The sequence below is a fragment of the Cnephaeus nilssonii genome (genome assembly GCF_951640355.1).
Source record: "Cnephaeus nilssonii genome assembly, chromosome: 7".
In the NCBI taxonomy this organism is placed as follows: Eukaryota; Metazoa; Chordata; class Mammalia; order Chiroptera; family Vespertilionidae; genus Cnephaeus; species Cnephaeus nilssonii.
Window position 1 is genome coordinate 86,820,443 of NC_137078.1, and position 142,795 is coordinate 86,963,237.

General features: G+C 50.0%; 2 protein-coding genes across 2 annotated transcripts in view; both read left to right on the top strand.

Moving 5' to 3' along the window:
- Positions 1–33,129: 33,129 nt before the first annotated feature.
- On the top strand, positions 33,130–87,364 carry SLC9A1 (solute carrier family 9 member A1). Its single transcript, XM_079777990.1, has 12 exons — positions 33,130–34,306; positions 74,330–74,790; positions 77,950–78,200; positions 78,948–79,165; positions 80,034–80,236; positions 81,733–81,822; positions 82,225–82,295; positions 82,415–82,588; positions 82,868–82,982; positions 83,104–83,205; positions 84,968–85,040; positions 85,619–87,364. Exons 1-12 carry the CDS (start codon positions 33,955–33,957, stop codon positions 85,948–85,950), a joined length of 2,442 nt encoding a protein of 813 aa, XP_079634116.1. The 5' UTR covers positions 33,130–33,954; the 3' UTR covers positions 85,951–87,364.
- Positions 87,365–136,160: 48,796 nt separating this feature from the next.
- TENT5B (terminal nucleotidyltransferase 5B) overlaps positions 136,161–142,795 on the top strand; it is a 7,974-nt gene continuing 1,339 nt past the window's right edge. Inside the window, 3 exon segments of the mRNA XM_079776155.1 lie at positions 136,161–136,421; positions 136,424–136,578; positions 142,282–142,795. The exon segment at positions 142,282–142,795 is cut by the window's right edge and continues 1,339 nt beyond it. Coding sequence (XP_079632281.1) covers positions 136,319–136,421; positions 136,424–136,578; positions 142,282–142,795 — 772 coding nt within the window. The 5' untranslated portion in view covers positions 136,161–136,318.

The window sequence follows — 142,795 nt, forward strand, 5'->3', positions numbered from 1 at the left end:
AAGCAACTTGCTTATGATCACATAGTTGATAAGGAACCAAGCAGAGATTCAAACCCAGATCTGCCTGACTCCAGAGCCCAAGTTTTTGAGCACTACCTGTCCCTCCGGTGAGAACCAAGCAGCTCCCACCCTCAGGAAGGACTGAACATACAGCCATGCGATATTTAATGATAGGAATATGTATAGAGAAATGTGTCGATAACTGATTTTGCCATTGTTCAAACATCACAAACCTAGTTGGTATAGCCTACACACCTAGGCTGACTGGTATAGCCTATTGCTCCTAGGCTAAAAGCCTGTATAGCATGTTACTATACAAAACAACACAAGATTAAATCGAGCATAAGAGAAAATAATTCAATCAAGAGACATGGTACCTAATAAGCATGTCCGGCTAGCATGGCTCAGTGGTTGAGCAGTGACCTATGAACCAGGAGGTCACAGTTCGATCCCAGGTCAGAGCACATGCCCATGTTTCAGGCTTGATCCCCTGTGTGGGTCATGCAGGAGGCAGCCGATCCATGATTCTCTCTCATCATTGATGTTTCTCTCTCTCCCTCTCCCTTCTTCTCTGAAATCAATAAAGAGAGAGAGAGAGAGAGAGAGAGAGAGAGAGAGAGAGAGAGAGAGAGAATATGAGCATAACCAATGGATACAGACAGTAGTGGGGTGAGGGCATGTGCTGGAGGGTGGGAGCAGCTGGGGAGAGGTCAATGGGGGGAAAAGGAGACTTATGTAATATTTTAAACAATAAAGAATTTAAATTTTAAACAAGAAAAAAAGACATGGTAAACATGAGATGTATGAGACTGTTACTACCAGAGCAACATGACAGACTGTTTTACAGCATACATTTTTTTTATAAATAGAAAGAGTACACTCTTAAATAATAAAAGGTATAGTAAATGCATAAACCTCTGACAGTTGTTTATTATTATCATTCTCCAGTATTATGTACTATACATACATAACTATACGTGCTATACTTTTATATTACAGGCAGTGCAGTAGGTTTGTTTAGCCAGCATCACCACAGACTCATGAGTAATGCATTGTGCTACAAATTTACTGCCGGCTACGATCTCATTAGGCATTAGGAATTTTTCAGCTCCATTATAATCTTAGGGGACCACCGTCATGTATGGGGTCCATTGTTGACCAAAATGTTGGTATGTGGCCCATGACTGTCCACATTTAGTATTAGTAGTGTTTGTCCCATGTTTATCATTGCTTGTTGTTGCTGTTTTTCTTCTACTTACATTCAGTATGAATCAGTCTCCGTTCAGCTGAGTGCTCACTCCCAGTTCATTTCAAATGGCGCAGCCGGGAGCCTGGCCTTCGGGACAAGGTGGAGTTCCTGCAAGTCCTGAAGCTCAGGCTGCAGCAGGTCTGTGGCCACGGCAGCCTCCGAGGCTATCTATGAATTCTCTTTGTGACCGACAACCAATGGGTCCGCTGCCTGTCACTACTTGAGCCAATTAAGCAGAGTCAGGGTTGAACCATACCAGGTATATTATGAGCATTTATTCCAATACTGCCGGCAGTATGGGAGAGCAGCAGGTCATCCACAAAAATCTGCTCTGCAGCCCCCCATAAGCCGGCTGCTTCTGTTGGGTAGGACAAAGGTTGCATGGGGAAGTAGGGATTACAGGCATAGGCAAGGTGGGCTGGGGGAGCTGGGGCGGGACTCCATCGTTTGGGCAACAAGGTTGTTAATCTTTTTGTAATAGGCATAAAAAGATGATGAATAGGGATGGACCACATTCCAAGGTTGATTCCTAGGGACAAGGTTGACTCACGGGTCCTGGGGGTATACCACTCTCAGCCAGGTTAGAATGTCCTTTCTTTAATCAGAACAAAACTATCATGGTTAACAGAGCGTGATTAATATTTCTTATTTTATTTCTTATAACTAATAGTTATCCTCCAATATTCTACTTCTGTCCCTAACATCTTCAGGGCAAATGATGTGAAGGTTGGGTCCAGCCGGTTTGGCTCAGTGGTTGAGGGTCGACCCATGAACCAAGAGGTCACTGGGTCATGGCACATGCCCAGGTTGAGGGCTCGATCCCCAGTGATTCTCTCTTATCATTGATGTTTCTATCTCTCTCTTACTCTCTCTTCCTCTCTGAAACCAAAAAAAATAAATACATAAAAATAAGATTCAAAAGTGGGTCCCCCTTCAACACCTTACAAGTAAAGACAATGAAAAACAAACATGTAAAACATGAGGCTTTTCGTGTAATTGCACTTTTACTGCTTACTGTTAACTTGATTAAAATTAATTGATTAAAAGAAAGATTATGGCTGGCTGGGTAGTTCAGTTAGTTAGAGCGTTGTCCCCATATGCCAAGGTTTCAGGTTCACTCCCCAGTCAGGGCACATACAAGAATCAATCAATGAATGCATAAATAAGTGGAACAACAGATCTCTCTCTCTCTCTCTCTGTCTGTCTCGCTCTCTGTCTATCTCTCTCTCTCAAATAAAAAATTATTTTTTTAATTTTTAAAGCAAGATTATAAGCCCAACTGGTGTGGTTGAGCATCCACCCAGAAACCAAGAAGTGATTCCCAGTCAGGGCACATGCTCAGGTTGCTGGTTCAATCCCCAGTAGGGGGCGTGCAAAAGGCAGCTAATTGATGTTTCCTCCCTCCTCCTCTCTCTCTAAAGTCAATAAAAACATATTTCTACAAAAGTAAATAAAAAACATCATGGCCCTAACTGATTTTGCTCAGTGGATAGAGTATTGGCCTGTGGACTCAATGGTCCCAGGTTCGATTCTGGTCAAGGGCATGTACCTTGGTTGCGGGCACATACCCAGTAGGGAGTGTGCAGGAGGCAGCTGATCGATGATTCTCTCTCATCGATGTTTCGAACTCTCTATCCCTCTCCCTTCCTCTCTATAAAAAATCAATAAAATATAAATTTTTAAAAAGATTATGAATTAGTCTATACCTCCCAAAGGGTGATTTCTCCCTGTTTGGAGCAGTTAGAACCTACCCTTGCGAAATTAGCTTTGTGAAATGCCTTTCTCCTGAAAATGTTGGAAGTCATTCCTCCTACTCTCTCCCCGACATATGTCCCACTGAATATAACAAATTATAAACTTTAGGATGAGAAGGAAGTTTTGAGATCATCTATCCATAGGTCTCCATGTTCAGGCTGAAATCCTGGTTATGGTCACTTGGTCAATTAAACTGAGTACTAGCTAACATTTATTGAATACTAGAGGCCCAGTGCACGAAATTCATGCATGGGGGAGGGGGGTGTCCCTCAGCCCAGCCTCCACCCTCTCCAATCTGGGACCCCTCGAGGGATGTCCCACTGCCCATGTAGGGCAGTGGGACATCCCTCTCACAATCCAGGACTGCTTGCTCCCAACTGCTCACCTGCCTGCCTTCCTGATTGCCCCTAACCACTTTTGCCTGCCAGCCTGATCACCCCCTAACCACTGCCCTGCCAGCCTGATTGATGTCTAACTGCTCCCCTGCCAGCCTGTTTGCCCCCAACTTCCCTCCTCTGCCGACCTGGTCACCCCTAACTGCCCTCCCCTGCAGGGTTGATTGCCCCCAACTGCCCTCCCTTGCAGGCCTGGTCCCTCCCAAAAGCCCTCCCCTGCTGGCCATCTTGTGGTGGCCATCTTGTGTCCACATGGGGGCAGGATCTTTGACCACATGGGGGCAGCTATCTTGATCTTGTGTGTTGGAGTGATGGTCAATCTGCATATTACTCTTTTATTAGATAGGACTAGAGGCCAGGTGCACGGATTCATGCACATTGAAAGGAAATTAATTAGAAGGTGCCTGGCGGGACGGGCTGGACACACCCTGGAGCCAACCTCCCATGGTCCCTTCCTGGCTGCCCAGGTTTGAAGGGCGTCTGTAGAGTGAGCAGGGTCCCTCCAGCAGGAGGGGTCCCTCGGCCTGGCCTGTGGTGATCGGCTGAAACCGGCAGTCCGACATCCCCTGAGGGGTCCCAGAGTACGAGAGGGCACTCTGCAAAGTTGCTGTCACTTGGCAGTTCCTGCATTGAGCATCTGCCCCCTGGTGGTCATTGCACATCATAGCTACTGGTTGGACAGTTGAATAGTCAGACAGTTGCTTAGGCTTTTATATATAGGTTATCGCTAGAGATAAGTGCTTAGCACTGAATTAAGTAATACTCTCACAAATCACATAGGTAGGAAGTGGTATAGTTGGGATAAAAACACGATCCCCATTTTTTTCTTTTTTGTTAATCCTCACTTGATAATTTTTTTTTCACATTGATTTTTAGAAAGAGTGGAAGAGACACAGAGAGAAACATAAATGTGAGAGAGAGACGTTGATTAGCTGCCTCCTGCACGTGCTGGATGGGGATTGAACCTGCAACCCAGGTATGTGCCCCTGACAGGGAATTGAACCCAAGACCCTTCAGTCTGATGCTCTAACCACTGAGCACACCGACCAGGGCCACAATCCCCATTTTAAACCCTTGTTCTATGCTGGCATTGTCACAGAGGATTTTAGAAATACCAACAGAGAAGTGTGGGTGAAATTTTTGTGACTCCCAGCAGTCTTTGGCATAGAGCAGACACTCAGAAAGTATTTGTTGTCAGAATGAACTTTAGTTGTAAGGGAGTGGATGACAACAAGAAGAAGAATATTAATAATAGCTGTAGCTACTATTTATGAATATTTTCTCTTTAAGCATATTTTTTATTGTTGATAGTATTACAGATATCTCTCATTCCCCCCCCCCCCCTTTACCTCCCTCCTTCCAGCCCCTACCCACCCTATTTATGACTTTTTCTACCAGGAACTTACTTATTTTCTCATGAACTCTCTTTCTCTTTTCTATATATATGAATACATTATGCATATATGACATATGTGTGTATATATGTGTACATACATGTATCTCTGCACATATATATACCTTCACACACACTAACTAATTTGATCCTCACAACCACCTTATGAATTAAGTTTTATTCTCACAGAGACTCACAGGAGGATTATGTTCAGAATTAGACACCCCTCCCAGTCAAAGGTATTTTCAGATCAATTTAAGAAGAACTTTCTAACCAATAGAGCTGGGTTACTTTGGTATGTTGTAAGCTCTCTGTCTTTGGTAATATTCATGTATAGGCCATGAGGTCATCTGTCCAGGACACTCTAGAAGCAATTATTGTATTTGTAGATATTTAATTAAGTGACCAATTTCAATATTCTCTGATTTGACTTTTGGAAACAAAGATTATTCAAATAAGGAGTGTGTGTGTGTGTGGGGGGGGGGGGGTCGGGGGATGGTGGGAGGGGAGGGGCGGCAATGAACACAGCTCCTTTTTTTCTCCTAAGAGCATCAGATGATACCCCAACCGATCAGCTCTGCAGGAGTAGTCACTAATATCACCCTTTTAATCTCCTGATTGGACTATGGGCAAAAGGGGGCATATTCAACCTAAAATTGAAGATGCTCATATTTTACAACCCAGAAATTCTATTCTACTTCTAACATCTTAGAGGAATTGTTGCACATGTGCAGAAGGAGCCATGGGTAAGGATACTACTTCAAACCATGTTCAAATAGGAAAATAAGGTCAAAACAACCTAACTGTCCCATAGGAAAATGGACGGATGAATTGTGGTTTGTTCAGTGAAATACTGCACAACCAATTAAATGATTTACATACTATAAAGATAAATACATTTTAAAAATTGATGTCAGAGAGGAAGGGAGAAGGAGAGAGAGACAGAAACATCAATGAGAAGAGAGAATCATTTATCGGCTGCCTCCTGCACACCCCACACTGGGGATTGAGCCCGAAATCTGGGCATGTGCCCTGACCGGGAATCAAACTGTGACCTCCAGATTCATGGGTCAATGCTCAACCACTAAGCCATGCCAGCAGGCAGGATACATTTTAAAACATAATAATGAGTGAAAAAAGGAAGGCGAAAGATGATACATTCGGTATGATATTTATGTAAAACTTAACACAAAAATACCATATATTATCAATACTTACTTACATAGCAAAAATACAAAATCTTAAATAGGAGAGACATGCGGAATTTTAGGGAGAATTGCTGTCTAATTTTGGTTACATCTGAGAAAAAGGAAGAAAGAAGAAGTGAGGAATGGGGTTTTAGGCATATTTGTAACACTTTATTTCATTTAAAAAATTATTTAATTTATTTTTTTAATTAAATCTTTATTGTTGAAAGTGTTAGATATGTCTCCCTTCTTCCCCCATTGACCCCTTCTTGCGCGCCCCTTCCCTCTCCCCCCCCACCCCCCCCCCCGCAGGCCTTAACCACCCTATTGTCTCTGCCCATGGGTTATGTATATATGCATACAAGCTCGTTGGTTTATCTCTTACCCCCCACCCCCACCCCACCCCTGCTTTCCTTCTGAGATTCCAGTCTGTTCTATGCTTCTATGTCTGGATCTATTTTGTTCATCAGTTTATTTTGTTCATTAGATTCCACATATGAGTGAGATCATGTGATACTTGTCTTTCTCTGACTGGCTTATTTCGCTTAGCATAATACTCTCCAGGTCCCTCCATGCTATCTCAAAGGGTAAGAGATCCTTCTTTTTTATTATTGCATAGTATTCCCTGGTATAAATGTACCACAGCTTTTATATCCACTCATCTACTGAAGGGCTAAAATTTTATTTGAGAGAGAGAGAAAAAAAAAGAAAATCAATCATTTGCCCAACTGGGGATTGAACCCACAACCTAGGTATGTGCCCTGACTGGGAATCTCAAACCCCTGACCTTCTGGTTTACCAGATGATGCTCCAACCAACTGAGCCACACTGGCCAGGGCTAACATTTTATTTCTTAAAAAAGAGGTTAGATGGGGGAAGGGGTGGCAGGGGAGAGGTCAATGGGGGGAAAAAAGGAGACTCATGTAATACTTTAAACAATAAAGAATTTTAAAAAAAGAGGTTAGAGGTAACTATAGCAAAATATTAAACATCACTATTATTATCTGTACTTTCCTGAGTGTTTGAAATATTTTGCAATTAAATGGTTTTAAAACTTTTAAGGTTAAATGAAGGGACAAAAGTTGTTCTTGACACAGGCCTGTCTGAAAGTTAAAGGCCCAACCTTGGCCGGGTAGCTCAGTTGGTTAGAGCATCATTCTGATATGAAACCTTTTGTGTTCAATCCCAGGGCAGGGCACATACAAGAATCAACCAGTGAATGCATAAATAAGTGGAACAACAAATTGATGTTTCGCTCTCTCTCCCATCCCCTCTGTCTCTAAAATAAATGAATTAAAAATTTTTTTAAAAATAAATTGTTAAATAAATAAATAAAGCCCTGGCTGGTGTTTCTCAGTGGTTAGAGTGTTGGCCCGTGCACTGAAGGGTCACAGGTTCAATTCCCAGTCAAGGGCACGTACCTGGGTTGCAGGTTAGATCCGCCCTGGTCAAGGCACCTGCAGGAGGCAACCAATGTGTCTCCTTCATATCAATGTCTCTCTCTCTCTCTCTCTCTCTCTCTCTCTCTCTCTCTCTCTCTCTCTCTCCCACCCCTCCCTTCCTTTCACTCTCTCTAAAAATCAATGGGGAAAAAATATCCTCAAGTGAGGATTAACAACAACAACAACAACAAAATCCTATCTAATAAAAGAGTAATATGCAAATTAACCATCACTCCGCTACACCAATAAGCCATGTCCACCAGCCATGCCCACCAGCCAATCAGGAGAAAATATGCAAATAAACCCAACCAAGATGGCTACGGCCACAGAGAGCAGGAGGGAGGCTTGGGTTTCCCAGGCAATGGAGGAAGCCAAGCTTTCCACACACCCTGGCCTGCCCAGGCCTCTGCTTAAGGCTACAAAGTTTCAATTATAGAAGATACATAAATCCCAACAGAAATGGCTGCCGCCATGGAGCAAGCAGAAGGCTTGGCTCCACTCCAGGCTACAAAGTTTCAATTGTAGAAGATAAATAAACCCCAGATACCAGGGCCTCCGCTTGGTCGCTGGGGGGCGTGGCCGGCCTGCAAACCACCACAGGCCCCTTGCCCAGGCCGCTCCACGCCCCAAGAGAACCCCTACCCTGATCCGGGACACCCTTCAGGGCAAACCAGCTGGCCCCCACCCATGCACCAGGCCTCTATCCTATCTAATAAAAGAGTAATATGCAGATTGATCATCACTCCAACACACAAGATGGCTGCCTCCATGTGAACACAAGATGGCCACCACAAGATGGCCAGCAGGGGAGGGCAGTTGGGAGGGACCAGGCCTGCAAGGGAGGCCAGTTGGGGGCAATCAAGCTTGCAGGGGAGGGCATTTAGGAGTGACCAAGCCGGCAGAGGAGGGAAGTTAGGGAGGACCCAGACCTGCAGGAAAGGGCAGTTGGGAGGGACCCAGGCCTGCAGGGAAGAGCAGTTGGGGGGGACCAGGCCTGCAGGGGAGGGCAGTTAGGGGTGACCAGGCCTGCAGGGGAGGGCAGTTAGGGGCAAACAGGCTGGCAGGGGAGCAGTTAGGCATCAATCAGTCTGGCAGGGGAGTGGTTAGGGGGTGTGATCAGGTTGGCAGGCAGAAGTGATTAGGGGCAATCAGGAAGGCAGGCAGGTGAGCAGTTGGGAGCCAGCAGTCCCAGATTGGAGAGGGTGCAGGCTGGGCTGAGGGACACCCCCCCATGCGTGAATTTTGTGCACCGGGCCTCTAGTAATCTTACATAATAAAAAGGTAATATTTAAATTACCATCACTCCGCTACGCCCATGATTGGGCCAGCGGGTGACACAGGGGGCGGGACTCGGGGTGGCTGGGGTGGTGATTGGGCTGGCAGGACGCTGAGCTCGCGTTGCCAGCGGCGACGCGAGCTCAGCGTCTGCGCCATGGCTGTGCTGCGGCACAGACAGGCCTCTGGGGCAGCGAGCCGAGCCGGCGTTTTGGAGGTTTGGAGGCGGCGGGCGGTGGGCGGGCGGCGCGGCTCCCCGGGGAAGAGTCTGGTGGCAGTTGGGCCGCAGGAGCATGTGGCAGCGGCCCCAGCCTTCCTGGGCGGGAGGCAAAGGCAAGACCCCGGCCTGGGCTCCTGCCGCAGGAGGACCACGCCCCCACCCCGCCTCTCCCTAGGGGCCCAGGGACTTCGGAGCTGCTGACCAGCGGACAGACAGCTTACACGTGCATGATTAAATCATGCACTCGGCTTCTTTTAACCATTCATAAAGGTTAATGGTTCATACCTGTACTGTGGTAATTATTATCATACAAGAATCTCATTGTTAAAACAAACAAAACAAAACAAAAACAGGTGCTAATTCCTTTTATTTCTTTTAGAACTTATGGTTGCAAAGCCTTTGGAAGTATGGTCCAGGTCACTGTGAGAAAAGGTTGAGACCCATGGAATTCAATTAGTCCCTTCATTTTACCAAGGAGAAAACCATGGCCTAGAATAGTTTGGTGACTTGTCTAAAGTCACAAATCACCAGAGGCCCACACTGTCCAGTTCAACTGGTCCATCAAGAGTACCCAAATCATCTTAAACACACAGCATCTGTGTTCAAGCTGTTCCCTCCACTTGGAATCACTCTCTTGCTTTCCTTTATCTTACTGATCTTTTGTTCCTTCTCTAATCCCTGACTTTGCTAGACTAAGAGAGAATTAGCCAATTTCATTTCCCAAACTTGAGTCTGAAATTTAGAATCAAGTGGGTCCTAATCTATTCCCTGCTCAGGATCCTCAGTTCTCTGCTCAGCCCTTCCCAGGAAAACAAGTTCTCTGTCTCACAGGGCAACATGTTTTCATGTTTGTACTATGTTTTCACCTTTCACGTCCCGCGTGGTTCAGGGTCCCGGTTCAGGGTTCGGGTTCTGGAGAAGGCCGCACACAAATGAAAGAGACTAGAAGAGTATTAATATGGGAATATTGGGGGTCAGGCGGGAGCCCACCTCTAGGGGGAGGACTACACCCCACTCTGGCTTTGCTATCCCTTTTATTAAGGTTATGAGATACACCCATATCCTTTAGGCAGGAAATTCTAATAATAGCCAATCAGTAAGAATTTGCATAAGAGCCGAAACCGGTTTGGCTCAGTGGATGGAGCATCGGCCTGCGGACTCAGGGGTCCCGGGTTCGATTCCGGTCGAGGGCATGTACCTTGGTTGCGGGCACATCCCCAGTAGGGGGTGTGCAAGAGGCAGCTGATAGATGTTTCTTTCTCATCGATGTTTCTAACTCTCTCTTCCTCTCTGTAAAAAATCAATAAAATATATTTTTTAAAAAAAAAGAATTTGCAAAGAGTAACAGGTGGAGGCTGCTTCAACTACCAATGTCTCAACTAAACAGTGAGTGATTAGCTCCGACCTTTCAGAGCAATTAAGGTTGACCAGCCTTCAGGCACATATCTTTATTAGTGACAATGATCAGTTTTCCGGCAGTACTACTCTGATCATTAGCCAGGTCTTAATAATAAAGATCTTACACTTATTTTGTCTCAACTCTGTTTTCTGTGGCAAGGTAGATTTGTGTATTAAATGAGGCGACACTGCCGAAACCGGTTTGGCTCAGTGGATAGAGCGTCCGCCTGCGGACTCAAAGGTCCCGGGTTCGATTCTGGTCAAGGGCATGTACCTTGGTTGCCGGCACATCCCCAGTAGGGGGTGTGCAAGAGGCAGCTGATCGATGTCGATGTTTCTAACTCTCTATCCCTCTCTCTTCCTCTCTGTAAAAAAATCAATAAAATATGTTTTTTTAAAAAAGAAAATAAAATAAATGAGGCGATACTTGTGTAAACTGTAAAGGTCTGAGCCAATCTGGTGAGAGGTAATTTATAAGAATAAAAGCGCAATATGCTAATTAGACCGGACGTCCAGCCGCAGCAGTGGGGGCCAAGGCAGAGGCAGCCGCAGTGGTGGCAGGGTCAGAGGCAGCCGCCATGGCAGTGGGGGTCGAGCCTATTGCACAAATTTCTTGCATCAGGTTTCTAGTCCTATATAATAAAACCCTAATGTGCAAATCAAATGACTGAAAGAACTACCCGTCGCTATGATATGCACTGACCACCAGGGGCAGACACTCAATGCAGGAGCTGCCCCCTGGTGGTCAGTGTGTTCCCAGAAGCTGGGCTCACAGCTGGCGAGCACAGCGGAGCCTCTACTCCGCTGCTGGTGGGCGGTACCCCCCAGTCGGGCCTAAGCCAGCAGGTGAACATCCCCCAAGGGGTCCTGGACTGCGAGAGGGTGCAGGTTGGGCTGAGGGACCCCCCCAAGTGCACGAATTTCATGTACCAGGCCTCTAGTCATAACATAATGATCCCTTTTGCCTTTAAAAAACTTCAGATAATGAATACAGCTCTCATATCCCCACTGTGTCTTCTCTTTCCTAAATGAAAGGTCTCCATCTCTTTTTAATCATGCCAAACGAGGGGGTAAAGATTGCCACTAGTGGGAATATTCAAGAGACTATGTCAAGGAATTCTATGGATTTCCAAAAGAAGCATTCCAAAAATGTCTACAAAATGATGGCCCCACTACAATAGTTAGCAGATCGGCTTTAAGTTGCAAGTAATACATAACCTGACCAGTAGTGGCTGGTCAACATGAAGTTGAGGTTTTTCTGTGTTTTTTAAAAAAAATGTGTTTTTATTGATTTCAGAGAGAAATGGATAGAGTGAAAGAGATAGAAACATCAATGATGAGAATCATTGATCAGCTGCCTCCTGCACAACCCCTACTGGGAATGGAGCCCACAACCGCGCATGTGCCCTCGAAAGGAATCAAGCCCGGGACTCTTCAGTCCACAGGCCAACACTCTATCCACTAAGCCAAACCAGCTAGGGCGAGGTTGAGTTTTCTCACATAACAAGAAGTCCTGAGGTAGATGATTGCGGGAATTAGTTCAGCTATTCAACATAGTTCATTTTTATTTTTTTCTGCTCTAGCATCCTTTAGTTTTTCATGCAGTAACAAAATGACTGCTAGAGCACCAAGTATCATACCTATGTTCAAAGCATGAAGAATAGGGAGGAAGGAGCAGCACTAGCTGCCTTTTATTAAGAAAGTATAAGTTGCCCTAGCCGGTTTTGCTCAGTGGATAGAGCATCGACCTGTGGACTGAAAGGTTTCGGGTTCAATTCCGGTCAAGGGCACATGCAGGAGGCAGTCGATCCATGATTCTCATCATTGATGTTTCTATCTCTCTCTCCCTCTCCCTCCCTCTCTGAAATCAATAAAAATATATTAAAAAAAAGAAAAAGAAAGTATAAGTTGCCCGCCAGGTGTGGCTCAGTGGTTGAGTATTGACCCATGAACCAGGAGGTCACGGTTCCATTCCTGGTCAGAGTCAGGGCGCATTCCGGTGTTTCAGGCTTGATTCCCAGTAAGGGGCATGCAGGAGGCAGCCAATGATTCTCATTTTTATTATTGTTTTTGCTGCAAAAAGCTTTGTTTCCACTTGGTCCAATGCATGGGAGAGGACTCCAGGATGATTAAAAGGATGCCTAGTGGTTCCAGGGAGAAGCTCAGGCAAAAGCCAGACACCAGGGGGAGCAGAGGGGCCCCTCAAAGGCCTTTAGACTCCAAAGCTCCTAGTTGTGCTTAAAGGTGAGCCTTTTGAAGAGATACTGGCCCAGCCCAGTCTGGGGGCCGGCCAGCCTGCAGAGGTTAGTCAGGTGTCGCCCATCTTTGTGATGAGTTTCACCTCCTCACCCCGGAAGTGGTTCTCCGGGAAGTTGCTGAGATGAGGGTCTTTGGGGATAGAACATTGGGCATGCAGCTCCACAGGGCCTGGGTCAGTCCTAGCTGGTTTGGCTATCGCTCTCTTCCTCTCCCTTCCTCTCTGAAATCAATAAAAATATATTAAAAGCAAAACAAAACAGAAGGGCCTGGTCCAGGGTCCTCTCCAAGGCCAGGGCGGCTTCCAGGGCGTCCTGAGTTTTGCCCACTCATCTTGGGGAGGCTTCAGCACGTCACCAAGATAATGCAGTCACCGCATTGGTTTTCCATATTTAAGATGCTCAGCGCCCTCGAGCTTCTTCTCCACCAACTTGTGGAATAAGTGGCCCACGCGAGCTGGCCTGGGGATTGACGGCAGCCTCCACCTCGGTGGAATCGTTCTGACAAATCTTGGTAGTTAGAAATAATATGTAAAGTTCTTAGTGATGTTCGGCGATAAGAAGTTAAGGTAAAGACAAAAGTGTTGGCTGGTCTCGGAGGCTGAGGATGGCTGAGGAGGTTCTGAAGGTGGTGACTAGAAAAGACGTTGGAGGAGGATTGGAGGCTCGAAGAAGAGGCCTCCATGGGTCTGTTCCGTCCAAACACTGTTAAAGCAAGAGACAGATCCAGGACAGTTGAGGGCACTGTGTCTCTATCTCATCATTGATGTTTCTATCTCTCTTTTCTTCTCCCTTCCTCTCTCTGAAAATCAATAAAAACATTAGAGGAAAAAAAGAAAAAGGAAAGGAAAGGCAATGTAGCATGAATAACCCAAGGTTGGGGGAAGTATGAGGAATGATAGTGAGCCCACAAGAGCCTTGCTAACGTAGTTTTGAGGATCATGAAGAAAGGGCTACCCAGGAGTGAGATTTGAACTCAGGCCTCCCAGGAAGACCCATAATATAAACACTTTTTAAAGTTGACTCACACATACAAATTTTGTCTTTTCACAAAATTCTCCTAATCCTTGCTAATTGAATTGTGCTATGGGACCAGCAACATTAGTATCAACAAAGAGCTGGTTAGAAATGCCGTTTCAGAGGCTTCACCAGATCTCCTGAATCAGCGACCTTTTAAAACTAGATATGTATATACATTAACCTGTAAGACACAGTGTTCTAAGGTACCTTGATTGCAGAAGCTGTGGATTTCGGATTTAGTACTTTTGGCCCATTAGAATGTCAACTCTATAAAGGGAGGACTTTTCCCCCATTTTATTTTTTTCTGCTTGTATATGGTAAAAAACTCAGGCTGAACCCTTATGCATTTAATCCTACACCCTCCCATGCTCTCACAGAAAATTCATGGAATACTAAAGTTTTCAGAAGGACCAGCCAACACTATTTATTTGAACTACAAGAGATAATGGAAATGTTCTTTATCTCTATTGTCCAATATGATAGCACTATTCATAACTATCTGTTGAGCACTTGAAACGTGTCTGGTGTGACTGAGAACTGAATTTTAAATGTTCATTTTTAAATATATATATATTCTTATTGATTTCAGAGAGGAAGGGAGAGGCAGATAAGATAGAAACATCAATGATGAGAGAGAATCATTGATTGGCTGCCTCCTGCATGTCCTCTACTGGGGACCGAGCCTGTAACTTGAGCATGTGCCCATGACCTCCTGGTTCATAGGTCGATGCTCAACCACTGAGCCACACAGCCGGGCTTCATTAGTTTTAATTAAGTTTAAATAGCCACATGTGGCTAGTGGCTACCATAGTGACATCACAGACCTAATCCTCTAATCTATGGACGGAAAAAGTTAAGCTCAGGAAAATGTCAGTTGCTTGAGTAAGATCACACCATGAGAAGAAGAAATCTAGGTGTGATTTGATGAGTATTTTTAGGGAGCAGCTATAGGGTTAAGCCTTGGGCTGACCTGTTGACAAAGCCACAAACAAGTCCCAGCTTAGAGGGCACAGCCCTCTTAGCATAATTCAGCTTGACCTTATGACCTCCCTAGATCCTTCCTGGGTAGCTAATGGGCTGTGGGAGGTGCAGCAAGTGCTGCCAAAACAAGTGAAACTTACAAGAACATTGTAACTATGTTGACCACTACCTTGTTTACCTCTGGCTATAAAATAAAGGCTCAGCTGGCCATCTGGATCTCTCTCTGTGGCCTCAGCCAGGCGCAGGAGATCCACCTAGACCCAGCTTATTCTCTTTGTCTGTCTTTTCTTTAATCCTTCACTGCCCCCCCCCCCCCCCCCCCCCCCCGCCTCAGGCTCACCGAACCCTTGGCTGTGCTGGCACAGCGTAAACATTAAAGGTAAAGTGCAATGAAACTGGGCAACTTGGATAACTTCTCTGGGCCTCACATCTCTTCTGTAAAAGGAGGCATTTATTATTTGCTTGCTTTAAAATCCCTTCTAATTATTCATGTTGAATGATTCTCATTGGGTAATTTGTGTGCCTTCCTTGTATAGTGCCACCTAGTGGCAAACTGTGAACCCTACATCTCCTCCTCCTGGATCAAATTCTTGACCAAGGAGAATGGAAACTTGTGAGTTGACCACTCCCTTGCTGTGAGTGATTTGGTCATCAGATCCCACTCCCATCTACTCTGCTCACATAGATGTGGGCAGCAGTTCAGCGCTGATACTTCGAGACATCCCAGGGCTTTTCCTGATTACCTCTCACTCTCTGCATTCATAGGACTGTGCTCTTGATGGAGCCGTACTTAATTTACATGTCAGAAGTCTCCTGGCCCTAGCTGGTTTGGCTCAGTGGATAGAGAGTTGGCCTGCGGACTGATGGGTCCCAGGTTCGATTCCAGTCAAGGGTACATGCCCGGGTTGTGGGCTCGATCCCCAGTGTGGGTCCTGCGGGAGGCAGCTGATCAGATATTCTCTCTCAGTCGTTGATGTTTCTATCTCTCTCTCCCTTCCTCTCTGAAGTCAATAAAAAAATATATATTTTTAAAAAGTCTCCTGTACCTGCCTGTGTCTGGTCCATGACATGGCAGCCACCTCCTCTTCCAAGCACCCCGTTTGATTTTTTTTTCTTCTCTTTGTCATAGCTCCACTGATGACCCAGAGAAGAGCCAGCAGGTGGAAAGCCATACACTCCTTAACATTAATGGGGGACAGTACTAGATTCTCAAGGCCCTTGTCCCCAAGGTCATAATAGCTCAGTGACCTTGGACAAGTCATTTATTTTTTCTGAGCCTCAATTTTCATAGTAGAGGTAAAATAATACCTTGGATAGTTTTGGTAGTTAGAAATAATATGTAAAGTACTTAGTGAAAAGACAAAAAATAATTTAAAAAAAGAAAAAAGTAATAAATTACTTAGTGCATAATAGGTAATCAATAAATGGTTGGTTATAATCACAGGAATGACACATATATCCCCACCTTCTATTTGCTCGGCAGTGACTTCTGAACTCTAGGGGATGCAGAAGAGCTGTAGAAGTGATATGCGCTGGCTTCCTCGCTGACTGTAAACAGTAGGCTACCACAGAAGCAAGAGCAGATAATTGGAGGCAGGGTATAATTAAGTCCAAAATGGTGGGCTGTGGCCTATGAGTGCTGCTGGGGCACAGTGCCAGCAAAGATAATAACCATCCTCATGTCTACATAACACTTCAGTGTTTACACTGTCCTTTAACATCTATAGTTTTACTTATAACAACCCTGAGGTGAATATTAATGTTATCACCTCCATTTTATAGAGGGAACTGAGGCTCACAGAGGCAAAATGACATGCCCAAGGATGTACTAGGAAGTGGCAAAGGTGGGCCTTGAGCTAGAGGCATCCTGACTCAGAGGCAGTCTTTTTTTCACTCCCCAGAAGGTTTTCTGAATGAGTCTGGACTGGAGATGGGTCTTGAAGGTGAGGGGTATTGGAGAAGTAGTGGAGGCTTTTCAAGCAGTGATCCCTATCCGGGATGCAATGGAAAAGGATGGGAAGTTAGACCAGGTCACGCTGGATTCCTAACCCAGCCTGCCGGGATGGATGTGATGGGAGGGCTTCCTAAAGAAAGTGACATCTGGTCTAAGACCAGGATGATGGGGAAGAGTTAGCCGGAGCCCTCGGGCAGAAGAAATGCCAGGAGCACATGTGAAGACATGAGAACAGTTCAATGAGGTGAGGCAGGGGCAGAGTGTGGTGAAAGTGAGACTGTGCCCAGATGGGGAAGGGCCTTGTAAGCCACATTAAGATCTTGGACTTTATTTTTTATTTATTTTATTTTTTTGTTAATCCTCACCCGAGGATATTTTTCCATTGATTTTTAGGTAGAGTGGAAGAAAGAGGGAAAGACCAACAGAAACATCGATGTGAGAGAAACACATCAATTGGTTGCCTCCTGCATGAGCCTCGACCAGGGCCAGGGCTGGGGAGGAGCCTGCAACCAAGGTACATGCCCTTGACCGGAATCAAACCTGGGAACCCAAAGGTGGTCTTCAGGACAACGCTCTATCTACTGAGTCAAACCGCCTAGGGCCATGGTCAGCAAACTGCGGCTTGCGAGCCACATGCGGCTCTTTGGCCCCTTGAGTGTGGCTCTTCCACAAAATACCATGGCCTGGGTGAGTCTATTTTGAAGAAGTGGTGTTAGAAGAAGTTTAAGTTTAAAAAATTTGGCTCTCAAAAGAAATTTTAGCCCTCGCCAGTTTGGCTCAGTGGATAGAGTGTCGGCCTGTGGACTGAAGGGTCTCAGGTTCGATTCTGGTCAAGGGCACATGCCTGGGTTGTGGGCTTGATCCCCGGGGGGGGGGGGGGGGCGTGCAGGAGGCAGCCAATCAATGATTCTCTCTCATCATTGATGTTTCTATCTCTCTCTACCTCTTCCTTCCTCTCTGAAATCAATAAAGAAAAAAAAAAGTAAATGCATTGTATGGGTTCTGGGTCACTGTCTCTCCCTCAGAGGATAGCTGTCCCACCCGGCCCCAGCTTTAAAAAAAAAAAAAGAAATTTCAATCATTGTACTGTTGATATTTGGCTCTGTTGACTAATGAGTTTGCCGACCACTGGTCTAGGGCTTTTTTTTTTTTTAATTTAAATAAATCTTTATTGTTCTAGGGCTTTTTTTTTCTTTTCTTTTTCTTAAGATCTTGTACTTTATATCAGGCCATTGAAAACTCAATGGCGTGTTTACCCAGACAATGTGAGCTTTAAACCAATCACTCTGATTGCAACGTGGAGAGTGAATGGCAGGGGCTAAACTGGAGGCAGAGACTGGTTACAAGGCTGATGCTGTAACCCAGGCAAGAAAGGAGGGCTGGCCCTAACCGGTTTGGCTCAGTGGATAGAGCGTCGGCCTGCGGACTCAAGGGTCCCAGGTTCGATTCCGGTCAAGGACATGTACCTTGGTTGTGGGCACATCCCCAGTGGGGAATGTGCAGGAGGCAGCTGATCGATGTTGCTAACTCTCTATCCCTCTCCCTTCCTCTCTGTAAAAAAATTAATAAAATATATTTTTTAAAAAAGAAAGGAGGGCTGCCTGGTGGAGGGAGCACCATAGGGATCGGGAAACAGCAGATGTGGGAGAGAATTGAAGAGGCAGAAAGAAATGCACTGGAGCCGATTAATTTGAAAGGGGTTGGTGGGGCAGGCAGAAAGAAAGGAGTTGGGGAGGACTTCTGGTTTCTGGCTGGAGCTGCTGCATGGGTGGCTGTGTCAATCTGGCGCTCGGGACAATGACGAAGAAAGTCTGAAGGGAGAGCAAAGGAGTGAGGCTTCTAAGGGTGAGAGGGATTTAGCAGCTGATGGGGATTAGGAGGAGAGTGAATCTTAGTGGAAGGAAGTAGAATTGCCCCTTTTTATTCATTGAACATGTTAGGGACCTACCATATGTTAGACACGAGGATTACAGCAGTGAACCAAACAGACCAGGTCCTTGTCCTCCTGGAGTTTAAGGTCTAGTAGATGAAGACAAACAATAAACAGAAAAATAAGTACAGTTTAAATCTACGTATCAGTGGACTCACGGGGTTCAGACCCGTGTTGTTCAAGGGTCAACTGTATATGGATATGCCAAGATGTCGTAGGTGCTATGAGGACAAATGAGACATAGTAAGGGGATGTGGGTGATGGAAGCTGCTGTTTGGATATGGGGTGATCAGGGAAGGCTTCTCTGATTTTTAGGCAGAGACCCAAATGAGGTGAGGAAGTAATATGGGGGACACCCTTCTGGGCGAAACGAAGGGCAAGGCTTTGAGGTGAGAGGGACTCTGCAGGCGGTGGCCACTCTAACCATGGCAGAGAGTGAGGTCAGAAATGGGAGCTGGATACCCAGTACAAAAATGGAATTTTACCATAAACCCATGCCCTCTTCCCCTAAGAGGTGAAATCCCCCCAGATCATTTTTTGAGCCCATGCTTCTAAAGATGTGAACTGGCATTGTTCTCTCCCAGCTCTGCCACTTACCAGCTGCATAACCTTTGTCATGCCATTTACTTTCTCTGAGCCTTGACGTTCTCATCTATAAAATGGGTGTATTAATACAGAGTTGCTTTTGAAGAAATTGCTCAATAGTGTTAGCCTGTTCTTTCTCCCGTGGGAGGATGAAAGATACAGGATGGAGAAAACTGGTTTAATTGAGGTGTGAGAATCTGATACATTCTAGCATTGAACTCTCATTGCTACAACTGCTGGCAAGAAAATTGTACAGCATACATCCTTCGCCTCCTTTTTCTCTCCCCTCTTTTCCTTCCCCCAAATCCTGACCTGGACATATTTGTATTTCAAGCAGGCCTGCAGAAGAGAGCAATGGACAAATTTCCTGGATGCATGATATCCTAGGAAGGAATCAGCAGAGGGGGTGTGGTGGAAGAAATGACTCAACAGAGAGTATGTTGACTTTTGCATAAGCTCCAGCCTTTCACTTCCTGCCCTGAGGTATCTGTGTTGGGTGGGTGGCTCCAGTCTTACCTTGAGATTCTAGATGTTGAGCCTTTGAAGTCCTCTGAAGCAGGGTGGGATGTGGGTGGCAGGGTGGGCAGTGGGTGATCATCTCTGTGCTAGTGACTTAGATTCATGCCAGAGCTTGCCTCTGCAGGCAAAGAAGGACGAGCACGTGGAAGGCAGGTTCATTGGGGTAGGGAGCCTCTGGTGACTGAACGGTATGACCTTGACTGAATCACTGTGTAATCAGCCACACCCTTGCTCAATAGCCTTCAAAGGCTGCTGCACAGGATAAAGTCCCATAGGCCTCACCTGGTCCCAATCTACAATGTCGGTGGGGCCTGCTACTCTACCACACCCCTTGCCCAAGCTTCCTGCAATGCAGCCTCATCAATCTTGGAATAGTAAGACCTTTCTTTTTTTGATGCCTTTCTCCCCTGGGTTTCATATATGCTGTGGATGGAAAAAGGAATTCTATGGAAAGTAACCTCACAGGGTGATCTGATTATAAATTCCTACTTGGGTAGGTCATGGTGGCTAATAATGACCCAGGCATATAACTTTTTAAAATATATATATTTTATTGATTTTTTTTACAGAGAGGAAGAGAGAGGGATAGAGTTAGAAACATCAATGAGAGAGAAACATTGGTCAGCTGCCTCCTGAACACCTCCTACTGGAGTTGTGCCCGCAACCAAGGTACATGTCCTTGACCGGAATCGAACCTGGGACCTTTCAGTCTGCAGGCCGACGCTCTATCCACTGAGCCAAACCAGTTAGGGCGGCATATAACTTTTTTTTTATTTTTTATTTTTTATTTTTTTTTATATTTTATTGATTTTTTACAGAGAGGAAGGGAGAGAGATAGAGAGCCAGAAACATCGATGAGAGAGAAACATTGACCAGCTGCTTCCTGCACACCCCCTACCGGGGATGTGCCCATAACCAAGGTACATGCCCTTGACCGGAACCGAACCCGGGACCTTTCAGTCTGCAGGCCGACGCTCTATCCACTGAGCCAAACCGGTTTTGGCGGCATATAACTTTTTAACAATATAATACTTATTGATTTCAGAGAGGATGAAAGAGGGAGAGATAGAAACATCAATGATGAGAGAGAATCATTGATTCGCTGCCTACTGCACGCCCCCTACTGGGGATCAAGCCTGCAACCCCAGCATGTGCCCTGACCAGGAATTGAACCGTGACCTCCTGGTTCATAAGTCAATGCTCAAACACTAAGCCACGCTGGTTGGCCTGAAAAGCTATGTTTTAAAATCATGAAATATATCATACTAGAGGCCCGGTGCATGGAATTCTTGCATGGGGTGTGTGTGTGTGGGGGGGGGGTCCCTCAGCTGGGCCTGCACCCTCTCCAATCCAGGATGCTGGTTCCTAACCACTCACCTGCCTGCCTGCCTGACCACCCCTAACCACTCTGCCTGCCTGTCTGATCACCCCTAACCCCTCTGCATGCCTGCCTGACCACCCCTAACCACCTCTGCCTGCCTGCCTGATGCCCCTAACTGCTCCCCTGCCAGCCTGATCACCCCTAACTGCTTTCCCCTGCTGGCCTGATCGTCCCTAACTGCTCTCCCCTACCAGCCTGATCACCCCTAACCGCCTCTGCCTCAGCCCCCGCCACTGTGGCTTTGTCTGGAAGGATGTCCGGAAGATGTCTGGTCTATCCAGTCTAATTAGCATATTACCCTTTTATTAGTATAGATATACAGAAGAGTATATCAAACATATAAATACGGTCTAAAGAATAACTATAAAATGAACATAACCAAATCTGTTTTTAGCATTATGTTCATTCCTTTATATCTTCCTCCTGAAACTTTCCCCTGACCTGCAAGGCCAGCACTGAGTACCCCTAATCTAGGATCAGGGCATATACTAGGAGCAACCAATGAATGCATAAATAAGTGGAACAACAAATCAACGTTTCTCTCTCTTAAATAATTAATCAATACAATTTTAAAAAGAGAATGTAAAATTCTCATAACAGTTTTTATATTGATTACATGTCAAAGGGATAACACTTTGAATGTGTTGAATTGAATAAAATGTTAATTTCATCTGTTTCTTTTTACTATTTCTTTTTTGTAGTTACCAGAAAATTTTAAATTATACATGTGGTTCACATTATATTTCTATTGGACAGAGGTATTCTATAAAGAGTGAACTTCCCACAACCAGATGCATTTAAACATGGAGTGCATTTTGGTGGAGTAGTGATGGTAGCAGTGGAAGTTGGATTAACTGATCTGTAAGGTAGATTTTAGCTTTATGAGTTTTTTATTCTACTAGAGGCCCGATGCATGAAAATTCATGCAAGGGTAGGCCTTCCTTTCCCTGTCTGTTGGCACCGGCACCCGGGACCTGGGTGGCTTCCCTCCTCTGGCCGCCGGCAGGCACCTGGAACCCAGGCTTTGCTCCAGCCCCAGCTTCGTCCGGAATGACTTTTGGAAGGATGTCCGGTCTAATTAGCATATTACCCTTTTATTATTATAGATGTTTCCAGCCTTTTCTCCCTCTCTTTGCCTATACCTCCAGTCTGCTTCTGCCAAAGTGTTATTCCTCAAATACACACTTTGGTTTTTTGTCTCGGACCCTCTGTTTACCCAGTTCATTTATCTGGAATGACCTCTTTACTATCTCTTTTGTCAAAATCCTACAGAACCTGAAAAGCAACATCCTTGAAGCCTTTCCTGGCTCCCCACAGGTGGAAAGTAACTCTGAAGGCCTCCAGCACTACTCACCAACCAACCCCTCAATAGTTCTGTGGTTTGGCAATTTGCTAACTTCTTTCTCAAGCACCTTGAAGTCAGGGGTACTTGGCACAGATACTTCCAAGAACGGATGTCCAGACCTTCAAACTTTCCATGTGATCTTTCCTAAGATCCATCCTCTGGAGAATTTATGCTGAAGTCTAGGTCCATCTTCTTTTCCACCTCCCCTGCTCATACTTTACAAAATCTCCAACTCAGGTTTTTACCCACAGCATTACCCAGGGGTAAAGACCTCAGGGCACCAACCAAAGATGAAGGACTCTAATGACTGGACAACAAAGCATTTAGCAAGCTGGCAGTTGCTAGTTCTTTGCTTTCAATAAAGTTGAAGAAGGTTCTAATTTTGTTGTCATTAAAAATAACTTTTAATAATAGTGCACTAAAAAAAAATAATACTTCACTATGTGAATGTATGGCTTGTAACTCAAAAGGAATTCAAATAATTAACATTATTAAAACAAAACTTCCTCCATTCTCATTTACTGATTTATGTGAACATGGTTTCTCAGTGATCCTATTTCTAAAAATACAAAATAGATAAAATTGATGCTGAATCCAGTTGCATTCTAGCAATAAGCAATATTTATCCATAAATATATAAACTAATGACAAAATACCTATTTCAGTAAGAGATGCTTTCCCAATTTTATTTTACTCTTTAATCATTATTTATCAAAAGATATGTTATGTTGCTCTGATCAATTGTATACTAATATAACAATAATACTGGTTCTACTTCAATCCAGAAGAAATTTTAAAGACATAGAGCTTTAGGGTCAATCAAACTTTTTTTTTTTTTGTCAATCAAACTTTTAAAGTTTTTAAATTTCAAAAACTTTTACATTAAAAAGAAATTAAATTTCAATTAGATATATAAATTTCTGTTTAAGTATGAACTGGGTAGTCAATAACAGACTTTCAAGAGTAAAATAGTCCTGGCCCTGGTAGCTCAGTTGGTTAGAGTGTCGTCTTGATACGCCAAGGTTTCGGGTTCGATCCCCATTCAGGGCACATACAAGAATCAACCAATACATGCATAAAAGAGTGGAACTACAAATCTATATTTCTCTCTCACGTTCCTCTCTCTCCCTCTCTTTCTCTAAAATTGATAGATAAAAAATAAAAAGAATAAAATATATCATCTTAGGATAAGATTCTGTGAGAGGAAGCATTCAAGAAGAAAATAATGTAGCATTTCTGTCAGTTAAAGTAGAGCTTGTCCCAGTATCCTCTTGAAATGCAAGAGTATTAAATCACAATGATACTTACATTCTATTGATGAGGGAACAGTTTTATTTAAAATATTAATATTTACAGTATGCTAGGAAGCATATCCTTTGTAACGGCATACATTGTAGTTGTTGATTTAAAAATATGCCAGATATCCTGCACGTGGAACTGCAGATCCCATCTTCACCTTCCTTCGTCCTGACTCTCCCCTGGCTGGCTGACTTGGATGTGTCTATTTGCCTTGGTTTGGGTTTGGCCACTAGGGAGTCTTGGCAGGAGCCAGAGGGAGGGAAGAAAGTGACGTCAGGGTCTCTATTCCCCTGGTTCCCAACTCTGAAGGTCTAATCAGTCTGGCTCTGTCCCTGGACAGTAAGTTAGTACTCTTCTTAAGGCAGGGAAATTGTGTAGTAACAGCCTGGCTGGGCCCCATCCCAGCTTCTTGCATGATCCCTTGTAATTTTCCTATACCTTGACCACACCTTCTAAATTGGCCCCTTTGTATATAAAATCTTGTTGAATTGTCTGGAGTGTGCCATTTGTCTCCTGCTGAAGTCTTCAAAAATACAGAGAGGGGTGCAGGTTTTTTTTTTTTTAAAAAAATCTTAAAGGGGGCACAAGAGCATAAAGCCTGGAGAATGCTGATGCAGACAGCAGCCTCATTCATTTATCCAATAAACAGTGACAGCATCGTGTCCAGTGCTCAGTTACAGAGATGAGTTGCATGGTGTCCCTCTCCTCAAGCAATAACATCTAGTGGGAAAAGACACAAACAATTAAGCAAAGAGCAACATAATAGCATGTGCTATATGCTGTAATAAAGATAGGGTCAAGCCCAGCCTGTATGGCTCAATGGTTGAGGGTCGACCTATGTATGAATCAGGAGGTCACAGTTCAATTCTTGGTCAGGGCACATGACGGCGTTGTGGGCTCAATCCCCAGTGTGGGGCGTGCAGAAGGCAGTCAATCAATGATTCTCTCTCATCATTGATGTTTCTATCTCTCTCTCCCTCTACCTTCCTCTCTGAAATCAATTAAAAAAATAATTTAAAAAAAGATAGGGCTAATATGTGTGGGGGCACTGTGGAGAGAGCAACCACCTAATTCTACCCGGGGAATTAGGGAGGGCTTTGCAGAGGAGTTTCCATTTAATTTATGGCATTAAAGATAAGTAGGAGTTTGCTTAGAAGGGAAAGAGAGGGAAGGCATTCAGGCAAAAGGGTAATGTGGATAGTCACTAGAACCAATGGTTATTAGGGTATTGCTGAGTCATGGCTGGGTGCTCAAAGGTGGTTCAAAAAGCACAAAGAATAAAGAAAAAATATGTAAGTATGATTAAATTAAAATAAAAGACTTCTACATGGCAAAGGCACTAAAAACAAAATTAAAATACTAAATTCCTCCCTGGGAGAAGATAATTGTAATTTATACAAAAATAACACCTAGATATCAGTAAGTACTAAAGACAAGCAAACAAGTTGAAACATAGGCAAGGATATGAACAGGCAATTCTCGGAAAAGGTACTTTTAACAGCAGGGAAATGCAAATTAAAATGATTAGGTGCCACTTCCGAAGAATAAAGCAGTGAAAGAGGAAAAATAGTAACTTTAGAAAAATAGAAACCTGGAAACACCACATTAACAGGGTGTTCAAGGGTAATAACATCACCAGTAATAAGTCGTGTGGGTAGAATGTGCCCCTGATAGGGTGTGAAGAGAAGGGCATTTCACCTCTGAGTTGTTCTTCCCCTAAACCCATAACTCCTCTCTAGTCATGAGGAAGATATTAAATAAGTCCAAATCGAGGGGCATTCTGCAAAATATCTGACTAGTGCTCCTCAAGACTAACAAGGTCATAGGAACAAGAAAGACTGAGGAGACATGAGGACTAAATGCAACGTAGGATCCTGGATTGGGTCCTGGAAAAATGTTTAGTGAAAGCTGAATAAAGTCTGGAGGTTAATTAATAGTAATAAGCCAATATTGGCTTCTTAGTTTTGACAAATCTACCATGGTAATGTAAAATGTTAACAGCAGAAATTGATGAGGGGTGGGTATATGGGAACTCTCTTGATTACTGTAACTTTTCTATAGATCTAAAGAGATTCCAAAATAAAACATTTATTTTTAAAAATGATGAGATACTATTTTCTACCCATCAAATTAACAAAGAATTAAAAGTCTAAAAGATGAAGAAGGATATATATGATATAATGGCATTGATATAAATTTAAAAGACACTAAAAATACTATATATTGTTTATGGATACATGTATCCTAATTCATTCATCTAACAGATCATGCTTGAATGACTTTAGTGCCAAGTGCTATTCTCAGTTCTGAGGATATAGCAGCTATATATGTTCAGGATACAGAACAATAAAAACTAACAATTGTATAGGATTTACTATGAGCCAAGCATCTATAATAATAAAAGCATAATATGCTAATTAGACCGGACATCCTTCCAGACAACCTTCCAGACGAAGCTGGGGCTTCGAGGGAAGCCCGGGCCCCGGGTGCCAGAGGGAAGCTGGTGCCGGCAGCCATGGGAAGGAAGGCTTACTCTTGCACGGATTTCGTGCATTGGGCCTCTAGTCCTGTGATAATAATAATAGAAAGCACATGCAGCATTTACTAGTACTCTACAGCAGGTGTAAGTCTAAGTACTTTATATGCCTTAACTTATTTAATCCTCAGAGTAATCCTGTAACATAGGTTCTATTATTGCCTCCATCTTATATATGAAGACACTGAGGTGCAGCCAAGTTAAGTACCTTGCCAAGGGTCACAGGGCAAGGCCGTGGTAGAGACAGCATTCAAATCCAGGCAGCCTGGCTCTAAGTCTGTCCTACCAGCCATTGTGCTCTCTGCCTTGAGTCTGCTGTTGTGGAGCTGACATTCTAGTGAGGGCAAGACAGGCCATAAAAATATGTAGTCTGTCAGGCAGCAAAAGAGATATAGAGAAAAAGAAAGGAGGGAAAGAAACAGGAAAGGTGGGGTGGGGGCATTACACTTAAAAGATGGGTTTGGGGGTCAGGGAGGGCCTCACCGAGAGATAACAGCTGGACAAAACCCTAAGGAAGTGAAGCAGGGCACCATGCAGATGTCTTAGGGGTAACTGCAACAAGGTCAAAGCTCTGAGGTAGCAGTAAACTCTGAGTGTCTGAAAAATAAATAGCAAGGAAGCCAGGTGGCTAAAACAGAGAGAATAATGGGGAAAGAGTCAGCGATGAGGTCAGAGCAATGTGGGGGCTAGATTGGGTGGGGCCTTATGTCATCATAAGAACCTTGGAGGGGTCTGAGCAGGGGGTGACAGCACTTGACTTAGGTTTTAAAGAGATCCCTCTGGCTGCTTTGTTGAGAGGAGGCGGCTAAAGGATATTATAATAATCCGGGCAAGAGTGGTAGCATTGGAGGTGGTAAGAAGGGGTTGGATTCTAGATATATTTCAAAGATCGAATTGACATTATTTGCCGAGGACTGACATGGAAAAAAGAAAGAAGTCATCCAAAGTCAAGGGAAACAACAGCACATTCAAACAAGTGGGACCACATCAAACGAAAAAGCTTCTGCACAATGAAGGAAATCATTATCAAAATGAAAAGGTAACCTACTGAATGGGAGAAGATGTCTGCTGATCATACATCTGATAAGGGGTTAATATATGAAATATATAAATAATTCATACAACTCAACAATAAAAAAACAAGCAACCCGATTTTAAAATGGGCGGAGAATTTGAACAAACATTTTTCCAAAGAAGACATACAGATGGCCAACAGGCATATGAAAAGATGTTCAACATCACTAATTATTAGGGAAATGCAACAAGTGTTGGAGAGAATGTGGAGAAAAAGGAACCTTTGTACACTGCTGGTAGGCCTGTAAATTAGTGCAGCCGCTGTGGAAAACAGTATGGAGATTCTTCAACAGATTAAGACAAGAACTGCCATATCATTTCACTCATATGTGGAAACTAAAACAAATAATAAGCAAGCAAACAAAATAAAACAAAAACAAATGCATAGAGAGAACAGATGGGGGTTACCAGAGGAGAAGGGGGTTAGGGATGGGTGAAATGGGGGGAGGGGGTTATTATATGGTGATATATGTGATGGATGGTATTGGGAGTGATCACTTTGTAATATGTACAGATGTCAAATTATAATGTTGTGAACCTTAAACATAAAAAAAACAAAGGAAGGAAGGAAGGAAGGAAGGAAGGAAGGAAGGAAGGAAGGAAGGAAGGAAGGAAGGAAGGAAGGGAATCAAAGATGACTCAGATTTTTGACCTGAGTAAGTGGGAGGAGTGACTGTTTCCTAGACTCGAAAGACAGTGGGGAAGCCTGGGGTTCTGTTTGGAGATGTTGAGTCTAAGATTTCTCTTGGACAACCAGGTGGATATGTCGAGTGATCAGCTGGATGTGGTAGTCTGAAGTTTAGAACAGAGAAGATGAAAATCTATGCATTGTCTACATATAAATGTTATTTGAAATCACAAGAAAGGATGAGATCATCAGAGAAATTAATATATTAAGTAGATATAGAACATGAAAAGATGAGAACTGAACCTGGGGCCCTAACATTTAGAAGGTGTTGCCGCACCCGGTTGGCGTGGCTCAGTGGTTGAGCATTGACCTAATGAACCAGGAGGTCATGGTTCGATTCCTGGTCAGGGCATATGCCCAGGTTGCAGGCTCGATACCAGTATGGGGCATGCAGGAGGCAGCTGATCAATGATACTCTCTCATCATTGTTGTTTCTATCTCTTTCCCTCTCCCTTCCTCTCTGAAATCAATATAGATTTACATACACACACACACACACACACACACACACACACACACACACACACACACACTAGAGGCCCGGTGCACGAAATTCGTGCATGGGGGGGGGCGGGGTGTCCCTCAGCCCAGCCTTCACCCTCTCCAATCTGGGATCCCTCTCACAATCCAAGACTGCTGGCTCCCAACTGCTCGCCTGCCTCTGCCTGATTGCCCCTAACCACTTCTGCCTGCCAGCCTGATCACTCCCTAACAACTCCCCTGCCAGCCTGATCGACACCTAACTGCTCCCTGGCCGGCCCGATTGCCCCTAACTGCCCTCCCCTGCTGGCCTGGTCACCCCTAACTGCCCTCCCCTGCCAGTCTGGTCACCCCTAACTGTCCTCCCCTGCAGGCCTGGTCGCCCCCAACTGCCCTCCCCTACAGGCCTGGTCTCCCCCAACTGCCCTCCTCTGCTGGCCTGGTCATCCCTAACTGCCCTCCCTGCTGGCCTGATTGCCCACAACTGCCCTCCCCTGCAGACCTGGTCCCCCCCAACTGCCCTCCCTTGCTGGCCTGGTCTCCCCCAACTGCCCTCCTCTGCTGGCCTGGTCACCCCTAACTGCCCACAACTGCCCTCCCCTGCAGGCCATCTTGTGGAGGCCATCTTGTGTCCACATGGGGGCAGCCATCTTGTGTCTTGGAGTGATGGTCAATTTGTATATCACTCTTTTATTAGATAGGATTATTAGATAGGATACACACACACACATATATATATATATATATATATATATATATATATATATATATATATGCAGAGAGAGAGAGTTGCTGAGGAGGAGGAAGAGGAGAAGGGGAAGGATTCCGCAACAGGAGACTGAGCAGGAACAGCCAGTAAAGTGGGAGGAAAACCAAGAGAAAAACCAGGAGAGAGAGGGATCTGATGAGCTAATTGAGGAAAGTGTTTCAGGAAGGAGAAAGTGGGTAGTGTGGGCCAGCAGTCTAAGAAAGAGAGAATAATTAAATGTGTTGAGGTTGCTGATAGGTAAAGAAAAATAAGGACTGAGACAGACATCACCATTTGATTGAGCAATGTGTGCCACTCAAAATATATCACTTTGGCATACAGATTATTTTTAGCTGAAAGCAGTTGAGAAGAAGCAGATCTGGGAAAAGCTCTCTGCCTCCCTCTATTTGTATAAAAGTAGGACAAAAATTGACAGAAGTGTCCCTCTCTACCAGAAAAAATAAGTTATTCACCAGAGACAACTTTAGACCCTTATCAGCCTGGAGACAGCACCAGAGGAATCTATAGAACAAACTTTACTAACTAGCCTTTATCTACCAATAGTTTCCCATATTTTTGCCTTCCACAATTTGCTACCACTAAATACAGGTCCTTTTCCTTTGTCTTGTCACTTCTCTAAAACCGTATTGTTCCTTTTCTAAGATGCTATATGAGCACAAGTTCTAACTAAACCTTTGAGTCACTCATCTCTGGATACACAATGAACATATTTCTGAACTTCTGTTTTTCTCTCGTCGATGTGTACTTGGCCAGAAGTTTTCCTCCCTTACAGAGGTCCTTAGTGACATTGACAAGAGCAAATTAGGTACAGTATTTAGGTATGAAAACCTAATTGGACCAGATTAAAGAGACTGGGAGGAGAAAAATGATGCAAACATTATAGACAATTCTCTCTCAAGTTTTTGGCAGTAACTGGAAGGGAGGTAGAGGTGAAGATATTGGTGTTAAAATGTCAAAATAATAATTATATGCATGATAGAGGTTGCCCATCATTGGCAGAGGTGACATACATTTCATTCATGATAGCTAATCAGGTAGTTGTTGGGTGCTGTTCTAAGTGCATTGATTAATATCCTCATAACAGCCCCATGAAATTATCATCCCCCCCCCCCCCCAGATTATGGAGGGAGAAACTGTGGAACAGGGGGGTTGATTGATTTACCGAAGGTCATACAATTAGTGAGTGATGGTGCTGGGATTTGAACCTAGGTAATATGGCTATCTACATTAGGCCACGCCTATACTTAACTTTTATACTATACTGCCTGGTCTGGGCTGGATCTTGGCATGGGCTGCCTAGATAATTTCTCCCAAGTGCTCTTTCCTGTTTTCTGTCATGATGTTATAACCTTCTCCAGGCTATGGAGGCTCTCAGGGCTGAACCTCATGGGATCTGCCACCTCCCAAGGAGTCACTGAGAATGAAGTGAGGGAGAGACAGAGAGTGGGGAGGATGGGAGCACAACAGTGAGCATTGCCCTCAAGACTGGAAAGGTCAAGACCGGAAAGGATTAGAGGTCTCAGGGTTCTGACCTCATGTCACTTGTGGAAAGTCTCTCTACTAGTCCCACCCTTTCCCTCTCTTTTTTTTGACCTGTGGTGTTTTGAAATCGTTCTGGATTCAGACACTAGAAAGCTGACTTGAGTTCAGGATCTGCTACCTAATAGCTGTGTGACCTTGGCCAAATGGCTTCATGTCTGAGTCTGTTTTTTTTAAAAATCTATAAAATGAAAATTAATAATAGCTACTATCTATTGAGCCCTCACTATGTACCAGGACTTGGGTCATTGATACACCTGGGGCATTTGGTTGTGAACTATAAGGGACTGAACCATTGTGAGGCATTATCATCATTCTTCTGATCTTTGCCCTAAATGTTATTTCTTTGCTTATTTCCAGTATAACTGATGTTTTCTTTTCACCTGCTCCCAGGTGACACCAGGTCCTTGGCTTTCTCTGAAGACTCCTTTAGGCTCTTCTATCATCTCTCAAGTGGCGGGACCTGTGCCGGGAGAAGGCGAGGTACAGAGAATTCAGTTCAATGTCAGCACCTCAGTCACTATCACATCACTCTATTATTTTAACATACCTGTTTGTGAAAGGATACCATATCTTAAGAAAAGCACACAAATCATGAGTGTTCGATGAATTATCACAAAACAACGACATCTGTGTAACCTTTGTAACCACCACCCAGTAAAGAAATAGAACATTATCAGCACCCTAGAAGCCCTCATTGTGCCCACTTTGTGCCCCCTCCCAATCACTTCCACTTCCCTCCTCCCATGTCTTATCTCTGTGTTGCCAGAGCCCAGCACAAAGCCCTGCCAAGAGGCCCAGTAAATATTTGCTAAATTGAACCGAATGCCTTTGGAGCTAGTTACCCTGACTTCCTTGGCCTTGATTTACTCTTCTGAAAAATAGGGCCGGAATTGCAGTAATTTCTTAATTTTTTTCTTTTAATATATATATTTTTTATTGATTTCAGAGAGGAAGGGAGAGGGAGAGAGAGATAGAAACATCAATGATGAGAGAGAATCCTTGATCGGTTGCTTCCTCCATGCCCCCTACTGGGGATCAAGCCCGCAACCAGTTCATGTGTCCTGACCAGAAATCTAACTGTGACCTCCTGGTTCAGAGGTCGATGCTCAACCACTGAGGCATGCTGGCTGGGCCAGTCAATGGTTGTTTTTAAAAACTTTACAATGATTCCAGTGTACAACGATGACCTCTTGACTCTTACCAATTCCAGCCAACACTATACATTGAAATCTCAATTCCACTACTGCTGTGGGTTGAATTGTATCTTCCCAAAAGATGTTGAAGTTCAAACCACCAGTACCTATGAATGTGGTCTTATTTGGAAATAGTGTTATTGAAGATAATCAAGTTAAGATGAGTTCATTAGGGTGGGCCCCTAATCCAGTCTTACTGGTAACCTTATAAAAAGGGGAGATTTGGACTCAGCGACCTGACATAGGGAGGCTGCCATGTGAAGACAGGAGTTATGCTGCTACAGTCAGGGAACACCAAAGATTGTCAGCGAAGCACCAGAAGCTGGAACCATGGACTAGATGTTCCCTCACAGCCTTCAGAAGGAACCAACTCTGCCCTGGCCGGTGTGGCTCAGTGGATAGGGCGTCGGCCTGCAAACTCAAGGGTCCCGGGTTCGGTTCCAGTCAAGGGCATGTACCTTGGTTGCGGGCACATCCCCAGTAGGGGGTGTGCAGGAAGCAGCTGGTTGATGTTTCTCTCTCATCGATGTTTCTAACTCTCTATCCCTCTTCCTTCCTCTCTGTAAAAAATCAATAAAATATAATTTAAAAATAAATAAATAAATAAAAAAGAAGGAGCCAACACCTTGATTTCAGACCTCTAGCCTCCAGAATATGAGACAATACATTTCTGGTGTTTTTGGTTTTTTTTTTAAGCCACCAAGTTTGTGGAATTTTGTTACAGCAGCTCTAGCAAACTAATACAACTATTGACATACGAGCTAAGGAACTCTTTTTCACCCATTTTCTCATGTGCAAAACTGAAACCATAACAATAGTTCTATGTGCTGGGCTCTATTCTAAACCCCTTACACAGATTATCTCATTTGGTCATCTCAGTAAGCCTCTGATAGGTACTGCGGCCATTACCACTTACTTTACAGATGAAAAAGGGTGGGACAGGGAGGTTAAGTAACTTGCTCAAGGTCACATGGTAACCACATACATAAGATAATAATATATCCTTCACAAGACTAATGGGAAGCCTTATGAGACTGCGGGTGTGGATGTGAAAGCTCTTTGCAAATAGTAAAGCATTTTACCTCTGTTGGATAGAATCTCTACAGACCCAGGACTTTTTTGTGTGTGCCGTCACCGCTTCTCCTTTCTCTTCCTACAGAACGTAATGCTTCCTTCCGCCGGCGGCAAGGGGTCGCTGCGCCGCACGGACGCTGACAGGTCCCTCTAGCCCGCTCACGCTGGATGCTCGTTGGTGCCTATAAATGGCAGTGACCGGCTCAGCTAGGCATCAGCCCATCGCCGCCGGGGCTGCACCCGGCGCAGGAACCAGAGCTGGATCTCGACGTCGAGAAGCTGAAGCTGGGCCGGGGCGGAGCGCAGCGCCGCGCCGGGGCCGCAAGGAGGGGCGCGTTGCCGGGGGCCCACCGCGAGCCGCCCCCAGCCCGCGCCGCGCTCTCCCGCCGGGCCGCCTGCCTCCGCCTTCCTCCCCCCTCCATTTCCCTGGAATCTCAGCCCGGCGCGCCTGCACCCCGACGCTTCTCTGGGTGGGGAAGCTCCCGGCGGCTTTCTGGCTTCACTCCTTCCTCGCAGCCTGGGCTCCCGGCCCCCTCGCTTCTTTCCCTGGACTGGGTCCCACCCGCTTCTGTCTTCTTCCTTTAGCTCAGGTTCCCTGCTTCTTCCCGTAGTCCCCGCTCCTCAGTCACTTTCTCAGCCCAGGTCCCAGCCTTCCCTCTTCCTTTTCCTTGCCTGGGGTGCAACCTATTCTGTCCCTTCCTCTGTCCTAGGCGCGATCTAGTCCCCACTCTCCTTTGCCCTGGCCTGGAGGTCCAGACCTTACCGTCTCCTCCTGTGGTCCTTCCTGGGTCCTTGTCCCTTTTCCCCAGTTTGGAGTTCTAGATCGAGAACCCAGCCTCCCTCCACCCCCAGAGGACTGCTTCCATAAAAAAAACAAAGACCTCTCTAAAACATGAACTTTTCCTAGAGACTACCCCAGTCTCTCCTCCCACCTGCCGACCCCCTTATCACCTATGTCCCACGTCTTACTCTCACTTTGCTAAGGGTCAAGGCCTACTGGGCTGAGGGAGGTAGGATGCTTCTGTGGTCTGGCGTCTGGGGTCCCTCTCTGCCTCGAGCCTTCCCTTCGTTGCTCGTGGTGGTAGCCTTGGTGGGGCTACTACCTGTTCTCAGGAGCCATGGCCTTCAGCCCAGTCCTACTGCCAGCACCATCCGAGGCTCAGAGCCTCCTCGCGAACGCTCCATTGGGGAAGTCACCACCGCCCCACCGGAGTTCACCACTGAGAGCCCCCTTGTTAACCATTCCATCACTGAAAGTAGCCCCAAGGACCGAAAGCCCTTTCCAGTCCTGGGTATCGACTACCCACACGTGCGCACACCCTTCGAGATCGCCCTCTGGATCCTGCTGGCCTGCCTCATGAAGATAGGTAAGTCTAGTTTGCTCTGATGCGTCCGCTGCCACCAAACTGGTGAGCTTCCTGCCCCATCCTTATCCCCTGAGGCAGGAATGAAGGTCTGGACTCCTGTAATATAGGCAGCCTCCATCCTGCCATCTTGGTCCTTCTCAGGCTTGAGCTCTGTGGCCTCTGTGGCCGAGGCCTCCCAAGATTAGAGCCAGCATTGTGCATGGGAAAGAACAGGATTAGAGCATGAGATGCTTCTGATATGAGGAATTTCAGCAAGACTACCAGGCCTGGCAAGTCTCCTCTGGCTGGACCAGACCCTGAGGGGAGCCAGGCACCCCGCTGTGTGTAAGGCAAAGGGAAGTGTCTTCCAGCAAGTGGCACAGCCTGCTCTGTCAACAGCAGCCAGTGCAATTAAATGCTTCATGGGAGGGTGGAGTATATTTCTGCTTTGCCTAAGGAGTTTGATTATAGTGGGAGGAGGAGGGAGGGTCAGTCTCGTGCTGGAGACCTAGAAGTGTGGTAGAACATGAGGGATCCCGATATTTTCACCTTCCTTTATCCCCGAAATATTACCTATCAGCTTTGCTTGCCCTGGCTGCGGAGGAGCCCCTGAATCAGTTTCCGGCCCAGGAATGCTATTCTTTAAGCAGTTCATGGGACAGGGGACCCTGGGATTTCTGTAGTTTGTTTTGGGGGTGGAGGGGAGTGGAGGCAGTTGAAGCTTGGTCTGGCCCCAGCTCACTTCCAGGTTGGCACCTGGCTACGTCTCAGGGTGGTGTCTGAGCTGGCCAGTCACATGGGCCTGCTGCTCAACCAAGTGGAAGGACAGGTGGAGGGGTTCAGGATGTTCTGGTCTGAGGAGACTTTGGAAATGTTCTTTTTGGGAGAAGGAAACAGAAAGTTGTTCCCTTCCAGAGGGTTGGTCTCCTTGCTAGGCCTGAGCACTCTGTTCTGCTGGGTGATGGATGGAGCTCACCGGAGCCTGCATAGCCCAGAAGTCCCTGGAAGGAGGGGCGAGGGGGGGGGGGTGGACTTTAAAAGCTGACTTTGCTTTTTGAGCCCCAGCTAGCTGTAGAAGGCATGAGGGCCTGGTACTCGGCTGGCTTGGGTTTGGGGAGTTTGTGACTCTTGGCAGGAAGCCTTGCAGCTTTCCCAAGGACATGCAGGAGCTGAGTGGCAATGCCAGGCTGGTGCGAGGCAGGCCCTGGGACATGCTGCGGGGAGGCGCTCTGTTTTGACACATCCCAAACGGAGCTTGCTTCCTGGTGCAGGATGTTCCGGTCCGAGGAGTGCTGTGACAGTAGCAGGGCCTGGCCTGTTCATGGACCTGGGCCATGGGCACCTCTACCCTGATGGCAGCCAGTTTCCTGGGAAAAATCAAGGGCTGGGCAAGGGGAGCCATGTGTACTGATTCTGACAAATAACATGACCTTGAACTCGCTGGGTCCTTGGTCTGCAGGTCTCGCCCACCTGCGAAACTGGCAAGAATCTCAGTTTGACCATATCACTCCAGTCATGAAACCTATGTTTTAATTTGCTGTAAGAAACTGAAGTGACCATGATGTGTCATTTACTTGTGTGAGACCCGGAAGAGACCTCACAAGCACTGTCTATAAATTGCCCTCCTCTCTCCAATCACCTCTCCTTTCAACCACACTTGCCATTGTGTTAGGGCCCTGGGGACTGGCACACACATTGCAGGTCTCAGTGACTTCTGGTGGGATGACAGCATGACCACAAAGATCCTACTGTGGGCAGTCAGGTGTCTGTCCATATAGGCCTGATATCTCTGGTTCTAATTGGGTCAGACTTGGCCTGCTTTGTCCCCACCAGAACCTGTGCCAGGGACCCTGGGTAGCAGGAGAACAGAGATAGTGCCATGGCAGGGGTATTAATCTAGAAGTTGGGAAACTTGGCTTCTCACCCACCTCTCTCTGCGACCTTGGACCAGTCACCCATCTCCACTTGTTAATTGACCCATGTGGCCCCTTCTGACCATTTCTGCCATTTCACTGACTTCGGTAACCCTGGCAAGTCATTCAACCTTGGGACCTCAGCTGTCCTATTGTAAAATGAGGAGGTTGGATATGATCTCTGAAGGCCTTCACAGTTCTAAAAGCCTGTGTTTCTGGCTTTGGAGGGCATTTTTTCTGTGTCTGAAAACAGAGGCGTCCTAGCATCTGGCCATCCTGAGAAGGAAATCCATAGAGAGAAATGTGACCGAAAGATCTCTAGGGTCCCTGTTCAAGTGACAAAAGTGGCAGCCATGTTTTCCTTCTCCCTTTGCAGTGTGGAGTTGAGGGTAGATAAGGGCTCCACCACTTTTCCACTTACCTCTCTGTGCCTCAATTTCCTCTTGTATAAAATGGGGAAATAATAATACCTAGCCATAGCGCTACCGATGTGCTGATGACATAAATGAATACACATAAAGTTGTCTTTGTACCCACAGGAAGCACTCAGTGAGCGGCAACTGCCCGGGGTTGGTATTTCAATCACCTAAGGGCATCCCCACCTCAGCCTCCTACAACATCCTTTGAGGCTAGAGGATTACAAATCTCTCCACCCTGGGCTGCCACAGGTGTCAGGGTTTGGGGTGTGTCCTGCTGACTTTGTTTTCCTTTCACTTAAGCTGTCTCCTGGAGCCGGCCCTGGTGGGAGGGGAATGGCACCAGCTGACTTAGGAGGTAGGGTTGGGGGCTGAGACCATGCTCCCTCTGCACTACCCAAGAACCTTGGAGTTCATTTTGGGGTCCTGCCTATTCTCTCCGTGCCCCAGTGTGGGTAGCAGCTATGTTGGAGCCCTCATTCTGTCAGCTGTGGCAGCTTCTTCCCTTGCAAGGTGCCCCTCCTTTAAGAATACAAAGTGCTGTGTGCAGTTCTCATTCCTACCCTAATCATTGAGCAGAGCTTTAGGTAGACAGAGATGGGTGTGTGTGTGTGTGTGTGTGTGGGAGGGGCGGGGTTGGAGCTGAAGTTTTAGAGTAGATGCTCTGGCTTCTCTAACCGGTGAGGAGGCTAGTCACTTCCCTTCTCTGGCCTTTTTTCTCTCTGCAATAGTCAGGCATTCTTGCCTTTCCCTTGGCGGGGTGGGGCTAGTGGCGGGAGGGGGTCTAAACTACTGCGAGAACTAGGAGAGGGACCCAAGCCTTAGGTTAGGTCCATTCTCCACGCCCACCGCACATTGTGATTCGGACCCTGCATGAATTCCGCTTTGTCCCCAGTTCACCTGGCTCCCAGTCCAGTGCTCGTGCCAAGGCAGAGCCTCCCTGTAACCCAGCTCACCACTGGCACCCGCTGCATTTGTTTGTCCACATCCCTGACCCGGAACTCCTGGCAGAAGCCTGGGAGCCCAGAGAGCAGGTATTCATGTTGTCGCCTGACCAGAGGCAAAAAAAGCCTTCCTTTGTCCCTTCACATCTTATAGCTTGTTTTGGTCTTTGCAAGGTGTACCCTGACATTTACTCTTAGAACCAGTTTGTGCGTAGAGGAGAATGGGAGTCATTATTGCCCACTGCACATATGTGGATATCAGAGCCAGCAACTGGTTTCCTATAAAAATAAGATTAGACCTTGCCTCTCCCACTTCTCAAAAGAAGAGAGGAACAACTTAAAGGTCACCTTGAAACTGTTACAAGAAGCCCGGATGGGACCTTTCTAAAAAGAAAGAAGTGACCTTTTGCTCTTTGGGAACATAGCTGAGTGACTGCAGGACAGTGCAGGGGAGGTCAACTGAGGACTAGGAGGAAGCCTTCGGGTAGGACACGTGTCTCCAGAAGTGCCAGGGTTGGTGTTTGAGGGCCTGAGTTGGTCATTTTGCTTGGAGTTCATTTAGCTGAGCACCCACGAGGCAAGCCTTTCCTCTGGGCCCTGCCCCACCCACCCTCCAGCTCTGGTGGCAAGGAGAGACATGGTCAGCAAGCCTGGACCAGGCACCTTGTTCCTCTGAACCTGGCTTGCCTCATCAGTGCGGTGACATGCCATCTCTGCTTTCTAGGCACCCACTGCATTCAGAGCGGGACCCGTGTAGAGACTGAATGTGGGCATGCCCAGCACAGTGCCCAGCTCGCTGTGGCAGCTCTCGGGGCCTGCTCAGATTCCATCCCCTTTGGGCGGTCTTCCCAGCCCACTCCAGCCCACAGCAGTTGCTTTCACTTCTCCCCTGAACCCATCTCCCTTATTGTTTCTCCACAGCTTTGGCATTAGTCCTAGCCTGCCCTGTGACATCTCTTCTGTGTTGTGTGTGTGTGTGTGTGTGTGTGTGTTTTAATAAGAGTAACCATTTATTGAGTATCTACAGAGTAGAGTCAGGCACTTTATAGAAGTGATCTCATTTAATCCCCACTAAAATCACATGAGATAAAGGCTCTCTGTTTGGCAGACGAGGAAACAGCTCAAAGAGGTTATCTGCTGTGATGCTGAATTGCTATTTATTTTCTGTTTGAGTCTTGGCATAGCCTCCTCGAGGGGTGCAGTTACATCTCCTGCCCCTCACATTCCCCTTGGCAGATGCCCACGGCCCTGCACTGAGTAGGTGCCCAGGTCCCTGCACCTGCCCTGGGGAGCTGTAGGACTCCCTTTAGGGACGGGGCCCATGTCAATGGTGGGAGCCCTCTCCCAGCCCTGAGAAAACGGCAAGCGTTCTCTGTGCTGGCTTTGGGCCCGTTCTCCGTCCCTATGAGTCCGCATGGGTGCAGCTGAGGCTGGGCCTGTCCCTTGTCCTCTGGTAGTGACCTTGCCATCTCTTTGCTGGTGCCCTCTCGGTAGTCTGACTGCTTCTTCCCTGCTTGGGCAGGAGGGGTTTCAGTTAACGGGTGGTTTCCTTTATCCAGCAGCGGTGGCTAACCTGTTGTGATCTCCTGCCTGGGCAGAAAGGGTGCTGAGTTGCTTTTGGTCACCCTCAGGGCTCAGCAAGATCCCTGGGAGACAGCTCTGTGTTGGCATCAGGTGGCACCGCTTTCTTTATCCCTAAAAGGCAGGTGGAGTTTAGTAGTAATTCTTGTGGGTTCTGTAATTTGCGTATACGGTATTTAATTCTGATCATCTCAGTGAAGGTCCTGGGGGTTAGAGTAGCAGGTGATATTGGTGTACCCATCCTCTTCCCTGCCATTTGGTGCATTGAGAGGATCAAGGGGAACCAGAGATCCAGAAGGGCTCTGAGGAGAGTAAGTGACCAGACACATCCATGTTGGCAACCTGAATGGTTGTCGGGAGGCACACCAGTTCTCCTGCAGGAGGGAAGGGCTGGAGGAGCGGGGTGACCTAGGGTTCAGGTCAGCACAGGTCTGCGTTCTTATCACCCCCTTGAACACATCTGTAATTGCTTGAAGGAGGAGCATGAGGGCTGGACTCAGAACTCTCTCTGTGGAGCAACAAACCTTTGAAATGGAGGGCTTTTCTTTTCCCTTGAAGTGTTTTAGGTCCTCTAGGAGGAGAAAGGAGAGGCAGAGAAGTGAATTAAAACAGAAAATAGCCGAAAACGGTTTGGCTCTGTGGATAGAGCGTCGGTCTGCGGACTGGGGGGTCCCGGGTTCGATTCCGGTCAAGGGCATGTACCTTGGTTGTGGGCACATCCCCGGTGGGGGTTGTGCAGGAGGCAGCTGGTCGATGTTTCTCTCTCATCGATGTTTCTAGCTCTCTGTCCCTCTCCCTTCCTCTCTGTGGAAAATCAATAAAATATATTTAAAACAAAACAAAACAGAAAATATGCCTGGCTGGTGTGGCTCAGTGGTTGCTCGTTGACCCATGAACCAGGAGATCAGGGTTTGATTCCAAGTCAGGGCACATTGCCCAGGTTTTGGGCTCGATCCCCAGTAGGGGGCGTGCAGGAGGCAGCCGATCAGTGATTCTCTCAACTTTGATGTTTCTATCCCTCTTTCCCTCTCCCTTCTTCTCTCTGAAATCATTAAAAACAAATAAATAACAACAACAAAATCACACAGAAAACATGCTGGATGGGAGGGAGTGGGGAGGTGAAGAGATCTGAGGTCTGGTCTTAGCTCTTTGCTGCCTAGCTGTGTGACCTTAGGCAAGGCACAACCTCTCTGAGCCCGTTTCCTAATTTGTAATATTGTTATTACATTAGCTGGCACTTATTAACCTCCTGTTTCAGAGGCTGTGTCGGGTACTTGCACAGCTAGAAAACATTGGGGTTTAAGCCGGGATCCGTCTGTCTGACTTGGGAGCCCATGTTTTCTTTATCATCATGCCCTGACTCCCTTTCAGGGCAGAAGTTTTATCTTAGATGCTCTCTGTGGATCATTTCTTGGGTTTGGGGGGAAACTGTGACCCTCTCCAAGTCCCACTGTGAAGCAAATAGTCCTCAGAGGTGGCTGGCACTGAGAAACACAGGAGGAGCTGGGAATCGGAGCTGAGGGGCCCCAGGCTCCCTTTGGGAATGCCAGCCTATACACAGCTGGCAGGCCTTCCTTCTTCCCTCCGTTTTCCCATCACCCTCCACCCCCACCCCTTTCCTTCCATGGTGGGGAGAAGGCTCACTCAGCAAACCCAGGACCTGGGTTATTCCTGAGTCATCCATCGCCTGTGTGGGCCTCATTTTGCAGCACTCATTCCCCCGGCAAACGTCTGAGTCAGACATGTCTCCCCAAGGTTGTCTGCACACACCACACTGGGCCAAACCATCTCTTTAGATGCTGATAAACATCAACGGGCACTTTAAGGCAGCCCATGATTATATGTGGGTATTTTTAATCTTATGGGCTAATCTAATTTTAACTGAACCAAGTTTTGGATTGGGCCTGGATCAGCGGCTGCTCCCTTTCCCTGGGATCATGCTGACTTCATTTTCTTGCCCCTAAAGCTCATCCAACATGAGGGGCCAGTTCTCAGGGTCTGCTAGGCCAGACCTGACCCCTGAGTTCTGATACTGACTTGCTGAAAATCTGGAGTTCCCCAAATTACCCCAGCAAGCTTTTTCCTGCAAAGATGTTTCCTGAAGCAGCTCTAAGTGGGGCTCAGAATGAGAAGTCCTGTTCCTTCCTAGGCCCCCTTCCTGATCTCTTGGGGGACACTTACCCCTCAGGCCGGACTGGCCCTTCCACAGTGCGCAGGCGACATCACAACTGTGTGTCAGGACCCACAAACTCACCAAAATAATAGACAGCTAACACTTACATAGCACTTGCCTTGTGCCAGGCAAAGTTAAAGGCTGTGTCTTTGTGCTGGCCAGCCAAGACGGGGAGCAGCTAATTAATTCATCTGTTTAAGCTGGGGTGGAAGAGACGGGTCAGCTGAAATATCCATCAGGCATTTAACTTGTGGCCCATGGGGAACCAACAAGAGTGAAACCCCAGCCCTGCTCATTAAGAGCCCCCGGTCTGCTTAGGAGAAAGTGGTTGATCTGTGTGCAGGGCTGGGCGGATTCCTGGCTGAAGCAATGTTCTGAGGAACAATCAGTCCCCAAGGGCAGGGGTGGTTAGGGAAGGCTTCTCAGAGGAGGTGGAACCTGAGCCAGTCTTGAAGGGTAGAGAATTAGATAAGCAGGCGTGACAGAGAGAGCTATTCTTAGTGCAGATTCCTACAAGAATGTAAGCCCCTTGAGGACGCAGGTCTGGCTCCAAAATATTTGTGGAATGAATGAAGGCTTGATCGATTTAGGGTCCGCATGAAGCATTTGGCCACACAGAAACCGGTTTGACTGCTCAGAGAGGAGGGAGAGCCAAGTTTGGAGAGGCTAGTCACCAGACTGAAGGCCGGGCCAGGCAGCAGAATGCGCTCGGGAAGCGACAGATCGTGCTTTCTGTGTGTAGCTGCCTGTCTCCGTCCCTCCCAGCCTCCGGCAGCTGGCTCTAATTAACGGAGGGTCTTGCAAGGGCATCCTCTCCAGGCTGGGTGGGGTCTGTCTAGAAAAGTCTGGGTTTGTTTGGTCGGCTGTTGATTTGTGTAAGTAAAAGCAAGATACCAGAGCTTCCTCAGGGGGCTGCCAAGAGCCCTGATTGAATTAAGCTTTTCCCGGGAAGATTCCTCAAGCCATCAACCACACTGACTGTGAATTACTGAGACTAGTGGCCATAAACCACACAAGAAAGCATCCTCATTATAGTTGTACCTGGACAGGTTGACTTATGGCTTCTCTTTGTTTTTATGTGTGTGTTGGGAGTGGATTGGGGCCAGAATCTCCTTTCTGTGGCAGATTTGTTTTTATTTTTATAATATGAATAAATAAAACATGTTCATGGTAAAAAAAAAAAAAAAAACCCACAAAAACAAAAACCCAAACAAACAAAAATAAACCCCAGAAATACAGAAGGGTATTAAGGTACAAAGTAAAAGTTCCCCTCCTCACTTCTCTGACCACCCCCACTGTCATACTCCCCAGAGGTTAGCACTGTTAACTTTCTTGTGTATCTTTTCAGAAATTCTCTATGAATATATGAGTGTGGGAGTATGAGGGCAGGTTTAATTTTCATAAAGCCATTTGTAAAGGGACACAGCTCTAGGCTGGGGATTGGGGATCTGGGTCCTAGTCCTAGCCCTGCTTCTTTCTTACATATTGATCTGTGGTAAGTCATTTTGCCACCCTGGGCCTTAGTTTCCCTATCTGTCAATTTCCACTGTTGTCTCTGGGACTTTCCAACGGAAAGGCAGTCATCCCAGGGGGCCCTCTGCTCTGGGGAGGCCTGGGCAGACTTGTGAGGCCCTTGGAGAGGGATCTACACAACCCATTCTTTGGGGGATGTGTCACTGCTGCCATGATCCCTGGCTTCAGAGCACAGAATCCTCGAGACAAGATGATGGTCATTTCCATCTCCAGCTCTGGGTTATGGGATTAAATAAATGGGTTCTCAGAGAGCCCACTCTCCTGCTGGGGAAATAAGATAACACACGAGGGAGAAAGCACAGGTGGGAAATTGTGTCACTCAGGCTGGGATGCTGAGGTTATCAGGAGGAGAGATGAGGGAAAGCTTCCTGAAGGAGGTGATCTTTTTAAAAAAAAATATTTTTTTATTGATTTCAGAGAGAGAAAGGGAGAGGGAAAAAGAGATAGAAACATCGGTGATGAGAGAGAATCATTGATTGGCTGCCTCCTGCACGCCCCTTCTGGGGATCAAGCCCCACAACCCAAGCATGTGTTCTGAATTAAACCCTGACCTCCTGGTTCATAGGTTGACGCTCAGCCATTGATCCATACTGGCTGGTCGTGAAGGAGGTGATCTTGAGCAGTGGGCCAGGTGGAGAAGAGGAACATCATTCAGGAGGGCTTTTTTTTTTTTTTTAAACATATTTTTTTACAGAGAGGAAGGGAGAGGGATAGAGAGTTAGAAACATCAATCAGCTGCCTCCTTCACACCCCCTACTGGGGATGTACCCGCAACCAAGGTACATGCCCTCGACCGGAATCGAACCTGGGACCCTTCAGTCTGCCAACGCTCTATCCACTGAGCCAAACTGGTTAGGGCTAGGAGGGCTTTTAGAAGGGATTCTGGCTTAGGTGGGTGAATGGACTGGGGGATCTGCTGTTCTGGGATATAGGTTCCTAAGTCTTCCTCAGTGCATGATGGAGTTGAAGGATGCATGGACCCCCTAAAGTAGCCTGCAGACATTTATATATGTACTAGAGGCCCAGTACATGAAAATTCATGCACTGGAGGGGGAGTCCCTCATTCCAGCCTGTCCCCTCTCACAGTCTGGGAACCCTCAGGGGCAGGAGGCAACCCGGCGATCAGGGGAAGGCGACACCCCCATCACACCTCTGCTGCTGCCACTGCCGGCAGCACAAGCCTCGGCCGGCCCCAGGTTACCTGAGCCTCAGGTGGCCCTGGGCGGCTAGGCAGCCGCCATCCGAGGCTTGCCTGCGCCTTGGGCTGGCCCTGGGTAGCTTGGGGGCTGAGGGAACTGGGGGTCTCCCGAGGCAGCCTGCCACCCAGGCAGGGCTGAGGGGACTGGGCACCACCATCTTGTGGCTGTGGGCACTGCCATCTTTGCAGGTGGGCAGTCAATTAGCCTATTCCCTCTTTATTAGTTAGGATGCTTTTATCAGAGGGAGAAGACCCATAGTAGCTACAGATTTTCAGACGGATCTGTGGCTCCCCAAAGGTTAAAAGCTTCAGCCTTGTGTGCAGTGGGAATTTGAAGAAGGGTAAAGGACTTTACTTGGACAAAATGGTACTAACCCTGGGATGAGTGGAACTTGCCTGGGGAACTAACTGTTGAATTCCTGGGTTAGAGGAATGAACCTAGTCAGAATGAGTAAGCTGTGTGCTGGGAGAAGAGAAGGGAAAATGACTCTGTAAAGCAGAGAAGCACTTCCGGATTGGGGAGCAAAGCAGCTGCAGCAGGCTCCTCCCTCCCCTGTTCAGGCAGGGAAGATCCTGGGTTCCTCCCGCCCCCTGGTTTGCTGGGTTTCTGTGGTGAGCCCACTGCCCCTTTTCCTAAAGTGGCTAGGGCCCAAACACACCTCTGAGGTTTTGTTGGGGGCAACAGCTACCTCTGAGGCAGCAGAAGCAAGGGATTGCCAGTGAAGGGACAGGCTTTGAGGGTGTCGTGTTAGGCAGCCCCAACTGGCCTCTACTGTTTTCTGAGAAAACTAAGCCCCCATTTGCTGCTCTCATGCTGCTTTTGGAAGTGAAAGTAGAGAATATTATTCTGCCTCTAGAATGTTAGAGGTAGACAGAACCTTATTTTAGCCTGTGGCCCAAGGACGCAAAGGGGAAATGGAGATGTTTTGATCCAGTCTCCTCGTTTTCCAGTTGAGGCCCAGAGAGGATGTACCCAGAACCATACATAAGTCAATGGCAGAGGGAGGGCTTTTTCTGTTCTGTTAACTAACCCAGGGGTCTCTGGGCAGTAAGAACTGGACCAAGAGGAAGGACTATGGTCTTTGGCCTAGATGTTGGTATCTAAGCATTAGTTACTCTCTAGTGAGCCCTTTAAGGCTAAGGAAGGGCGGCTTCCTGCTGGAGTATCTATCAGAGAACTATTCATGGCAGGGAAACCATTTGGCCCAGCCACAGAGGTCCTTGCAGGAGAACCAAGTGAAAGGCCTGGGACTTCTGAGCCGGCCTGGAGGCTTCTTCCCTCACCCATCAAACTCCTCAGGCCTTTGTATTCCATCACGGAATAATGTTGAGCCTGGGTGCTGTGCTTTTTATAGCATCTTTGCCATCAAACCAGGGAATGAGATCTCCTGGGCCAGGGCCCACAGGACTCTGGATGCTGTACAGGTAGGCAGGGTGCCAATGTGAGGCGGAGCAGCTCACCTAGCTGAGCACAGCCCCAGCCTCAAGTTACAGCTTAATGGAGCGGGGAGCAAGCACCCGACCCTCCCGGGCCTGCCTGGCTGGGGGAGCTAGCAGGAGAACGGCTCTCTTAAGGAGTTCAGGAGCTGGTTTGAGAAGTGCAGTATAGACACAGAGTAGTGAGGCAGTAGAAAATGGCTGTGGTTCGAGGTACAGATGGAATTCTATGAGGGTTTGGAGGCGGCAGAAAGACCTCACCGGGGAGGAAGGGGGGTGGCTTTGTGAGGTGATGGGTGAACTCGGATTTAGATGAGACGCTTGAGTGAAACAGCATTTGGGCACAAACAGAAGCTTCTATTTGGGGACCTTTGGCTTGCACAGCTCAACAGACTTCGCTTCAAATCTCAGCTCTGTCACTTCGTAGCACCATGACTTTGGGGAAGTCACTTCCCCTCCTTGAGTCTCAGTTTGTTCATCTGTAACGGGGTAACCCCTGGCAGGGTGCCAGGAGGGTTTGGGGAGAAGAGTGCTCTTGTAAGATGCGTGGCAGGCACAGTGTTTGGCACATTCTGTGCCCACAGTAAATGGAGGCTCTCAGGAGCCCCCTTCGGGTCCAGGAGGAAGAGACATACTTTGTTTCCTCGGACTCCTGAGTTCCTCAGGGTCTGAGTAATCCCTCAGCAGCCATGCCCTGCTGGGTGTCCAGTGCTGTGCTGAGTAGGATTTCTCCTTTCACTGAGTACCCCCTAAGGTGGCAGAGCACTTGCCAGCACGCATCAGGAAACCTTTTGGGGAGATGCCGTTATTCACTTCTTCTTCTTCTTTTTTTTTTTTTTTAATATATTTTATTGATTTTTTACAGAGAGGAAGGTAGAGGGATAGAGAGCTAGAAACATCGATGAGAGAGAACCATCGACCAGCTGCCTCCTGCACAACCCCCACCGGGGATGTGCCCGCAACCAACGTACATGCCCTTGACCGGAATCGAACCTGGGACCTTTCAGTCCGCAGACCTACGCTCTATCCGCTGAGCCAAACCGGTTTCGACCGTTATTCACTTCTTTATCAATGAAGAAGCCAGCCCAGAGCGGTTAGGTGACTTGCCTAGGGTCATAGTGGCCAGCCCCAGGGCTTCCCATTCCAGGTCCCGGACTATTTCTCCCACTTAACAGACATTTCACCACCTGACTGGAATAGAAAGACTTGCCACTGGAAACGTTTAATGAACAAAGCACGATTTTGTGTGACATCTTGACATTAGCTATAAAAGCTACACTTTTACGGAACAGATGACGGTTTTTAAAATAGACCCAGCTATGATGTGCCAGTGTTAAGGGCAGAAGATTCTGCCACTTAGTCACTGCATCACTCTATCTGAACCTCAGTTTCCCCAGTCGGTGAAGTAATGTCTTTAAAGCCCAAGCACACCATAAGCACTCAGGAATGGGAGGTAGCACTCTCCTGGTCGCATCAAAGGAAGAGGAGACGAGAGTAGAGTCTAGAAGGGGAGGATGATTTTAGGGCCAGAGGGCACTGATTGGGGTAAGGCTGGATGTCACCGGGACTGGTGAGACCGTGAGCCTGTGAGCTGAGGCATCTGCGTTTGGGAGAGGGGGAGACCCACCCTCAGCAAACACTGACTCATGCCTGATAAATGCTGTGCTGAAGGTGGAAAGATGAATAAATATAATCTCAGCCTCACGGTGCAGGGCGGGGGGGGGGGGGGGCGGGGGCTGGGGGAAGGGGGAGGCCAACATGCAAACAGGCACTTGTGATGTGCTGTGAAGGGTGGGAGGCGAATCAGAGATGGCTTCCCAGAGCTTGAAGCTGAGGCTTGAAGGTTAAGCAGAAGTTTGCTCCGCTCACACGGAGGGAGGAGCTGGAGAAAGGCATGGAGAGAGATGAATAATGCAGAGCCACTGCCTTTTGCTTCTGAAACCCCCTCCACCTCATCCCCATGCATTGTTCACCCACTTGCTTGGCTGGGAGGAGAAGCTGAGCCTCTCTGTGGGGCTGTGAGCTGCAGGGTTTGGTGAAATGTAAACTAGAATGTGGTGCTCATAGGTCAGTGGTAAGTTACCGCTACCATTGACGGAGACCGAGTTGATTAAGACCTACTGAGTGCCTGGCTTTGTGCTGAAGGCTCCACATAGCACATCACTGTCCAGGTGTCATGGCAACCCTGAGGGATGTGAGTTGTGATGTCTGTCTTTATCCAGCTTGCAGCTACCTCCGGAAGGTGAAACGGGATAATTAAGTGCATGATGATTACTGTGTCATTGCCTCCAGGCCCAGAGGACTTCAGGGAGGGGAGAAAGGTGGCTGGAATGAGCAGGGAGCAGAGGCCTCTGTGCGGGTGTGGTCACAAGACTCTCATAAGAGGGGAGGTGGTGGATCAGGCGAGGGTCACAGTACCAGCTGAGGCTCTGAGCGGTGGGTGTGAGTGGCACCTGAGAGGAGGCCCAGCCAGCGGAGGCTTGGGTCTGGGCTGGGGGTCAGTGAGAAATAGGATTGGGTAGGTGGGAGCATCTAGAACTCCAGCCGATGGGTATAGACTTGGCAGGGCTTCTCAGGCTGGTGGAAAGCGCGGCTCTGCGGGTTGTGTGCTTGCCCCTTGGTTTCATTTCCTCTGCTCTCCCTGTCTAAGTCATGAGCATCTCTGACCTGGCGACTCCAGGTGTCTTCTGAATGGTCTTCTGGCTCCACTCCCCTCCGCTTGTTATCAGCTCTCTGCAGAGCAGCCAGAGGGATCATTCAGAAATGTAAACTGGAATGTGGTGCTCCCCTGCTAAAAACCTTTCCATTGCTTCTTGAACTTGCGGTAAACTCCAAGGGAGGTGTGGCCTGTACTTCTGTCAACTTTACTTCCTGCTGCTCTTTCCCCTGCTCCGCCCACACCAGCCTTCTTGGGTTCCTCAAACACACAGAGCCTTGCCAGGCCTGTTCCTCCAGGCGGCCACCACACTTGCTTTCCCCAGCCTAGAATACTACCCGTACACCACCGGCTCTCTCATTCAGGCCCTGGATCAAATACCATCTCCACAGAGAGGCCTGGCCACCCAGTCTAATGTGTAGCACGCCCCTCCCCCCCCCCCCTCCCGCACCCTCCCTCCATGTCAGACACTATTCTCAGTGCTAAGGACACAGGCAGGAGCAAGACAGGGAGACTCCTGATGTCAAGGGCTCACTTGCCAGAGTGGACACAACAATGCTGGGCAGCAATAGATGTCCTGAAGAAACTAAACACGGGAGAGGTGCGCTACTCTGGATGGAAACAAAGGCCTCTCTAGGGAGATGGCTTTCGAGCTGAGCAATGACAAGAAGGAGGTGCCTTTCAAAGACCAGAGGACTTAAGGAGCCCCTGGGAGGCGGCCAATCCATGGGCGAGTGGGTTCAAGGAACCTGGAGTAGAGTAGAGAGGGAGGTGTGTCAGAATGGAGAGGAAGGCAAGGGCCAGGGCACCTTGGGCCTGTGTGTGGGCCTGGGTTAGACATTGGATTGGATTCTAGGTGCTATGTGGTGTCATCAGAGGCTTTGAACAGGATGTTGTGGTCTGACGTGGGGAGGGAAGTGCAGAGCAGCCTGGGAGACAGCCGTGGAGAGTTGGCTCTGGCTTTGTGCTGGCCACAGTGAGCCAAGCAAAGCGGGTCGCTGGCCCACAGCTACTCGCCCGGGTCTGAAAGCATCAAGAGCGAAGCTTCCAACAGGCACCTCTGGCCAGGCCAGGGTGGGACAGAAGCTCCGGCCTGCGAGGGCCATTCCCAGGGAGGGGTGAACAGGGAGCAGGAGCAGAGCAGGAAGGGATGAAGGCATGTGGGGAAAGGAATGGCTGAGTGGGTGCCCGGCTCTGCTGGACTCCTGCCCCCTCCTTTGCCCAGCCCCAGCATCTGCAGGCAGGCGGTCACCAGACCTGTAATGTGGGAGGTGTGGTACCGCCCAGCCCAGCGCCAGGACCCTGATATGCGTGTTCCGGCTGAATTCTGTGGCCCCACGTGGCCTGGGGAGTTTTCATTCCGGGAAAGGGCTGGCCTAGAATCAGAATCGGATTTTATTGTTGGGAGGGATCCTAGAGACAGAGTGAGGAGTCCAGGAGGTGTAGTGGACAAGATAAGGGGGTGGAGTCAAAAGGCCCGGACTTGAATCCTGGCTCTGGCTCCTGCAGCTATGAGTGCCTGGTGTGCAGGATGGGGAGGTTCGGTGACTGCTGTGGTATCATAAGTGCTTGGAAGTGTTTGGTGAGCAATGACCAATGACGGAGCCTGGTCCAGCCCCCTCGCTTCACAGAGGAAGCGGAAGCCCCAAGGGGAAATGTGTCCACAGGTGCAGTGGGCGGTGGCAGAGCTGGGGTTAGTTCAGGTCTCCCAGCTCATAGTCTGTGATGGTGTAAATGTCATTCTTCCCTGCACATTTCCCTCTTGAACAGTCCCCTGTTCCTTCTGCAGGGGTGCGGTGGCTGTCCCTGGGCGTCCCACCTTCTCTTCAGCTGGCCTCTGAGCACCTACTATGTGTTAGCACTGCTGTGTGGGAGGAGCTTCCTCCCTTGTGGTGCTGCCAGTTTTGTGTGGGAGATAAGACCTGTAAACAGCTAGTATACAAAGCAGGCTGAAGTGACAGGGAGGCAGCACAATGCAGAGCGGGCCCTGGTGGCAGACGGCTCTCGGTTTGGCTCTGCCATTTAGATGTAGTAGCCACGAGGCCCAAACCTACTTTGGCACAGATCAGGACAGCCTCTGATTCAGTGCAGTTGAAAAGTGAACTGCAGGGATTTTGGGGACGTAACCATGATTGGCCCCTGTTCGGGACAAGGCTGTCCTGCAGGTGGAGAATGGACCAGATGAAGTTTTTCCTGGTGTTCCTGGCTCCGGGAATTTTCCACCTCCCCTACCCGTGGATAATTATCTTTCCTAAGAAACTGGCCGGATGGGAAACTGCAGGAAATGGTTTAGGACAAGGCTTGTGCAGGAGTTGGGGGGAGAATGGAGAGGATACAGCAGGAGAGGGGGACACATGCCAAGCAGCAGGAGTGATTCCCTTTGCAGGGGGAGGGAAGAGGGCGAGCACTGGCCGGGGATGTGAAGCAGAGAGTGGGTGGCTCTGGGGGAGCCAAGTTCCTCAAAGTTCCTCTACCCCTGGTTCCTGCTGGGCAAGAGGGTAAGGCTGACTGGCGGGGTCTAGCTTTTCTGAATCAACAGGGGCTGGGGTCCTAATGGGAAAAGTGTGAGGCAGTGTGGCCCAGTGGCCGGAGCACTGTCCAGGTCTGCTGCTCAGCTCTCCTTCAGCTGAAATTCCATCATTGTGGGCCACAGCCTACTATGGCAAGTGGGTGTGCACTGGGCACCCTTCCCTGGTACAGAGCTCTCCTTCCCACCTAGTTCCCTGCGGGCCCAAAGCTTTAGTTGTGGGCCTGGCCTCTGCTCTTGTTTGGCCTTAACGGTTAAACAGCAGCTGTCAATGTGCTGAGGCTCTCGGGGAACAGTGACTGAACCACAGTAACCACTGATTAGCAAGTGGGTCTTACATTTGAACCCTGGGCAAGACTGCCTGTGCAGTGCCGATGGTGGGAGTCAAGGACCTGGTGGCTTAAGGTCATCAGACATGTCTTTGAATCCCAGCTTCACTCTTAGGCCGAGTACCTGACTTGTGAGCATCATTTTTTCTGGAGATAAATCTCCCTGCCTGTTTGTGGGTTTTTTTTAACTTTTCTCCCTCTATTTGTTAAATTGAGAAATAACATGCCCAATTAAAGTGATCTTAACGTGTGTACCTCAGTGATTATTTACAAATGTTTACGTCCATGTTTTTTTTTTTTTTTTGTGTGTGTGTGTTTTCAAGAGAAACATCAAAAGTGCTTTATTCAAAGTAATGTCCATCGCTAGCTACACATTTCCCCATCTTTCAGGTAATTTGTGGGTACCGTCCCAATAGAACTTTTCTTGTCTTGAGGCAAACCATTCAGAGATGCCATTTTCCACTTCTTTGTACATTTTTTTTTTACTAATAAATCTTTATTGTTCAGATTATTATACTTGTTCCTCTTTTTTCCCCCCATAGCTCCCCTCCACCCGGTTCCCACCCCCCCACCCTTATCCCTCCCACTGTCCTCATCCATAGGTATACGATTTTTGTCCAGTCTTTTCTCACACCCCTTTCCCCCCCGAGAATTGTCAGTCCACTCCCTTTCTATGCCCCTGATCCCATTATATTCACCAGTTTATTCTGTTCATCAGACTTTTTATTCACTTGATTTTTAGATTCACTTGTTGATAGATATGTATTTGTTGTCACTTTGTTGTTCATAATGTTTGTCTTTACATTTTTCTTCTTCTTCCTCTTCTTAAAGAATACCTTTCAGCATTTCATATAATACTGGTTTGGCAGTGATAAATTCCTTTAGCTTTTTCTTATCTGTGAAGCTCTTTATCTGACCTTCAATTCTAAATGATAGCTTTGCTGGGTAGAGTATTCTTGGTTGTAGGTTCTTGCTATTCATCACTTTGAATATTTCTTGCCACTCCCTTCTGGCCTGCATAGTTTCTGTTGAGAAATCAGCTGACAGTCGTATGTGTGCTCCCTTGTAGGTAACTAACTGTTTTTCTCTTGCTGCTTTCAAGACTCTCTCTTTGTCTTTTGCCCTTGGCATTTTAATTATGATGTGTCTTGGTGTGGTTCTCTTTGGATCCCTTTTGTTTGGGGTTCTCTGCACTTCCTGGACTTGTAAGTCTATTTCTTTCACCAAGTAGGGGAAGTTTTCTGTCATTATTTCTTCAAATAGGTTTTCAATATCTTGCTCTCTTCTTCTGGCACCCCCATAATTCGGGTGTTGGTACGCTTGAAGTTGTCCCAGAGGCTCCTTACACTATCTTCATATTTTTGGATTCTGTTTTCTTTTTGCTTTTCCGGTTGGGTGTTTTTTACTTCTTTGTATTTCAAATCTTTCACTTGGTTCTTGCGATTCTCTAGTCTGCTGTTGGATCTCTGTATATTATTCTTTATTTCAGTCAGTGTATACTTAATTTCTGATTGGTCCTTTTTCATATCCTTGAGGGTCTCACTAAATTTATCGGCCTTTTCTAGGAAATTCTTGAAAAACCTTATAACCGTGGTTTTGAACTCTATATCCAGTAGTTTGCTTTCCTCCATTTCTTTCATTTGTGACCTGTTTCTTTGTCTCCGCATTTTGGCTGCTTCCCTGTGTTGATAGCATGGCTTTGTGGGCTAGGTGTCCTATAGGGCCCAGTGGCTCAGCCTCCCTAATTACCTGAGGTGGACACTCTTGGTGCACCCCTTTTTGGGCTGTGTGCACAGTCTTGTTGTAGTTAAGCCTTGATTGTTGTTGGTATCACTGGGAGGAATTGACCTCCAGGCCAATTGGCTGTGAGGATCAGTTGTGTCTATGATGGGAGAACTTCTGTGCTGGAGACACCCTTATGGGGGAAGACTTGCTTCAGTGGGGCTTTAGTGCTCACTGAGTCTGCCCCCTGAGTGTGTCTCTTATGGATCTGAAGAGTTGTAGTCTGGATGGTCTTTCTCTGACCACTGGGTACACTGGCTCTTGGATCTCCAAGGAGAGAGGCCACCCAGCAGGAGCTACAGAGAGATCTTCAGATTCCTTCTCGTTGTTTGGGGTTTGGAGGTGCCCAGATGAGGCCCAGCTGTGAAGCAATGCAAGCTGCTGTTGAGTCTTGGGTCTTCTTTTGGAGGGTCTGAGGCTCTTTGGCCCAGCTGCAGTACGTTAGGTTTCAGATTGCAAAGGGCCAGGCCATTCCTATGCAAAAGCCTCTGTGCACAGCTTGAGTGGGGTTGTAAATTGGGTGGGGCAGGGTCTCAGGGAATCACCAGGGTGGAGAAAACAGCAATGGCTGACCATCAGCCCTGCCTGGAAGAGGTCCTGTGTCTCTCTGTCCTGAGGCACCGTGCAGGAACAATGATCTGAGAAAAAGCTGCCCTCGAGTTCCACCCAATGACAGACAGTCCAGTTTCTCCCCATATGAGTCTGGGTCCCCAGAGTCCAGCCCAGAGCTGAAGTTCAGAGCAGTCGGGAGCTTGTGTCTCCCTCCCAATTGAAAAAGACAACAGCATACTCAGTTGCCAGCCCTCTCCACGCGCATGCTCGTGCCTCTGTACCTCTGCACTTCACTTCTGCACCTCTGCCCCTCCTCTGAGTCTCAGTGTGCTTTTCTCTTTTTTTCTAGCTGTAGAATTTCCACTCAGCCAGCCTTCCCGTGGTTCTGGATGATACCTGTTTTGTCTTTTAGTTGTAGTTTTGAAGTGGTTGTGCGAGGCAGCAAGTTCAGGTGTTTACCTATGCCGCCATCTTGGCTTTTTGTTTACATCCATGTTAACAACCACCCAGATCCAGATAAAGGACATTTGTGTACCCCCCTAATGTTCCCTCCTGCCCTCCCTTGTCCGTACTCCCCTAAGGTAACCACTATTCTGAATTCTGTCACCAATTGGTTATACCTGCTCTTGAACTTCACAAAGCTGGAATCACACAACAGGTGCTCTTTCGTGTCTGGCTTTTGATCAGCGTCTCCACGAGGTTCCTTTGTTGTCGCATGTACCAGAGGTGTGTTCTTTCTGTTGCTGGGCGGCATTGCCTTCTGTGAATACGCCACAGTTGGGCCATTCTTGTGTTGCCAGGCATTTGGGTTGGTTCCCGTTTTTGACAATTATGAACAAAGCTGCTCCGAACATTCTTATACTTCATGGGGTTTTTGTGAAAATTAAATTATAGTAAAGTGTTTAATGCTGAGTTTTGACTTACAATAGGTGCTCAAAAAATTTCCCCCAGATTTTTTTGTTTGTTTGTAAAAGGAAGAAAAGTCAAACACTACATAAGTATATAAAGAAAAGAACACAGGTCATATCCCTTTCATGTCCCTGCTCCTCAGGCTAACCACTCTTCACAGTTCATCGTGTCTGCCTGCACTTTTCCCTGTAGTTGTATGAAAATTTTTTCATAAAAATTTATTTTAATTATAATACCATTCATACTCTTGCAACTTTTTCATTAAATCAGATTTCTTGTTTTTATTTATTAATCCTTACCTAAAGACATTTTTTCCATTGATTTTTTTTTTTTAAGAGAGAGAATGGAAGGGAGGGAAGAGTGGGAGAGAGAGAGAGAGAGCAACCTCAATGTGAAAGAAGCCCTGACCAGGCCCCGACCCTTTGGTCCACCGGCTGGCACTCTAACCACTGAGCTACACTGGCTAGGGCTAAATCTAAGTTCCCTTATCTGCATCGAAGGAGCAGCTTCGAGAGGGACAGGCTGGAGTGAGCTCCTGAGCCTGTCCCTCGGGGCCTATCACTGTGGCCAGGCAGGGCCAATCTCGGGCTTTCCTCTCTGTGGAACCCAAAGCCCTGGGTACCAGTTCAGGCTCCTGGAGCCCTGGGTGCAAGTCCTGGCTCCGTTGTGCCTTGTCCGGGTGTGTTCTTGGGCTTAAATGCCCTGAGCTTTGGCTTTCTCATCTTTAACAAAAGAGAACCCATACCCACCTCAGAGGGATGCCCATGAGGTTTCAATGGGATGGAATATTTCAAAGCAGAATGGAAAGTGATGCGTGTGTGCTGGTTATTATGTAAAATCACGTGCTGCCAGAGCTAGAGGAAGTCTCTAACCAGCTCATTGTCTTACACACCAGGAAATCATGAGCCAGGGAAGGCCACAGAGCCAGCAAGTGTTGGAGCCAGAACCAAACCAAAGTGGGCATCAGTATTGCAGCTTCCCGTCTCCCTGAGCCAGAGCTTGGCTCTCACTGCCGGGACTCCCCACTGCGGCACTCTAGGAAATTCCCCAGCCCATCTCTTCCTGCGCGCGTCCTCCCCTCCCCTCCCCCCGCAGCCCCTTCCCTGGCAGAGGCCACAGGGATAACTAGAACTTCCAGGCAGTGATCAGTGCTCACCGTCCTCTGGTCCAAGAGGATGAGGAAGCAGAAAGATGGGCAGAGGATTGGGGGCTTGGATGGGGAGGGACATGCTTCCCCAGCCTAGGCCATAGCACCTTCCCTGTCCTAACTATACTCCCAAACCCGGGCCTCTGTCAATCACCCAGCCCTACAGAGCTCAATCCCTCTCCCTAAGAAGCCAGACTAGCACTCCTGCTCCCTGCCCTCGTGGGCAGATGATGGCATGGATTTGAGTCGTCTCTTAGACTTCTTTTAGCTCAAGGTTCAGATCTCCTTAGCCTTTGCCCTCACAGCTTCTGTAAGAGGACAGAGAGGCGTCCCTCAGCCTGGTGAGATTATGGCCTAGGCTGAGGTCAAGAATCCGGAAACCAAACCCTGACCGCCATGGGCTGAGGCCTGTGTCTCACTCAGGAAGAATTTGGCGTGATAAGGTTTGCACTGTACCAGCCCAGGTGGGCTCCATTGTCCCCGGTGTTTAGCCACCGCACACACACAGCGCCAGGTACACGGCGGTGGAAATGGATCCCCTGTTCTGGCTCCCACCTCTCTTGGAGCCGAAGCTCAGTTATGATAATGCCCCTGGCGGTGATATCAGGGAGCCGGGCAGGCCAGCCTGGGAGTGCCCTGTTGGTCCAGGGTAGGGTTTGGGGAGTGGCTCTGAGCCCTGGTATCCGATTTCAGGGCGAGGTTGTGGAGTGACCCGTGTTCCAGTGGCTGTGAATGGTGGTGCCACAGAAGTTATCGCACAAGAAAGTGGTGGGACTGAAAGACCTTGAATCATGAAGCCAGAGTGAAAGAGCCATTTGAGGTCACCTGGTCCTCTTTCCGCATATGGGTGAGCAAACCCAAGCCAGGCGTAGGGCAGGGTGGCGAGGCATTCAGGAACAGTGTTCCTTCCAGCCTGCTGACAACAGCAGCCTGCTCCTTTGAACATTCTGAGACCATTCTAGTTAGGTCCATCCTCTGGAGAATTGAGAAAATAGTTACCCAGAGCACTTGGGATATTGCTCCCTGGCATATGTCATCAGTTTGGCTCATATAAACTCTTATAAAAATTCAAAAAAAAAAATGATAGAGAAAATAGCTATCCAGCTCCTTTGCTCTGTGGCTCAGATGGTTGAGAAATGCCCTGGAGGATGAACACCTCTCAGCCTCAAGTCAGCTTCCTGGGCTCGAGTCCTGCTTGGCCTTGCCACTGTCTGCCAGGTGGCGTTGGGCAAGTGCCCTAGTCTCTCTGAGCCTCGGGTTCCTCATCTGAGATGTGGGTATGATAGTGCCTTTCACTGGGTCGTTGTGAGGCCTAAGGAGCCCTCAATGAGTGCTCCCATCATCAACATCCTCGTCTCCTGAGGAGGCTGAGGGGCGAGCTGATTGGAACCACGGCTCCAGCCTGAGGTCCAGGCCCTCTTTGCCCTGCCGTGCATGGCTGCCTCCCCAGTACCTCCTTCTGCTTCACGCTGCCTTGCCCCTGTGCCACGTGCAAGGCCCTGCCCAGGTGGAAGCGGGTACTGATGGAGGCTTTCTTTACTCCTTCCTGGTCATGGGGCAGGGACTAATATGGGGTGGGCCGCAAGCAAGCCATACTCGGTCACTTACGGGCTCCCAGCCTCCGGCCGGGCTCTCAATCACAGCACATCTGATCCTGAGGATGGGAGCAGCAGCAGGAGGCAGTTACGGGCCGATTCCGTCGAGCAGCCTGGTGTGAGGGCAGAGCTTGGCCTCCAGGGTCAGGCATTCCTGGGACCAAGTACCAGTTTGGGGGCTTACTGGTTGTGTGGCATCTGGGCAAGTTCTTTAAGCTCCGAGCCTCAATATCTCCTCTGGAAAATGGAAATAGTGCCAATCTCATGGCATTGCTGAGGCTAGTGAGAAAGCACAGGCTTGGTGATAATTCTCCCTTCCCATGCTGGTGTGTGTGGCTGGAGGGCTGTCCTGTGTCCCCCAAGGCAGTGACATGGGGTAAACGGGGGCCTTGCAGGTGTTCTCGAAGAGTTCCATTCCTTCTCACCAGGGTACCAGAGAGCCCTGATCCCTCTGCTGCAGCACACACACAGTCCCAGGGCAGACTGGGTCTGCCGGGAGCCTTGGGAAACCAGAGGGTTAGAGTGAGTGGGCGGCTCACCCCCAAGGCCACATTGCAAGCCAGTGACAGTCTTAAGTGAACCGTGTTCCTGTTCCCAGCACAGCAGACAGGGCTCAGAGCTGGAGGAAGCGTGGTTGGGCTGTGGCTCTGGAGTCAGAAGGACCAACTGAAGGGCCTTGGTTAAGTACCTTCACCTCCCTCTGCCTCAGTTTCCTCAGCTGCACCATGAGGATGGTGATACCTACATCAGAGAACTTCTAGAGAATCATGCAGTTACGGTATGTGAAGCATCACCATGAAGTACACAATAAAAGGCAGTTTAAACAAAGGTGGGAGTAGATGTGTGTGGCACTGTGTTCCAGGCGAGGACCAGCTTTGGAGTGAGTCCTGGCTGTGAATCCCAGCCACTGCCTTGCTGTGTGACCTTAGCCAAGTTCCTGCCCTCTCTGGGCTTCATTCTTTGCATATGTGAAATGAAAGGATTGGGTTGGAATGGTCTTTTTTTTTTTAATTTTTATAAGAGTTTATTTGAGCCAAACTGATGACATCTGCTGGGGAGCAAGATCTCAAATGTTCCCCAGAGTGGTCTTGGAAGGCCCTGCCTCCTTTAACTTCCAGTGGCTTCTTGGTACTCCTCTGCCCAGGAGAGGCCTGACTGCCCACACCGGGACCGAGGCCTGCAGCCGACCGTGTCCTCGTCTTTTCTCTGCAGTGTCCGCAGAAAGGCAGCATTCTCTGAGCATGCCTAGCTCTCCCATCTACTCAGTACACCTTCTGGCTCCTAGAGGCCTGAGGTGACAAATTGTCGCCAGCGGGCAGGGAGAGGAGGCCGGGAGAGGCTGTTCCCCTCCTTCATGATGCTCAGCCAGCTGGGCTGTTTTTAGGAGACGTGTGGGGGAGACTTTCAGGGCACCCCTGGAGACGGATGCCTTGTACACCTGCCTAGGGGGAACCTCTGGCCTCCCCACCCTGCCAGCGAGCCTCAGGGACCTGCTGCTCAGGCTTCAGGGAACCTGCGTTTGCCTGGCCCAGCTACTTCTACAGCTCTGTGGCCTGTATGCAGGTACTCTGGAAGGAACTTTCACAGGTTTTGCAGGGACAAGAAGGCAATTCAGAGGGCTTCTGCCTCCTCTCAGCCTCCCCTTAGGCCCCTCAGCACCTCTGGACACTCCTGTCCGCAAGGCTGAGTCTAGAACCAATGATGACAGGACAGAGCACCAGGCTCTGCTTCAGAGGGGCTGCCTGAGTGTGGCCTCAGTCTCCTGACTCTGACCGCTTCCCTGGCCACTTCACGGGTTCTGTCTGGGCCTGGGGGTCGGGGGTGCAGGGATGGAACTGTGGCCTTTGCTGTGTACTTTCTTTGGCAGCCCTTTGCTCCAAATGCATAATCTCATCAAATCTTCAGATGAGAGTTCTTTAAGATAGAAATGATTATGAACTCACTTTTCAGGTAAAGAAAGGAGACTCAGAGGGTGCGTACCTGCCACCAAGACATGGCTAGTAGATGGCAGAGCCAGGCTCTCTTAACCACAGGGCTCCCTGCCTCCCCTGACGAGTGGCTGAGTTTGAGTTGAAACTTTGGACAGATCCCTGAGCCAATACTCCTGCTGGTTTTTCCAGATTTTCCGCTCCCAGCCATCTCGATCAGGATCTCTCAGCCATCTCGCTCAGGATCTCCCAGCCATCTCGCTCAGGATCTCCCAGCCTGCAGGCGGGACCACCTCCCCTGGACCAGCCCTCACTGTAGCCCAGGCCCAGTCCCTCTGCCGCACCCCCCAGAGTACTGGCTGCCCCGCCTCCAAGAGAAGGTGCCTTTGGCACAGGCTGCCACCTGACTGGTGGGTCCTCCTCTCACTGCAGCCTGGCTGTGGGCTGGCTGGGCTGAGGCTCCAGAGTGAGCCAGGCAGTGAGGGTCCCCTGCTCCAGTGGAGGGCCCAGCCTCTATAGTCATGATTTTCCTGCTGTGCTCTTGTGGAACACAACTTAGGTGTCCCTGGTCCCCATTGTGTCTTCTGTCAAAGCAGAGCGGTCACAACGATCACTGCAGCTCTCTGGGTGTTTGTTTTGTTTTTGGAGTGGGGTGTGTGTGTGTGTTTACCTCCATTTCTTTATCTTTCTCACAGCCACCCTGGACCATGAGCATTGCTTATCCTCATGCTAGAGAGGAAGGAAGTGAGGCTCAGGGCAGTATCATGATTTGCTAGAGATCACGGAGAAGTTCAGGTTAAAAACTGGGGTAGAAGCCAGCTCCCATGGTAGCAGACCAGGGCTCTCTACACCGCCCCGTTCTGCCTTGTGGGAACTTGCTGTGCAGGAAGACTGTTCTGGGCCCAGACACTGTGCTTGTTGGCCTGGACGGAGATGGTGGGTGTCACAGAGCCTGGCTTTGTCCAATAGCAGAGGTCAGATTTCAGAGCTGGAGAGGCTCTCCACACACCTCGAGGATGGGGAAACTGAGGCCAGAGAAAGGCAAGGACTTGTTCAAAGCACCTCGTGAGTTAGTGGCAGCGTCTCGGCTGGAACTCAAGTTCCTCATCCCCAGCCTGGGCTGGGCTCAGGCCCTTCCTCTGTCCGAATGTAGCTTTCTGGTCTCTTGAGGCATATTTGGAGGTGGGGTGGGGGAGGGCTCACCCATCCTGCTAGAATATTCAAGAGGCAGCTGCCCCTGGAGCCTAGACTTAATAACAGTGCTGTGGCCAGCTCTGCCCCACCAGGGTGTTGAGCCAGGGTGGGAGTGGGGCCTGCATCTTCTCCTTTGATTTCCTCCCTGAGGTGCTTGCAGGCAGGACTTTCACGTGCTCCCCAGGTCAGAGCCCTTTGGTGGCTCTGCCTGGCTCACCAGGTCGCCTCAGAAGTCCCTCTTAAGGATATGTAAGGCCTTTTGTAATCTGGCCCCAGGTGAGCACTGGGCTGGGAGTCAGTAGTCACAGATTTGAGCCCTGGTTCTGGGCTACCCTGTGACCTTGGGTGAGGGTCTGCACCTCTCCTTTTCCTCATCTGTTACTTGCTGTTCAGCATTTAGTGAGAACCAGAGGGATGGCTGCTTTATGACCACCTACGTAGTTATTTCCTCTCCAGCATTCATTGTCATTTGCTCCCAGTAGAAATCCTCTATTACCCTGCCCTGGCCAAGTAGCTCAGTTGGTTAGAGAATCATCCCGATACGCCAAGGTTGTGGGTTCAGTCCCGGACAGGGTACATATAAGAAACAACCAGTGAATGCATAAGTAAGTGGAACAACAAATCCCTCTCTCCCTCTCTCCCTCTCTCTCTCCCCACCCACACCTCTCTCCTTCTCACCCTCTCCCTTCCTCTCTCTCAAATCAATAAATAAAAAGAGTTCATGGGAAGAAATGATGAATTCATTAAAAAGAAAAGAAAGAAGTCCTCAACAGCACCATGCTCCTTCCCGCTGCCCTTCCTTTCCACATACTGCTGCTCCGCCCGAAGGCATCCCCAGTGCCTCCCTAACTGCAGCCCTTTGGGTTCAGGCTAGTTCAGCTAGCATTCAGTGCACAGAGCTGAGTGCCAAACACTGGAGATGAGGAGATCGGACAGGGATTCTGCCCTTGAGTCAAGCAGGTCAAAGAACAAGTCTTGATCCTCGCCATGTGCCATGCTCTGTGCGAAGTACTGGAGAGTCGAGAAGATGGATAAAACTGGGTCCCTGCCCTTACGGAGTGGTGTGGCAGGGAAGGTAACCAACCAAGCACACGGTGTGAGCAGACTTCCTGCCCTGGGGGCAATTGGGGAAAGCTGCCGGAGGAGCTGGCATGGCTCTCCCTTAGCCCCCCCTGACAAGGTCAGGGTCTGCTCCATGCTCTCATCTCCCGTGTTCCTCACAACAACCTTGTGAGGTCATTGAGGCAGGAGATGATCATCCATTGAGCAGAGATACTCGTTGTGAGCCTACTATGTGCCAGGCACAATTCTAGGTGCTAGGGTCCACAGTGGTCGTGATGGGCTGCCCTCTCGGAGCTTGTGTTCTGAGTAAGGGGAACCATCGATGAGCACATAGAGCTGTCGGGAAGTGGTAAGTGCTTTAAGAAGGCTACAGCAGGGGAAGCCAGTGGAGAGGCTTGGAGAAGACTTCCCTGAGGAGGTGGCGTTTGAGCAAGAACCTGAAAGGAATGAGGAGAATCTGCCATCCACCCTTGTAGTGCAGAGTTTCAGGCAGAGGGAACAGCAACTGCAAAGGTCTTAGGGTAGGATTGTGTTTGTGCTCAAGGAAAGGCAAGGCAGCCAGTAGAGGTGGAGGGAGGGAGTGGAGCCAGCAGGTTTGCCACTGGATTGGATATGGGTATGAGAGAAAGTCAGGATGATTCCAGGGTTTGGGCCTGAGCAACGGAGCGATGCTGGGGAGATAGAGAACACTGTAGGATGAACAGGTTTGGAGGTGGGAAATGAGAGTTCTGCTCCTGTCCCCTTGCCACTCTGCAGGTCCGCCCCATGCCTCACCCAGACACACCGGCCTGAGGGTCACCCATGCCCACCTCTCCAGGAAGCTCTCTACTTTCTTGGGCCTACTCCAGGTTCTGTTGTCTGAGAGTCATTTTCTCTCATCGGTGAGAGGTGCGGGACACCCCTTCTTCATCACCACCCAGACACTGAAGCACCTAATAGACTCCATAGCTGATTGAGCAGTACAGGGGCCCCATACCTCCCTGGGCAGCTGTTCTCTCTCCACACCCAGCAGCCCTGCCTGAGGTTTGCTCTCCCTTTGCAGCTCCCTTCCTCCTCTGTAGCAGCTGAAAATGGGACACCTGACTCGCTTTCTGCAGAGCTGTTGTCCTGGAAATGGTAGAATTTCTCTTTGTGTTGCTTTCCTATTGCAACCTCTCTATATAATGGACTTAATTCATTGTTAGGCTGCTAAGCTATGTGACTTTCACCTGGAAGGGACACTAAAAACAACAGGTACTTGATACACTCAATTTTACAGAATTTGCATTTTGCACATTCTACCCTACCCCCCACCAAAGGAGAGAAAAGAAAAATCCAGCTTCCCCATGGCTCTAAGGTTTCTGAAATGGAACCTTTCTTATCAAGCCCCTTATTTCTTCCCCTACCCCAGGCGTGCGGCAGACTGGTGCTTGGAGCTCCTGCTACTGTCTGCAAGGAGTCACGGCCAGGGCCAGGGAGGGCTGGGCAGGGGTAGGGAGAGCCCGAGCTGGGGAGCCCCACACCTGGGCCGCAGAAAAGGAAGGATATGGGGGCTTGAAACCAGACGAATCCCAGGTTCTTCTCCAGCTCAGGCATTCTGTGTTTCCACCCTCTCCACTCCGCATGGAGGAGCCAAGCAGGGCCTTTAAAGGGATGTGATTTAGGCTCTTCTGCTGCCAGTGGTACCACAGGGTCAGGTGAAAGTGCAGAGAGAGGGGAAGCTGAGGCCCTCTGGTTTCATTGCCAGCCACAGAGGCAGGGCCTGCCTGGGGCTCTTTTTCTTTTTCTTTTTTTTCTTTTATATTTTTATTGATTTCAGAGAGGAAGGGAGAGGGAGAGAGATAGAAACATCAATGATGAGAATCATTGATCGGCTGCCTTCTGCACGCCTCCTACTGGGGATTGAGCCTGCAACCCAGGCATGCACCCCTGACTGGAATCGAACCCGGGACCCTTCAATCCACAGGCCAACGCTCTATCCACTGAGCCAAGCCAGCTAGGGCCTGCCTGGAAGATCTCAGTGTAAGAAACCTGCCTTCACCTGAATGCCGTGTGGAGGGACTGACTGTTCAATACATTATGGCAGTGAGGTCACGCTACGGGGGTTGGGGGAATACAGGGTGAGTCATCCTGGGTCTGAAATACTACTGTGTAGCCCTGGCTCCTTGGAGCAATAAGTGGGCATTCCTCTGCCGTTCTCTTTACTTACCTTAAGTTGGGGATAACAGGATTGTTGAGAAAATCAAATGAGATGCTGCAGTAAAGTGCTCTGCCTTATAGAAGCAGCTATAGCACCGTAGGTAGAATATACCATTTACATAAACTTTTAAAACTATAGAATATAAATTTTTGGAATTTTGTATCCCCCTCTATTAACACTGTAGGTTTTGGGGTTGAGGAGAAGAGCTTGTTCAGTGGGTGCAGGGAAGGGAGGGTCACTGGGAGGTTTTCTCCTTCTACTTAATACTGTTGGAAAAGGGTTTTCAGTGACCATCGGTTCCATTTAAAACCATCAAAGCCTCCCTGGTCGGGTAGCTCAGTTGGTTAGAGTGTCGTTCCCATACACCAAGGTTGCAGGTTTGATCCCTGCTCAGGGCACATAGGAGACTCAAACAATAAATGCATAAATAAGTGGAACAACAAATTGATGTTTCTTTCCTTCTCTCCCTTCTAATAAAATGTTTTTAAATCAATAAATAAAAATAGAAAATAAAACCACCAAAGCAGTATATTTCCATTTTGAAAAAACCAAAAGCAACCGGTGTGTATCCCTCCGGCAACTGCCAGGGACCCAAAACTAGACAGAAGAGTCGTTGGAGCCTGAGGTCCTGCCCCACCCCTCTTAGCGGCAACTCCTGCTGGCTGCCTGGATACCTCTCCCTAGCCAGACCTGTTGTTGCCTGCTGGGCTCTGTATCTTGTCAACACATAGGGACTGTTTACGGATAGTCTGAGTCCCTGGCCCTGGCCCCGGCCCCCTCTCCGGTGTGAGTCATTCTCCACCTCCCTGCATGGGGACTCTCAATCCAGTTGCCTTTCCTGTGGGGGTGGGGAGAATCCTCTGGAGTGAAATTCATTCAACAAATGTTTATGGAGAGCTTAGGTGATTGGGGAGGAGGACAGAGGACAGGGTGGATGCCAAGAGGTGCTGCTCAGGTGGGTTGAGGTGGGTCAGGTGGGGTAGGGACCACTGTAATGGGTATTTGATACAGGGGGAGGCGGGGAAGGCTGGTGGGCCTTAAAGGCAGGAGTAGAACCTGGCTCAAGACTAGGTCAGGGGCATTCGGGGCCAGGCCTGAAGGTCGGGACCCTCTGAGGCCTGCAGCATCAGGTCGGGTCCCTTAACTCAGACCCTTGCGTGGCTGGCCTGCTGCAGCTGTGTGCCAGCGTCCCCCTCACTGTAGTCTCACTTCCAGGCTGGCTGGAGGCTTCGGGGCCCTTGAAAGGCTTTGAAATTTCTTTTCTTTTCATTTGTCCACTCTCTTCCTCCACCGTTCTCCTCCCCTAGAGACCCAGTTTCAATCCCACGTCTTTTAGGAAGCTTCCATTATTCCTTTAACCTGCTTTTCCTGAGCGTGATATCACCACTGTGGGCCCGGGGCCAGGTGCTGGGATGCCAAGCCGAATAGAGCGCCAGCTACGGAGCTCCTGGCTCCTGGTCTAGGAGGAGCACCTGACTCATCCTAGGGGGTTCGGGGAGGCTGCCCAGAGGAGGTGACACCTGCACTGAGTTTTGAAAAAATGGGTAGGAGCCCTGGCCGCTTTGGCTCAGTGGATAGAAAGTCGGCCTGCGGACTGAAGGGTCCCAGGTTCGATTCCGGTCAAAGGCACCTGTCTGGGTTGTGGGCTCAGTCCTCAGTAGGGGGCGTGCAGGAGGCAGCTAATCAGTGATTCTCTCTCGTCATTGATGTTTCTAGCTCTTTCTCCCTCTCCCTTCCTCTCTGAAAGCAATAAAAATACATATATTTTTTTAAATGGGTAGGGAAGAAAAAAGGAAAAGAAAAATGGGTAGAAGTTCAAAGTGAAGAAGAGTTTCCCTCTGTGCGCACAGATGGGGTTTGGAGACTTCTGGAGTACAGGCCTTAATGTGGATGGGAGGTTGAGTGCCAAGGGTTAATCCTGAGCTCGACCAGCTTCCTGACCTCGAATCCTGACCACAGTGTACTGCTCCGGAGCAGCCTCTCCTGCTGGCCTCTGAGAGGGTCCTGCCAGTCGCTGCCTCACTGTGCTTATTGCTCTGTCTCTGGCTGCTGGGCTGCCTGCAGCCCGTGTGGTTTTTCTCTCCGAACCTCTCCTTTATCAGTCATCTCTGAAGTTTGTCTGCCACTTCACAGTGTGCAGGGCGCTTCTGTGCCCAGTCCTTTGATTCTCACTTGCCTGTACACGAAGAAACTGAGGCCCGTCCATGGTGTAATGATTTGCCTAATGGTTACTAAAGGGCAGAGCAGGGTCTTGAACCCAGGTTTTGGCCTCCTGGCCCAGTTTTCTTTTTTCCATACCTCAGGTGGCCAAGCATATGCTGCTTGTATTCTCAACTAGGTTTTTAGCTAATTTCCCAGCCAGATTTGATGTTCTCGGAGGCCTGCAGCATCAGCTCGGGTCCCTTAGGAGAGTGGGACCCTGTCTCTCTGAGCTGTGGATCGAAGCAAGCAAGAAATAGAGGTGCAGTTTAGCACAATGTTAGGGGAAGGCACAGAAAGACTGACTGTCTCCCCCTTACCCCCCTCAGCATGGGGAACAATTCCTACCCAGGTACTCAGAGCAGGTGGTTTTATGGCTGATTTACAGGGGAGGCATGTTGCAGACTTGAATTCTCTTCCTGTTGATCCTGACAGGCTTAGTTTTCATTGATGCAGCGTGGCACAAAGAACTGGCAATTAGGAGGCCTGGGTTCTGATTTTGACTCTGCCACTTCCCAGCTAGGTAGCCTTGGGCAAGTCATTCCACCTCTCTGTGCCTCAGTTTCTTCATCTATGAAGTGGGAGTCAGAATATGAGATAAAATGAGAGATATGTAAAAGGTCCCAAGACAGTGCCTTGTATCAGATGCTGTAAGTTTCCACTGTGTTTTTCTTCTTTCTTAAATCTTTATTGTTGAAAGTATTATATACGTCCCCTTTTTCCCCCCGGCCCCTTCTAGCCCACTCCTACCTCCCAATAAGTGTTTTTCTTCTTCTCTGTACTGGAGGTTGTATCTTTAAAAAAAAATGTTTTCATTGATCTTTAGAGAGAGGAAGGGAAAGGGAGAGAGAAATAGAAACATCAATGAGAGAGAAACATCCATCAGCTGCCTCCTGCACGCCCCCTACTGGGGACCGAATGTGCAACCTGGGCATGTGGCCTGACCAGGAATCAAACTGGTGACCTCTTGGTACATGGGTCTACGCTCAACCACTGGGCCACAATGGCAGGGCTGGAGGTTGTATCTTAAGATGAATCATTGATTTACATTTTTTTAAAAATTGTCATTAAGCCCACTGGTGTTTTATCATCTCACTTAATCTTCATAACAACACTCATATCTGGGTATTGGCAAAGGCTTGGTGCAGTCAGACCGCCTTCCTATTTCTCTTTCTTTCCTTGTTTTTCATTTATTCATTACCCATACATCTATTCGCTATGTGCAGGGTACCTGTGCTGGGCTTTTTAGAGAATACAGACCCAAGAATGGCTTTTCTCCTGCTTCTCTCTGGCAAACTTCTATTGAAACTTCAGAGCCCAATTCAATGGCCCCTGCTCTGAGAGCATCACCTAGTCTTGAAATTTCAGAGCCAATCCCACCTCCTTCCTCTTTCCCATACTTCACATCTAAAAGTCAGTTTTAAGGCCGCGGGCCCCTGGATCCGGGTGAGCCTGGGTCCCGGGTCCGGGCGAGGCCGCGGGCCCCTGGATCCGGGTGAGCCTGGGTCCCGGGTCCGGGCGAGGCCGCGGGCCCCTGGATCCGGGTGAGCCTGGGTCCCGGGTCCGGGCGAGGCCGCGGGCCCCTGGATCCGGGTGAGCCTGGGTCCCGGGTCCGGGCGAGGCCGCGGGCCCCTGGATCCGGGTGAGCCTGGGTCCCGGGTCCGGGCGAGGCCGCGGGCCCCTGGATCCGGGTGGGCCTGGGTCCCGGGTCCGGGCGGGCCTGGGTCCCGGGTCCGGGCGAGGCCGCGGGCCCCTGGATCCGGGTGGGCCTGAGTCCTGGGTCCGGGCGAGGCCGCGGGCCCCTGGATCCGGGTGGGCCTGGCCCCGGGTCCGGGTGAGGCCGCTGGCCCCTGGATCCGGGTGGGCCTGGGCCCCGGGTCCGGGTGAGGCCGTGGGCCCCTGGATCCGGGTGAGCCTGGCCCCGGGTCCGGGTGAGGCCGTGGGCCCCTGGATCCGGGTGAGCCTGGCCCCGGGTCCGGGTGAGGCCGTGGGCCCCTGGATCCGGGTGAAGCAGTGCCCCTGGGTCCGGGTGAGGCCGTGGGCCCCTGGATCCGGGTGAAGCAGTGCCCCTGGGTCCGGCCGAGACCAAACCAGAGGGAGTCGGACCTGCATTACCACCATTTGTCCACCATCCAGAGCTGAGGGGTCAGTGCCGACATGTACTCATAGGGAACTGGTGGACATTGATATTGGGTCTCAAAAGAACTGTTGGTCCAGAAAGAAACTCACTACAGACTGATTCATTTGCCTGTCAGCATAACTATTATTGCTCGTCGCACATTCAACTCTTATAAGTATATCTCTAGTGACACATGATCTCGCTCATCTAGGGGAAATGATGAACAACATAGACTGATGAACAAGAACAGAACCAGAAACAAGGAGGCATCGATCGGACTATCGGGCCTCAGAGGGAGGATAGGGGAGGGTGGGGGGAGGGGGGAGAGATCAACCAAAGGTCTTGTGTGCATGCATATGAGCCTAACCAATGCTTAAGTTCAACAGAGGGTTGGGGCATCCAAGGGGAGGGATGTGGGATGGGAATGGGGGGATGAGGACAAATATGTGACACCTTAATCAATAAAGAAATTAAAAAAAAAAAAAATAAAAAAAAAAAAAAGTCAGTTTTATCTCAATTCCCAAATAGTTAATGCCTACTCTATGCTGGAAGCTGAAGATCCAGATGACTCTAGAAAGTTCCTTAGGGAGCTTAAAGCCCAGTGACAGACAAGAGCATACCAACAGGACGTGATAATGTAGAATAATTCATATTATACTTGGGTTTTGAAGATAATTAGCAATAATAGCAGTCACCATTTTTTGCTAACATTGAGTGCCAGCATTGTAGTTTGGCATTCTTTACCCTTATTATCTCCTCCTGTACTGGTGAGGATAGGAGAAATAGTGTAACTTGCCCATGGTCACCCCGCTAGTCAGTGGCTGCACCCTGATTGGAACCCAGGGCAGGATGGCTATGCCACGTGTCTTTGTCTCAGTTGGTCTGGTTGTGAACCTGCTGAAGCAGCAGCTGAGTCTTGTTTCTCTTTCTCTCTGGGCCTCATGGCTGATGTTGATGGTGGGAAAAATCAACATTGAGAAGGATCAGAGCCCCTGCTCCCCCAAAAAACACTGCAGCCCCAGTGGAGACCGGAGCTGAGTGCAGATCAGGCAGGCAGGCAGAGGCTGAGCAGTCCGATCATTCCCACCTCCTGCCTTAGAAGCTTAGTAGAGAAGACGGCTCCCTTCTGGCTTGGTTAACTTGGGGGGCTTCCTGGAGGAGGAAGGCTTAAAAGATAGGATTTCCTGAGGTTTTTTACTAGGCCACCAGAGTAGAAGGGAAGAGTAGTGAGACTTCCCTGGAGAAGAACTCATGGAAATAAATACCACGTCTGGCCCTTTGGGAACCATTTTGGGCTTCTTTAGTCTTGGGCGTCCATGTTCCTCTTAGAAACAAAATAAGAATAAAACCAGGGAAAATGTGGTGAGTGGCTAAGAACACAGACTCTTCCTGGGTTTGAATCAGTTGCCAGCTACATGATTTGAAGCAAGTTGTCTAACCTTTCTGTGCCTCAGTCTCTTCATCTATAAAATGTAGGGGCAGCCCTGGCCGGGGTGGCTCAGTTGGCTCGGAGTCATCCAGCACACAGAAAGGCTGGCAGTTGGATTCCTGGTCTGAGCACATGCCCACGTTGTGGGCTCGATCTCCGGTAGGGGGCGAGCAGGAGGCAGCCAATCAATGTTTTGCTTTCACATTGATGTTTTCCTCTCTCCCTTGCTCTCTCTAAAAATCAATTTTTAAAATCTAAAAAAATAAAAGGGTGGTGGTGGTGATTGTGACCTCCCAGAGCTGTGGTGAGGTGCAAATGAGTTAAAGAACGTCAGAGCTCACTGCTGCGAACTGTGGAGTGCCAGGCTTTCTCTGGGAGGTGTTACCTTTCATGACTGTAGTTGAGACTGGTTGCTGGGGCAGTTGAAGAGGGAGTTAAAGAACTGGAATTGTTGTGCAACTAGAAATCCTTTGGGACCTGGCCGAGTTGCAGCCCCAGAGTCGTCAGGCCTGGAACTAGGGCGGCAGAGCCCCTATGTGCCCCTCAGTCCCTGGTGACCCAGCACTGGTGGGCCAAGGAGGCCCCTCTTCCCAGCACTCCCCCCCTGACTGCCCAGGCCAGGGGAGAGATACAGGAAGGGGGACCAGGGGTGTCTGGTCACCCTGGCAGCCACAGGTGACATGGAGCTGCCTTGCCTGCCTGCTTCTGCACCCGCCTCCGCAGAGGGGGACAGTCTGGGGAGAAGTAAACAAAACGTTCTCAGGGTGAAGAGCAGAGAAGCTGCGGAGGGAGGTTTGGTCAAGTGTCTGTTCAGTGTGTGTGCGTGCATGTGTAAGAAAGAGTGAGTGTGGGTGAATATGAGAGAGTGTGAGACTGTATGTGTAATAGAGGGAGAGTATGTGTATACGAGAGCAAGGGGGTGAGTACATGTGCATGTAGGAGTGTGTCAGAGAGGGAGAGTGGGTGTGTGGAAAAGACATGGTGAGACTGTGAGAGTATGTGTGTAGTAAGAGAGAGAGCTATGGGTGAATGTGTGTGTAAGAGCGAGAGTGTGTGTGTTCCCTCAGTATCCCCAGTTGCCCAATGTCACCTGTACCAGACAGAATAAGAAACACCTCTTTCCCCCACGTACCCCCCCAAAAAAAGAAACACCTCTTCCCTCCCCGAGTCTCTTCACCTAAAAGGAGACCAGTGCCGAACTGTGTCAGCAGGTTTGCCTGTGGCTCGGAAATGCTGAATTCTACGCCTCGGGTCCTTGCTCTGGCAGCAGCGGACACCTCTGCAGAAAGCCATGTGGTCCGAGAGGTCACTGGACTTGGAGCCTCATGGGCTCGCGTGGTGCAATCGTTCACATGACCATTAACACCTTTTGAGTCTCGGTTTCCCTACCCACGTAGTGGAGGATTTGCGTGTTTTCCACAGCCTGTTCCAGCTCTCACAGCTCAGATCTGATTCTAACTGACGCGGCCCCACCCCTGATTCCATGCTGGTGACATCACCACTGCCACAGCGTGTGCTCTCTCACCTGGTGTCAGTTTCCTGCACTTTGAGGAGACACTTCCGGCCTGCAGGATAGGGACAGCTGGTGGAGTCAGGGCCTGGAGAGAGGACCCGTCAAACCTGAGCTAGGTACCTGTGACAGAATCCTCCGCCTTGCCCCTGGGTGCTGCTTTCCCGTGGGCAAGGAGCCACGCATGGATCCCAGACCTTCCGCCTCAGCCTGGGTTTGGCCCGTCCCTTCCCTTGCCTGTCAGGTCCCAGAGTTCCTCCTGAGGGGCAGGGCCTCCTAAGGGGCAGGGCCAACACAGGAAGACCTGGGGAAGCACCTGGCTGCAGCCCCAGGAACTCTGGGAGCTGCCTTATTTGGAAGGGAGTGCACTGTGTCCAGTCAGGAGGCCTGGGACCCAGTCCTGGGTGGCCCGGGCCTGTCCTGCCTCCTGAGCTCCAGGTTTTCTCTCATAGGAATGCCTCTGTCTCTTCACCTGCGGTGGAGACCTGGTGGCGCAAAGGTCCCGAGGTTGAGAAAAGCATGGTGATCCCCACGAGCTCCTCACAAAGGTTCATCCTGCGCCCCCTTGGTGTCCCCAGTGCGCAGCTCCGGCCTCGCTCTGAGAGCACACACGCACTTGAGTAAAGGATCAGTTGGCTCTCTCTGCTACAAGTTTGAGAGGCTTGAAGCTAGAGTAGAACTCTTCCCTTAGACCCTGGGGAAGCCACCGACTCTTGCTGAGCCCCAGCTTTCTCTTCTGCAAAATGGGGACAGTGCCTCTCCCACAGGGCTGTTGTGAGGATGGAAGCGATGCTGGGTGCCAGGCTCCCAGCACAGAGCCTGGCTTGTGGTGCCCCTTTAGGAGTAAGGAACATCCGTCATGTTACTGCTCTTGGCTTGTTTCACAGGCCCCCCCCCCGCCCCTCCCCAGGGGCTGTGGCCCCTCTCTGGGTCTCCAGTGCACTGTCTGGCACTTCTTAGGGCCAGGAAAGTTTTGTGGGCATTTAAAAGATCTGACCTGCGAGGTAGAAGTGGAAGCTATCAGCCACCTGCCCCGTGCTGTCCCCTTAAAGTCTGCCTTCTCCTAAGGCAGCCATTGGCGCTCAGCTCTAGGGCAGGTGGGGGTCGGGTGCTGACCAGGTCCGCTGGCTAGAGCTAGAGCTGGACTCCTGGCCTTGCGAAGCTGCTTCCTGGCTCCTGCCTGCAGGAGGAGCTCAGCTCCCCTAAACCTCCATGCCATCCTGTCTGCTCTGGGAGCAGTGCCGTTGTCCTGTTCCCACCACTTGTGCATGGGTTATCTGTCCTTGCTGGGTGCCAGGGAGAGAGAGGAAGCTGAGTGACAGCTGTGGATTGAAGATGACAAGAGACATCAGAGAAGGACAGACGGGAGTGGTCAGGGAATGCTTCCTGGAGGAGGCAGGCAGAAGCTTATAGTGTCAGCCACACATTGTGGGGGTAGAAGTACAGGAACAGTGTTCTGAAGAGACAAGCTGGACTGCGCGAAGATCTTCAGGAAAAAGAGGGCATGGCTTATTTGGGGGAATTACAAAGAATTTGGCAAGGCTGAAACGTAATAATTTATAGTAGGGAGCATGGGACATGAGCAAGACCAAATGATGGAGGCAGTGCTGTATAGCAGAGACTTGGAGTCAGTATGACCTCACCCTTCCCAATACCAACCAGCTGACCACTGAGGGTTTACTGGTGGACACTGCAAAGACTGGGGGACTTTTTAGCAAAAGATGTGACTTTTGGTCAGATCTGTTTTGAAGTCAGGACATGATGGCTTTGGGGTCCTCTCCTGGCCTAGCATGGAGATGTGCTCTTTTCCCCTCAACATGTTTTGAATGTTTCCTGGGTGCTGCACACTGTGACAAGGTTCTGGGCCTAGATAGTATTTTGAGTGTGAGTCTTGACCTGTAGCTATTCTGACACTACCCAGATCAGTACCTGAGAGTAGGAGGGGCTTTGGACATGGAAGGGATGTTTCTCCTCCTTCCCAAGGACCACAGGGGTAATGAGAGCAGAGACCTGGTCAGGTAGGCTTTTGAGAATCACATGAGTAATGGCCCAGCCTTGTGCATTTTCAAATCAGTAGATACTTATTGAGCATCTACTGTGTCCCCAGCCCTGGGAATCCTATATAATAAAAGGCTAATATGCAAATCTACCGAACTGCAGAACCACTGGTTGCTATGATGCTCACTGACCACCAGGGGCAGACGCTCAACACAGGAGCTTCCCCCTGGTGGTCAATGCGCTCCCACAGGGAGAGTGCCGCTCAGCCAGAAGCCGGGCTCATGGCTGGTGAGCGCAGTGGTGGTGGCGGGAGCCTCTCCCACCTCCGCAGCAGCGCTAAGGATGTCTGTCTGCGCGCTTAGGCCTGCTCCCTGCGCGGAGTGGGCCTAAGCCAGCAGTCAGACATCCCCTGAGGTCTCCCAGACTGCAAGAGGGCGCAGGCCAGGCTGAGGGACCCCCCTCCCAGCCCGTCCCAAGTGCATGAATTTCGTGCATCGGACCTCTAGTATAAGTATAAATAGATATGTAATCTGCCTGCTCAGAGCTTACAGGGAGGAAAGCAAGACCTTTTACCTTGAGCAAAGTGCCAAACCTTCTTAACCAAGCTGACCCTGGGGTTATGGTACCAACATACAGCGAGATGCCCAGGCCTTCTCCCACCTCCCCAGAGCTGGCATTGAGAGAAGCTGTCTCAGAAGGGGACACTTGCTACCTCCCAGCTCTGAGTTTAGAGCCCCGGGTGGACCCCTGCAGAGTGGCCCGCTGCTGCTGGCTGACCAGGACCTGGCTGGGGGGATGGTTGGTGCGTCTCGGGCTGAGGGGCATGTTCAGGCCTTGATAGGGAGAGGAAATTGGACGGGTTGACTTACAGAACTGCAGAGTTTGATGGGAGCTGGGGAGTCTGTCCCTGGAGTTTGTCCTGGTTCTGCTACTCATTTGCTGTTGTGACCTTGGGCAAGCCCTTTCCCCTTTTTGAGCCTCAGTTGTCCCCTCTTTAAAGGAGGCGGGGTTGGGCTAGAAACAGGGTGGCAAGTAGGTTTTGTCTCACATGCAAAACTGATTGATTGCTGTTGGCTTCTTACACAGCTGTCTGGGCTTGGCAGGCAAGCATGCACGTCCGGGATTGAAGGTCGCTGCATGCATTCTGCAGGGCATGATCCTCAAGCTCCATCCTGCGCTGATACGCTTTGGTTCTTCTGTGCTTCCATCTATCTCCTGTGTCACTTCTCCACCAGCCTGTGGTCTGCCTTCTGCTTAAAGCCTTCATGATGGGGAACTCACTATCTTCCCTCAGACAGAATTGTTAGATTGTTATGCCTGGTCTTGAGCCTGCCTCCCTGAACTTGTGCCCGGATGATGGATGGCTTGGGTTCAGGCCTAGGTAATGCCTTTGTACTTGGAGCCTCAGGGATGGATATATAATTTCTGCCTTCTGGAGGCATACAGAGCCACTGCTTTCTGTATTTTATGACAGAGACAGAGATAGCATCTGTATATCCTTTGAAAAAAGCACTTTAAAAACATTGTCACTTAGCTTATACAGCAACCCTGTGAACCCTGTGTTATTATCACCCCCATTTTACAGCGAGGAAGTTGAGATTAGAGCGTTAACAGAATGGCCCCTGAGATCAAGCCTGTACCCCTCTGGCCAGCTTCCTTTCTCCTCCCCAGCCCTGTCCCAACCTTCTGTTCCGGCTCCCCACAAGCCACAGCCTCTTCTCTCGCCCTCCTCAGGTTTCCATGTGATTCCCACTATCTCGAACATCGTCCCGGAGAGCTGCCTGCTGATCGTGGTGGGGCTGCTGGTAGGGGGCCTGATCAAGGGTGTGGGTGAGACCCCCCCCATCCTCCAGTCGGACATCTTCTTCCTCTTCCTGCTGCCACCCATCATCCTGGATGCAGGCTACTTCCTGCCGCTGCGGCAGTTCACAGAGAACCTGGGCACCATCCTGATCTTCGCCGTGGTGGGCACGCTGTGGAACGCCTTCTTCCTGGGCGGCCTCATGTATGCCGTGTGCCGGGTGGGTGGCGAGCAGATCAACAACATCGGCCTCCTGGAGAACCTGCTCTTCGGCAGCATCATCTCGGCCGTGGACCCCGTGGCCGTGCTGGCTGTCTTTGAGGAAATTCACATCAACGAGCTGCTACACATCCTCGTCTTTGGGGAGTCCCTGCTCAATGACGCCGTCACTGTGGTGAGGGGTTGGGAACACACCCATGTACACACAGGGCACAGATCCCAATCCAAGTCCAGAGTGACCCACATCCGCCTGCTAATAATCGTAATAAGACAGCAAATGTCCAGTCCTGCTTACTGCGGGCCAGGCATCATGCTGAGCATGAGACATGGGTGATTTTACTTAATCCTCATGGCACCCTTTGGAGGTGCTTGATATTCTCACTTTATGGGGGAGGAATTAGGCCCAAAGAAGTTCAATAACTTGCTAGAATGTGAGAGAACCAAGGTAGAAGTCAAGTCCGTCTGACTCCGGGCCTGAGCTCTTGGCCTTACCAGGTCGTAGGCTCCATCCCTGACTTGGATTGTGATATGATCTTGATTGAATTGCTTATCCTCTTCCTGCCTCAGTGTAACCTTTATGGACCAGTTGGGAGGGGTGTTTCAGCTTTCATGTTGGTTATGCCTTAAGTTAAGAGTTTCATATGTGCAGAGTTCTGGGACAACACTTGAGGAAAGGGACCTTGCTCCCAGAACCCCCAAAAGTGATTAAGTAAAATGGGTTGGCCGCTTGCTCACTGTGTGACGTTAAGCAAGTGACTATACCTCTCTGGGCATCACCTTGACATCGGCAATGCGGCAGAGGAGTTAGTGCTTCCCTCCCAGGGTCTAGTGAGATCGGACAGCCCCAGCGCAGGGTCTGCACACAGCAGCTCTAGATGCTTGCACGTACCTTCCTCCCAGCCGGTTTCCTCAGGAAACAGATACGTGTATGTGCAACTCACATTGTGTTGTGAAAACATCCCTCCTCCCAGAGGGGCCCCTCAGTAGCTGCACACACAGGAAAACATAAGGGCACGTGTGCACCCCTGCATGCTTGCACATGCACCCCCTCTTCTCCACCTCCAGCCCCTCAGGAAGCTGCACCTCAAAGAAGAGGCAGACAGTGGTGGTCGGCTGCTGACAGCCTTGGCTTCCTCTCCTTCCCCCGCCCCCTCCTCGGCTCCTCGTGAGGTGGCAGAGCAGCAGCCTGGCTTGAGCAGGCAGGCGTGGTCCTGGCCTCTTTTAGCACCCCCTCTCGCCCGGAGTCACCACGCGAGCCTGTTTCTCCATCTGTAACGGGTTGCAGGGTTCTTACAGGAGTCACACTCACGAATGTCTGAAACCACTGGGTGCCAAAGGTGAAGTCCTCCCATTGGGTCTGGGTGTTGGGTTGGCACTACCAGGGAGCAGTGGGGCGTGGTTGTGTCAGGTAGACACAGTCTGGCCACCTTAGGCCCATGCCACACCTCACCACAGCAGTGGCAGTGGTGGTAGTAACCGCTGGTGTTCATTGAGCACTCCCTGTCTGAATATGCATTGCCTCGTCTAATCTGCACAGAAACATGAGGTGGGTGCTGTTGTTATGCCCATTAAAAATATATATATATATATTTTTTTTTTTTTTATTTTTCCAGAGAGGAAGGGAGAGGGAGAGAGAGATAGCAACATCAGCGATGAGAGAGAATCATTGATAGGCTGCCTCCTGCGTGCCCCACACGGGATCGAGCTTGCAACCCGGCATGTGCTCTGACTGGGAATTGAACCTTCACCTCCTAGTTCATAGGTCAATGCTCAATCACTGAGCCACGCCGGCCAGGCTCTGCCCATTTTTTTTAGTGAGGAAACTCAGGCACTGAGAGGTTACCTAGCTCATCCAAGGTCACATTCTCTGATAACTGATGTGGCCGAGGTTCAAATCTACAGTCTGAGCCCAGAGCCCAGATGCTTACCACTAAGCTACACCGCCTCCCTAGTCCCAGTGACAGCAATACCAGGCCGGAAAGGCGGGCCTTGTCCTCTCTACCCACCCCATTGGCCCAGGCAGTATACCCTGAGGACCCATGATATCTCCAGGCCGGGAGTGAGTTCAGGTAGCCCCGGGCTGAGAACGCACCTGCCGTCTGCTGCTGACCTGCCCTGACTCCCGGCTCGGGCCCTTTCTGGAGCTCTGGGTATGATGTGAGTGCCTCGATTCCCAGACAGAAGCCTGAAGGCTGTCTCTGAGCTGCTCCGTCTCAGAGCAAGTCCCCACCCCCGCCCTGCCTCCAGGGGCTGCCCAGGTACTAGGAGCTTTGGAGGGTCCCCTCTCAGGGATCCTCAGCAGCCCCCTTGTCTGGAAACTTCCCAGCTAGTCTCCTGACACCTGTCTAGGAACAGGTCAGGGAGCCAGCACCTGAGAGAGGGCAGAACCTCAAAGATGAACCTGCTAGGGAACAAGTTCTGGGCCCAGTTCTGCTGCCCCCGGGCTCGGGGCGCTCTGGCAAGTTGCCTCGCCGCTCTGAGCCTCCGTTAGCGAGGGGGCAGGCACCCGTGGCCCACCTACCTCCTCGGGCTGTCGTGCGTCAAGCAGGGTGACCATCGTCAAAGGGCTCTACCGTGTCTGAAGTGCCACTTAGACATCTGACGAAAGTGTTACAATGACTGTTTATTTCCCAGTCCAGGAGGTGGGTTGCCTTAGACTCTAAGGCTTAGAGAACCTCTCATTCATATCATCTGAACTTGGCTGTTCATCACAACCACCTGGGGAGCTTGTTGAGTAGCGATTTCTGTCCGCCCCACCCCCCACCCCCTGGCAGAGACTCCAAGCAGGGTCACATGTATTTTCAGAAAGTGTCAGAGGTTAAGAAGTCCTGTTGTAGTTCATTGTCTGAACCGTCCCTGCTTTATGCTGAAGGAGGGTCATGATCTGCCCAAATCACACAGTGAGAGAGGCCCACAGAGCAGTGCCAGGCGCAGCTAACACTGTCATTGGCGCGGATCTGGGCATTCTGCCTTTATTAACTAGTTTCATCCTCACAACAGCCCTGTGAGGTTGGTCCTATTACCCCCACTTTGTGGAGAGGAAAACTAGCACAGGGAGGCTGAATAATCTGCCTCGTGACTACTCTGGGGAGCAGCAGAGCCAGAGTCCAGCCCAGCAGGTGGGCTTCAGAGCCCGTGCTCATAACCAGCTGGGCACTGCAGGGCCCAAGCAAGGCCCTCAGAGCACCGCTGGGCACTAGGGCTTCTGTGTTACCATGTGGCCTCTTCCTGTGGCCATGGTCATTGGAGGGGAGGGGATCACACTGGTCTGACCCCAGGGAGCCTTGGGGCAGGACCCCGCCCTCCTGCCCACCAGCCTGCTTACCTTCTGCAGGTCCTGTATCACCTCTTTGAGGAGTTTGCCAACTATGACCGCGTGGGCATCGTGGACATCGTCCTCGGCTTCCTGAGCTTCTTCGTGGTGTCCCTGGGCGGGGTCTTCGTGGGCGTGGTCTACGGGGTCATCGCGGCCTTCACCTCCCGATTCACTGCCCACATTCGTGTCATCGAGCCGCTCTTCGTCTTCCTCTACAGCTACATGGCCTACCTGTCAGCTGAGCTCTTCCACCTGTCGGGCATCATGGCGTGAGTCTGGGCGTGGCCCAGGGAGGCCACCCACTTGGATTCCCTGGGCTTGTAGGGTCACAGGGGGCTCCCCAGGGCTCAGCCTCCAACTCCAGGGAGGAGACGAGCTCCACGCTCCAGGCCCTAGGACCACCCCCGGAAGCACTGACGTTAAAGTTCTGGGAAGTCCAGCCTTGCTGCTGCTCGCCCTCATTTGTCTCATAGGAAGCCCTTGGCTGTAGCTGTTCCCGTCAGCAGCCCCAGCAAGGAGGCTCAAGGCTTCCGTTGAAGGGCTGGGTCTTGATGTCAGAGCGGGAGATGCAGGGGTGTTCCCAGTGGGAGGGCTTCGGAAGTGCAGCGGCGCGGAGCTGGCTGGCGGGATCCGGGGTGAGGGAGGAGGCTGGGCCGGTGGAGCCCAGGTGAGGGAGTAAACCCTAGGCCACGGCCAGGTGTGACGGATTCCCGTTAGGCAGGCAAAGAGGCACCGCGGCATCGGGGACAAGGCACAGCCTTTGGAGTTGGTCAGACCTTAGTTTGTGTCTTAGCTCTGTCACTCGCCCGCAGTGTGACGGTGGGCAGGCGACTCAGTTCCCCTCATCTGACAGAGCACAAGAATATGCGGGGCCGAGAGGACTGAGAGAGCAGGAGTGGAAAGCCAGCCCATAAGAGGGGCTCAGCAAACAGGCCGCTGTCAGCCTCCGGCAGCAGAGGGGCTGTGGGAGGGTGCAGCTCGGCGCTGAACCCTGAACCCTGCTCTTCCCCACCCAGACTCATTGCCTCGGGAGTGGTCATGCGCCCCTACGTGGAGGCCAACATCTCCCACAAGTCCCACACAACCATCAAGTATTTCCTGAAGATGTGGAGCAGTGTCAGCGAGACCCTCATCTTCATCTTCCTCGGCGTCTCCACCGTGGCCGGCTCCCACCACTGGAACTGGACCTTTGTCATCAGCACCCTGCTCTTCTGCCTCATCGCCCGAGTGCTGGGTGAGGTCCCGGCCGGAGCCGGGGGGGGGGGGGGGGGGGGGGGGGCGCACGACAGGGCTTCCCCAGCCTCCTCTCCGCAGCGCTGAGGCTGTGCTGGGCCCTTGGGGAACCAGTCTGATCTCTGGGAGACAGTCAGGGTGTGTCGGAGTGGAGGGGCCTCAGGGCCCCTGAGGCTCTGGGCCTGTTGGACCTGAGGAAGGACCTCAGGCACACACAGCCGGGTCGTGAGTGTTCCCGTGCTGTCCCGCGGCGCAGATGACTGTAGCGCTTGCAAAGCTGCGTGCAGCTCCTCCAAACCTCGCTGCCACTGGGGCTGCACAGGGGACCTCGGGTGCTTGCACTTTCCAGACACACCTCCCTCGGTGACTGCTGCCTCCTCACCCTGGGTCTCACTGACTCCTCTCCGAGATTAGGCCTGTGGGCCTGAGCCTGACGGTGCACTGTTTTAAAACCCCTTAATCGGGTGCTTCGTCCTCCACAGATTCTGAGGGCTGAGGTTGGACCCAGACCTCTGCATTGTATAATTTTTATTATGGAAAATCTCAACCCAGAGAAAAGTAGACCCCCATATGCCCGTCATATTTGTTCAATAGCTATCATCCTGTTTCATCTCTTCCCCATCTTCCTCCCCACCTTTGGCCGCTGGAGGCCTCTTTGATGTCTCTACAGTACATCCAGGTTGGGGGCCCCTTAAGAATCCACCCAGCTCTTGGTTTGAGAGAGTCGGAGCACCCTGGGCTGAGGGGCCTAGGAAATGAGTGAACTGGGGGGGAGGGGAGGGGGGTGCTTACCAGTGGAGGCTTCCTCCAGATAGAGGAAGCCAGGAGGGGCTGGAGACAGCCTGACCCCTCTTCCTCCGCCCTGGCAGGTGTGCTGGGCCTGACCTGGTTCATCAACAAGTTCCGCATTGTGAAGCTGACGCCCAAGGACCAGTTCATCATCGCCTACGGGGGCCTGCGAGGGGCCATCGCCTTCTCCCTGGGCTACCTCCTGGACAAGAAGCACTTCCCCATGTGTGACCTGTTCCTCACTGCCATCATCACCGTCATCTTCTTCACCGTCTTTGTGCAGGTGCTGGACTGGGTGGAGCGGCCCTGCCCGGGACCCGACTCTGCCAGTGGAAGGAGGAAGCACGTGACCCAAGAGGGGGCCGCGGGTTCTAGTCCCAGCTCCACCAATACCTTGCTTCACAACCTTGGGCGAGCCACTCCTCCTTCCTGGGCTTCAGTTTCCTCAGTTGTTAAGGGGGAATTGTGATGAGTCATTGTGAAGTGACCAATCGGAATGTAAAGGAGTGAGAATGCTGCCTAACTTAGGAACCCAGTGGGAGAGAAGGAGGTACAGTTAGCAGGCCCAGGATGCTCATTATAGGGCTTTAGGAACGTGACTTCATATCTAGGGTCTCAGTTTCTGCATCTGTAAAATGGGAACACAGGGAATTGGAAAGGTTGCCGAGCCAGGCAGCAGGAGGTCTGGAGTCAGCCCAAGTTCTGCTGCTGTCTGTGTGACCTGGGAAAGACCCTCCTCCCATTTCTGGCTCTCTGTCCCCATCTTTGAAGTGAGGGGACTGGACTAGATGATCCTGAAGAATCCTTCCCGCTTGCTGGGCAGTGGTTTCTGTCATTTGACTGACGCAGGCTTAGCTGAGAGCCCTCCCGACCCTGCTTCTAGTCCCCAAGCAAGCCCAGCCTGGGATTGTGTGAATCCACCTTACCTGACCTGTGACCTTGGGCAAGTGAGAAAACACTGAGCCTCCGTGTCCCTGCCATGCCCTCCGTCTTTCCTGGACACTAACCCTGGCCAGCATGATCCTGCCCAGGAGAAGAAAATGTAGAGGAAACCTGGGGCGGCACCTATTTCCTGTCCTTGAAGAGGAGATGGGGCTGCCTCTTTTGTCCTCTTGCCCTGCTTACATTCAAAAACACTTTATCACCTTGCCTTTGCAGTTGTATATGCTAATGGCTTATCAAGCCCATTTTCAATGAAGGCAGCATTGAGGTGGTTTGAATCCAGCTCTACAACTTCTGTGAGACCTTAGAAAGTTACTGAACCCCTGGACTTCGGTTTCCTCATCTGTAAAATGGGGACAGTGGAAGAACCTCCTTCTTGTGCTGTAGGTGTTAAGGAGCTGATACTATTAAAACACCACTGGTTCTGGCACGTGGCAGTGTGCAGTTCAGTTAGCTGCTGCTGCCGTTACTCGGTGCCCCTTGGCCACAGTCCTGCCAGGGGCGCAGAGCCCAGGTGGTTCTCCCCATTAGCCTTCCTTGGGGTTGCAGAACACACTGTGGTGGAGCCCACACTTAAACCCAGGCCCTTGACCCCTGGCCTGGGCTAGATGACCAGTGTGAGTCATGTGGCTGGGTGGGCTCTCAGACCTCTGACTGTCTTCAGGAAGAGCAGGCCTTGGGGACCTGCCTTTATAGAAATGCTCACATGGAGGTTGAGATATTGGGGCTTTGGAGCAGAGGGCATCCAGCCTCAGGGGACCCCAGGGAGATGGGAGGCTGCATGGCCTCCCTGTCAGGATAGGAGAATTGGAGGCCTGACACCCACCTGCCCCCTAGGGGATGACCATTCGGCCCCTGGTAGACCTCTTGGCTGTGAAGAAAAAGCAAGAAACGAAGCGCTCCATCAACGAGGAGATCCACACGCAGGTACTGGACGCTGGGCCCTCGGTTGCAGGAGAAAGTTTGGGGAGTAGCTAGTCCTTGAGTCCATGCCTTGGCCCTTATCCCAGGACCAGGTGGTCCTTAAGCCTCCTGAGGTCACAGGTCAAAGGGAGGTGTAGTATGAGCAGCTGGGAGCCTGAGGAGGGAGCATCAGGCACAGGTGGGTTCAGAGAAGGGAGTTCCGCCATGCCTCAGCGGCAGAGGGTTTGAGGTGCCATGGGGCTCAGGATGAGTGCTGTATGGGCACCACCTCCTGGCTGCTGCTGGAACTACAGGGCTGATCTGCGCAGAGAAGCACTAGTTTTGGAGGTGGGGGGGCCTCTTCAGAAGTCTTGGTAGGGAAAGAGCCCAGTAGTGAGGCTTGACCTGGCCCTGGGCCCGTTTCAGTTCCTGGACCACCTTCTGACAGGCATCGAGGACATCTGTGGCCACTACGGCCACCACCACTGGAAGGACAAGTAGGTGGCAGGCCTGGTGGGTACGTGGGTGGGGAGGGGCAGGTAAGGGTCTCCCAGGGCCTGGGTGTCACCCCACCCCGAGGAGCTGGCTCCATCCACCTTTTCCCTTCTCCCACCAGGCTCAACCGGTTTAACAAGAAGTATGTGAAGAAGTGCCTGATAGCCGGCGAGCGCTCCAAGGAGCCCCAGCTCATCGCTTTCTACCACAAGATGGAGATGAAGCAGGCGATCGAGCTGGTGGAAAGTGGTGGCATGGGCAAGATCCCCTCTGCTGTCTCCACCGTCTCCATGCAGTGAGTGCTCATGGCCAGCCTGGCAGGCTGCACCCACACTAACCCCTCAACACCAACCTGGAGCAGGCCACGCGGGGCTGGGGGCGGTGAGCAAGGCCCCTCTGTCATCCTGTCAGGGCTGGTGAGAGCTGCAGGGCCACACTGAGGACCTGAGGCTCTGGCCCCCCACCCCCACCCCACCCAGGCCTTCCCCTGAGTGACTTCCTTCTGGCCCAGCCCGGAAGGCTCCAGGGTCACAGGAATTTTCTTGGGGACCTAACCTGTGTCGTGTTGTCCCAGGAACATCCACCCCAAGAACCTGCCTACTGAGCGCATCCTGCCAGCACTCTCCAAGGACAAGGAAGAGGAGATTCGCAAAATCCTGAGGAACAACTTGCAGAAGACCAGGCAGCGGGTGAGGGGCTGCTCCCCGCCCACCCCCCTCCAGGACAGGAGCCCCTCTGCCCCCTGGCGGCTCCAGCCCTGCCCCACACGTGTCCGGGGCCTGCCCTGCCTGACAGCTGTTCCTTCCGCAGCTGCGGTCTTACAACAGACACACGCTGGTGGCAGACCCCTACGAGGAGGCCTGGAACCAGATGCTGCTCCGCAGACAGAAGGCCCGGCAATTGGAACAGAAGGTGCGTCCGGGACTGGGGTGGCTCCTTCCTTTCTCTGGGCTCTTCCTCTTCCTGCGCCCCGCCACCGAGCCCTTGTGCAGATAGAACACTCGGATCTGGGGGTGTTGTTTCTTTGCCTTCTCCACCTGTTTCAAAAGCTGAAAGCTGAGCCCAGGGCAGGTTCCAGAAAGCCTTCCTCCCCACTAGGAGCAGTGAAGAGTCCAGGCCCCTCAGCGTATCCTCAGGCATCTGTGCTTTGACTCCTCTTTTTCTTGTGAGAAAACTAAGGCCCAGGGGAAAGGCAGGTGCCCAAAATCACAAAGCAAGGCACACCTGATTCATTCATTCATTCATTCATTCATTCAGGAAACATTTGTTGAGTGGTCTTTAAGTGCTAAGCCTCTGTGAATCCGAGTGAGTCAGCCCAGTCCCTCCCTTACGGGACTTCTCATGCAGAGGCCCAAGTAGGACAGGAAGTGGGAGGGGCTCTGAGCACCTTGAACAGGGAGGGCGTGGGGTAAGTTTAGGAATCAGAGCCATGATGGGGGAGTGTGGGCAAAGGAAGGTCCAGGCAGAAGGAAGAACATGTGCGTAGGTTCCCCATCACAGAATGTGGCCCATTCTAGAAACAGAGGGTTCAGCCCTAGCTGGTTTGGCTCAGCGGATAGAGTGTTGGTCTGTGGACTGAAGGGTCCCAGGTTCGATTCCACTCAGGGGCACATGCCCAGGTTACAGGCTCGATCCCTAGTAGGGGGCGTGCAGGAGGCAGCCAATCAATGATTTTCACTCATCATTGATGTTTCTAGCTCTCCCCTCCTTTCCTCTCTGAAATTAATAAAAATGTAAAAAATTAAAAATAATAATATTTTAAAAAGGAAACAGAGGGTTCAGCTTTCAGGGAAGATTGATAATGGAGTAAGGTTGGGGCTTTATTCTACAAGCATGGAGAGCCACGAAGGGTTCTATGTAAGGGAGTGACATGGGGAGGGGTGGTGGCAGGGGGAGATGGAAAGGAGTGGGTAGATTCAAGAGACATTTATTTTTTAATGTTTTTATTGACTTTTAGAGAGAGGAAGGGCTAGGGGAAGAGGGACAGAAACATCAATGAGAGAGAAACATCGATTGGCTGCCTCCTGCACACCCCCTACTGGGGATCGAGTTGCAGCCCGGGCATGTGCCCTAACCGGGAATCAAACCAGGGATCTCTTGGTTCATAGGTCAAGGCTCAACCACTGAGCAACACCAGCCGGGCTCAAGGGGCATTTAGGAGGGGGAACTAGTAAGACCTGGTCATCAGTTTGAGGTGGGCTGAAGGAAGAGGAAGAGGAGCAGGGGTCACGTCTAGCCTTCTGACTGGGGTAGGTGGGAGCGGTGGCTGTGACAGGGGAAGCCGAGAAAGGAACGGGGTTATGAGGGGAGGTAAGAAACAGTTCGTTTCCAACATGTTGCATTGAGATGCCTGGGGGCCACCCAGGACCCGGGTGTCCACTCCTGAGTTGACTTATGGATCTGTACCTCGCGGGTAGGTGTGGCTGGAGCTAGACTGGGACAGTGTCACCATGGGAAAGGCAGGGCAGTGCAGGAGGTTCAGGGCCACCCAGGAGATTGCATAGCTTGAGGGGAGCCTGGGCCAAGCCCTCAGGAACCCCTGAAGTGCCAGCATGGCACAGCCTAATGAGGAGTTGCCGGGAGGGAGTGGGTGCCCAAGCACGCCTGTGGCCAGCAGCCTCCGGTGCCATCAGCGGGGTTGCCTGAGCTCACACCTGTCTGCTCTTTCTGTCAGATCAATAACTACCTGACAGTGCCGGCCCACAAACTGGACTCTCCCACCATGTCCCGGGCCCGCATCGGCTCAGGTAAGGCAGGGCCCAGGGTGCCTGGTGAGGGGCCTGGCGGCTGGGCGCTCAGGGCCTCACAGAGCCAGCGGGGAGGACAGGCTTCTCCTTCACTGACCTCCCAAGTCTTGAGCTCCTCCTACATCCGGCGGAGGTGGGGGTGGCCTTGCTGCCCTCCCCGGGGACAGGTGCTCCACGTGGGCTGACGGTGAAGTCTGTGCAGGGAGCTGGGTGCCTGGCAGCGGGGCTGGAGGGGTCTGCACCATCGGGATCTCCACGAGGGCGGACCTTCTCTCAGGCCTGGGTCCCTGGGGTGTCAGTGACTCGGAAAGGAGCCCTAATTCTTGGTCTGACGGGGAACACACATGGGAGCCGGGTGTGAGGGGAGGAACACAGTCCTACCTTTGAGGTCCCAGACGGGATGATAGACTATCTGATGAGGGTTCATAAAGGCCCACGAGGAGTAATTCCGACACCAGGATTGCGGCACTCGCAGGGGCTCTGTGGGAGCGGCTCGCACGGGCTGAGGTGGGGCGCATGCTGCTCCGGGCTCAGGGCTCAGGGGCAGAAGCCAACGGTGCCTTGTTCTTGGTCCCCAGACCCGCTGGCCTATGAGCCGAAGGCCGACTTGCCAGTCATCACCATCGACCCCGCCTCCCCGCAGTCGCCCGAGTCTGTGGACCTGGTGAATGAGGAGCTGAAGGACAAGGTCCTCGGGCTGAACCGGAACCCCAGGGTGGCCGATGAGGAGGATGATGACGGGGGCATCGTGATACGGACCAAGGAGCCCTCTTCCCCCGGCACTGACGATGTCTTCACCTCCGGGCCCAGTGACAGCCCCGGCTCCCAGAGGATACAGCGCTGCCTCAGCGACCCAGGCCCCCACCCTGAGCCTGGGGAGGGAGAGCCTTTCATCCCCAAGGGGCAGTAGCGCTGGGGCCAGTGGGCCACGCCTGTCCCACCAAAGACTCTCCCACCAGAGCAGGGGCTGCTGGGAGCTGGGGGCCTCCCCTCCTTCCTGACCTGCATGGCAGCTGGGCCCAGCACGGCTTCCCCTGCCTCCTTGGGAAGCTCCCCCGCGACCACCACCAGAACTGCCTTCCCCATCCACTCGGCAGCACTGCTGGGCTGTGAGGCAGACCCCGCCCCTTCCTGTCTGGCTCGCTCCCATCCCCAGAGGAGGGCCTCCGAGTTTCCCAGACCTCCGTGCCCCCTCTCCTCCGTCGCCCTCCTCATGCAAACCAGTCTTACTTTCTAACCAAAGAGCCTCTGGCTCAGCCTGGGTCCCACCTGGGAAGGGAAGGAGCCCAGGCCTCTCTTGGCCTCGGCCAGGCCCTTCATTAACAGAGGAAAGATTCGGGGGAGCAGATATCTGAAGCACCCCCCTGCCAGCTTTGTCATCCTGGCCAGCGAACCTGACACATCCTTTCTCAGAGCTGCACCTCTGAGCTGCTCTGTGTGGAGTTGGGGCGCTTTGGACCGTGAGTAACTCAGCTTTCCCAATTGCTCCAACAGGGACCAGTGAGCCGCCCGGCGGCTGGTGTCAGGAGAGAGGCCTTCAGGGGCTCCAGACAGTGCTGCCTTTTATCTATTTTGTTCGTCCCACTTCCACGTAGGATCTGTTTGCACACAGGCCATTCCTGTTTTTAAAACATTTTCAGAGCCCCTGGCTGAACGAAACCATGGCCCTCCTCCAGAGAATCCCCCTCATTTGGGCCTGTCTGCCCAACACTCCCCAAGTCGGTCCTCTGCCTCCTGGACTGGTAACTGTGGCCCCAAGACCCTGATTTCAGAAGTGAACCCCCAAATCCAATCATGGTCCTCTCCCATTCACAGATGCTGGGCCGTCTGGTCCTTTGCTCTTGGGCCTGCCCCTCAGTCCTGCTGGCCTGTTCTTTCTCTCATCCCTCCCATCGGCCCCAGGAACCCCTCCCTCTTAGGTCCCCGCACCCAGCTGGCTGTGGAGCCCAGTCCTCGGGGAGCAGACGTCCCCTGAGCATTGCCCACCCGGCCGGGGCTGGTGGGTGGGCAGAGCCCTAGGCTCCCGGGGCCTTTGCTCACAGGCACACAGTCCCATCCCCCCTGCTACCATGGCCAGGCCCAGCGGGAGTGGTGTCTGTCCTCCCCGGGGCACTCCCCCAGGATCGTGCAATAGTCAGAGTCCCTCTTCCCAGTGGACTGGGCAGCGGGTGCTCATCTGTCCCCCTCCATGCAAGTGCTGTTTTGGGCAGGAGTCACCATGCAAGGGTGACGTGACAACCATGTTCAAAGCCACCACAGCTGCTGCTGCTCTGCCGCCTGTACAGAAGAAACCAAATTTTTTTCATATTCTAATAAATCCATATGAGTTTTTAATAGAGTCGAGGGCTGTTTCCTGGGAACAAGGGACTTTGGGGCATTGGGGCCTGGGGACCTGAAAGGCTTAGCTCAGTGGCTGGCACAGAGAAACACTTAGTGCCCGTCAGCCGCTGATGCGGTTATTACTGCGTGCCAGGCATCAGACACAGCCGTGAGCAGAGCAGCGCGCTTCCGGCCCACCCACCCCCACCCCGTGCCTTCAGCCTCGGGAAGAGCAGATTCATCAAACATTCACATAAACCAGGGAAAACCCAACGTGTTTGTGAACGAAAGGCGGGTGGTGAGGAGGCCTTTCCTAAGTGATAACCTAAGAATGAGCTGTGGTTAACCAGGTGACGACTGTTCTAGAGCGTTCCCAAGTATTCTGACTGGGAGATGCACAGGGAGCACCCTAGGATCTAACGAAAAGACCAGTGTGGCTGGGTCAGGGTGAAGGAGGGGAGGCAAAGAAGGGCCCTGCCGTCCACGGTTAGGGTTTGGGTTTATACTAAGGGCCATGAAAAGGTTCTCGCCTGTAAGGGGGGACAATAGCCCCTGAATGAAATGCGCTCCGGTGTGTGAGGGCTCAGCACAGAGCAGGTGCCCAGAGTGCGCTGAGTTCCCCTGAAGTTCTGACCACCAGAGGGCAGTGGGGCCTTGGCTCCTTGGAACCTGGGCTGTCCAGGAAGCATCTCTGCCCAGCCCGGGACCTCTGTACAGAGCTGATTTGACCCACGAAATCTGAAGTATTCAGTGCCAAGGACTGTAGGGAGGGACCATGCCATTTCTGTATTAGTTGGTGTCCCATCAAGAAACGGATGGTATGCTCAAAGGATACTGAAGAGCCTTCAACTAAGGGATCCTTTACAGGGATGCGGGCAGGGGACCCACCAGGGAGGGACCCAGGGAGCTCACCCTGCAGGAAGCCAGTACCACCTCTATGCCTGAAGGGTAAAGAAGAGAGCTGTGACCAAGGAGGGGGTTGCCCTGCTGGAGCCGCAGCCCTGGGGAGCAGAACGCAGCCCCTGCCAGGCAGGGGCCCACCAGACAAGTATTCTGACTTGAATCCTGCTGGTGCCTCTCCTTGGCCAGACCCAGCTGGAAGCCAGAATGAAAGGCCTCTGAGTGGTTTCACTGAGTTCAGTCCACACGGGTCAGCCTTCCAGTAAATGGAGCAAGAGAAGAGTGGGCATAGAGGGGAGCAGGGTATTCGAGCAGAGCGATTTCTTGTGTCCCCCACCATCCACTCTTGTCCATTAGATGCAAAGCTCATGTCCCTATGGCTACTGAATTTCAATTTGGGGTGATGAAAACGTTTTGGAAATCGATTGTGGTGATGCTTGCACAACTTTGTGAAGGTACTAAATGCCACTGATTGTTCACTTTAAAATGGTTCTCTTTATGTTATACTAGAGGCCTGGTGCACGAGATTCACGCACTGGGCGGGGGGGGGGCTCTCAGCCCTGCCTGCGCCCTCTCACAGTCTGGGAGCCCTCAGGGGATGTCCGACTGATGGCTTAGGTGGAGAGCAGGCCTAAGCCATCAGTGGGACATCCTTAGCACTGCTGCCACTGCCGCTGCGCTCGCCAGCCATGAGCCATGAGCCCAGCTTCTGGCTGAGCGGTGCTCCCCCTGTGGGAGCGCACTGACCGCCAGGGGGCAGCTCCTGCGTTGAGCATCTGCCCCCTGATGGTCAGTGCGTGTCGTAGCAAATGGTCATTTGCCATTAGGTCGATTTGCATATTAACTTTTATAGGATGAGTTTCACCTCAGTTTTTTTAAATGGAAGGAAAAAGGTTTATTTCCAACAGGACCTGTTTGTCACGTTGACCATATCCTTATCCTTCAGTCATTCTCACCTTGAGCCAAATTTAAAACTTTAGTCATCACTAAGGCTCTTTCAGTAAGACAGGAGGAAATAACAAAAACCTGCTACAGCGCCCCCTGCTGTATCTGGTCACAGGCTAAGTGAGCAATCATACATCGTCCTTCCACCCCCTCCATGTTCCTCTTACCAGTGGCCAGGACTTTAACTTACTGGGTTCTTTACCTGGTGGGGTGTCCTAAACCTTTATTCCTAGGCCAGTGGTCGGCAAACTCATTAGTCAACAGAGCAGCAAACAGCGGCTCGCGAGCCGCATGTGGCTCGCAAGCCGCGGTTTGCCGACCACTGTCCTAGGCAGTTCAGGCTCTTATTGATCTTAGGTTTGTCAGGTTGCGAAACTTCGTGATAACTGTCATAGTTGTACTGGAAGATCTGAGAGGCACCCAGTAAATCCTGGATGCAGACATAGCCTTCCTGCCCACCTTCCGTTTTCCTTCTGGTCATCCACATTAGCCAGCCTTTCTGGTACAGTTGATACCCCTCTCTGCCTTTTGGTTCAGTAACACACACAGCTCAAAATGACCAGTGGAGCCCTGGCCAGTGTTTCTCAGTGGTTAGAGCGTCAGCACCAGAGTGGCAGGTTTGATTCTCTGTCAAAGGCATATACTTGGTTTGTGGGTTCGATCCCCAACCCCGGTCAGGGTATGTGTAGGAGGCAGGCAACCAATTGATGTGTTTCTTACATCAATGTTTCTCTTTCTCCCCTACTTCCCTCCTTCCCTTCCACTCTCTCTAAAAATCAATGGAAAAAATATCCTTTGGTGAGGATTAACAACAATAACAACAAAAGACTAGTGGGAAGACCTTCCAGTTTAAGAAACCATATCTGTGTTCTCTGGGGGAAGTAAGCATTCCTCCTTTGGGCACCAAGGACTCCAGACCCACTGAACACAAAGTTGAGGGGATGGAAAGTAAAAATTTCTCCAGTTACTTGGAAAATATAGTGAGAAGAGCCACTCCCATCCCTGGGCCTCTCTGTGTTCTGGATGTGAGAGAGGTGAAGCCATATATTAGCCACTGATTTCAAGCAGGGGTGGGAATGTCCGGCCCATGAAATCATTTGGTCTGGCCCTACCAAGGCATTAAGGGTGAGTTAATTAAATGTTTGACCAAATATAGCAGGCTGATTTTTAAGTTGATCATTTTGTATGGCCTTCGAATGATGTTATAAATATCCACAGGGCCCTCGGCAGAAGAAAGGTTCCCCATCCCAGATTTAAAGCATGAACTGCATCCTGGCCGTCAATAACCTAGCCTTGCAGGTGGTGTCTCCCAGCTGGCACTGACTGTCCAGTCAACAGCTCTGAGTGACAGGCCACATTGTAAGTCCAGTGTGTTCCAGGGGGGAGACCATATGCCCTTCACCCTATAATGAAGATAGGCATGTGCGGTAGCATCGTGATGAATCAGGTATTCTGGAAAGTCCAGGAGTGATGGTGCAGAAGCATTGCAGGCAGGAAGTCCATATCTGGAATACATATTTGTTACCATGAGGTAATAAAAACCATTCCTTTTATGAAACAAGGGGGCAATGAGGTCAGCCTGCCAATAGGTAGCTAGCAGGTCACGCTAGAGCAGTGGCTCTCAAATTTTTGGCCTCAGGAGTCCTTTACACTCTTAAAAATTACAAAGGGTCTCCTTTGTGGGTTATATGTATTTTACTGGATTAGAGGTTAAAGCTGTAATAGTAACTTGACTATGGGTGGAGAACACAATACAATATACAGATGATGTATTATAGAATTGTACACCTGAAACCTATATAATTTTATTAACCACTGTTGCTCCAATAAATTCAATTTTAAAAAAGAAATTAAAGCTTTAAAATATTAATTTATTTAAAACGAATAATCCCATTTCAGGTTAATATAAATATAACCTTTTAAGTAAAAAACAACTTCTTCAAAACAAAAATTGTGAGAAGAGTGGCATTATGTGACATTTTTGCAAATCTCTCTAGAATCTGGCTTACTAGAAGACAGCTAAGTTCTGAAATCTGCTTTGGCATTCAGTCTGTTGTACACATCGCGTGTAGGCTCTGGAAAATTCCACTGTCCACTTGAAAGAATGACAGTGAAAATGACAAAGAATGTCTTGGTGTTAGTATGAAAGTAGATTTGGCCTCACAAAACCCATGAAAGAATCTTGGGGACCCCCAGGGGTTCGTGGTCCCCACTTTGAGAACCATTGTCCCAGGGAGTGGTACCATATTGAAAACACCTTGGTCTTTGCTGCCAGCAGCTTGGGCACTCAGCAGTTCCAGTTGCCAGATCAGATTTGGTAAGGGAAGTGTGTTGAGCCTTTGTATATAAGTTTTCTACGGCTACTGTAATAAATCACCACAAACATAGTGGCTTAAACCAACACACATCTATCTTACAGTTCTGGAAATCAGAAGCCTGAACTGCATCTCACAGGGCTAAAAGGAAGGTGTTGGCCAGGCTGTGGTCCTTTCTGGAGTCTCTAGAGGAGAATCTGTTTTCCTTGCCTTTTCCAGATTCTAGAGGCTGCCTGTATTCCTTGGCTTTTGCCCTCCTTCCATCTTCAAAACCAGTCATGGCCAGTCAAGTCTTTCTCACATCACATACGCCATTCTGACACTGGCTCTGCCTCTGACTTCCACATCTAAAGACCCTGGTGATCACATCAGGCGCACCCAGATAATTTAAGGTCAGCTGATTAGAACCTTAATTCTATCTGCTACCTTAATTCACCCTGTGCCATTAAAATAGATCGCATTTACAGGTCCCAAAGATTACAACATGGACATCTTTAGGGGTCATTATTCTGCCTACCTCACTATGTAGATGTCAACTTCTTTCACCAGGTACCTCTGCCTACCTCACTATGTAGATGTCAACTTCTTTCAATAGGGTCATTATTCTGCCTTCCTCACTATAAATAGCCCCTATCGCTGCCAGCATGGTTGCTTTGTAGGGGGGCCCATTGAGCAAGAACCAGGGTACCTGGTGAAAGAAGTTGACGTCTACATTTGTCCACCTGATTATTGAGAGCCTCCTTCAAAATGACCCCTCAGGGCATTTGTGTGGGTGAAAAAGAGTTTCGCCACTTGTGCCCCTTTCCAGCAGTCCATCCATATTTTCCCCTTAGACCTCCTCATCATCAATCTTGGTATTTCATTTATAAACATGTTTTTATTGATTTTAGAGAGAGAGGAAGGGAGAGGAAGAGAGAGAAACATCAACATCAATTGGCTGCCTCCTGCATACCCACTGCTGGGGAACAAGCCCGAAACCCAGGCATGTGCCCTGACCGGGAATCTAGGGAATCTAACGGGGGATCTCCCAGTGCATGCATTGACACTCAACCATGAGCCACATTGGTGGGGCAATCTTGGTGTTTTCAAGTCTCTGACCAGCCAGCCAACTTGCCAGCCACTGCTCAAAGTAGATCTGTAAGTTAGGTCATCTTTTCTTTCATGCAAAATGGACAATAGCTATAACTAGAAGATACCCCTTTATCACTGTCTTTTAGAGACAGCCTGACTGTGGCTTTAAGGCAGTAGCTGTCCATTTGTGGGAGGTGCTAACATACAGACTCGCTTAGAAATCACATCTGTCTTTTTCCTCCATGTGAACTGGTCATAGCAACTTCCCCAAATATGGGTTAAGGGAGAAGCAGTGAAGCCATAAGTGTAGGTACAGTAAGGATTTGATCCACCTGCTCATGCACTTTCCTTGTACCTTCTGGACTTGCTCAGACCTGATCTCATATGCACTCTTTAAGAACAGAATGCTACCAAAAATAAAAATAAAAAGAACAGAATGCTACCGCGCATGTCCAATGGCATGATCAGATGGATCAGATAATATCCAGTTCTTGCTATGGGTCACTTGTTGTCCCACAGTGAGGTACTCGGTCTCTACGTGTCCAGTTGTGAGCCAGGAGCTGTTTTTAAGTGCAGACTGGTTACTGGCAGGGAGGGCATGAATTAATCCCAGATCCCAAGGTCTGTAACTCTACTGAGACACTCCTACTGGAACTTGTCCATACAGCATCTTTTTCTGCCATAGTCACTTGCAAATCATAAAGCTCATGTGACAGGGCAGCTTGCTCTGCAGTCTGGACCTGCTGCAGAGTCTTATGTTGCTGCAGCCTCACTCAAATCTTGCAGTCCTATGGGTTTCCCAGTAAATGGGTAGAACAGCACTGACAAATCCTATATAATAAAAGCCTAATATGCTAAGTGTCCAGTCAGCCATCCAATCAATCTAAGTGCAACTGCTTGCTATGATGTGCACAGACCACCAGGAGGCAGACAGTCAACTGGCCAACCAGTCGCTGTGATGTGCACTGACCACCAGGGGGCAGATGATCTGACCAGTAGGTTAGCTTGCTGCTGGGATCTGGCCGATAGAGACAGGCTGGACACACCCTGGAGCCTTCCCGAGGTCCCTCCCCACCAGGAGGCAGATGCAGCAAACAGGTGGGTGGTAAGGAATGAGGGATCCCAGACTGCAAGAGGGTGCAGGCAGGGCTGAGGGACCGCCCCCCAGTGCAGGAATTTCATGCACCGGGCCTCTAGTATGTTATATGTTGCCTCAAAAATCCAGAGTCCCATTCAACATTCTGCTTCTTTCTTCGTAGTGGGCAATAAAGTTTTAACAATTGCCTTTCACTTTAGAGGAGATATTCCAATGTGCCCCAGATCACTGAATATTCCAAAAAGTTTATTGACATGACATGCTTCTCAACTTTTGTGAGATTTATTACTCTTCCCTTGGCACACATATGTTCTACTAAGAATCTAAAGTGTTTGCAATTTCCTGCTCAGTGGGCCCAATTACCATAAGTCATCAATATAATGGACCAGCATAATGTTGTGAACCATAGCAAGGTGCCTATGTCCCTTTGGACTGCAATATGACAGAAATCAGGAGACGAAGCCCTGAGGTCGTAGAGTGAAGATGTACCGCTGTCCCAGATACACAAAGGCAAACTATTTCTGATTATCTTTACTTAGTGGAATGGAAAAGAAAGCATTTGGGATCAAAGATGTACACCAGGCCCAAAGTTGTGTTGATGTGTTCCAGTAAAAATGCCATGTCTAGGACCACAGCTGCAATTGACATCCCACCTAAGTTCACAGTAACCTATGGTCATTCTCCAAGGCCCACCTGGTTTTTGCACCAGCCAAGTAGGTGAGTTAAACTGAGTCTTGGTAGGAATGACCACATGTACATATTTCAGATCTTTGATGGTGGCACTAATTTCTGAAATTTCTTTAGGGATGTGGAATTGCCTTTGGTTTGCTATTTTGATGGTGGTGAGATTGTAGTTCAGGGACTTCCATTCGGCCCTGCCACCCCTAAGAGCTCTCATTGCATGAGTCAGGAAATCAGCAGGGAGATTCTGCCAGTTAATTTACAGACACGGGATAGGTCTGTGGTCCCACTGGATCCACGTGGGCTTAGAACAGATTGGAAGCCTTGAACTTGGGACTCAATGCAAGGAGAGAACTTCAGAAAGCCTCTAGGGTAGTTCTGAAGGGACCTTTGCTCTCTAGTAGCTACAGGGCACATATATGGCAAAGGACCAAGCCTGGGCCCTGACTGTGAGGATCCCAGGGTTGCAGAGCCAATGAGATGAGCAGCCCCACCATTTGGAAGGGCACTGGTCAAGAGGGAATGGGACCCCAGACATGGGGTGGGGACGTTTGGGTAGAATTTTGAAACCCCAACACCCTCTGAGTGCTTAACTCCAGAAATGATCAGGAAAGTGCAAAAACTATACTGAAATACTACTATACACACACCAGGTGGGCAAAATTCAAAAGTCTCACAGACCAGCAGTGACAGGGTGTGAAGCAATGGGAACTCTCATACCTGCTGGTGATTAGCCCAACTACTTTGGGAGCAAGTTGGGCATTTTCCAGTAAAGTAGTATAAATACTTATACCCTGAGCTCCAACAATACTATGCTGGAAAAATGCCCCAAAAAGTACATGCACTGTGCACCAGGAGACATGTACAGAAGTGTTCAAAGGAGGCCTGACCGGCGTGGCTCAGTGGTTGAACATCAACCTATGAACCAGGAGGTCACAGTTCAATTCCTGGTCAGGGCACATGCCCATTTGTAGGCTCAAACCCCAGTGGTGGGTGTGCAGGAGGCAGCCAATCAATGATTTTATCTCATCATTGATGTTTCTATCTCTCTCCTCTCTTCCTCTCTGAAATCAATAAAAAATATATATTTTTAAAAACAACAACAACAAAGGAGGCCTGGCTGGGGGGCTTGGTTGGAGCATTGTCCTGTACACCAAAAGGTTGCGGTTTGATTCCCACTCAGGGCACATTCTTAGGTTGCAGGTTTGGCCCCTGGTCAGGGTTCGTGCGGGAGGCAACTGGTTGATGTCTCTCTCTCACAACGATCTCTCTCTCTCTCTCTCTCTCTCTCTCTCTCTCATCAATAAAAACATTTTTTAAAAAGTGTTCAGAGAATTATTTATGTAGATCAAACTGGAAACAATCAAAATGCCTATCAACAATAAAGTAGATAAATAAATGTTGTTATATCATACCATGGAATATTAAACAGCAATGAAAATAAACAAATGACATGGATTAATGTTATAAATCCAGTGCTAAGCAAAAGAAGCAAAACATAAAAGGTACATAGGGAATCATACCATTTATATAAAATTCAAAACCAGAAAACTCTAAACTATATTGTATAAGGATGGATAAACTATAAAGAACTGTAAAACTGTAACACAAGGCAGAGATTTCCATAAATACAAGAATGATTACCCTTAAGAGGAAAGGAGGGGGTGTGATTGAGAAGGGGAACACAGGATTCCTGTGGTGTTGGCAATAGTCTATTTCTTGATTTGGGCAGTGATTACACAGATGTGTGTTTTATAATTATACATTATACTGTGCATTTGTATTTAATGCAACTTTCTGTGTGTGAGTTATATTTTACAATCAAATCTTTAAACAGAAACAAGATATTATGAACAACTTTCTGCTGATATACTTGAAAATGTAGGCAAAATGGGTAAATTTCTAGAAAACTATTACTTTCCAAACTGAATCAAATCAAAGAGAAATGAGATATCTGAATAGTTCTATAACTAGTAATCTATTGCTATGTAACAGATTACCACAATTTCAGCAATTTAGAAAAACACATTTATTACCTCATGATTTCTGTGCGTTAAGGGTCTGGGTGCGTCTTAACTGGGTGCTCTGATTCAAGACCTCTCACAAGGCTGCAATTGTTGGCCAGGGCTAGGATCGCATCTGAAGGCTGAGATAGGGAACGATCTACATCCAAGTTCACATAGTTGTTGGCAGAATCCAGTTCCTCAAGGGTTGTGGGACTGTGGGCCTCAGTTCCTAGCTGGCTGTTGACCTAAGGTTACTATCTGTTTCTTGCCACATGGACCTCTTGAACACAGCCACTTGCTTCATCAAAGGGTGCAGGCCAGGAAGGCAATAGGGAGAGCCTGTTGCAAGACAGAAGTTAGTCTTCTGTAACCTACTCATGGAAGTGACATTCTATCATCTTTGCCATATTACATTGGTTAGAATCTTTCCCCAAAGTGGCTGAGCCATTGTTTCCTTCCATCAACCCCATATGGACATTCCAGGTACTCCATGCCTTCATCAACTCTTGGGGTTGGTGGTCTTTTCATCTTTTCATTCTGAGGAGTTGTGCAGTGGAATCTCATTGTGGCTTCAATTTACATTTTCTTGATGACTAAAATGTTGAATATCTTGTCTCACACTTATTGGCTATGTGCATGTCTTTCTTTGCAAAGTATCCGTTCAACTCTTTTGCCCATTTAAAAGTTGTTTTTTTATTATTGAATTTTATAAGGACTTTATATTTCCTGGAAGCAAGTCACTTGCCAAGATGTATGCTTTGTGAATATTTTCTTCCACTCTATGGCTTGTCTATTCATTTTATTTTTAAAAAAATATTTTTTATTGATTTCAGAGAGGAAGAGAGAGGGAGAGAGAGATAGAAACATCAATGATGAAAGAGGATTATTGATCAGCTGCCTCCTGCACGCCTCCCCACTGGGGTTTGAGCCCACAACCCGGGCATGTACCCTGGAGGGGAATCAAACTGTGATCTTGTGGTTCATAGGTCTACACTCAACCACTGCGCCACACTGGCTGGGCAATTCTATTTATTTTCTTAATGATGACTTTTGATGAGCAGTTTTAAATTATGATGAAGTCTGATCAATTGTTTTTCATTGTTATTACTTTCTTAGTCCAGTCTAAGAAATCTTTGCCTGCCTCCAGATTGCAAAGCTTTTCTCCTTGTTTTATTCTAGAAGCATTATGGCTTTAACTGTACATTTAATTTCAACAACTCCTAGGAGTTAGATGCTTTTTCCCCCTTTAAAGGGGAGAAAACTGGGGCCACAGAAAGGCTAAGTAATTTGCACATGGCACACACACATCCTTAGTAAGTAGTTTTACTGGGACTGGAATCCAGGTCAGATGCCAGACCGCAACTCTGATACACCACTATGGACCGCTTTCGAAAAGTGTGGGGAAGGGCGGAAATCAGACCAAACTAGGGCCAGTGGCCTCTGTCCTTTCCTACAGGAAGAGGCAGCTGGGCACCGGGAGCTGGAGAAGGAGGGGAGAGAGGCTGGAAGAACTCAGGGTCATGGATTACTCTAGCACTGTCTGGACTGGTCTGACCAGGCTTCCTCTGACTGTCCCGGTTTAGCCCCCACTACCCTCCGCAAGACCCAAGGAGCTCTGGATCCTGTTGATCCTCTTTGGACAGTATTTCTCTCTGGCACTACTTATTCTTTGTTCCTTGTGCTTACTGCACCACATCTGGAGGATTCATTCATGACTCAAACCTTTATTCTTTTTTTTTTTTAATTTCTTTATTGATTAAGGTGTCTCATATTTGTCCTCATCCCCCCATTCCCCTCCCACACCCCTCCCCATGGATGCCCCAACCCCCTGTTGAACTTAACCATTGGTTAGGCTCATATGCGTGCACACAAGACCTTTGGTTGATCTCTCCCCCCTCCCCCCACCCTCCCCTATCCTCCCTCTGAGGCCCGATAGTCCGATCGATGCCTCCTTGTTTCTGGTTCTGTTCTTGTTCATCAGTCTATGTTGTTCATCATTTCCCCTAGATGAGCGAAATCATGTGTCACTAGAGATATACTTATAGGAATTGAATGTGCGAGGAGCAATAATAGTTATGCTGACAGGCAAATGAATCAGTCTGTAGTGAGTTTCTTTCTGGACCAACAGTTCTTTTGAGACCCAATATCAATGTCCACCAGTTCCTTATGAGTACATGTCGGTACTGACCCCTCAGCTCTGGATGGTGGACAAATGGTGGTAATGCAGGTCCGACTCCCTCTGGTTTGGTCTCGGCCGGACCCAGGGGCACGGCTTCACCCGGATCCAGGGGCCCACGGCCTCACCCGGACCCGGGACCCAGCCTCACCCGGACCCAGGGGCGCGTGGCCTCTCCCGGGCCCGGGATCCAGCCTCACCCGGATCCAGGGGCACACGGCCTCACTCGGACCCGGGGCCAGGCTCACCCGGATCCAGGGTCCCACGGCCTCACCCGGACCCGGGGCCATCAAACCTTTATTCTTGAAGAATCACAACGCTTGGGTGTATTTTCACCCATGTAGGGGTGAAAATCCTCCACTTACTTTTACTACTAGACCCAGGGGAACAAGGAGGCATCACAGGTGATCCCACCCAACCTGGGCTCGCTCCAGATTTCTCCCCAACTGTACTTTATAGCAGCCTCCATTTCTTTTTCATAGTCAAGGTCAACACCCCAGCCAATACCATAATCCACCTTATTACTTGTTTTCTCAGTGGCCAGTGACAATCTCAGCTCCCATTCAGATAAATCATTTTTGCATCTCTTGATGGACACAGTTCTCCCACTGGGTGGTAAGTATGTACAATTCCAATCTCCCCCCCACTCACTCTCAGGCTCACATATTTGACCCAGGAGAACTAGCACCATATGTTGGTACTGGTTCAGTGTGCTCCACATCTGCAGACCAGTAGGTCCCACAGGTGGTACCTCTCAGCTCACATAGTAACCGAGCCTGCAGTAGGGTGTTCCACCATGCGTTAAGGCCACCTAGTCCTGGATAATGGGTACAAGGAAAGACCAGTGAACCCCATGGGCACTGGCCTATTAGCGTACATCTTTGGTCTTCATAGCAACATGAGCTTCTTGGTGTTAGATAATGCCTAACAGTGGCATCAGTAGGTTTATGAGTAGAGGTGCAGAGGGAGGCAGCGGGAGGAGGAGAAAGCAAATCCAACTCTACAACAGGATCAATTGCAGGTGGACAAATGGCTGCCGCTCCATGGAGGGAGTTTGTGTAATCAGGCTGTGAAATCAGAAAACTATATACTAGTATTGGTCTCTGCCCCTGGGTTCCTGGCACAGAGCTCCTAAAACCCTTTTTCATAATTGATAGGAGAACCTTTTTTTCTAGTAAGATGACTTTGGGTGGGCTATTCGATGGCTCCTGGGTGGGGGCTGGTTACCAAAAAAAACCAAGCCATGATCAGAAGCTTAAAATGTCCAGCACCACCCATCAGCCTTCAGAGGGAGGAGAAGGGCTAGACATGGGGTTAGTAATGGATCATGACTACATGAAGCCTCCATAAAATCCCTATAGTTTGGGATTCGGAGAGCTTCCAGACGGGTGAGCGCATCCACATACCAGGAGGGTGATGTGCCCCAACTCCATAGGACAGAAGCTCCTGCACTTGGGAACCTCCCAGACCTCACCCTATGTACTTCTTCATCTGGGTGTTCATCTGTATCCTTTACCGTATCCTTTTATAAACTGGTAAAAATAAGCAAGTGTCTTCCCGAGTTCTGTGAGCCTCTCTAGCACACTAATCAAATCCAAGGGGGGGAGGTCATGGGAACCTCTGATTTGTACCCAAGTCAGACAGAGATTGTGGGTAACCTGGGGACCTACTACTTGTGATTGGCCTCTGAAGTGGGGGGCTGTCTTCTGGGACTGAACCCTTAACCTGCGGGATCGGACACTATCTCCAAGTACTTGGGTCAGAATTGAGTTAAATTTCAAGACACCCAGCTGCTGTCCTGGAGAATTGCTTGGTGTGGGGAAAACCCCCCACATATTTCCGTGTGAAGTGTTCTGTGAGTAGGAAAGGAGACACGGGAGAGAAAAACAGGAGAAAGACACACAGAAGGAAGAACTGTGTAGGTTTTTCCAAAACATAAGCTATCACCTGATGCCTCACTGAGCCTCAAAGATACAGTTTTGGACAATCAGAGGTGATGGTGGCCAAGCTGGCTTAGGTGGGACATATTCATGCTGGAGAGGCCAGGCAGAGGCTCCGCCTGCCTCCCTGGCCACTTTGCTCATGGGCCCATTGATTAGGTTCTTGAGCACCTGCGACTTGTGGGAGACTCTCAGAACCCAGGACATCACCATGGAACAATTTGTCCTCCTGTTGGGAAGCAGATGGAATTAATAAACTGTGACTATCAAGCAAGTTCTACCAGAAGATAAATTATACATACTGCAACAAGGGGGAGCAGAACATGTGAGGTTTGCAAAATTCTTACAGGAATTTGTCCTTGTCCTGAAAAAAAAAAAATGCTGGCTTGCTGTTTAACGGTTCTATTAGAAAATTGAAGCTCTTTGTACCTCAAGTACGACAAGAAAGTCATGCTGGTATGTCACCTCTGTAGCCGCCTCACACTAGTAAGAGTCACAACCAAGTTATGACCAATTCTGTTCCCAGGGAATAATACCAGATGTGGCTTAGTATTATCTTAGATCATGAAAATGGGGCAGGGAAAAGCCTGGGGTCTCTTGTCCTCAAATCGAAGACTCATTGTGATTAAAAGCATCAAAGGTAAGGCTCAGCTGAGGCCGAGATGGCTTCTTGAATTTTGTCCAGGTCCTAAAAACGGAGAGGGGAGGAAAGCAGTGGCACTCACAGGTGTCCCCTGATGGCTAGCATTGCCTTTCAAAGAATGCTCTTTGATGGCCAGTCACCTGGCACAAGCACTCTCTCACCATCTGGGCCGGTTCTGAGAGTCTCAGCACATAGCACCTCCTTGTCACCACCTCCTCTCCCTCCTTCCACGGCCCTGCTCACATGGCAAAGCCACCAGCCACTGCCCAGAGCAGACCTCAGGCTGCTTCTCCTTCTATGCAAAATGGGACGGTGGTTTCTCGTCACGGCCGCTGCCGGAAACGGGCAGCAGAGTCACAGCAATCCATCTCCGGCGGGGCTGGCGGCTTGCAGAACCATCTGCTAACAGGCTGTGGAGAGCGCTCAGAATTGCCTGAGAAATGACCTCCAAGGCTCATCCTGGGTTACCTAGCAACTAGCAAGCCAACCAATGGCTCCCTGTCCCCAAGGAGGGGCTGGGCCTGAACTCAACCTCCCATGGGATGAGACTGAGGTGGGGCACAGGGCCAAGGCCTCTAGGCCAGCACTTTCCCAAATAGCTGACACTTCAGTTGAGACTGCTTACCACTCATTCCCCACGTTCCATTGCCCCCAAGGTCATTCTCATACTCGCCAATGTAAAGGGCCAACATGGCAGGGGGACCAGGCTGCTGCCTCCAGCTCTTTGTGTCCCCAGCTCTTTGCATAGCACAGACTAGAGTTTTCAATCCTTGGGCAACTGGTCCTAGGGACCTGCCCCTGAGGAGCAGGTGGAGGGAGGGGCAGCCTGAGAGGGACTCCGGGAATGAGCTGCGTGCTCAGCAGCCGCTTGGGCTGCAGGACATGCCTGGACCCAGTCCTCTCCCACGTGTGCCTTCTCCCCTTGACGACCGATGCTGCTGGGCAGACCTGACTTTGTGGCAAGGTCAGACAGCACTCAGCTCTCATCACATGGTCCCCAGGTGCCTCGCGTCAGGCCTGCAGCCTCCCCGGGGCCCAGCAGCTTATGAAAGCAATGAGCTGTTTCTCGAAAGGAGAACAGTGGCTTGCAGAATGAGACACAGCTTTGCTCTAAAATCCTGGCTCCTGAGTGGAGCCTTGCCTCCCGGGGCTTGTCCCAGGCTCCATAAGGGCATCTCAATATGCCATAGACGCTCGGGGCCTCGTACAATTCCAGCTTCGGAGCAACTGCCATGTGCGAGGGCAGGCAGCTGGTCCTCACGCCATCCAGGACCCGGGTGACAGAGCTGCCTCCTGGAGAGGGCTGCACAGCGCCTGCCTCAGGAAGGGAGACAGATTAGCTGGGGCGCTGGGCCTGGACCTCTGCCCACAAGCCTTCCCCAGCCCCAGAGTCCCCTACTGGGACCCTGAGCTCTACCTGCCTTTAGTTCCACCCAAGGGATCAGAATGGACCCCTGATCTTCTTAGGATTTATTAGAGGAAGTAGGATAACACACCATGTTTTCACTTGCATGTACACTGAGTGGCCAGATTATTATGTTCTCTGAACGCATAATAATCTGGCCACTCAGTGTGTGTGTGTGTGTGTTTGTGTGTGTGTGTTTGTGTGTGTGTGTGTGTGTATATATATATATATATATATATAGAGAGAGAGAGAGAGAGAGAGAGAGAGAGAGAGAGAGGGGCCCGGTGTATGAATTCGTGCATGGGTGGTCCGGCCAGCCTGGCCAGGGGGAGGGGACATGGGCGGTTGGCTGGCCTGCCTGCTGGTTGAACTCCTGGTCGAGGGAACAATTTGCATATTAGCCTTTTATTATATAGGATATACACTGAGTGGCCAGATTATTATGCGTTCAGAGATCATAATCTGGCCACTCAGTGTACATCAGAACCTCTGTGTGGGCAGCTTGCTTAAAATAGAGCTGCTCAGGCCCCAGCGCTGCAGAGTCTACAGCAGCAGAGCTGCGGTGAGACTCAAATACACAGTTTATCCACGCTCCCCACCCCATGATTCTCATCCAGGGAGTCTGCCAGCTACGCTGGTGGAATGCCTCAGGGCCAGGCAAGCCTGGGTCCAAATCCAAGTTCTGTTCCCGTGTTAGTCTGGAACCATTTCAGCTATGAGCGACGGGTATCCAAAAGAACACGGGTCTCAACAGGATGGAAGTTTAGGTCTCTCATGTGAATGTCTAGGAATGCAGTCCCGGCTGGTACGGTGGCACCACAGTCATTAAGGACACAGACATTTTCTATCCTGTCAACAGTTCCCAAATCCTCCACATTCAGCTTTGGCTTCTTGGTCCGAAATGGCTGCTCCGTGTCCAGCCATCATGCTGGTGTTTCGCGGAGCAGGAACGAGGGAAGGGAGGAGCACGAGTCCTCCAATTGAGGGCAATTCGTCGAAGTTGCACTCACCACTTGCACTTACATCCCCCTGGCCAAGACTTGGTTATATGGCTAGATATTCTGCAAGGAAGGAGGGAACATGTCGATTTCTATTTGATTATAAATGATGATTCAGGCGCAGAAAGAGTGTCCAAGGCAGCTGAGACAGACAGGGTGAGGAAGTGAAAGATCAAATCAGCTAACATCACTTGTGTACTTTCCGCTGCCAGTCACCGCCCTAAGCACTTTATACATAACCGTGAATTTCATTCTTCTAACAATCCTGTGAAATGGTCCTTCCGTTCCGTACGTGCCTTGATAGGGTCACACAGCTACCCCGAAAACACACAGACCGGAAGATTAGCCTTGCCTGCTTACTCCCTGACTCTCAGCAAGTTCTTTGCTGACGAAAGAGAGGAGGAAAACCATACTTAGTTCAGACCAGACACAATTTACACCCCCAAGACCTGGATACAATGCCCCCAAAACCTTGACAGAGCCTCTGCCAGCCTGGAGAAAGGGTAGAAACCAGATGTCAGCAGGGCTGTCCCATGAGACTGAGGAAAGTTTTGCCCAAACCCCATCTTGTGCCTCTGGACACGCTAGGGATTTCAAGCTTGGGATTCTAGCTTCTGCTGAATTCTGTCTGTGGTGTTTGGAGCCTGGAGGTGTAATTGCTGGGCTCTGGCACCCTGGGGGCAGGGTCTGCTGTTGGCACAATGCTGGGCACAAACTGGATGCTCCATAAATGTTTATGAATAATAACTAGAGGCCCAGTGCACGATTCATGCATGGGTGGGGTCCCTTCGGGGTGGCCTGTGAGGATCAGGCCCCAGCTTGTGCCCCCAGGCTCACAGCTCCACAGCCCCGCCTGGCACCCCACCATGGCCTGGCGCCACCCCCTCACCTGCTCCACCATCCAGCCTATGGGGCAATTGATAGGGGCCAGGCCCCCTGCCCGGCTCCCTCAGTGCCTGGGAGCCGGGCGGCAGCCCCCACCCCCGCCCCCCACCGCCACTGGGTGCCATCTGCAGGGCGATCAGCAGGGCGACTGGGCCCCACCCCTCGCATCTGCCTTGGCTTAGTGCCGCCTACTCACCTGCTCACCATCCCGCCATGGTCCCACTCTCATCAGGGCCCATTGGGGCCAGCAGTGCCTCCACTGCCACCTGCTGCCAGCACCGCATTGCTGATGCCCACCATGTTCTGCACCGCCCCCTGGTGGTCAGCACACATCATAGCGAGCGGTCGAACTATTTGCATATTAGGCTTTTATTATATAGGATGGTAATAATCATTATTTAATCCTTACCTGATGATATGTTTTTATTGATTGTAGAGAGAGAGGGAGGGAGAAAGAGAAACATCAGTGAGAGAGAGAAACATCAGCTGCCTTCAGTACATGCCTTGACCAGGTGTCAAACCCACAACCTTTTGGTGTATGGGATGAAGCTCCAACTGAGCCACCCAGCCAGGACATAATCATTATTTAATAAGTGCTTACCATGTGCCAGGCACTGTGCTCAGAGCCATTTGACATGAACAACTGCCAAGATCTTCATTTTACCAACGAAGAAAGTGAGACTCACAAAAGCAAGGCACTTTCAAGATCTCGCACATGATACATGGCAGAGCTGGGATTTGAAGCCAATGCCCAGATGTCTACAGCCCTCAGATAGCCACCCTCCCCACCCACACATGCATGGAAGTCCCAGGAGCCTGGGTCGAGGCTGGTGGTCCTGTGGGCCGACACCCACAGGGAGAATGAGCTTTGTCTGGGCTCCCAAGGACTCAAACTACTGCTGGACACTCCTGTTCTGTCTCCTGTATTTCCTCCCCCATCCCCCCCCTTCTGCCCGCTGAGTGAGCCTGCACAGCACAGAATGGAGGCCATTTTCTCTGCGGAGGCAGGGAGGGAACACGGGCCTCTCATCCACAGGGGACGTGGGAACAATTTCCAGAAACGCAGACTAGCATACAGTTGAGAGCCTGGACTCTAGCCTGCCACTCCTCAGCTTCCTGACCCTGACCAAGCTAGTGAGGGTTAAATACGTTAATACACATCACGTAAAGCATGGAGAAAGGGGCTGGCACACTGTCAACAACTTCGAAGCGTCAACCACCATTGGGACTATTTCAGCTAAAGCAGCAGAGGCCAACCACCCCACAGAGGGCTGAGGACTCTTCTTCTTTTTTAAAAATATATTTTTATTGATTTCAGAGAGGAAGGGAGAGGGAGAGAGAGATAGAAACATCAATGATAAGAGAAAATCATTGATCGGCTGCCTCCTGCACACCCCACACTGGGGATTGAGCCCACAATCTGGGCATGTGCCCTGACCGGAAATCAAACCATGACCTCCTGGTTCATAGGTTGACACTCAACCACTGAGCCACACCAGCTGGGCCATCTTTCTGTTCTTCAATTTAACTAATATCATAGTGATCTGGTGCTTTTTTCTCTGTCCCCTACCCCCAGAGGGTGACTGGGATTAGTGGTTCTCCTGCCCTGTCAGCACCTGAGTCACTCTGGCCCCGGACAGTCACCCAAGCCTCTGGGTTTGCTCATGGGGGTGACGTCTCAGAGACAGTGAAAGAGGCTGAAGAACAGGCCGTGCAAGTGTGTCTGGCTTGTCCCCAACCACCCAGAGAATTTTATAAGCAAAGCATCTTAGTGACTTTTAAAAGGTGAATCAGAGCCCTAGCCGGTTTAGCTCAGTGGATAAAGCGTCGGCCTGTGGACTGAAGGGTCCCAGGTTCAATTCTGGTGGAGGGCACATGCCTGGGTTATGGGCTCGATCCCCAGTAGGGGGCGTGCAGGAGGCAGCCAATCAATAATTCTCTCTCATCGTTGATGTTTCTATCTCTCTCTCTCCCTCTCCCTTCGGCTCTGAAATCAATAAAAATAAACAAATAAATAAATGGTGGATCAGAGCTGCTACCTCCTGCTTAGATCCTTTCAACAGCTTCCCATTGCCCTAAGGAAAACGCCAAGATTCCCACCGTGGCCTTGAAGCCATACACGATGGCCTGCGTCTGAATCATGGCCTCCATATATTAGTTGTGTGACTTTGGACAATTCATTTAAACTTTTCTGTGCCTCGCTTTTCTCGTATAAAATGAGAACAACAGGACCTACCTCATCGAGCTGCTATGAGGGCAAATATGCTAAGTGAGCAGAACAGCACCTGGCATATGGCAAGCCCTTGAGAAATGTCAGCAGCTGTTATTATCATTATTTTGTCCCATTATTCCCTTTGCCCTCTCTCCTGGGATGCACACCCCAGCAGCCTGACTGAGCCCCCACCTACAACCCCTCTGCTTCGTGACCCCTAACACCATCCAAAGGCAAAACAACAGGACAAGGCTTCTCCTTGTCTTATGGGGGGAAATGGGGGGGTCTTTCCGAAAGCCCCTACTGCCTCCTTGACCAGAACAGGATCCCACACCTGCCCCTGAATGAATAGCGAGCAGAGAGGAGAACAATGGAACAGCCTGGTTATAAACACCCGGACAAGTCAGCCTCCTGTTAGCTCTGAGCAGCGCGGCTCAAACTCCAGGTGTTTGCCAAGGATCACCTGGGGAGCTTCTTAAAACACAGCTATCTGGGCCCCACCCTGCAAGCTTGAGTAGGTAGGTCTGAGGACATTGCATTCTTGCCTGGCCGGTGTTGTGCACTGGTTAAGGGTCACCCTGTGCACCGAAAGGTTGCAGGTTTGATTCCAGGTCAGACCTTGATCCCCAGAAGGGGGCATGTCGGAAGCAGCCAATCGATGTTTCGCTCTCACATTGCTGTTTCTTTCACTGTTTCTTTCTCCCTCTACCTTCCTCTCTCTCTAAAAATAAATCAATTTTAAGAATCCTAAAAAAAATAAAAAAGAAATTGCATTCTCACAAGTTTCCAGATGCTGCCCATGCGGGTGGCTAGGGACCACAGTTTGAGAATCCTGGCAGGAAAGAGGGATAAATGCCCCAAAACCATAACTCTGTCTCCTACTGCCATCTCCACCCCTGAAATGGGGGGGGGGGGGGGGTGGTGAGCAGGGGCTACATGAAGACCTCCTAGACCTAGAGATTTCTGCCAGTTTTCAGGGCTTATGATCTTGTGGCCACTGCCCTGCTTCTGCTGATTTCTTGCAGCTGTTGCCTTTATTTCTGACCTGGAATTGAACCAAATGAGTGACGAGGGAGGGAGGGCATTTTCCCCTGCTCCCAGAGCAACCGTGGGGACGGGCTGTTGTGTGAGCAGCACACAATGGAAAGTAGCACAAGAGACATTCCTGCTCTCAGCCCTGAGGCCGCCTGACACAGGGTTCTCACGTTCTCACAGCCCTTCACTCCACTCAGCGCCCAGCCCAGCCTCCTCTCCTCCTCCCACACACCCCTCATTCCCAGGCTCCTAAAAGGAATCTGGGAGGGTTTTGAGCCTCTGAGGCTGAGAACCTGCTGGCCAGGAGGGGTGACCCCTGAAGGCGTCCAGAGGCACCAGTTTGGGGGACAGGAGTTTATAAAACTCCAGGAAGACAGTATCTTTTAATGCAGTTGATTTCATCTCCTCAGATTCTGGAAAAGTAACCAGGCCCTTCACTGTGAACTGCGGGCGCCTAGCAGTCCACACACTGGGAGGGAGGCCCTCTTGGATGTCAGCTTATTCTGAAATTTCAATTTCCAATGCACCTGGAGGAGTCCAGAGGGAGGCGTTGGTATTTATGACCCGGCGTCCTTCTCAGGAGAGTAGACCCTGCGTTGTTAAGTAAAAGACTTACGTCCTGAGGCCCTTTTGTTCTGAGGCCCTTGCTGGGTTTGGCCAGCCTGGTAGCAGTTTCGGAGGAGAGGCTGGGAAGGGCCAAATTGCTCAAACTGTGGGTGTCAGGAGTGAGCACCGGAAGCCCAAGGGGGCGATGAGGTGGCGGGGAAGCTGTGAGGGAGGAGGGAAGGTGGAGGTTGAGCCAGGAGAGGGGAGCAGGCAGTCCTGCTTGGCGGCAGGGAGAGGGAGGAGGTGGGGGGAGGGAGGGGCGGGGTGAAGGATGGATGAGGGCCACCTGGTGGCCACAGCACAGGGGTGCCCCAGGGCCACTTTCCGTTGTGTGCTGAGCAGCGCTATCACTTTCAGATTCACGCGTCTCCAGTGAAATTCTGCTGAGAGCAGCCTGCTCGTCATGGTTCTTGGGAGAAGAAATGCATCCTACGTTTGAGTCAATTCCAAGATAAAACTAAAGGGAACAGCTGCTAGAATCCAGCAGAAGCAGGAAACCAGAGCCACACGGTTGTAAGCCTGAGAAATAGCAGGAGTCTGATGAAGGGTGAGAAGTGGGGTCTGAGCCACCCTTATTTCAATCCCAGTGAGCTGGGAACCCCCAGCCAGGCCTGGGTTCCCCCATCGCCTTCAGGACAGACGATTTGCACCCAGCTTCCTAGGCTAATAGAAGTCAGTTTTGTTCGGGTGAGAGGGTGGAAGTAGGGGGTCATTATGATTGGTCACAGATAATTATGTGTTTCCACTCCCCTCTGCTGTGATTGGGTTAGGGTAGGCATGTGACCTTGTTCTGGCCAATGAGGCAGGCTGGGCAATCTCCTGGGGGCTGTTGGGAGGTCTTCCCTCTCTAATAAATGGAGACGGGGAGGTAGGTCAAGCCCTGCCTCAGCTTTCCTTCCTGAGGTTCTGTCGGTGGTAGATCAGCCAAGCTGGCGGCTGCAGCCATGAAGGTAGAGCTGTGCGCCAGGACCGAAGGGAAGGTTTTCCAGTTTCTTTTTTAATATTTTTTATTGATTTTTTTTTACAGAGAAGAAGGGAGAGGGACAGAGAGTCAGAAACATCGGTGAGAGAGAAGCATCGATCAGTTGCCTCCTGCACACTCCCCACCGGGGATGTGCCCGCAACCAAGTTACCTGCCCCCGACCAGAATCGAACCCGGGACCCTTCAGCCCCCAGGCCGTCGCTCTATCCAGTGAGCCAAACCGGCCAGGGCGATTTTCCAGTTTCTTAGTGCAAAAGGCGAGAGTGGGCATTCCTTTCCAAGAGGAATCCTGGGCAGTAAACTGGACTGTCCTCTACAGAAGAAAACACCAAAAGGTACAGTCGGAAGAAATTCTAAGGAAAAGAACCCGCCGTGCAGTCAGATTCCAGAGGGCCATCACTGGTGCACATCTTGCTGCTATAATAGCCAAGAGGAACCAGAAACCTGAAGTTAGGAAAGCTCAGCGAGAACAACCTATCAAGGCTGCTCAGGAAGCAAAAGAGGCTAAGCAAGTGTCTCAAAAGACGGCAATGGCTGCTCCTAAGGCTCCCACAAAGGCAGCACCTAAGCAAAAGATTGTGAAGACTTCTGCTCCCCATGTTGGTGGAAAACGCTAAGTTGGCAGATGAGATTTTAAAATAAAGACCTAACTATAACTAAAAAATACAAATAAATAAATAAATAAATAAATAGGAAAAGGGGGGAGGGTTGGGTTCAGAATCAGGGTTAAAAGTGTGAACCTGCCTCTAATTAGCTGTGCAATCTTGAGCAAGTTACTTGATCTTTCTGCCTCATGTTCCTCATCTTCAAAATTAAAATAATAATGGTACCTTCCTCATAGGGTTGCTGTGAAGATCAAATGAGTGAATTCACCTAAAATATTTAGATAGTTCTGGCACCTGGTGAGCACCCAATAGATGGTAGCTGTTATTTTTATCTGTGGATATGATGCTTGGAGCCACTGTAGCCATCTTCTAGCTATGAAGAAGGGACCCTCGACACAGAAGATGGGAAGGAAGAAAGAAGAAAAGAGTATTCGTTCAAAAATGTCTACCTCAAGACCTCCTAAGTTAATAATAATCTCCATTTGGTAAAGATCAAGTGTGAAGATAATAAAACTTCCAACTCTTAGGCAACTTGTAGTTGAGTATTGTTATTTGCAGCCCAAAGCATCCTAACCAATAAATATAAGTGTTCCACAGACTAATTGGTACATTAGTCTGTGGAACACTTATATTTATTGATGAGAATACTTACCAAGGAGGCAGACTGTGGCATTGATTGCTGATTATTCTTAAATATTTAGTTTCTCCTTTCTTAAATTAAAAAAAAAAAAAAACAACCCTGCAGTATTTTAGCTGGCACATGCTGCCTAGCTAGAAACTACATTTCCTTTCCAAGTAGGTGAAGCCATATGCCCAAGTTGAAGCCAAGGGGATGTAAATAGAAGCGATGTTGCTACCTTCGGGATTGGCCCCTAAAAGGAATGGACATGCCCCTTCCTTCGCTCTTCTCTCTTCTAACTGGTGGGAAGATAGCAGGAGCCGGAGCAGTCACCTTGGATCCAGAGCCATTCTGAGAGTGGGGAGAGTTGTCCCACCAGCCCTGAACCCCCTACTTCTGACCTCTTAATTCAAGAAAAAGAAACAATCTTGTTTAAATCACTGTGTTTGGAGTTGCTCCCCTACTGTAGATCTCTATGAAGCTACAGAGTATCAGGTGGAATTAGTGGCACAGAAATACTGTTCTGTGGTTGGTATTATGGCCCTATGTATCAGTTGACTATTGCTGTATAACAAAACACCCAAAATTTAGGATTTAAAACAATGACTTATTATTTCTTGTAATTCTGTGGGTTGGTTGCGTTCTTATGCTGGTTTTTCAAGGGCTTGTTTGTGCATCTGCCTTCAGTTAGAGGAATAGCGGAGGGCTGGGTTCAGCTGGGACAGTGAGGATGGCTAGGCCTCCCTCTCCCTGTAGTCCTTCATCTTCTAGGAAGATAGTCCAAGCCAGGTTTCCTCACATGGTGGTTTCCTTGAGACTTCCAAGAGGAAGTCTCAAAGCACAACATCTCTGTTTATGTCATGGTTGCCGATACTCCACTGGCCAAAGCATGTCACATGGTCAAGCCAAGAGTCAACATGGACGGGTGTAGATACCAGGAGACTTGATTCACTGAGTCATTTGGGTAACAATCAACCTCACCCTCTCATGCCCCATGAATTTTGGAAGCTTATTAAGGATAATTAGACATCCTAGTGCAATGCTCATTAGGCCCATCTGCACAGGGACTAATAACACCCTAGGAATAGGGATAATTGAAATTCATTCCTTTTTTGGTTATTTATCACCTAACTTTAAGGAAGTATTTCAGGTTATTTATGTAAATATAAAAGGTTTTTAAATGGCAAAATTAAATTTAAAAGAGTATTGGAGAGAATTAGAACAGAAGGAACATGAAGGTAGGGGACGGGGGGAGGGGGGGAAGGTGGACTAGGGTGAGGGTCAGAACAAAAGGTGCATGTCCCACAGGGCAGTACTCCTGCTAGGAGAGGGGCATGAGAATCTCCAGAAAGTGCTGGGACAAGATCAAATAAATGGTCAGGAGATAGTGGAGGGGATGGGGTGAAGAAGTGGCCTCCCAGGAGGTGATGGGGGTGAAGAAGAACACTCCCAGAGTTCTACCATCTTGTGGGGCTCAAGCCAGCGGGGATGAGGCTACATCTGAAGCCCTCTAAGGTGGTGCTTCTCACCCTTTGCTGTGTGTTAGGATCACCTGTGGAGGGGGTTTAACTACAGAGTCCCAGCCCCAATCCCTATAACCTGGATTTCTAACCAGCTTCCCAGATGATTCTGAAGTAGGTAGCCTTTGAACCACATTTTGAAGTGACTTTGAAGCCCATAAGCTGGTGCAAGACTCCAGGCAGGGTATTCAGTGGGGGAAGAATTAGCAAGAGGAAAGCTTCTTGAATAAGTGAGGAGCTTCTCAAAGTCCCAGGGAGATTCTAGAATGAAGGGGTTGCAATGTGATCTTGGAGGTCCCTAATATTTCAGTTACTTTATTGCTGCATAGAACCATCATCTTCCCTGAATAGATATCTCTTAGTGAGTCTCTCGGCCCTCAGCAATATTATTGTCTCTAGGACTTGCCCCCCTTCCCCACTTGTTGCTGATTGGACCAGGGGTGGGCACCTGACTCCAGTTGGACCAATCAGATTCTCTCTGCCAGGAAATTGGAGGCGAGGCCGAGGGCTTTAGTATTAAGTCCACTGATGGCTGTGCTCCATAGTGATAGGCCACGAACCTGCTGTTAATGCTCTGCAGGATTGCCTGGTCCCTGCTCTTCCTGGATCCTGGCTCTTCAGCTTCCCTCCATCCTGTGAAAAACTCTGGCAATCTTCCAATATATTCTACTTTTGGCTGAATCAGCTTCAGCCCCTGGCTTCCAAAGGCACCTTAACTGCTACAGGCGGCAGAGTGAGATGGGGTCAGAGTTAGTGGGTTTGAGGTTGTCTCTAGGATCCCAAACTGGACTGTCCCTAAGAAATGGGTGCATCTAGTCAGTTTTCTGAGGAAACCACGAGATGCCAAAGGCTGAAGGTGCTATTGGAAGAACTGTGGCAGCTTGGGAAACACATGTTGTGCTGTCGCTGGAACTCGCTGCTGAGATGCAGAAAGTGGGAGATCAGTGAGGAGCAAAGGAGGAAGAGAGCTGAGAGGAAATTAGTGGGGCCTGCACGGGGCATCATCTTCACGCCTCTTCAGACAGAGCCCACCATGGATGGAAGAGATGCTTAAGATGACTTTAGTTCTGGAAGACAGGAAACCTCAGGGTATGAGGTTCATATTTCTGAAGATTTACCTGAAAGCTGGTGTGGTAGCCAGCCTCCACTGTCCCCAGAAATTCCCACCTCCTATTGGCCAGGTCCTTATATAGTAAGGTGACCAGACGTCCCGCTTTTGGCGGGACAGTCCCGATTTTTAACAATTTGTCCCGCGTCCCGTGGCGTTTTAAAAAAGTCCCGATTTTTGGAAAGAATGCACGACAAGCTAGGGAACGGCGGGAGAACGGGAAGGGAATATACGGTTTTTGGCGGCCATGTGGCTGTTTAGCCAGGATATGAGTTTTATATTATTTTTGTTAATTTTATAATGTTAAACTTTAATAATAACAAATAATTGTTGAGAACTGATTATCGAGAACTGCTTATCCAAGTTCGCCTTGTTGATCAGCTGTTAGAATTGGACCACCATTGTTTGGACTTAATGAACAATGGCATTTTTTGGGATTGGCAACGACGAAAACATTTTGTAACTGTCTCTCAGACGATACACATCGTACTGCGTGATAGTAAGCTAGTTAAACAAGTGATGTCATTACACATCAGCTATTCAGATAATGTAGGTAAGTAATTTATTTATTTATTTCATAAATACATAAATTTTCTTGAATTTAGCAGACAGTACTCGTATTATTTATATTTTATAGTGGCGGCAAAAAGTCTAGCGCCGGCCTTGAAAGTGACACTTATGACTTACATTACGGCAAATTCAGAGGAAAAATAATACAAGTTAGTATTGTTATTATTTAGAAAGAAATATAGCATTAAAATAATTTTTAAAATATAGTTACTTTATAACAATAAATTTAATTTATAAAATAACAATAAAATATGTTCATGTAATTATGTACCTACTTACTGTGTTTTTAAGCAATATGTATATAATAATTTATAATATAATTTTAAATTATTTTTTTTAGATTTTTAACATAATGAGTAAGAAAAGAGGATGCAAATTCAACGATGATCTAAGAAGTGAATTTCCTTTTATTAAAAAAACCAAAAGTGATTACAATATAGACCAAATTTTTCATCAAGAACACTCCCCCCCTCCTCCCGGGCCGAAACCGGTTTGGCTCAGTGGATAGAGCATCGGCCTGCGGACTCAAGGGTCCCAGGTTCGATTCCGGTCAAGGGCATGTACCTTGGTTGCAGGCACATCCCCAGTAGGCAGCTGATCGATGTTTCTCTCTCATCGATGTTTCTAACTCTCTATCCCTCTCTCTTCCTCTCTGTAAAAAATCAATAAAATATATTATAAAAAAAAAAAAAAAAGAAGAAGAACCCCTGGTCATTGGTGTCCCGCTTTACCAATGTTAAAATCTGGTCACCTTATTATATAGGCCCCTACCCGACCAACAGAATATGACAGGAGAGAGGGTATGTGATTTTCAAGACTATATCCAGCCTCACTCTCCTGGATGGAAAAGCCAGCCGCCATGTTGTGAGGATACACATGCAGCCCTCTGGAGAGGCCCATGAAGTGAGGAATTCAAGCTTCCTGCCATCTCTCTGTAAGTGACATGTTGACCACACTTCATGAGAAACCCTGAGTCAGAACCACCAGCTGAGCTGCTCCTGGATTCTGATCCACAGAAGCTGTGTGAGAGAATAAATGTTTATTGTGGCTAAGTTTGGGGGCAGTCAGTGGCCTAGCAATAGGTAACTAACACAACTGGGGATGAGAATGTGCTGGACTTGGAAAATCTCCAGAAAGAAGTCACAAAAGAGATGACAGGATAAGATCGCGTGGCTCAGACTCGCCTCAAGGGATCTCAGGCACCAAAGACAGCCCTGCAGACTCCCCACCTTCTCCTATGTAGGAGATGAGGGGGAGGCGAGATCCTCCAGCAGTTGAGGGCAGGATTCCCAAATCCTTGGAAAGAGCTGCTAACTTCCATGTCCTTTTAGGGTATGTCCTGCTTCATCATCCTGAAAACAATTCACAACTCCCCTGATATTCAAAATACCAGGATTTCTGCCGAAACCGGTTTGGCTCAGTGGATAGAGCATCGGTCTGCGGAGTGAAGGGTCCCGGGTTCGATTCCGGTCAAGGGCATGTACCTTGGTTGCGGGCACATCCCCAGTGGGGGGTATGCAGGAGGCAGCTGATTGATGTTTCTAACTCTCTATCCCTCTCTCTTCCTCTCTGTAAAAAAATCAATAAAATATATTTTAAAAAATAATAATAATAAAATACCAGGATTTCTGAGTGCCCACCTTAGTGATAGTCAAAGGTCCACCTTTTTTTTTTTTTTTTGCTAAGGTAAATCCAAGCATCCCAGAGTGCCTATCCATCCAAAGGAAGCCATCATGGTTAGTTTTTCCTAGTTGAGGAAGAAACCAGAAAATCTGGTCTTGACCACAGAGGGGACCCCGTTCTCAGCTGCACAGCCTTCCCCAAATCAGAAGTTTCAGCAGTTTCTCAGAGCATCTCTGAGGAAATGGAATATTGCCTTCACAAAACACCCAGGGACCCGTCCTAAAGGAGTGGCTCAGGGGTGTCCCAATTTCTCAGAACAAGAAGTCCAGGCCGTTGGTACAAGCTGTCCTGGAATGCTGAGTCAGACTGCATGCTTCCCGGGAAAGGAAGGGAGACTCTGGGCGTGCTCATAGCGTGGGGACTTCTCCTGGCCTGTCTGGGCTTGCCATCTCCCTCAGGGAAAGGTAGGCCTCTGAGGGTTCATGATTCTTCTCTTTTCTGCCTTCTAGCTTTCCACATGCTTCTCACTCCACCATCTCTTCTTCATCCCCACCACATCTCACTGCCTGCAGGCCCAAGGTGCTCAGAGACCTTTACCCGCAGGGTCCACTTCCTAAATAGTCCCACTCTTCTCTCTCAAGGATTCCTCTTTGGGGACATTTCTGATGGGCTTGGCAACAGCATTGTGGTGACCTCTGTCCTCCTGATGTTATAGTCATGGTGTGGGGGCAGGGACCCTCACCCAACTTCACTCCTCATCTCCCATGATGGGAGGAAGATTTTCTTCCACAATCCTGGGCCCAGCATGCAGAGAAGTGCCAAGAAGCTGGGGTAGGACCCTCCTGGGGACCTCTGCCCAGTCCCTAGTGGGATAAATGCACCCTTGGGTGGCCCCACACCACAGCCCCCACCACCACTCTAGTGTCCCAGTACAGACCTTACTGGGACCCTGCCTGCCAATCCCCATCCCTGGGCCAGCTGTCCGTATCCCAGAGCAGGGGGCTCAGCTGAATAGGGAAGTGAGGTCACTCCAGAGAACCTTGACTACTGAGTTGGGGTGGGACTGAGCTTGTAGTTATTCCCACTGCATTCTGGAGAACTTTTAGACCTGGGAAGAGCTGGGGAGGTGCTTTTTCTGCTGCAGGCCTCTGTGAGTGTGAGCTGATAGGAAGGCCAGAGAAATGGCGAAGTGTGGGTGGTACCCAGCCATCCTCGGGCCTCAGCATTGTCAGGGTGCAGCAAGAAGGACGGAGGCACGGCCTTCCCACACACACAGCCAAGATAGCCCCAGAAGAGGAGGAGTCTGCTTTCCCACCTGGAAAATGGGAATAATGAGACTATAGCCCAATGTAGACCTATGAACCAGGAGGCCATGGTTCAATTCCCACTCAGGGCACAAGCCCAGATTGTGGGCTCCATCCCCAGTGGGAGGCGGAGCATGCAGGAGGCAGCCAATCAATGATTCTATCTCATCATTGATGTTTCTCTCTCTCTCTCTCTCTCTCTCTCTCGCTCTCTCTCTCTCTCTTTCTCTCTCTCTCCCTCTCCCTCTCCCTCTCCCTCTCCCTCTCTCTCTCTCCCTTCCTTCCTCTCTGAAATCAATAAAAAATAAAATAAAAATAAAAATAAGGTTATAGAAGTAATGCCTTTATTCAACCTCTGATGAGGTGAATTTTCCAGTGGCACACTGGTAGGCAGGGCAGAGGTGGAGCGAGACCCTGAGATTTCAGAATTTAGGCTGAGTCCTGACAGCAAAGGCAGGCAAATGAAGACAAAGACTGATTTTTTGACACTCATAAATCTGTCTGGAGACCCTCAGGAACATGATTGATGGGACTGAATCGGTGAATGGCTGAATTCATGGCTCCAGGTGAAACCACTCGGGGAAATGGCACTGGGAAGTTGTGAAATCATAAAACCTAACTCCTAGTGGCCGGCAATGGTCGAAAATTGGGAGCTGCCCCTCAGCTCCCAGCCCCAGAATGTCTTCTGGTGCTGCTGAGGTTTGCCTCAGCGCCACCTGCTGGCGGGCACTGACTGGCCAGCTCCTACTAGAGAGAGCTAGGAGTCTGTCACCAGGATGCGGGAGGAGATGATGCAAGAAGGGGGAGTAGTCTCTCTCCGGGAACAGCATTTACCTGACTTATTCCAGAGGGTCCGCCAAGAAAACATAGCAAAGCCTCGGAAAAGGAAAAAGAGATTCCTGCTTTTCCCTTCAGAGGAGGGCTTTTCCCACTAGGCGTCTGCTGCTGATGATTTGATCCTTTAAAGGTGCGTGAGATTGATTACTTTGACTGACTTTATAATTCCATAGGAATAGGGGTAACTTGTTCAGAACAGATTACAATGCAAGTGATTACTGTTCACAGCCGTGCAAAGGAATTTTGTCCAGTAGAGAATGTAAACACCTGCAGTCAAATTCTCATTTGAACTATTTGCAGCATCTTGCTGGCTCCTTGTCAGTGAATGAGCGAAAGAAAATCTTTGACATGTGTTTACTTTCTATTTGTATGAGGGCCAAGATTTTACCTTTCTTAAAAATATTTTTTTTATTGATTTTTACAGAGAGAAAGGGAGAGGAATAGAGAGTTAGAAACATTGATGAGAAACATTGATCCAGATCAGCTGCCTCCTGCACGCCCCCTCCTGGGGATCAAGCCCGCAACCAAGGTATGTGCCCTTGACCGGAATCAAACCTAAGACCCTTCAGTCCCCAGGCCGACACTATCCACTGAGCCAAACCGGTCAGGGCCCAGGATTTTTCCTTTTTAAAAATTATACTTGAGCAAGTTCTTGGTTCCTAAGGAATCTACAAAGTCACACCTTCCTTCCCTTCCGCCCCCCCCCCCCCCCCCACCTGTCAGGTAGCACCAGCAAAAGCATCCTCTGGGTCCCCACTGTGCCCAGCACAGGTCTCAGGACAAGCTGCCCTGCCAGCCTCTCCCTCCAGACAGCCAGCTCCCGGGGCAGGGGCAACTCTGCTTCTCTCTGGACCTGCAGAGCTCAGTTGAACGAATTTATGAATATCATTAGTTTGAACCACACCTCGCTGCTGGTGAAAGCGCCTGGCATACGGGAAGCCAGTGGGTCTGCATGGGATAGAACACTCCTAGACCTCAGTTTCCACATCTGTGAAATGAGGATAATATTTCGTATGTGTTGAACATACAGCTGGGAAGGAAGTCTTAAGTAACTACTGCATGTCTCCCATTTCCCTCTTCGTTTCTAGTCCTATCTCCACCTCCAGGATGCTACATACAGGAACAGGGTCATTTCCTCTGGCTCCGCACCCTGCCAGGCCCACAGGAAGTGTTGATTCATTCCCCCTGCCTGGCTCATGAATGAGAAGGGAAGGAGGAGGTGGCCGAGGGGCCGCCAAGGGCCCCTCATCAAGTGGACATGAAGCAGGGCTTCCTTACCAGGAGCCTTGGCACAAATGCTGGGGGAGTTGGAGGGAAGGCGGGTGTGCCTGGAAACGAACAGGGAAACTCCAAGAGGAAACCAAAGGGAGAGAGAGGCTGGATTTCAAGTAGCTGCAAGTCCCACCCCAACCCCAACTCATCCAGAGCCTCAGGAGTCCATCTGCTTCTCTGGCCCCCAAACAGTTTCATCAGCTAAGAACTGCTGACGCCCTGATAACTGGGATGCAGGCGTCACCTTGTGGCCATTGCTGAAACTGCCCACCCAGGCTGAGCAGAGCCCCTATGTTCAAGGTTCAGAGGGGGCCAAGCCAACACTTTCCCAACATTCCTGGTCTTCAGCCTCCTCATCCTCATCTTTCCCTTCCCACGTATTGAGCACTGACTGTATTCCAGGCTCAGGGCTCAGCCCTTTTTAGGACGTTAGCATGTCTAATTCTTGGAACAGCCTTGAAAGGTAGGTACCACTTAATACCATTTTACAGATGAGGAAACGGAAGCACAGAGAGGTGAAGGCGTTTTCCGAGGGCCACACAGCTAGGAAGTTGACCAGAAGGGCTTCTCGCTGGACAGGAGAGGGACAGTGAGGCAGGGGACCCCGCTCTGAAGAGCAGTTGGCCTTGGGACCTTTGAGCTCTAGTCCAATATGTTTTTGGTGCCAGACCCTATACTGGGCACTGGTAGCTCCTGTAATCCTCCATCTTGATTCCTATGAATCCCCTCCACAGCGCCAACCCCGTTTGTCTGGCCTGATTTACTTGTCAAGCGCCAGTCTCCCACTAAGAATGTGGGCTTCCTGAGAGCAGGGACCTAGTCTGCTTTCTTCACGGCTGTGTCTCCAGAACTCTAACTTGATCTCAGAACACAGAATAGGTCCCAATAAACATTCGTGAATGAACTGATAAACCAATGAGTGATTCAAGATTTTAAAAACATGCCTAGACCGGTTTGGCTCAGTGGATAGAGCGTCGGCCTGCAGACTCGGAGGTCCCAGGTTCGATTCCGGTCAAGGACATGTACCTTGGTTGCGGGCACATCCCCAGTGGGGGGTGTGCAGGAGGCAGCTGATCGATGTTTCTCTCTCATCGATGTTTCTAACTCTCTATCCCTCTCTCTTCCTCTCTGTAAAAAATCAATAAAATATATTTTTTAAAAAAAAAAAGATTTTAAAAACAAACTAGTCCCTGCCTGAAGGTGCTGACAGCCTAGTAAGGCAGATTGATAGCGGGCGAAAGTGGTTCCTGTCCCCCCACCCTGCCACCCTCATCTTCCCTCGTGCTTTGCCAGAGGGAGATAAAGGAGCTTTGGGCGCCCAAAGGAGGCGTGAGACCTGGTCCGGGGCCTCAAAGCAGGCTTCCTGGGGAAGGATGAGGCAGCAGAGGTGAGACCCATACAGGGAGATGGGGAAAGACACTCCACGTAGAGGCCACATGAGCAAGTGCTGGAGAGGAGAGCCTGCATGGTGTACACACGAATTCTAAGCCTCAGTGAGGAACATAAAGGGAGGAAGAGAGGTTTGCAGGGACTTCATCAAGTGAGCCATTGGAAACAAATCCCCCTCCCTTGACTGTGCCTCAGATTCCTCATCCACCAAATGGGAATAAGAAGGGAATGAGGCAGGGCCTGGCACACAGTAACTCTGAGGTCTCCCCACCACTGGGTGAACTTCAGGAGGCTGACCACCAGGGGCCAGTATCAGGGTCCCAGAATCCGAGCGGAAAATGGCCTGAGACCCAGTGCTGGGGGGACCACGGCATCCAGCTGGTTTAAGTCAGCACCTCTGAGATGGCAGCATCAGGAGACTCCTTGGGGTCCAAGAATCCGACCCCCATGAGATGAAGGAGCTTTATCCTACAACGCATGGAGCCAGGTCAGAAAACTGGGACGGGCCTCACACGGAGGGCACAGGATGGAGACTGAGACAGCCAGTAATTCATCCTTTCCGCCAACAAATGTTTATTAAGCAGCTCCTATGTCCCAGCTGTTAGCAGCCCTGGGGATGCAGCCAAGAAACCAATCTAGTGTGTGAGTTTGCGTGTGTGCATGTGTGTGGTGTACGAGATACTGAAAAGTCCTAGGGCTAAAAAATTAAAGATAGGAAGGGAAATAGGGAATGTGGGAATGGTTTGCAACTTTAAATAGGATGGTGCAAGGAGACCAGAGATGTGGTAGGAGTAAGTCATGAGGATATCTGAGGGAGGAGTGTCCAGGCAAAGGGCAAGGCACGTGCAAATGCCCTGGGGCAAGATTGTGCCTGCTGTGGTTCAAGGAGCAGTGAACAAGCTGGGGGGGGGGGGGGGGGCTGGAAGGAGGGAGCCAGATGGCGCAGGGTCTTATGGCCACTGGGAAGCCCAAATGAGGAGACAACGCGTAGTGACAAAGGTGCGCAATGGAGAGGAGCACAGAGCCGCTCATTAGACAACTTGAAACTTGTGTCTCATTACCCAACCACACCTCCCACAGTGCAGCATGAATTAATATTTTCTATAAATCCTGTAATTATCTTGTGAATAGCGCAATTATATTGCATTGTGTTTGTGTGCATTAAAAGCATTCGTTAAGTGTAAACACTTAACATATAACATGTATTATGCAACACTTTTTACTTTTTTTATTTAATAAACTGGAAGCCTTAACATTGGAAGCAGAGGAAACTTTTCTTGACCTCCAAGAGTTTCCTGGAGGCGGGTCTCCACTCACACTCACCCACACCCTCACATACACACACTCACACTCACTCCGCCTCGGGGTGGCACTGGGCAGATCCCTGCAGTGTCTTCCACTACCTCTGCCTCACCTGACCCAGCCCTTGACCATGTACAGAGAGCATCCTCATGGACCTTTGGTACAAAATGGACAGAGATTAGTGTGTCCATTTTACAGGTGGATACGCTGAGGCTCTGAGAGGACCCTGCTCAAAGTGGCTGAGGATGGAGCAGGGAGTCTGAAGAAGCCAAGATGGATATGGGGAAGATTTAAAAGTTTAAAGGTGAAAAGAAGAGCAAGAGTGTCCTTGCTAACCCTCTGAAGGATCATGACCTCAGACAGATCTGGGTTTGAGTCCCAGCCCCACCATTTATTAACTGCTAGAGGCCTAATGCACAAAGTTCATGCAAGGGGCTCGGCCCTCCCCCCCACTGCCACGGCTTTGTCCAAAGGTCGTCTGGTCTAATTAGCATATTCCACTTTTATTATTATAGATGGGTAAATTCCTTGAACTCCCTGAACCTCCATTTCCAAATCTCTACAACGGGAATAATGTCAGTACCTCGTGATTTTGTTGTGCAGATTAAAATGAAGTAGTATGGGTGAAACAGCTGCTGTTATTATTGTTATTTTCAATCTTACCAAGTCCGGGGGTTAGGGGTGGGGTGGGACAGAGTGGGGAGGAGGCTGTTCAGATTACACCCCACCCAGCCACAGTCATGTGCTGGCGGACTCCTGCTGTGTAGACAGCAGTTATTGTACCCTTGTCACAGTTCAACATTTCCATCACCCCTGTTTACAGTTTACAGAGTGCTGTCATTTGTTCATTGGACATTTCCTGAGTGCCTCCTGGACAAACCAGCACAGTGCCGGGTCCTGGGTATCTCCTGACACTGTCCCTGCACCCAGAGAGCAGACACCAAGTAGTTAATCATACAAATAAGTACAGCGTTAGGAACTGGGTTAAGGGCTGGGAGAGAAAAACGTACAGGGGCCAGGAGAGAGCATCACAAGAGGCCCCAACTCAACCTCAACAAACCTGCACAGCAGCACCAAGGATAACTCTCACCCCCAACGCCTGGGATGGAGACCCTGGACCTCAGGGCAGGGCAGGCACTGGCCCAAGGGCACCGATGAGGTAGGGTGAAGGTCCCGGGAAGTCAGCATCCAGCTGACGCCTTCCCCACGACGCTGGCCCAGGGGAAGGAGAGCCCTTCCAAAGGAGTCCCCCTGGAGTGAGGCCTGCCGAGCTGCCAGGAAAGCGAAAGGGACCGTCATGGAGTCCTAGTCCCTTCACATCCTCTTTGCATCACCTGAGGGGTGGGGGGCTGGCTCAGGCCCCTGGGGTCTAAAGGGCACCAGCTTGGGCACATGGGCCTACCCTTTACCCACAGCTGTTCCAAGCTTGGACTCTGGGGCGGAGGGTTGCTCCCCAGGGGAGGATGTGCCAGGCTGGCTTGGCAGGGTGTCCCCCTTGCAGGCAGAGCAGGCTAGAGGCTACACTGACTCTGAGTTGCGTTTATTGCGCTGCTATTTGGTAATGACCAGTCTGGGGGCTCTGTTTTGCTACTTGCAAAGTCCTTGCACAGCCCCTATCTCTTCTGATCCTCACCAAAAACCTGGCAGGAAGAAAAGGCACTGGGCATGGAGCTGGAAGACCAGGGGCCAAGTTCTAAAAACAGACCAACCATCCTAGCTGGTTCGGTTCAGTGGATAGAGCATAGATCCTCCGACTAAAGCATTCAGGGTTCGATTCCGGTCAAGGGCACCATTCCCCGCCCTTTTCAGGGCGAGTGCAGGAAGCAACCAATCATTGTGAGACAGATCAATGTTTCTCTCTCTGTCTCTCCTCCTCCCTTCCACTCTCTCTAAAAATAAATGGACGGGGAGAGGTCAATGGGGGGAAAAGGAGACATATGTAATACTTTAAACAATAAAGAATTTAAATTTAAAAATAAATATAAATAAATGGAAAAATATCCTCAGGTGAGGATTAACAACAACAAAAAGTTAAAAAAAAAAACCAACATAACACACAGACAAACCAAGGATTCTTCAAACAGAAAGTAATCAATTAATCATATAAAAAAGCCAGGAGTTCGATTCACAGGCATTATCCATGTGGCATCTCTCCCTGTCTCAGCCAATCCATATGTATGTCCTGTTGGCTCTACCCTGTCCATCCCGAGTCCAACCACTTCTCGCTCAGACTTCAGCTAGACTCCCTGTGTCAAAATCCCAGCTCTGTCACTAACCAGCTGTGTAACCTTAGGTAAGCTCCTTAACCTCTCTGTGCCCCTGTTTCCTCATCTGTAAAATGGGTACCTATCCCTTAGGGCAGTGGTCGGCAAACTCATTAGTCAACAGAGACAAATATCAACAGTACAACGATTGAAATTTCATTTGAGAGCCAAATTTTTTAAACTTAAACTACATAGGTAGGTACATTGTTATTAACTTAATTAGGGTACTCCTGAGCTGGCCTTTGCTAAAAACTCAAGGGGCCAAAGAGCCACATGTGGCTCACGAGCCGCAGTTTGCCGACCACTGCCTTAGGGTTCTCATGAAGTGTCAGTTGATGAACTGAAAAGTGTAAAGTGCTCAGAATAATGCCTGGCACAAAGTGAGAACTATACAGGGTGGGACAGAAATAGACTTACAGTTGTTCGTATGGAAAATAGTACAATAATTAATAAATAATAATACAAGAATTATCTGTGTTTTGTGTACTCATAACTGTAGGCCTACTTTTACATCACCCTGTATAAGTGTTTTATAAAATAAATAAAAGATATTAGCGACTTCCATTTGAGAGCCTCCTGGGCGCTGAGAACTGTAGCAGGTTCTTTATTTACATTACCGTTCATCCCCACATTCCTCTATAAGATAGTTCTTATAGTTCCCGTTTTACAGATGAAGAAACTGAGACCCACAAAGGTGAAGCCACTTGTCTGACCTAGGCCAGTGGTCGGCAAACTGCGGCTCGCGAGCCACTTGCGGCTCTTTGGCCCCTTGAGTGTGGCTCTTCCACAAAATACCACGTGCGGGCGCGCATGTACAGTGCGATTGAAACTTCGTGGCCCATGCGCAGAAGTCGGTTTTCGGCTCTCAAGAAATTTCAATCGCTGTACTGTTGATATTTGGCTCTGTTGACTAATGAGTTTGCCGACCACTGCCCTAGGCTGACTAGCAGCCCTCTGTACGTACTACACTACGTTGCTTTTCTCCACCACAAAAGCAGGGGGATGGATGAGGCCTGTCTTGGACCTTCTCACTCACAGTCACAGCTGAAGACCCCTCCAGTGTATAAACCATCCCGGGCTTGTCAGAGCCTGGGAAGATTTCCTAGCCGTGCGAGGTAACTAATAGCTCAGAGCTACAACCATCTCATTAAGCAATTAGCTCTGGGAGAGCCAAGGCGAGGAAGTGACTTCATTGGTCACTTGACACCACCCTGCTGCTGGGGCTGGAGGTAATGGGGATAATCACGGCAGTGGTGGTAATGACACTGATGGTGACGTTGTCAAGTGATGGAAAAGATGACAGCTCTGTCAGATCTTGATGTCGGTGGAGGAGGTGACGGGGCTGGTAATTGACTTGGTGCTGGTTAAGGTGATGGCTGATGGTGGTGGCAGATCCTAGCATAGACGGAGAGGTGACAGCGGCAGTGATGACCCTGTGGCTGGGCTCTCAGCCTCCATCCCACCCTCCTAGATGGGAAGGTTGGAAAGCCAACAAATACAGTTCCCTCCCTCGCAGCGTTTGCACGTGGAGCAGGCATGTTAGATTCACTCAGGCAAGATTGGGAGCTAAAGCGAGACTCAGTCATTTCTGTGCTTCATTTATAAAATAGGGACACAATAGGACAGTACCTGCCACACAATAAGCACGATGCAAGTGTTGGTTGTTGCTGCTATTGTTGTTTTTTAAGTTTCTTTCATCTTTTTCTTGCCCCTTTTGGCTGTCTCTGCCCGCTAGCAAGGCTGCAATAACAGGAGGTGTTTGTGCAGCCGCTCTCTGGCGTCAGGTGTCCAGCGTTCTCTCCAGCTTCCAGATGGCCCAGAGGCAGTGGCAGCGGTGAAAGCAGCTTCTTAAACGCAGCTCCCTGACCCCTGGATTGAAGCTTCTTGAATTCACAGCTCAGCTCCAGAGGTAGTGGCTCTCTTGGTGGGTCAGTTGTGTAGAGTTCTAGGAGTCATTCCTGGAGGCGTGGCTCATTGAGCCTCTCCAACAATTGTCCTGTATTGAATACCTTCCTGCTAAAAATACCAAGGGGGTTTCTGTTTCCTGCTCTAACCCCTGACAAATACAGTTTGAGAGCCCGATGGTTAAAGCTGTTGGTGCTTCAGGTAACAACTACGGTGACATGGAAGATGATGGTGAGGATTATGGGGCTAGTTTGATGGATGTTGGATCTTGGGGCTGATGGAAATGGTGATAATGACAATGTCTGGTGGTAGAGGCAGGTGGTTACAAGAAGTCTTGAGTGCAGCAATAGAATCTGACTGTGGCTGACTTACGAAGCGAAAGGAGAGATTGGGGAGCTCTGAGGTTGGTCACAAAGCCCAGAGACCCTGGCTCACATAAGGGCAGGAACAAAGAAAGTGACAGCAATGGACAGACCAAACCCCACTGCAAGACACCTGGACACGACAGTCACCATCAGACACCACATTGGTCACTGCTACCAAAGGCCACCTTTCTGAGCAAAGTCTAAACCCTTCTGTCTTTGCATCACTCACTCAGGATTCAAAGCCCTGGGCTGAAGCATCCACTTGGCAGAGCCCAGGTTGGGTGTCCCTGTCCTGTCTGCTAGAGTGTGGGAGGAGGGGTCTGTGGTCCTTCCAGCTTCAGTGGTAGGCAGGGGGGGCTATGATGTCCAAAGGTTCGCACAGTGGGGGCTTCTCCCTGAAAAGAAAGGGGATTTGAATGCAGGGCAGCCAGAAGCCAACAAAAGCCCACACAGTAAGGATACCTGGTGGTGATGATGGAATAAAGCTGAAAGGGAAGCTGCCTTCTTTATGAAAACCAAACCAAGGTTGGGGGCAGCCAGACCTTTCAACCCTGGCAAGACCCAAAGTCCATTGTGATCACCCAGGGACTTCTTCTGTCCCCACCACAAGCGCCCCTGTCGGCACTGGTCCCTCTTTCACACTCTGGCCAAGAGCAGAGGGGACACTGCCCCTTCCCTTTATAACCCAGTGGAGAGCAGGAACCTGACATTCAACCAAGATGCTATCAGTGGCCCAGGGAGACCAAAGGGGAAAGAGGCACAGACATCTCTTCATTCATTCCATGTCCACTTATTTAGCACCAACCAGGTACCCATTAGAGCAGAGAGTGGGGGCCCTACCCCATGGAGCTTACAATCCAGTGGGGAAGACACTCTAACCAGTAACACACAAGTAGACAAGGTAAGTGGGGGGCTGGAAACACAAGGAGGATGCGATGGAGAGGGACTGGGGGAGCCCCTTAAGAGCAGATTTAGGGAAGCACTCTTCACGTTAAAGCTGGGAGGACGAGCAGCCAGCCACGCGTGTGGAGTTTGGGGCAAGTTGGGCTCCAAGTCCCTGCGGCAAGAACAAGCTTGTGGCCCAGAAAAGTGTCCAGTGTTGCTGGAGGATGAGGAGCCAGGGGTGGGAGGAAGAGATGAGGTTAAAGTCAACTGGATAAAGAAGTGGCATTTTAGCCCTCGCTGGTTTGGCTCAGTGGATAGAGCGTCAGCCTGTGGATTGAAGGGTCCCGAGTTCAATTCCAGTCAAGGGCACATGCCTGGGTTACGGGCTCGATCCCCAGTAGGGGGCATGCAGGAGGCAGCCCATCAATGATTCTCAGCATTGATATTTCTATCTCTCTCTCCCTCTCCCTTCCTCTCTGAAATAAATAAATATATAGTTTAAAAATATTTTTTAAAGTGGCATTTTATTATCAGTAAGGGCTGTCGTTTGATAAGAGGAGGAACTCGTCCTCAGGCATGAATCAGGAAGTAGAAGATGGGCACAGTGCGGGCAGGGGTACAGATCCAGTGGAGGTAAGGCCAGGGCTCCCCCACACTGGGTTCTTGTGTCCTCAGCTAGGTCATCACTGCAAGGGGGCGGGGGAAAGCGGCAGGACCTGCGTGCTTTAGGCCACAGCGGGTTTCCGCTGTCCTGGATAGAGCAATGATAGAGCCCTGAGGAGCCCAGGCCCTAATCGGCCCTCATTCTCCTGGGTACCTCCTGGCAGTTTCCCTAGGGGAACAGTGGCACTTCCTTGACTGAGACTTCCCTGGTCACTGAGAAGAGGCCAGTGGTAGCAACTGAAGCCTCAGTCATCACAATCACAAAGTCAACTGCAGCCACAATCATAATCACCCCACCTCACACCAACAGACACAGGACAGGACAGGAAAGCCTCAAGGGCACCCTGACCCTGAGAGCTGGCAGGGCCCCCGTCCTTTCCTGGGCCTGAGGAAGGCAATGGGGCTGCCCTGGGTCAGAGCTGGAGCTCCATCCCACCAGCTTGCGAGAGCCAATTCTGTGAATCTCTTCACAATGTAGGTGGGCAACTTGAAACCAGCCACAGTAGAGGGCTTTGGGCTATTTTTCCCAGCTCATCAGCATATCTCTGGACAGAGCCCTGGGCACTGTGCGACCTTGATCCCCACCACTTGCCTCTGTAAACTCCAGAGCCTGGAGCAGGACCAATGGAAGGAGCCAGTCAATGTGTGCATAGTTCTGGAGGGCAGGTCATCGGGTGGGGGCATGCAGGGGAGATAGGAGGTCACATCCCCGAAAGGCGCACCTGATGGTAGACCAGGAACGCTGGGCATTAGCTTAGGGACATCATCTTCACCCGAGACTCTGCAGCAGCCCAGGAGTCTTAGGCCTGTGGCTCTCAGCCCAGCAGCCTGACTCACTTTGCTGAAGTTGGAATCCTGAGGTGGGTCTGTCCTGGGAGGGACCAAAGGCTGCTTCTCCCTGTTCCTGATCCCAGGATGAGCCCTGACCTTGGTCGTAGACTGGTCTGAGCCTGGTGACAAAGATCTCCGCCCAAGCCCAGAGAGAGCCCCACCCAGCTTCTGGGATGGACACTGATTGGGCCACAGAAAACACACTCTCACCTCCATCGGTGCCTGACACAGGCCCTGGCTCAGCCCTAGAATCATGACCAGCCTAACCCTTGAGCCCAAAGGGGAGCAGGCCAGGAGCCGGCTTGGCTCAGCACCGCTGTTCGCCTCTACAGTTGGGGCTTGAGCTCCTGCCTGGAGAGCAAACGGTGAAAACAAAACCAAATTAAAGCTCATCACCATCTCCTCCTTGCTTTAGTGGCACATCACGTCTTAGGAAATGAAGCCTAGAAGCAAAGACTCTATTCTAAGGCCCTAACCCCTGCCCGCCCCTGCTGGGCTTCCTGTTTGATTTGGAGGATTCTTCCCTTAAGCCCGCCCTCCCCACTATCTCCAAGTAGCCTCCAGGTCCCCAGGAGGAGAGGGAGCTGTGAAAGCCCCAGGAACTTCATCTGAGAGCTCATAGGAGGTGAAGGCTAGGACCTTATCTGGCGTATGGGCTGAGGCAGAACCCTTCCTCTCACTGGGTCTCAGTTTCCCCATTTATAAAGTCTTGTGCCACTTTATGATGAGATACATTCTGAGAAATGGGTTGTTAGGCAATTGTGTTGTGCGAACACCATAGAGTGCACTTACACAAACCTAGATGCTATAGTCCACTGCATATAGTCCTCTAGCCCAGTGGTTGGCAAACTCATTAGTCAACAGAGCCAAATATCAACAGTACAACGATTGAAATTTCTTTTGAGAGCCACATTTTTTAAACTTCTTCTAACGCCACTTCTTCAAATAGACTCGCCCAGAGCCACACTCAAGGGGCCAAAGAGCCGCATGTGGCTCGCGAGCCTTAGTTTGCCGACCACGGCTCTAGCCTATTGCTGTGTAGGGAAGGAAAAATAATTTTCCCTCTATGCTTCTGGGTTCTTGGCTGAGATATCCTGTAATAAGACAGATTGACAAGAGAAAAACAAACAAGAGTTTAATAATATGTATACCTCCTGTATACCTGGGAGGGATCCAGGAAAATTCAGTAACTGGCCCAAATGGCTGAAGCCACCACCTTAAATATTATTTCCAGCTGAAGACAAAAGGTGTTGAGGATGGAGAGAGCTCTGGGCAGTTACCAGGAAAAGCACAGTAAGGTTATTATGCAGGTTTCAGTCTTGGCCTTCTGAATTGATAAGAGTTACTAGAGGTAAGGTCACCCCACCCCACCCCCACTTCCAGGTACAGCAAGGGAGACACAAATGGATATTTTCCTTACGAAAGTACATACCTTACGAAGGGTGTAACCTCTACTTGGTTTTCAGAGCTTCTCCCTGTCTGTTCTCCTTAAAATTAAGCAGCCTAAAGTGATCCTATGCCAAAGAGACATATTTGAGGATGACAAATTCTGTTTCCCTACAGCTCTTAGGCTACAAACCTGTATAGCATGTTACTGTACTGAATACTGTAGGCAATTATAACACAATGGTAAGTATCTGTGTAATGCGTTGCTCTGCAAAGTCAGCATGCTACAAGGCTAAGACGTCACTATGCAATACAAAATTTTCAGCTCCATTATAATCTTATGGGACCACCATCAAATATGTATGTGATCCATAGTTGACCCAACCTCATCATTTGGTGCACAACTATATAGTGAGAGACTTAGCCTTCCAGCTCCAATATCCAAAGCTAAGGACTGTGATGGCATCTCCGCCTCAAGGTTGGAAAAATCCTCACTGCCATCAAGGGATCCGGGCTTTAGAGCTGGACCAGCCTTGGGGATCCTCAGATCCCACCCCTTTATGTTAGCCCAGACAAGAGAAGGATTTGCCCCAGGAGGCTAGAAGTGAGTTCCCACCTCCTTTGACAGAAAACTGCTTCAAGATAAAAGCTGTCTGTTTGCCTATCTGCTGGCCCCTACCTAGACTGAGTGTCATCTGGGCTCCCCACCGCAGGGGCCCAGCCCAGACTGAGGGAAAATAGAAGGAGGGAGCATTGGGAGAAAAGGGATGGGAGGGGGGTGGAGCACTGGGATTTACTGACCAAGCAGTAGTAGGGAGGAGGGTGGGGCTGGCGTGAGGGGGAGCAGGACACAGAAACCCCACCCACTCGGACAGACGTCAATTCCCCGGCCTCCCTCCCTTCCCCGAGGCTCATTCCCCAGGGCGGGCTCCTTCTTGGGAACTGCTGTTTTGGCAGCAGGCACCCAGCCAGGAATGAGGCTGGGTTGCAAGGCGGGCAGTTTCCTGGGCAGCCATTGGGGAAGCCCCAGACAGGGCTGCCCCTTGCTTAGTCCTGGGGAGCGGGTGGCTGTGGGCGGTGCCCCTCCGTGGGCTCAGGGAACCAGATGCCTACTTCTGCAGCCTTCGTAGTGGCAGCTGAACCACACCTGGGAGCTGGTTAGAGACGCAGACTCAGGTGCTTCCCAGACCTGCTGATTCATAATCTGTATTTTAACAAGATCCACAGGTGACTCCTATGCACATTCCAATTGAGAAGCCCTGTTCTACAAGAGGTCAGCCTTGTATGCATTTACAGGTTTAAAAATCCTATGTATTTTCAGATTTAAAAATCCTATGTAATAATCCTATGTAATAAAAGGGTAATATGCAAATTGACTGAGTAGCAGAAAGACCAGTCGCTATGACACTCACTGACCACTAGGGAGCAGACGCTCAATGCAGGAGCTGCCCCCTGGTGGTCAGTGCGTTCCCAGAGGGGGAGCACCACTCAGCCACAGGCCGGGCTGATGGTGAGTGGAGCAGAGGTGGCAGGAGCCTCTCCTGCCTCAGCACTAAGGATGTCTGACTGCAGCTTAGGCAAGCTCCCCGCAGGGAGCAGGCCTAAGCCATCAGTCAGACATCCCCTGAGGGCTCCTGGACTGCTAAAGGGTATAGGCCAGGCTGAGGAGACCCCCTCCCCACCTCAGTTCACGAATGTTGTGCACCAAGCCTCTAGTAAATAAGTAAAAGACATCTACAAACTTCCAATTATAAAATAAACTAGTGACCCAGTGCATGAAATTCATGTACATTAAAAGGGGATTAATTAGAGGAAATAATTTAATATCGCTATTTGCCCTTTCTCTATAATAGAAGTGTCAGAGATGAAAGAAAATTAGTAAAATGTATATGAAAACTTTCCTCCTGTCAGACTCTGGGGCACACCACGGGACCCAGAGTCAAGTCCCGCCTACCCACATGCACCTCAAAAATCAAGTGAGACCCAGACCTGGCCGGCCCCCCCACATTGGGCTAGATCCAGACCCAGCCAGTCCCACCTTTGTCAAGCCCTGCCGGGCAGGTGGCATAGCCTCAGGTCCCCTGGCCTGGCACCAGGACGGGGTGTGTGGTCTGAGGTCCTCCAGCCCAGACCAGGGTGGGAGGCATGCCTTGAGGTCCTCCATCAAGCCCCACCAGGTGATGAACACAGAGTGAGATCCCCTGTCAAGCCCCGCTGGGTGGGGGACACTGCCTGAGGTCCCCTGTCAAGCCCCACTGGGCAAGGGGTATGGTCTTAGGTCCCCTGGCCTGGTGCTGGGGTGGGGGGCGCAGCCTGAAGTACCCTGTCAAGCCCCACAGGGGTGGGGGAGGGTGTAGCCTCAGGTCCCTGCTGATTGCTCGTTAAGGCTCCTTATGGGAACTTGGCCTCAGCTGTGGGTGCAGCCATCTTTTGTGATGGAGTGATGGTCAATTAGCATATTCCCTCTTTATTAGATAGGATAAGTCCCGGGGATGTAATGTACAGCACGGTGACTGAGGCTTAGGAAGGGGTGATATACGTCTTTGTCTCATCTCCTCTGCTAGAATGGAAGCTTCTCAGGCTCAAGGGCTGCTCGCTCCTATTTATATCCCCTCAAGGCTGATGTTGCCAATAAAAACAGGAGTGGCTGCTCATCAGTGGTTCCCAGTCCCAGCAGACCCCCACCTCCCTTTTATAACATTACTGTATTGCATATTTGAAAATTGCTAAGAAAATAGATCTTAAAAGTTCTCTATCACAAGAAAAATTGTAACTATATGGTGAGAGATGATAACTAGGCTTATTGTGGTGATCATTTCACAATATATACAAATATGGAACCGTTGTACACCTGAAACACATTATATGTCAATTATATCTCAATAAAAAATTAAGCCATAAAAAGACAGATTATCTTCCTTTTTCTTCTTTACATTTCAGTTATAGCATTATCTTCATTTCCCCCCCCCCCCAAAAAAAATATTAGGAGTGTATAATTAGTATCTATTATCTATGAATTGCATTTCATTACAGGAAAGAAGGTATTGCAAGATACTTGTTATTAAAGGGAGGTGGGGTCTGCTGGGACTGGGAACCACTGATGAGCAGCCACTCCTGTTTTTATTGGCAACATCAGCCTTGAGGGGATATAAATAGGAGCGAGCAGCCCTTGAGCCTGAGAAGCTTCCACTCTAGCAGAGGAGATGAGACAAAGACGTATATCACCCCTTCCTAAGCCTCAGTTTCCTCACCCATGAAATGGGCTTAATCATCAGTCACCTCCACCTGCCTCCCCACAGGGTTGCACAGGCTGAGGAGCTGGGGGACAGGGAGGGGCCCTGTGAACCTGAGGGAGGTGAGGCCCAGGAGTGCCCTGCTCACAGCTCTACCCTCTGCTGCCCGTCTCTGTCCTTCAGAGTTTGCCCTGAGCCCTCCTGATTCTCTCTCAGAGCTTCACTCTCTATGATCTCACTCTCTCTACACCCTTCCTGTGCTGAGAAAAGAAAAAAAACCACTTGTCTGAATCTTGCTCCAAATTAGCAAATTAGCCCTGTTTCTGTGAGGACAAGCATGATTGAGTGCTGACTACATGTCGGCACAGACTTTTATGCCACCCTGGATGTAGGTGATAATGACCCAATGAACAGATAAAGAAAAAATGAAATACTAATACATGCTACAACATAGATGAGCCTTGAAAACATTATGCTGAGTAAAAAAGACAAATCGCAAAGACCACATATTATATGATTTCATGTATATGAAGTGTTCAGAATAAGTCAATCTACATAGAGACAGAAAATAGTGTAGTGGTTGCCTAGGACTGTGAGCTGAGGGGTTGGGAAAAAATGGGGGGAGTGACTGCTAAGGGGACATGGTTTCCATAGGGGGCGATGAAAATGTTCTAAAACCGAGTATGGCCCTGGTTGAATAACTCTGTGAGCATACAAATCAATATTGAGTTGTACACTTTATACGGATGAAGTGAGAGACCACTCCTATGTCAAAAGTTTAGTGCCTTGCCTAGCTGGGTTTTTGCTCATTGGTTAGAGCATCGGCCTGCGGACTGAAGGGTCCTGGGTTCAATTCTGGTCAAGGGCACATGCCCAGGGTTTCGGACTCAATCCCCAGTAGGGAGCATGCAGGAGGCAGCCGATCAATGATTCTCTCTCATCGTTGACATTTCTATCTCCTCTCCCTTCCTCTCTGAAATCAATAAAAAAATATTTTTTTTAAAGTTTAGTGCCTAGTGTGATTCCAAGCTCTTGTTTGGCAACCCAAAGCTGAGGAGGAGGCAATGTAGGGGACCAAGACTCTCCCCAGAACTCCTTTTCCCTTCCCACTTCCTTAAATCATAGAAGGTGTGAATGGAAGAGACTGACTCCTATTTCATTCCCATTTACAAAATAGGAAACAGGTCCAGATAGGGAAAGTGACTTACTCATGTACAAAGACTCAATTATCATAGAAAACTAAGTTCCCTTTTAAAATCAATCAAAGTCAGAATGAATATGTGAAATTTGTACAGGGGAGAAAGGCTCATATATAACATCTGAAAGCCAGTTGGACTCTTCAGAGTGTATGTAACCCGGCCATTCATTAGGACAATTAAATTTTGGTTTTTGGTGAAAATGAAAAACTATTGAGCATACCCCTTCTCTCTCTCTGTCTCCCCCACCCCTTCTCTGTCATCTTCTCTCTCCTCTTCCTATATCCTCCAGTCACCCCACTCCCATCATAATGATGTTTATGTCCTGTGATTGGGCAAACATTGGACCAATTACCTTTGGGAATAAAGGTGTCTACAGAATGGCGATTCACAGTACACGAATTGGTTAATTGCTCTAGTGCAGATAGAAGGAAGGAAAGAGGAAAAGAAATCTGTTCCTTTCCTTAGAGAACTTGATTCAAATGTGTGTGGTGGTCACAGCACCAGGCCACTCTCACAAGGCCCTGCCCCTACGGAGTTTCAGCCCCAGGCAGTCTCCCTGGGGAAAATCCCTTCTGCTTTCTGGATCCCGGTTTTCCCATTTATAAAGTGCAAAGAGGGTGAACAAAATGACTGTCAAAAGACTTTCCATCTTGAGCTTTCAAGGTTCTAGGAATGTGTGGCTTAGCACCTTCTGTGCTGCCCTGACTGTCTAGGAGCAAGCAGGGGGGTGATAGGGCAGAAGTCAGTCCAGCAGAAGCAATGGGAATGTCACCTCATTAAGGAGGCCTTCCATGATTACACCATCTAATGATGTAATCGAACTCTCCAGTTATCTTTCTCACTCACTATATCTCGCTTTTTCACGTACATACATGGTTGCTCCCTCTTCCACTACCCTATTTCATTTTCTTCTTAGCACTATCTGAAATGTCTTATATTTTTTCTTTTTCCTCTTTTCGTCTTATATATTTTCATATGTCCTATTGAAATAATCTTTGGCCAACTATATATAAATCAAAAAACTTATAAAATATTTACTGAGCACCTTCTCTGGGGCGGATGAGGAACTGACTGAGGGGGGTTTAGTGACTTGCTTAAGGAAGCACAGGACCTGGGAGGCTGAGAATAGGCTGGCAGGAAAGAGTTCTGCCAGCCCACCCAGAAGCTCCTGCAGATGCGGTGGGGAGCTGCAGAAGGGCCTGAGACGCTGGGTCAGGAAAACCAACCCCCCAGCTCCAGCTTCCTTCCATCCTCCACAAAGGCCATGGGTTTGTGCAAGTGTAGTGGAATGAGCACGCGCCCACAGATTCTATGGCCCAGGGTCAGCACAAAGGCCCGACTTGTTCGCTGGGTGGTGACCTTGGGGAGTCAGGCAGGTACCTCCCTTCTCCAATCAGTTTTTTCCCTTCTCTGAACCTGGATTTTAGGCTGGTCAGGCTGTAACGCACTCTCTTGATTGACAAGGAACAATCAGGAGAGTGCGTTAAAAAGTCCCTACCTCGGTATATTCCGAGTTTGTTACCTTTCTTCAACGATGGAAGGATTGCGGGAAAGCGAAAGGAGCGCTGTGTAGAGTTGAACAAATAGCGAGATCTCTCTGGGCTTTCTGAAAATAGTGGATGACTAGGACCAGGCCAGGTGATTTCTAAATTCCTCCCAGCGCCAAAAACAAACAAAAACACCTGGAACTTATTAGTGGTCCGACTCCGCTGCAAACCACCGATCACTCCCTCCCCTCTGCCCCTAGAGAGCGCAATCCCTTTAAGTCCAGGGTCTGGGCTCCGCCGCGGCCAATCACCCGCGAATAGAAGTTCTTTAAGGACCAAAGCAGGGAATTCAGCCGAGAAGGAGGGCGGGGCAGAGGAGTGCCTTCCAGCCAATCAGAATCTCCATGGCTCTTCTGACCAATGGCAGAGTTTCGAGAGACTCTCCCGCTGTGTGACAGCTACCTGGACCAATGGGCCTGTCGCCCGCGGCCTATAAAAGTCACCTGGGCCCTAAGCGACAAGCTTCAGGGTCGGTAGGTCGCCGCTGTCACAGGTGTGCCCGGGGATTGCCTCGCCGCCGCTGCCGTGCTGTCCCTGCAGCCGCGCCTGCCGCCTGGGACCCGGCCCATCCGCTCTCCTCGCCCTCCTCCCCTTAACCATCCCGGGTTTCTGCCGTCGGGGCCCCGGGCCGGGCTAATGATGCCGGAGAACGGAGTGGAGCGCTCGGACCGGGCGGCTGCGCTGGTAGGGACGGCTGCAGCCTCGGCGGTGGCCACGGCCGCCCAGGCAAGCGGCGGCCCCGACCGGGAGCCGCATCAGCCTCCCTCGGACCGCACCTGAGTGGGCTAGGCTGGCCGCAGGTGAAGCGGCTGGACGCGCTCCTGAGCGAGCCAATTCCCATTCACGGGCGCGGCAACTTTCCAACGCTGAGCGTGCAGCCCCGGCAGATCGTGCAGGTGAGAGGGCGCTGGGTGCGGGGCCTGGGGTCTCTATCCTGAAGCCCTCGTGGCTGGAAGGAACCCGGGGTCTGCTGGATTCGCTGGACAGCTAGGGAAAATGAGGTTCAGAGAGGGACAGGGGCTATCACAAAATCGCACAGCATTGATAGTAGACCATACTCCCTTTTCCCTGCACCTCATAGTCCCTCCCCGCTTGGCTTTCCCTTCCCCCGCCCTTGGGGAGTCCGGATTCCTCTCGGACTGTTCACCCTGGCCCTGGCTTGGAGAGGAGAGCAGGATGAGGAGAGACACAGCCGTTGGGGAAGAACAGTCCCGCCTCGAATGACAAAAGATGCCAGGCAGCCCTGGGTGTACATTCTTGGATCCAAAATGGTTCTTTTCATCCCCAAATCATCATTCCTGGGCCTCATTCTCTCTTTTTTTTAAAAAAAAATATTTTTATTGATTTCAGAGATGAAGGGAGAGGGAGAGAGAGATAGAAACATCAATGATGAGAGAAAATCATTGGTCGGCTGCCTCCTGCTGCCTCCTGCACACCCCGGTAGTGGGGATCAAGCCCGAAACCCAGGCATGTGCCCTTGGCCAGAATGGAACCTGGGACCCTTCAGTCCACAGGCCGACGCTCTACCCACTGAGCCAAACCAGCTAGGGCCTGGGCCTCATTCTCATTCCTTCCCTCTCTCAAAGTTCTGAGGGCAGACTCTGTCCTGTGCTCCCACAGCCCTTTGCTCAAGAGCCCTCTAGCTATTATGTGGACAGGGAGTCCCTCTCAGCTGGGTTGTGGTAGGAGGAGATTAACTAAGCACCAGGCCAGACCTGATGCCTGCATGCTGGGAGGCAACCTCAGGTGTCCAGTTTAGGTGTTTCTTCCCCTTCCCAAGATTGGGAATGAGTGTCAGCCCAAATCCCAAGCCCCATTTCTGTACTGAGGAGCAGGCGGAGAGAATTCTGGCAACCCCTCTCCTCTTCCTCAGACTCCTCTTCCCTTCACCTGACCTTCAGCAACCCTAAATTTGCTCTTTCATCTTTTTAGACCAGGCACTGCCATGCTCTGAAATACCAGAATATGGTCATTGTTGCACCCATTTTGTAGCTGGGGAAGCTGAGGCCCCAGAGATGAGCTGTCTAAGACTACCTGAATGTGTGAATATCAAACCCAGAGAATTTTGAGTCTTCCCAAGAGCCACTGCTGCAGGTACAAGGTGTTTTCACTCCTTCCCCGTTCCCGAGACTCAATGTCTAGGTCTGTGGAATAAGAAGAAACCAGAAAATCATCCACAATTCCTGCACATTCCTAGCAGAGATGGACTTTCTGGGGCAGTAGCTGACCAACGAGGTGAAGCCTTAGCTTCCGCGGAGGGGCAGGGGTGCTCGCTGGGGGATTTACCTTGCCCTCCCTTCTGAGGAATGGGAAAGGGTGGGAGCAGATTCTCCAGGGCTGACTCATTCGCAGCCCATGGCGCCTCACAGAGGCATTCCTCTGCTGCCCGCTGTCATGGGGTAATTAGGAAACCAGTTGAGGCTTTTCTCCCCAGGACAGTCAGGTCAACCTTGGGGCCCCAACTTCTGAACCTCCAGGACTGTTGCTTCAGGAATGGGGAAGGGAGTGGGGGAGCCCAGTGGGACAGCTTCTCTCTGCAAGGACAAGAGGTGCCTGCAGGGGAAGTACCAATATGATCCAAACTGCCTTTACTGGTGCCGGCTCCGTGCAGGCCCTCTTTGAAACCCTAGGGGGGCAGAGATATGGCTGGGACCTAGCCTTCCTGCTTGCTTTCCAGGTCCTCCCAGCCAAGTGGGGGGGCTGACTTCACAATGTGCTAATAGTACAATGTCCTCCTAGACAAGGGTCAGAGACATCACAGAACAGGGAGCTGCCTGCTGTGGTGGGGAGGGCAGCAGAGACTTCAGAGCAGGACTGGCAGGTCGGACATCTGGCTTTAGGACCTGTACTGATGTCTCTTCCCTCTGCTGGGCCCAGTGTTCCCATCTGTTCAATGGGGATGGGTTGGACTGCTCTCCAACACCCTTTCTGGTTCTAGAATCCAAAGGGAACAGGTGCCTTCACCTGGCCTGTATAATTGCCTCCACAGGGAAGAAAGTCCATCTTCTGCCAGGAATCTGCAGCTGGCAGCTTCTCAAGCTGTTGGGAAGTGTGTGGTGGGAGCGCTGGGTGTGTGTGGTGGGGGTGCTGGGTGTGTGTGGTGGGGGGGGCTGGGTGTGTGTGGTGGGGGCGCTGGATGTGTGTGGTGGGGGTGCTGGGTGTGTGTGTGTGGTGGGGGGGCTGGGTGTGTGTGTGTGGTGGGGGCGCTGGGTGTGTGTGGTGGGGGGGGCTGGGTGTGTGTGGTGGGGGCGCTGGGTGTGTGTGGTGGGGGGGCTGGGTGTGTGTGTGTGGTGGGGGCGCTGGGTGTGTGTGGTGGGGGCGCTGGGTGTGTGTGGTGGGGGCGCTGGGTGTGTGTGTGTGGTGGGGGCGCTGGGTGTGTGTGGTGGGGGCGCTGGGTGTGTGTGGTGGGGGCGCTGGGTGTGTGTGGTGGGGGCGCTGGGTGTGTGTGGTGGGGGCGCTGTGTGTGTGTGTGTGGTGGGGGCGCTGTGTGTGTGTGGTGGGGGCGCTGGGTGTGTGTGGTGGGGGCGCTGGGTGTGTGTGGTGGGGGCGCTGGGTGTGTGTGTGTGGTGGGGGCGCTGGGTGTGTGTGGTGGGAGTGCTGGGTGTGTGTGGTGGGGGCGCTGGGTGTGTGTGGTGGGGGCGCTGGGTGTGTGTGGTGGGGGCGCTAGGTGTGTGTGGTGGGGGCGCTGGGTGTGTGTGGTGGGGGAGCTGGGTGTGTGTGGTGGGGGAGCTGGGTGTGTGTGTGTGGTGGGGGAGCTGGGTGTGTGTGGTGGGGGAGCTGGGTGTGTGTGGTGGGGGAGCTGGGTGTGTGTGGTGGGGGAGATGGGTGTGTGTGTGGTGGGGGAGCTGGGTGTGTGTGTGGTGGGGGAGCTGGGTGTGTGTGTGTGGTGGGGGTGCTGGGTGTGTGTGGTGGGGGCGCTGGGTGTGTGTGGTGGGGACGCTGGTTATTGACTTTGGGCTTCTTACCGGTGCTGGGTTGCCCTGCAGTTCAAGAATTAGAATCTTTCTCCCTCTTCCCCCCGCCCCGCCGCCCTCCCCCTCCCCCCCCCCCCCCCCGCAAGATTTCACCTACAGCAGCAATCTGAGCAGCAAGAAATGCAGTTCTTGCTTGTGCCTGGGCTAGGGGGCCCACTCTTTTGTAAGAGGTCCCTGCCCTCTGGAAGCCTGGTTCTAATTAAGTTCAGCCATTTATTGCCTGTGTGACCTTGGGTAAGTCCTTTGTCCAGGTCACAACCTTATCTCTCCAGCTGCAGCCCTAGGACTTGCATTAGGTGGCTCTGAATTTTTTATAAGCCTGCTATCTGGCAGCACCTACGGCCTCCCTGCAGGTCTCCGCAGTGGCCTGGGAGCAGAGTGGTGCTGGGGAAGGCCTTGGCACAGGAGAAAGGAGGGTGTAGCCACTGCCCCCTCCGTGGCTGGAAAGTCTGATTCAGGAGGCTCCAAGCTGCCCTGCAGTCCTTGGGTGGGGCAGTATCTGGGGACTATCTGCCAAACGGGCTGTAGTCACACCTGGGAAAGAGACAACAGCCTCTGGCTGGCTGACACAGCCAACCCCATGGCCTGACGCAGGCGATTTAACAAGGGTACTGCTACCTACTCACCAGGCCAGATGCCATGCCCTGGGGTGGGCATCGGCCCGGGAGCAGGAGCTGGCACTGAGTAAGGCTTAGTCAGCTCTAATGGGACTGGGGAGGGGGCTGGTCTGCTCTGCAGGCCTGACCGGGGTCCTTGGGACAGGTCTTCGGCCGGTTCTCTCCTCGGCCCACACGGAGGCAGCTGCCAGGGTGTGGGTTAGAAGTCCCGCAGGCTGGACGGCAGCAACCGGCTCCTCACCTCCAGCCTCCCTGACTGTCTGGCCAAGGCACCCCCCAACCCCCACCTCCTTGCTCCGTAACTATTCCGACTCTGGGCTTCAGTGACTGGAAGCTTTGGCCTCACTTTGAAATTTTAAGAGGGAGGGGGGATTAGAACCCTAGTTTCTGGTCTCGGCTTCCTCTGAACTGTGGAAAATGGTAATACTTTGCAGTCAGTCATGCCTGGGTTTGAAGGCACCTCTGCACGATCTTGGGCAGGTGACTTCACTCCTGTGAGCCGCAGTATCCAATTTATAACTTAGAGATCATAAAGCCCTCTCTTATAGATTCTGGTAAGAAGGTCTAGGGCCTGGCACCTAATACTCCTCTTCCCCTCCCCCAGCTTCCCCCTCACCTCCTCGTAAGTTTGTGATGGCCAGTTGCTCACTCCCCATAGCCATGAAAATACCTGCCATGGTCACGGTCCTCCTCCCGGAAGGCTTCCTGGAGGGAGCCGCCCGCCTCAGATTGCCCCACTGCATCTTGCCTCCTCAGCACTTAGATGCATTCTTTACCGTAATTCCTCGTGAGGCCAGGAGGGCAGCCCCTCCAGCAGGCGGCAGGCGCTGACTTGGCAGCAAGGGTTGCAGAATCACTCAGGGTAGGAATGCTGCCTGGTCACTTCCAGGACAGTGTGTGAAGTACTCTGGGTCTCTGAGTGTCCAGCCCAGCTCCCCTCTTCTCCCTACCTGGTCCTAGGCCTAGGAAGACGCCTCTGGCTAGAGGAGCAGGTTTAAAATGACTTGTAGGAAAAAAAAGAAAGAAAATAAAATGACTTGTAGGTTTGCCTGTCGTGTTCCTGTGTCAGCAGATGGGATCTTGATACATCTCTTCCCACTTGGTCGGGAGGCTTTCTAAGAGTGGAAAGGGTCTGGGTTTTAACTGCCAGGCCTGCCATTTCTGAATGGCCTCCCCTCGATATTTCACCACTGTGAGCCTCAGTTTCCTCCTCTGTAAAATGAGCATAATATTTGCCCCACTGTGATCTTGTAAAGATGAATTAAGATGTGTATCTCAGAGTCAAAAGAGCATGCGTGGATTTGAGAATCCAACCGACGTGGGTTCTAGTCTCACCCTGGCCGCTCTCTGACCTTGGACGTGTTTGTTAACCTCTCTGTGCCTCAGGTCCCCCATCTGTAAATTGGGATAATAAGACTCAAACATAGGATTATTGTGAGGAATAATGTAGTAATGAGTGTGAACTAACAATTATGTTCCAAACACATTTGAGCAATTAGCATTATGCCTGACACAAAACAAAGTGTTTTACTTACAGTTTTAGAAAAGTAGAAGAGCATAGTGGTTAAGACACGGGCTCTGAGTTTAATTCCCAGCTCTGCATTCACCAGCTGGGTGACCTTGGGCAAGTTACTCGGCCCCTCTGTGCTTCCATTTCCCCATGTGTAACGTGGGGATAATTGTACCTACCTCACGGAGTTATTGTGAGAATTATGCGAATTTACATCCTAATGTATAAAGTGCTTAGATCAGCACCTGGCTTTTAGTAAGTTCTTTGCTTGCATATGTTATCATTATTGCTGTTCTTCTGAGGCTTTCCTCCAAATAGGCCATTCTCTAGCTTAGGGAATTTTGGCTTAGAGAGTTAAATGTCTTTCCAAAGGCGTGACAGCTGGTAAGTGGTCAACAGTGGTTGATGTTATCGTCACTATTACCTGGAAGCCCGTGGCAGACCTGGGGACGGGGGACACGCTCCTGACACCTGTCCTTCCTGCCGTCCCCTCCACAGGTCGTCCGCAGCAGCCTAGAAGAACGGGGACTGCGCGTGCATGGTGTGCGGCTCCACGGCTCAGCGGCCAGCCACGTGCTGCACCCCGAGAATGGCTTGGGCTATAAGGACCTAGACTTAGTGTTCCGCGTGGACCTGCGCAGCGAGGCATCCTTCCAGCTGACCAAGGAGGTGGTGCTGGCCTGCCTGCTGGACTTCCTGCCGGCTGGTGTGAGCCGAGCCAAGATCACGCCACTGACACTGAAGGAGGCCTACGTGCAGAAGCTGGTGAAAGTGTGCACGGACACGGACCGCTGGAGCCTCATCTCGCTGTCCAACAAGAGCGGCAAGAACATGGAGCTCAAATTTGTGGACTCGGTCAGGCGCCAGTTCGAGTTCAGCGTAGACTCCTTCCAGATCATGCTGGACTCCCTGCTGCTCTTTGGCCAGTGTTCATCCACGCCCATGTCTGAGGCCTTCCATCCCACCGTGACAGGTGAGAGCCTGTACGGGGACTTCAACGAAGCCTTGGAGC

Bases quoted from the DNA above. Each gene is read 5' to 3' on its own strand.
- SLC9A1 (XM_079777990.1), top strand. From the start codon at position 33,955: ATGCTTCTGTGGTCTGGCGTCTGGGGTCCCTCTCTGCCTCGAGCCTTC. The intron at 82,589-82,867 runs GTGAGTGCTCAT...GTGTTGTCCCAG, and splicing joins GTCTCCACCGTCTCCATGCA to GAACATCCACCCCAAGAACC. The intron at 83,206-84,967 runs GTGCGTCCGGGA...TCTTTCTGTCAG, and splicing joins CCCGGCAATTGGAACAGAAG to ATCAATAACTACCTGACAGT.